Here is a 144,179-nt window from a genome sequence, read left to right on the forward strand (position 1 = left end):
AATGTAAAAAGCTAACAAACTTTTACTTTTTCCACTAATTAAACTTCAAGATTTGCGAGGAATGTCATTTTGCCGTTTTATCCGTCAAGAGAAATTGTATATAGTTAGAAATTAAAGAGGTATATTGTTTATAAAGCCATCAGTAGGCTTTTCTATGGACCTGACTGACAATGACTACCGCAAACTGTTGCAAGAATATTCTATTGATTTTTATTTTGTTGCGTTTTAACATTGTGAATGATCGTAAACTAAATTATAAAGTGTAATTGAAACCACTCATTTTATTCTACTAATTGCAATTACGAGGTTCGAATGAAGCTTAGCATTGACAACGTCAAATTAGTGGTAGTAATCTTCGATTAATGTAAAAAGCTAACAAACTTTTACTTTCCACTAATTAAACTTCAAGATTTGCAGGAATGTTTTGCCGTTTTATCGTCAAGAGAAATTGTATATAGTTAGAATTAAAGAAGTATATTGTTTTATAAACTAAATATTAGGCTTTTTCTATGAATACAACTGACAACTGACTACCGCAAACTGTTGCAAGAATATTCTATTGATTTTTATTTTTATTTGTGTTTTTAAGACATTGTGAATGATCGTAAGCTAAATTATAAGTGTAATTGAAACCACTCATTTATTCTACTAATTGCAATTACAAGTTCGAATGAAGCTTGAAAAGCGTGACAACGTCAAATTAGTGGTAATCTTCGATTAATGTAAAAGCTAACCAAACTTTTACTTTTCACTAATTAAACTTCAAGATTTGCGAGGAGGAGATGTCATTTTGCCGTTTATCCGTCAAGAGAAATTGTATATAGTTAGAAATTAAAAGTATATTGTTTTATAAACTAAATATTAGGCTTTTCTATGAATACAACTGACAACTGACTACCGCAAACTGTTGTTGCAAGAATATTCTATTGATTTTTTATTTTTATTTGTGTTTTTAAAGACATTGTGAATGATCGTAAACTAGAATTATAAAGTGTAATTGAAATACTCATTTTATTCTACTAATTGCGAATTACGAGGTTCGAATGAAGCTTAAGCATTGACAACGTCAAAAGAGGTAGTGGTAGTAATCTTCGATTAATGTAAAAAGCTAACAAACTTTTACTTTTTTCCACTAATTAAACCAAGATTTGCAGGAATGTCATTTTGCCATTTATCCGTCAAGAGAAATTGTATATAGTTAGAGGAAATTAAAAGTATATTGTTTTATAAATAAAATATTAGGCTTTTCTATGGATACAACTGACAACTGAGAAACTACCACCAAACTGTTGCAGAATATTCTATTGATTTTTATTTTATTTGTTTTAAGACATTGTGAATGATCGTAAACTAAATTATAAAGTGTAATTGAAACCACTCATTTATTCTACTAATTGCGAATTGCGAGGTTCTGAATGAAGCTTAAGCATTCACAACGTCAAAATTAGTGGTAGTAATCTTCGATTAATGTAAAAAGCTAACAAACTTTTACTTTTTCCACTAATTAAACTTCAAGATTTGCGAAGAATGTTATTTTGCCGTTTTATCCATAAGAAATTGTATATAAATTTAGAAATTAAAAGTATGTTGATCTTTATAAACTAAATATTAGGCTTTTTCTATGGATACAACTGACAACTGACTACCGCAAACTGTTGCAAGAATATTCTATTGATTTTTTATTTTTATTTGTGTTTTTAAGACATTGTGAATGATCGTAAACTAAATTATAAAGTGTAATTGAAACCACTCATTTATTCTACTAATTGCGAATTGCGAGGTTCTGAAAGCATTCACAACGTCAAAATTAGTGGTAGTAATCTTCGATTAATGTAAAAAGCTAACAAACTTTTACTTTTTCCACTAATTAAACTTCAAGATTTGCGAGGAATGTCATTTTGCCGTTTTATCCGTCAAGAGAAATTGTATATAGTTAGAAATTAAAAGTATATTGTTTTATAAACTAAATATTAGAGCTTTTTTCTATGAATACAATGACAACTGACTATAAACTGTTGCAAGAATATTCTATTGATTTTTTATTTTTATTTGTGTTTTAAGACATTGTGAATGATCGTAAACTAAATTATAAAGTGTAATTGAAACCACTCATTTTATTCTACTTAATTGCGAATTGCGAGTTCTGAATGAAGCTTAAGCATTCACAACGTCAAAAATTAGTGGTAGTAATCTTCGATTAATGTAAAAAGCTAACAAACTTTTTACTTTTCCACTAATTAAACTTCAAGATTTGCGAAGAATGTTATTTTGCCGTTTTATCCATAGAGAGAATTGTATATAGTTAGGAAATTAAAAGTATATTGTTTTATAAACTAAATATTAGGCTTTTCTATGGATACAACTGACAACTGACTACCAAACTGTTGCAGAATATTCTATTGATTTTATTTTTATTTGTGTTTTTAAGACATTGTGAATGATCATTAAACTAAATTATAAGTGTAATTGAAACCACTCATTTATTCTACTAATTGCGAATTGCGAGGGTTCTGAAAGCATTCACAACGTCAAAGAGTGGTGGTAGTAATCTTCGATTAATGTAAAAGCTAACAAGCTTTTACTTTTTCCACTAATTAAACTTCAAGATTTGCGAGGAATGTCATTTGCCGTTTTATCCAGAGTAAAGAGAAATTGTATATAGTTAGAAATTAAAAATTATGTTGTTTTATAAACTAAATGTAGGCTTTTCTATGAATACAACTGACAACTGACTACCGCAAACTGTTGCAAGAGGCATTCTATTATTGATTTTTTATTTTTATTTGTGTTTTAAGACATTGTGAATGATCGTAAACTAAATTATAAAGTGTAATTGAAACCACTCATTTTATTCTACTAATTGCGAATTACGAGGTTCGAATGGAAGCTTAGCATTGACAACACGTCAAGTGGTAGTAGTAATCTTCGATTAATGTAAAAGCTAACAAACTTTACTTTTCACCTAATTAAACTTCAAGATTGCGAGGAATGTCATTTTGCCGTTTTATCCGTCAAGAGAAATTGTATATAGTTAGAAATTAAGTATATTGTTTTTATAAACTAAATATTAGGCTTTTCTATGGATACAACTGACAACTGACTACCACAAACTGTTGCAAGAATATTCTATTGATTTTATTTTTATTTGTGTTTTTAAGACTTGTGAATGATCGTAAACTAAATTATAAGGGTATAGTGAAACCACTCATTTATTCTACTAATTGCGAATTGCGAGGTTCTGAATGAAGCTTAGCATTCACAACGTCAAATTGTGGTAGTAATCTTCTTCGATTAATGTAAAAAGCTAACAAACTTTTACTTTTCCACTAATTAAACTTCAAGATTTGCGAAGAATGTTATTTTGCCGTTTTATCCGCCAAGAGAAATTGTATATAGTTAGAAATTAAAAGTATATTGTTTTATAAACTAAATATTGGAAACTTTCTATGGATACAACTGACAATGACTACCACCTGAAACTGTTGCAAGATATTCTATTGATTTTTATTTTTTATTGTTTTAAGACATTGTAGGTGATCGTAAACTAAATTATAAAGTGTAATTGAAACCACTCATTTTATTCTACTAATTGCGAATTACGAGGTTCCGAATGAAGCTTAAGCATTGACAACGTCAAAATTAGTGGTAGTAATCTTCGATTAATGTAAAAGCTAACAAACTTTACTTTCCACTAATTAAACTTCAAGATTTGCGAATATCATTTTGCCGTTTTATCCGTCAAAGAAATTGTATATAGTTAGAAATTAAAAGTGTATTGTTTTATAAACTAAATATTAGGCTTTTTTCTATGGATACAATGACAACTGACTACCGCAAACTGTTGCAGAATATTCTATTGATTTTTATTTTTATTTGTGTTTTAAGACATTGTGAATGATCGTAAACTAAATTATAAAAGTGTAGTGGGGAAACCCGCTCATTTTATTCTACTAATTGCAATTGCGAGGTTCTGAATGAAGCTTAAGCATTCACAACGTCAAATTAGTGGTAGTAATCTTCGATTAATGTAAAAGCTAACAAACTTTTAATTTTTCCACTAATTAAAACTTCAAGATTTGCGAGAATGTCATTTTGCCGTTTTATCCTTCAAGAGAAATTGTATATAGTTGAAATTAAAGTATATTGTTTTATTAACTAAATATTAGGCTTTTTCTATGAATACAACTGACAACTGACTACCCATGAGCTGTTGCAAGAATAATTTAGTGATTTTTATTTTTATTTGTGTTTTAAGACATTGTGAATGATCGTAAACTAAATTATAAAGAATTAATAGTGAAACCACTCATTTATTCTACTAATTGCAGTGCGAGGTTCTGAATGAAGCATTCACAACGTCAAAATTAGTAGGTAGTAATCTTCGATTAATGTAAAAAGCTAACAAACTTTTGCTTACTAATTAAACTTCAAGATTGCGAGGAATGTCATTTTGCCGTTTTATCCGTCAAGAGAGAAATTGTATATAGTTAGGGAAATTAAAAGTATATTGTTTTATAAACTAAATATTAGGCTTTCTATGGATACAACTGACAATGACTACCGCAAACTGTTGTAGAAAGAATATTCTATTGATTTTTATTTTTACTTGTGTTTTAAGACATTGTGAATGATCGTAAACTAAATTATAAAGTGTAATTGAAATCACTCATTTATTCTACTAATTGCAGTGCGAGATTCTGAATGAAGCTTAAACATTGACAACGTCAAAATTAGTGGTGGTAATCTTCGATTAATGTAAAAACTAACAAACTTTTACTTTTTTCACTAATTAAACTTCAAGTTGCGAGGAATGTCATTTTGCCGTTTTATCCCGTCAAGAGAATTGTATATAGTTAGAAATTAAAAGTATGTTGTTTTATAAAGCTAAATATTAGGCTTTTTCTATGGATACAACTGACAACTGACTACCGCAAACTGTTGCAAGAATATTCTATTGATTTTTTATTTTTATTTGTGTTTTTAAGACATTGTGAATGATCGTAAACTAAATTATAAAGTGTAATTGAAACCACTCATTTATTCTACTAATTGCGAATTGCGAGGTTCTGAATGAAGCTTAAGCATTCACAACGTCAAAATTAGTGGCAGTAATCTTCAATTAGTGTACACAAAGCTAACAAACTTTTAACTTTACCACTAATTAAACATCAAAATTTGCGAGGAATGTCATTTTGCCGTTTTATCCGCCAAGAGAAATTGTATATAGTTAGAAATTAAAAGTAGGTATATTGTTTTATAAACTAAATATTAGGCTTTTTCTATGGATACAACTGAGAACTGACTACCGCAAATTGTTGCAAGAATATTCCATTAAATTTTTATTTTGATTTATGTTTTTAAGACATTGTAAATGATCGTAAACTAAACAATATAAAGTGTAATTGAAACCACTCATTTATTCTACTAATTGGGAATTGCGAGGTTCTGAATGAAGCTTTAGAGATCGACAGAGAGTTTTATTTAAGTATAGCAAAACGAAATATTCGCAAAGGCATAACCTGTTCGATAACAAGGGTTCGATGGGTTTTTTAAAAACGGATTGTTTAGGTGTATGGAAGTTGTTATCGGATTTTAAGTGAGTTTTTCGATTTCGTTTCATTTAGGCCGACCGCCTACGGTGCGACTGTTTTGAGACAAAGCTTGCAAATTACTTGAGCTTGCAACGGTTTTGTAACCTCGATAAAGTATAGTCAAAGAATATTATAGTTAGTAGAGTTAATCTTCTAGTAATGTGAAGCCTCATATGCGTCGATTAAACCCAATGCCTACGGTGCAAGTATTTTTAAACAATGGTTACAACCCATATAGCACGTCCAAATGAAATTACGTTTCTACAAGGGAGACACATGAGAAACAGCATACGTTAAAGTGAACTTAAGTGTTCATCTAGTTCGACCATATACATATGAGATACACGCAGGTTTATATTGATAGAATTGTGTGATACAGTGTTTACTAGTTGTATACCGTTTATATAGTTTTTTGTAATGTAACAAATAATTATTAAAATGATGAAATCTGACGTACATACAATGTATAAGTCATATATGTGTGATACTTCGTATCATGGTTGTCCCTATAGTACACACCTTGTAAAAATGTGACGTATACACATAATATAAATATCTATATAGACACTTTGTAATAGTGTACTGTTGTGTCTACATTCTAGCATGAAATGAAGGTGTGCGCATGCGCGGATAGCCTCAGCGTAGATACACCGACCAAGTGTATCTTGTGTGTCCTCTCTCCTTTCTCCTTTCTAGGAGTGGTATGTGTTAGCAGCCATTATTGTTTTATCATTCGAAAGCTCTATATAAATGTTCTATTTGTGTGTAGTTTAAAAGAGATTTTAAATTAAGTACAAGTTTTTAATCACTTTGTTACACCTTCCTAAGAGTATTATTAATATTATAGCAGCGACTCTTGAATGAGTATACTCATAACCCACTGCTTGGAGGGAAAAGAGGAGATAAAAATGACTAAACGAGGTCCACCAAATCGTGGCGATATACCAGTGTTTACCATTTTAGTATGTTGTTATACTAGGTACTTAAATTTTTAATACATTTTGATACAAATTCTGTTCTTTTACGGTGTTTTCTTACTTCTGGTTTCTGCAGTGTAAATAATTATTATTATTGTGTTATTTGCGCTATTGCGTTCCATGATATAAAGGAATATAAGAATTTTATTTTTTAACCACTTAATCCGTTTTATGGAAGAAAAATGGTACATTTAATACAAAACAAAAATGGAACAATTTTAAGGCTACTTCTCTTGAACTTACGATCGAGATACTTTTGGAAAATACAAAGTTTTGCCTTCCTAATTTTCGTTCTAAAAAGATATAATTGGTATCACTGAATAAATATTTCTTAAAAAGAACGAAAAGTTAGGCATCAAAACTTGTATTATTTCCTAAATTCGTTCATAAGAAGTAGTTTTATCTAGCACAAGATGTATATACGAAGCAAAATACATACGTATACACGCGGTAGTCACAACTGCAATGTGTAAACACAGTTTAAACGTAATACACAAGCACTGTGTTTTCTTTCGGCACATTGTGTATCCCTTACTTTGTGTATACGTAAATGCTATACTGTGGCTACATTGTGAGGCGGACGTTTAACCTTTGTGCATACGTGTTGAACTATAATGTGTAAACGTAGCATATTTACATCGGGGAATTGTGTCACCCTGTGTCTACATCTAATAATGTAACCACATCGTAAATGTGATTTGATGTGCTGTATGGGAAACTAGTTTATCCCAGGGGGGTGACAGTAAACCGTAAAATTGGAAACAGTTCTGGCGCGGTCCTACCCAGGCAGAAAGCATGGCCTTCTAGACTGTCCTAGACAAAAATCTGAATATTTCTATGTGATTTCTATGATTTCTGTCAATTTCTGTTACGGAACATTTTTATGCACGTCGGCGTCCTCTTCTTTTGTCTGTGTGTCAGCGATGTGTCAACTCCCGAGGCCTCTGGCAAGGTCGAGCGCCATTTTAATTTTTGCCGTTTAGATTTGATTGGAAGTTGATATATATGATATTTCCTATGATATTTCGGCTGAAATTTATAAGTACAAAGATGTTTTTTGATATAAAGTTCCTTGTTAACACTTTAATAAAGTATATATGATATTAATTACATAAAGAAAATGATGAAATCGACGTTTCTGCGTGTAGTAGGTATGGGCCATATTATATGTAAAAATAGGTAATATATTAACTGTTTTTATATTTTTTTATCTTTAGATCCAAGGATCTTGGGATATTCTTTGCCAAGGATTTTTCCGTATCTCTACTTTAAAGACTGATCGGAGATTTTGAGCAACTGAAAGCAAGTTACACAAGGTAAATTATGATTATTGAAATATTATTAGCCTACATTAATTATCTACAAGATGAACAGAAATGCGTAATTACATATCACATAGGTACCTATTATGTATTTTCATAGCAATAATGCTATGTATGTAGATTATTTTTTTTGTAGATTATTTTTAAAATACAAATGAGGTATTAGATCATTTTATTTTCATTCAAGTCCTGTTTGATTTAATTCACAAAAGTCTTATGTACCTATATTTATGTTTTTTACATATTTTTTTTGGTTCCAGGTTTTGCGTGGGTTCCTGTTGTCTTTTTCCTGCTTCCAGTTAGTTAGTTTTACGCCCGTGAAGCTGTGACAACATTTATTTATCTTCATGTTTCTGTAAGTCAGTGCACTGTTAGTTTACTAATTCACTTTAACACAGCATCTCTGATGTTATTTAAATATTTTGATATTGATACCGTAGTTTATGTGTTTATAGCTCTTTAATTGTGTTGATTTGCATATTTACATTGTTCTAAATTCCAAATAAATATTTTGAGTAATTTTGTTGTATTATTTACTACTAGAAAGAGTAAAAAGTATATTAACCCTGATTTAAACCCCCTGAACAGCCAGCCATTAAAAACCGGAAACGGAAATAAATTTCATAAAATTGAAATTGTCATGTCTATGTCATTGTCTATGTCATGTCAAATGTCCCAGCCGCCATATCTGAAAATTAGTTACCCAGGCAGCCACGCTGTTTCCATAATTTAACATTGACTTGACACTTCTTCTTGTATTTATTAATTTATGGTTTATCCTACAACCAGTTTCCAACTAAAAGGAAATTGCTACACGCACACGGATGCAACTCGTTGTGAATCAATTTCAATCAGTTGGTGTAGCACTCAATTTAAATAAGTTACTACATACCGGGTGTTGCATCGTCGGACGGGACATAGGAAATCCCATGTAAATTTTAATGGGATCAATTATTGGCTTCCCTAATTATTTTAGAGAATAATTCTATTTAAGTTTATTGAAGAGCACTGAAACCCACATTCAAAAGAATAACTTTAGATATTTTTGATTAGCTAGTTTACGAGTTATCGCCGATTTCTTTTTAAATATTTCTCCTTACTTATGGCCCTGTATTTACTTATAAGCACCACTCAAGGTAAAAGATAACTGTCAAATGAAGTTGTTATTTCAGAATTTTCCTATTTAGTGCTTTATTATTATTGAAAACTCAGGGGGGAATAAATGGTCTAGAGTCAAGAGAAATGTGTGACGAAATCATCGCCAAGAAGCCAGAGAACTTCACCGCTGCATACGAAATCGACTACGCACTCGAAGCCACTCGAAACACTGCTGACGAAGTAAAGACTGCCGCTGTCAACCAGATACAACAAACAAGATTCGATACGAAAAACCTCCATTTCGAAGGAATGGTAATCAGCGACCAAACAGTTCATCAACACGCCGCTACCAGAAATCACCAAATCAAGCAAGGTCGTATCACCAAACAAATCAGACATCCAAAGACAATCAGCCAGTATGCTCAGGTTGTGGTGAAAATCACCCTCGAAGTCAGTGCAGATTCCTCAACGCCAACTGTCTCAAGTGTGGAAAGAAGGGACACATCAGCAAGGTATGTCGATCGAAGACAACAAGGGGTACAAATCATGTCACTGAAGATAAACAAGCAGAAAACATTGATGTAGTGCAGCTAGACTATGAGACTACTATGACTGGACTATGACTGGACTGTGACTGGACTGGACTATGACTGGACTGTTCCAATTACTAGAGGTAATTGGAACAATCCAGTCATCACCAAAGAAGCTGGTTGATGTCAATATAGAGGGAACCACTGTTAAAATGGAACTTGACACCGGCGCTCCTTGCTCCATAATGGCCAAATCAAAGGTAGCTACAATCAAACCAAAGTTTAAGTTACAGAAGACAGATCGTCACTTCGCTTGTTACACGGGTCACTGCATCAACTGCATTGGAAAGACGTCCGTCAACGCCACCATTGGTACCACCACTAGCAACTTATACCTCTACGTAGTTGAAGGAGAGTGTGAGACGCTACTTGGACGGGAGTGGATCTCTGAGTTTGCCCAAGAGATCAACTTTGAACGCCTCTTTGCAAAACCTGATCAATATCCCTGGAAAAATCTCAGGACCACCAGCGAAAATGCATTTGAAAAATGATACAGACTATTGTTCCAGAGCACCATTAACTTCTACAGTCAACATTATTCACAACTCTTCTTCATCACAAAGAGAAGAAGCAGAGGATTTCGACGATTTCGATTGTTTTGCTATACATCAAACTCAGCAACTACCAGTGAGAGCAGAAGCAATGGTAAAACAACCTTGGTAAGATCGTGAAAATTCTAGAAGATGGACAGGATTTAGTATATCACAACTTTAAAGCTTCCGAAGTTAAGTATACTCTAGCAGCCAACTGCTTGATGTTTGAGCATAGAGTAGTGATTCCGCCTTCTCTACGAGACACCATCCTCAAGGATCTTCATGTAGCTTACCTAGGCATAGTCAAGATAAAAGGATTGGCACGTTCTTTTGTTTTTTGGCCAAGCATAGAAGCAGACATTGAGAGACTTGCTAAGTCTTGCACTGCATGTGCAACACAAGCGCATGATCCACTCAAATTTCGTGACCACCATTGGGAGTACTCAAAGACACCATGGGAACATATTCATATTGATTACGCAGGTCCAGTAACCGACACGATGCTGTTAATCGTTGTCGACGCTTACAGTAAATGGGTTGAAGTAAAACCTACCACTCTTACCACAGCAGCTTCAATAATCGCTATTATACAACTTCTTCACAGCATATGGTACACCAATCACTGTTTTTTCAGATAACGGTAAACAATTCATTGCAGAAGAATTCAAGACTTTCCTGAAGAATAGTGGAGTGACCACAAACTATCAGCACCATATCAATCACAAATGGACAAGCGGAACGGTATGTGCAAACAGTGAAAGACGCACTATACAGGGTGCTACAAATTCGAGGTACGAGCATTGGTATCTCGGAAACCGTAATAGATACGAAGATGGCTAAATTGGGGCAAAGTTGCGCTTTAGGATGTTCACCACGATGCCATCAAAAAAGTTTTAAAAATTTCAAGGATTGCTGAGTTTTTTCAAACCTGGAGACCGAACCAGGAGACCGAGTTCTTTCAAAACCTGAAATAAAAACTGCAGGTCCGTATTTAAAGAAATTAAGTTGGCTTCTGTATCTCACTCAATTATCAGCTAATTTGAAAATCTAAAAATACTATCGGTTAGCCCTAATAAAGTAGCTATGAGAATGTGCAATTAGTTTTTTGATTTTCTAAAAAGTAACGACAAGAAAAAATAAAATTTATTTTCAAAAAAATCAGTTTGTTCCAAAAAACTCAGCAATCCTTGAAATTTTTAAAACTTTTTTGATGGCATCGTGGTGAACATCCCAAAGCGCAACTTTATCCCAATTTAACCATCTTCGTATCTATTACGGTTTCCGAGATACCAATGCTCGTACCTCGAATTTGTAGCACCCTGTATACTATGAAAACTACGAAAGCAACACTACAGAGTAATCTTAACCAATTCCTTCGACAATATCGCAAAGCACCACATTCTACCACAGGACAGTCCCCCGCTCAATTGTTTTTAGGACGAGACCTTCGCACTCGCCTCAATCTACCGAGACCTAACGATATATCAACGGAAGTGTTAGAAAAACAACGAGCTGAAATCAACTTTTCGCACGTTCGAAGAGGGACAAAGAATGTATTTCCTATCTGGAAACCAGAAGCTCGACAAATGACTCCCTGGGACAATTTCTAAACGAATAGGTGATCTCCACTATAAAATCAACTATGAAGATAAACAAATAAGACATCATATTGACCAAATAAGTATATTTCAAGGACCAATAGAAGTGTCAACAAATGATCGTCAACGCCATATTCGATATTATGAAGAACCACCAATTGTACCAGCTACCAGAACATCAATTCGTGAACCAGAACCTCCAGTGATACCAGAGAATACACCTCACACTCCAATGATACCACGAAGATCAAATCGAGTAATTCGTCCACCACTGAGATATTCACCAAATTGAAAAGAGGGATGAATGTTACATATTTATCGTAGTACCCCTCCATCTGTAAATACCTGAAAAACTGTCAAGCTCATGTCATAAGTTTAATTTTGAATGACTTAATTTGTAATTCTGAAAGTGTATTTTAAATAAAAGTAGAGTTTTAGTGTACTTTATATATCTATAAAATCCTCAAGAAACATAACAGATATATCTAGTCGAAAGCCTTCTATCTAAAAATACTATAGGCAAATAGATAGTTTCTCTTAGTGCATGTACCTATGTGATCAATCGTGCCGAAGCCGCTTCTAAAACCTGCTTGTTCTCGTGGTTGTGCAGCGTCTAGCGTGTTTTGTATTCTGTCGTTTATTATTTTTGTGAATATCTTGTATGTTACTGATAATATGAAATGATAATATGGGGTAGTCTAGACCTAGAGGTGTTTAAGAGCTGTGTTGACTTCTACTTATCAGGGTAAAAGTTTTTAAATATTGAAAAGAAAATTAAAATATTTTAATAAGTGATTTTGACTGATCGTGAAAGACAGCCAACACAAGAAAATAAAAGAGAGGTTTTAAAAATATAACACTCAAAACAAAGCTAACAGACTAATGAAAAACTACTCTTCTGAATTACTTGCACTAAAGGTGATTAAAAAAAAAACGTTTGTGTCTGGATATAAATATGATTAGTATGTTCTCCATTTATCAATGAACTATTTACCTATATCTTACTAGATGTAGATGTTTTTCTTAGTAAGGATAGAAAATTCAGAAATGTATTCGAGGTTAAATGAAAATGCACATAGGTACATATTAATTTTTTTATTAAATTTATTTACATAGTATCTAGTTCAAATATTAATTGTGATAAAAATATAGTATTATTATAAATAAATATGTTTATTAAGAGGGAAATTTAGTTAACTAGTTCCATTGGCATTCCAACTTCCATCTCCTGATCGATAAACTTTTTTCCTAATCATGTGTTTAGGAACGGTTTTTAAATCAGTTGCTTGTCCAATTTTTTCCATTAAATCTAAGAATGCTGTGGTAAAATTAAATCCGTAGTTTCCAAGTTCTGCTGTTTTATAGTCCCATGGAAATACATGATGGTAATTATGCCAACCTTCCCCATAAGCAAATATCGAAACGTAAATATTTTCGGCTGGTTTTATTGACCTTTAAATGAGATAAAAGTTAATTTCTTTATATGTATTAATCCAATACGAAAATTTACTTAAAAATAATTTAAAAATTAATAAAGGCATCGTATTATAGCTTTTTTCAAAGAAAATATTGAACAAAAGAAAATCCGCCTTAAAATTAAAACTAAGAATTTTGAATAACATTCGATACATTATCCATCATACACTCACCGGTACGAAAAACAGGCATTTTAAATTTTTTTTATGTGTTTTGAAGTTTAATATATTGTCATACATATATGTATTCTAGTCGGCCGATTTTGATTATTTTTAATTTTTTAAGCAATTTGTAGCTAAATTATTTGACTTTTTAGCATCTCTTTCTAAATTAAAAATGAAAGTTTCTATCTGTCAATTATACGAAGTGAAACAAAATGTTGATATTTTAGTGAAAGTTTGAAGCACCCTGTGGAATATGTTAACAAAGAAAGGAATTTGAAAATAATTTTCATCTAGTCTTTTCTCGATAGTTTGTTTTTTGATTCATCTCAATAGCTTTATTTTTATTGGAGATATTCGCTTTTGAATAAGACAGTAACGATTTACAGCAATTTTAGCATTGATTTTGGGTTCTGATCAACACACTTATAAAATAGTGTTTATTTTGTTTTTGTAATATCACTGTCATTGAAACGTCATATTATTATTGTTTATTAACGTTTACTTTAGTAGAAATGGTTTTAATTTCTGAAGTATAGGCTATTGTTGCTTTAATTGATCATGTAGAATGTAGGATGAATCTAATTTTGTGATACTACTTGTTACTTCATCGCTACAACGATTCGTTACACGCTCGAGGACTCACAGTCCAAAGATATTTTTTTTTGATGTAGAAGAATATAGAATGTTTAGAAGGGGAGTTAATCACCCCGACCTTATAGATCTATTGTGTGTTCCCCTTTTTTGAGTTATAACTCATCATACAGTATCAGGGCTTTAACAAAAGCCAGTATCTGAGACGGCTCCACAGAGGCCAGCTCTCCATCATCGACATCAGACGTACCAAAGTCCATGGCACGAAAGGTCGTCGTCTCGGCGCACTCAGTCATAATGTGTTCTGGTGTTTCCCCATTTTACCCACAGAATCTACATTCGCCGTTGTTTCTCAGCTTCAGCTTACTGAGGTGTTCGTTGAGGAGACAGTGTCCTGTTAGAAACCCCGTGACAAAGGAAATCCTTTGATTTTTCTCGGTCTAATTCTACTACCAAGTTCTAATTGATCATGGTAGAAATTAACTATTGGACTTAAAACCATATTTGTTACAGTTACTGCCTAACAAACCAAATTCATATGTCAATCAAAAATCAATAATATGACTTTTCAAAGACAGTGACACTACATAAAATCATAAACACTATTTCATAGGTCTGTTGACTATAGGACCAAATTCCTTGCCGTGTTAACGTACTCCACAGGGTGAAACCCCAAACCAAACTTTCACCAAAATATCAACATTTTGTTTTGCCTCGTATAATTTACAGATGGCAACTTTTAATTTAGAAAGAGACACTAAAAAGTCAAATAATTTAGCTACAAATTGATTAAAAATTATCAAAATCGGTCCACTAAAACATAAGTAACAAAACTTTAAAACATGAAAATTTTAAGGTGTCAAGATTCTAGTTTCAATTAGGTTTACCCTAATTTAATATTAAGTTAGAGTAGAGTTATCAACATAACAGCGTTAAAATGACCAAAATCACAAAACAAATAGATGATATTTAAGTGCTATTTATACTTTATTGGCAAGTTAAGTACCTACCTCAGCTGATTTTGAAGAAAGAGAAAATATTGAATATATATTTTCAATTCTTTATATTGGAAAAACATTGTAATTTTCATAATTTTGGCCTTAGTGCTAACTGTATATTGTCTTAATAGTAGAGTACTTTAAGCCCTTATGGGATACAAACCTCAGAATTCATTTACTGTGAACGAATTTTTATAAAACTTTTTGCATTGTATTGTTAATAATATATATTAAAAAGTTTACCTATTTAAATTTGTTGCTATCACTTTAGTATTTAAATAAACACACATATACAAATGCATACATACAAGATGGCGCCGTATTCCGGAAAAGTTCTGTATCAGTATTCCTATTTGAGATTTTCACTCCAAACCTTTTACAAAATATATGTTTATTGGTAGTTCACATTTCAAAAATATTTTTATAGATATACAGGGTGAGTCAAATATATATCATTTATTTATCCGAGTTCAGTGAATTTGACCATAGAGTATACTAAATGGTCTTTGAATTATGAGCACGTCCATGAGGACGTCAATCTAGACGTCCAGGAACCTTCGTATGAGAACTTCTATTCGAGACGATCGACTCATTGTAAGTTTATCGTTAATAAAGCGCCGTTTGCCAGCTTTTCAAATTGATAATGAATTGCACTTAAGGACCGTACACATTAACTAACGAACTACAAGAAAAAGATTAAATGAAGCAAATCTTATATCAAGAAGGCCTGCTTCGGGACCAGAACTTACTAGATGTGTTGACTAGGCCCAAAAGCAAAGGCATGATCTTAATATAAGTTGGTGCATGGTGTTAAAATAAAGAAAAAATGTTAGTGCCTTCTTTAAAACCGAATATTTCCAACAAAAATAAAGCTAATGAGATTAACAAAAAAACAAACCATAGAGAAAGGATGTATCTAGATGATAAAATGATTTTTAAATTTTTTGCTTTTTTAACATATTTCACAGGGCGTTTCAAACTTTCACCAAAATATCAACATTTTGTTTTCCCTCGTATAATTAACAGATGGAGAGTTTAATTTTTAATTTAGAAAAAGATACTAAAAAGTCAAATAATTTGGCAACACACTGCTTAAAAAATCATCAAAATCGGCCTATTAAAATAAAATATATTAACCTTTAAAATACATCAAAATTTTTAGGTGCCCATTTTTCGTGCCGGTGAATGTATTTCAAAAACTATACATTTTAGTCATATACTTTTCTAATAAAACAAACCTTTATTTTTTTACTAGAATCCAAAAATCAATTAACATATAGGGTGTTCCATTACAAAAAACATAACTTTGATGTATAACTTTTTTTGGGGACACCCTGTAGAACTCTACATAATTTTAGAAAATGCTTTAAACTGACTTACATAAGCTTACAAAATTTCACTTCAATACAAATTTTTGTTCTCCACAACCCCTCACCGCGTTGTATATGACGCGCCACCCTTTATAATTCGATTTCAATCAAAATTTCAATGATTAGAATATAAGCAGAATAGGTATAGCGTATGCATTAGATTTATTTAATTCAATAAATTTACTTAGCAAAAGAATTAAAAAAAAATCAAAATATTAAGAAGGAAATAATTAAGAATTTACTAAAATTACTAAAATAAAAAATTAAAAGCAACAAAAAAAAACGGATAAAGATTTTAGTATTTTATCTATAAAACACGATACAGAAGGTTTCACATTAATACATTCACAGTAATTGAATTCCGAGGTAAAAGTCTCGGGGCACTCCACTATAAAGATTTTTTCTAAATCCAGGAGCATTTAATTTTTCAAAAATGTGTTTAAAAGTTAACGTAAACAAGGTAACAAGGTAAAATGTGGTACTCATTTTCACCTATTTGGTTTTATTAATTTGATAAATTTAATCATGGTTTACTATATCAAAGTTACTATAGCACATTTTTTCTGGTTCTCTTGTCTCTGATATGAGTTAAGCAAAATGCCAGCCATGTAAAGGCATGTTGTCTCTGATAGGCCCTACCAGATTTACAGTAATGAAGAAGATGAGACTCTTTTAAGCATTCTTTAATATACATTCTTCAATCAACATAGGTTTAATCAAAATTTTCACATGCGGATCAAAAAGGAAAGAAGAAAAGACTATATTTATACAAATGTTTAACAAAAAAAGCGAAATCAAACACTTAAACACCACAATACACCAAAACACTTTTATTTTTACACTGGACGCGCGTTTCGCTAACCATGTTAGTATTCATCAGCAAATAATTAAAAACTAGTTCATAATCATCTCCTGATGATGCTAACATGGTTATTTAAAAGTGTTTTGGTGTATTCTGGTGATTGAGTGTTTTATTTTGCTGTGTAACACCAAAGGTTCCAATTCCCAACTGTAACACATCCTTAAGTTTCAAATATAATAAGTTATGGAGTTTGTTTGCTTTCACAGTGGTGGCTCATGGTAAAAAACTTAATGTTAAGTCCAAACCACTGTCAAAAAAATTCTTAATTGGTAACCGGTTTCGGTAATTCTAGCCATCATCAGACTTTTGTCAAAGACGTGTTTTTGGTGACGTGCGAATTTCTGTTGGTTTAGCAAAAAAAAACGTTTAAATATGTTATTATATTATTTAGTATAATGTTAAAATTAAAACACTAAATCACCACAATACACCAAAACACTTTTACTTTTACACTGGACGCGCGTTTCGCTAACCATGTTAGCATCATCAGCAGATGATTATAAACTGAGTATATAATCATCTGCTGATGATGCTAAAATGGTTAGCGAAACGCGCGTCCAGTGTAAAAGTAAAAGTGTTTTGGTGTATTGTGGTGATTTAGTGTTTTTATTTTGCTGTGTAACACCAAAGGTTCCAACCCTCAACTGTAATAGTATAATGTTGTTCTATGTATTAGTTATATTTGAATAGATATTTGGTTTACGTTGTTTGATGTAAATTTTAAGTTACCTATATTTTTTTCTTTGTTTCTTTGCATAATAATGTAGTAGATTTGCATCTAGTGGGGCAACTAGGGTGGGGGGGATTTTCAATAAAAATCTCTCAATTTTCTATCGATTTTACTTGGGAAAACCCTTGCTTTCTATTTTAAATCAAATCCCTTACTTTCTGATTGATAAACTGCACCATCATTGAACAAAAATTAGTCAGTACCGAAAGTACCAAAAAAAAAATGGAAATCCCGGTTCCTAAGAGGTGCGGTACCGATATTCCCGGTTCCGACAACAGCCACGGTTCCGGAAACCCTAACAATTAATTAAAGCATTTTTCTAAACTATATTTGTTTTTTTTTTCTATTATTTATTCTTTTATTCCATTAATTATAATGACTGAAAGTATCAAAATTCTAATATTTTAATTCAAATAACGAGTTGATATATGTATAGGATTTTCCACCGAGCATGGTCATAATAAATTAGACCCTAAAATCGCCACTTTTGGTGCTCAAATCTAAATATTTATGTTAAGGATATTTTGAAATGTAGTTTGTTTTTAAAATAGTTTCATTTAATTCCTTAACATTTTGACTGGTTTAACCGAAAGTGGCTGTCAATTTACTTTTATTACACATAGAAGTCCTTGGATTTTATTTAAAATTCTATTTTCATTATACATATTTTCATTATATTCATTTTGTAAATGTATAGGTTAAGATAGGAACCAATCCTTCAACTTCGCCTTTTGTAATACATATGGATTACAATAAAGACTATTTATATTATGTCGTTTTATCTCAACTACATCCGTTGGTTTCTCGTGGTTGGAGGAGTGACTCGTCTCAACCATGATGGTGATAACTTTTCTGGCTTAGAAACGTTCCCGGTTAAGTTACATGTATAGAAATCGCCTAGCTCTATGGCAGGTGTTAAGGATTACAGATTTTTGCATAAGTTGGTACTGGTATGTTTCTAAGTCTATTGTCTTCAGTGATTCAATTAGTATTTTTGGTATTACACCCATATTCGATAGTACTAATGGGATAACCCGGACACGATCGTATTTCCACATATCCTTAATTTCAAAGCATAAATCAATATATTTGGTTTCTCAGTATGTTTGTGTTAGGTTATTGTTGTTTGTCACCGCAAAATCTATGAGCAACACTTCATTTTCTTTTTTCTTCTTCACTACTATGTCTGGTCTATTGTGTTCTAGTCTTTTATCTGTTATTATAGTTCTGTCCCAGTACATTTCATATTCATTGTTTTCAAGGATTGTAGCAGGTTCGTACTGATAATAGTTAACTTTATGCTCTATGAGTTTATACTTCAATGCTAGTTCTTGGTATATGATCTTTCCCACTTGATCGTGTCTAAATTTGTAGTCACTCTGTGCTATAGCTTGGCATCCTCCTATGACGTGATGTATTGTCTCACTTGCTTTCTTACACCTTCGACATAAGTCAGACTCAATTCCGTCCTTTAAGATGTATCTTCGCTAGTTATTGGTCTTAATCACTTGATCTTGGATGGCTATAAAAAACCTTTCAGTTTCCGGTTGTAGCTCTCCACGTTTTAACCAATTGTACGACGCTTGTTTGTCGACAGTGTCTTGGTCTACGTCATGGGGAAACCTTCCATGTAGAGCTTTTTCTTTCCAGCGGGTAAGCTTGTCTGCGTCTTCTACTATGGACCAAGTTTTTTCTTCGTCACTTAGTATTAGTGGGATGTGTTTATCTGCTTTTACAATAGCTCTATAGTATTGAGATTCTGCTTGTTTTGAGTAGAAGTATTTGCTTAGGTTTATTATACTATTATTGTGCAGGTTAGATAGATCTATAAGTCCCCTACCACCATCTTTCCTTTTGAGTGTAGTTCTTTCTACTGCAGCTTTTGGATGGTGGCATCTGTGTTTCGTCATGGCGACATTTGTTTTTGTTTGGATGTCTTTCATTTCTGTTTGTGTCCACTTAACGATTCCAAATGTATATGTTAACAGGGGAATAGCGTATGTATTTATAGCTTTAATCTGATTTTTAGCGTTGAGTTTAGATTTAAGGATCATATTGATGTGTTTGAAATATTTTTCTTTTATTGTTTCTTTTATATATTTGTGTTCAGTGCATTGTTTATGATGCATTCTTAAATATTTATACATTTCATCTTCATACATTGGTTCGATTTTTGGCATGTTGTTTCCCTGTACCCTTTCTACTACTTGTTTCCCTTTCTTCATCGTTTGTGTTCTGCATTTGTCCAGTCCAAATTCCATTTTAATATCATTCGAAAAATTGTATGTCATTTTTACTAGGTGTTTAAGCTGCATTTCTGTGGCTGCGTAGATCTTTATATCATCCATATAGAGAAGGTGTGACAATGTATAAATTAGTTCTTTGTTCTGTTTAATCTGTACGCCTGTGTCTTCCCTCTTTAAGATGTTAGAAAGCGGGTTTAGTGCCAGACAAAACCAAAGCGGGCTCAACGAGTCGCCTTGAAAGATACCTCTATTTATTTGGATATATTTAGTTTCTATTTTACCTATTTCGGTATTAAGTATTATTTTTGTTTTCGTTTGTTCATTACAGTTTTGAGACATTCCGTTATTATTGGGTGTACCTTATATATATCCAGAACTTTCTGGAGCCAACTATGGGGAACTGAATCATATGCTTTCTTGAAGTCAATATATGATGAATGTAGGTTCCTCTTTTGTTTTCTTATTTGCTCTGTCACTATCATGTCTATAATGAGTTGTTCCTTGCATCCTTTTGATTGTTTGGTTTGGTTATTAATTCCTTTTTTGGTTAATCATTAATACACCCTTTTTGTTTCATTGCTAGGATACTATTTTGACTACAGTGGTCGTACAGTCTATTTGCGATGATGGAAGTGAATATTTGGTAGATTGTGGGAAGGCATGTTATTGGTCTGTATTTGGTTGCATTTCTAGTGTCTTCATCTTTTGACTTAAGGTATGTTACTCCAGTTGACATAAACTCGGGCATAGTTTGGTTTGGTTTCGTTTGGTTTGGTTTGGTTTGGGTTATATAGGATTTTCCAGTATCTTGTTAAAATTACGCTATATATTATTTAATGCTATAGTCTATAAAATGAATAACTTTGAATTTTGACCGTTATTTTTTACCAACATGGCAAATATAAAATCACTCTGTCAATAAAGTTACTGATATTCTTTAAATTGAGTGCCTGAACAAATCAGATAGGTATCTCTTTTTAGTTTCGTGAAATAGAAAAGGAAAATAATAAAACAAGTGACGGTTCTTCCTCTTCTTGCAAAAATCAACACGGAATGTCATAATTGACAAAAGTAAAATGTCATCAGCTTTTGACATTTCTAAATATTAGACCAATGCCGCTCTAATAGAACAGCCACGGAGCGAGATTTATGACGTCACGCTAGTTAGATACTAGGGATTAATAAATATGTTGTAGAATACATGGAAAACATAATTATTCCTCGTATTTTTGGTTTGTATTTTAAAAATGATATAGTTTACATGAAATATACATAATATACAGTTAATAAATACAATATAATATATACCTATTTATAGAAATAAATACTTTGGCAAATAAACTATGAACCATACAAATGCAGCAAATGTTTTACAATATACAAATAATGAATAGGTGGTACATAAGATAATGGGTAAAATGTAAAATATATTTTAAATTTTGGGGTTTGAAAATCGATCTAATTAACAAAAAACATTAAATATCTACTAATAGTGATGTATTATTATTTGCATTCACAAAATTTATTTATATATTATAATGTTTACTGCAATAAATAAACTAATATAAACTTGTCAAAAGATGACCACCATATTTTTTTAAATTATTATTATTCTTCACACAAAAACTATCTACATTGACTATGGAGTATGATTTCAGCCATATTGTAAAACATTTGCTGCATTTGTATGGTTCATAGTTTATCTACCAAAGTATTTATTACTATAAATAGGTATATATATTGTATTTATTAACTTCATGACTGTAAACTATAACATTTTTAAAATACAAACCAAAAATACGAGGAATAATTATGTTTTCCATGTATTCTACAACATATTTATTAATCCGTAGTATCTAACTAGTGTGACGTCATAAATCTCGCTCGAGGCTGTTCTATTAGAGACGGCATTGCGTCAGCATGGCCGCAAGTTGCTAACCTAATAAAATTAATACTAGAAAAGCCCGCGGGAACTGTCAAATTCAAAGTTATTCGTTTTACAGACTATTGTAGTAATAATTGTAAATGTTGTCGATTCCTGTTGCTTTCCAATTATGTGTTTTCTTTACTGTTTCGCCTATTTCGTCAATGGTTATCTTGCTTGGCCTCTTCTTCCCTTTCTATCCATTGTGTTTCCTTATTGTGATTTACTTTTTCAGACCATAGTTTTGTCGAATATTTTTCTATGTCATCCTTAGTTGGTGCTCCATTACCCTTGCTATTTGTTTTGTTCAGATTTTTGTAGAATTGTTTCTCGCTGTTTGTAAACTGTTTGTTCTGTGTTTTTCTCAATGTTGTATCTCGATATCTTCTGAGTCTCTTATTCAATGCTGCCAATTTTTGTTTGATCGTGTTCTTAGCTTCATTTATGTTTTCATTGTTTTTATCATGTTTTGCTTGCATCTTATACTTCTCTAGAATTCTCTTAACACTGTTATTTAATCTACGTGATCTCTTACCCTCTTTGTAGCCTATGATTCTATTCAGGTCTGCTCTTAAATTTTCAATTCGCTTCTCTAGTCTCGTCATCCACCCTGGTTTATTATTTTTTATTTTCGTTGCGCTTTCACTCTGTATAATAATTTTACCACCTATCGCTCTTGTTATTGTTAGTGCTCCGCAGTAGTGATGACGCTTTGGAACAGGATCTGTTATTTTCGAAACAGGTTTGTTTTGGAACTGGCTTGGAACAGGTTTATGTGCTATCGTATACCAGTTCCAGTTCCAACTGTTAAAGCTGTTTCAAAACACTGCAACTTAATTTAAATACTTAAAGAAATAAATTCTTGGAATTGTTTAAATTATGTTATCTACTATATTTGTGATACTAGATTCTTAATAGTGTATTTTTCAAAATTAGATAATTATATATTATATTGCATTTGGCAACATCGCCAGTACGTTTTTTTGATGGTAAGAAATTATCTTCGCCTATTCTGTTTACATTAAAAAAAACTCTGCGTAAAAAATGTATACATACCGACAAAGGAACCGCTTGTTTTTATTATCTAGGAATGTAAGTTCTTTTTATTTTATATGTATTTTACTATTTTACATATATAAAATAGTAAATGTTAGATATTCTTTTCTTTCTGTATTTTTAAACATTGATTTCCTATTTAAAATGTATAATAAAAATTTGGTTGAATTTTAAATAAAATATATCAAATATCGGCAACGCTGCGAAAACCGTCACCCTTGTTTTTTTACGTCTATGCATTATATTAGTGCACTCGCATTCAATCTCGATAATGTAACGCCAAACGACCGCGTCGCTAAAGCGATATACTCCCTCTTTTCTCAACTGAAACTAGTTCTTTTTACTTAACTGTTCCAAGTGCTAAACTGTTCCAAGCCCTAAACTGTTTCAACTCTCAACCTGAACAGTGGGACTTGGAACAGTTTGAGACTTGGAACAGTTTGCGACTTGGAACAGTTTAGGGCTTGGAACAGTTTAGCGCTTGGAACAGTTAGGGACTTGGAACTGTTTGAGGCTTGGAACAGTTTGCGACTTGGAACAGTTTAGGGCTTGGAACAGTTAGGAACTTGGAACTGTTTGGTTCCAAACAGTTAAGTAAAAAGAACTGGTTTGAATTGATAATCGAGGTCGTATATCGGTTTCGCTAGTCTAGCCAAGTCTAGCGGACGCGACCGTTCAGGTGTTATCTGTTATTGTCGGGATACAGGAGCGTAAAAAACAAGTGTGGCTGTTGCCGTTATTTAAAATATTTAATTAAAACTCAACTAAATTCTTATTATAAATTTTAAATTTATAATAATTTTTTTTAAATATTTTGTTTTTTTAATGTAAACAGAAACAGAATAGGGAAGGAACATTTTTTATTATAAAAAAATGCTGGCGATGTTGCCAAATGCAATATAATAATCGCATTATAGTTATTTTTTTGAAAAATACAGTGTAAGAACAGTCGGTTATTGTTTTGTATTATAAATATAGTAGATTTCTGGTCCATTCTTCCTGGTTAATAGCTCTGTCTCTCATGTACTGGTCTACTCCATCTAACCACGTAGTTGTAGGTCTTCTTCTTTTCCTTCTGCTTTGGGGACGATACTCCATTGCCCTTTTTGGCCATCTTTTCCCTCCCATTCTTTTTACGTGCCTATACCATAGTAGCTGTCTCGATTCGATGTTGTCGGTGTTGGTATATATTCGCCTTGTTCTTTGCCTGATCTCCTCATTTCTAATGTGTTCCATCCTTGATATGCGACATGCTCTTCTGAGAAAGTCCATCCCCACTGACTCGACCATCCTTCTTTCTTTTGCTGTAAATTGCCAGCATTCGGCACCGTATGTTAAAATTGGATCTACGATTGCTTTGTAAATCCTTATCTTTGTTTGGATGGATGTTTTATTTGACCACAGGAGAGGGTTTAAAAGACCGATTACTTTCTTACCTTGTTGAACTCTACTATGTATATCTTTCTTGGAGTTCCCTTCTTCAGATATAATACTTCCTAAATATTTATATTCGCTACATCTTTTAATTTTTTAATTTTTTATTTTAATATAGTAGATATTAAAAAAAATAAACTCTTCCAAGAATTTACTTTTTAAGTATATCACAAAATTATAAATCTATATTTATTCATTAGTGCTTATACAGGGTGGGTCTTAAATAAGTGCACATATTTTTAGGGGTAGTATATTTCGACCCAAGAAACACGATTATAAGTTTTTTTCGGGAAAACATGTTTTTGAAAAGTTTATATTTTTCGAAAATTTGATAGTCTTTTTTTAATTTTTAGTTAAAAAACATTATATCTTGGTAATATAGCAACATAGACAGTAGATTAAATTTAGAGAAAACAAAAAAAATCCCAGTAGTTCTCATTATTTAAGCAAAAAATATTCTTTTATATAAATTTAAAAAGAAAAATGGCAACCGAATCAGAATGACGCAAGTACGGTATTAATTTTCGTTTTGGAACAGTTTGGAACTGGAACAGGTTTCTTGGAACAGGTATCTTTTGCAACTGGAACAACTTGTACCTGTTATTAAAAAATCGCTGTTCCGGCCATGACTACTCCGCAGTATATTATTGCGTGCACTTCTTCTATTTTTATGTAATTTCTGAGATATTATGGTAGTATTACTTCATTCATTATTTTGGTAGTGTTTGTCAGTTTCTCGGATGAATGATGCTCTGGCAAGATTGGTATCAAAGCTGGGTCTGTATCTATATATTCGAGTATTGCTCTTTCCATTTCTTCTTGCAACTTTTGTGTGCCTTCCTTATTGTAGGTTCTTGTTATCTCTAGATCATGGTCTTCATTCGGTTCTAGTGCATTATTTGTTGTAAGCTCCTCTTCTATGGGATCAGTTTGTTTCTCCTCCGTTTCATCAGCTTCTTGTATTATGCATTGTGGGTGTTGTATTTCGCTCGTAATATTTTACGAAGCTCTTTTTCTACTGCTTTCTTGATGTCTTCTATTATCTCTTCTGATATATATTTGTTCTTCATGATTGACCTTAATTGTCCTGCTACTTTCTGTTCAGTGAAAATATGTTCCGGGTATTTCCCTTTGAATTTGTTTTGTACTTTTTTCCTAAAGCCAGATTTTTTTGCTCCAATTCTGTCACTAAGTAATATGCGTGTACAACGTATCTGTTCATTTCATCTGTCCATTCTGTACGCTTGTTAGTCAGTGGGTCAGCTATAGCAGCGTCACTAAGTTGTGCCGCGGCATTATTTCTGACTCGAGTCTGTCGTTCTGGTGTAGACTCTCGTGAACTAGCAGGGGATGTCACTTCTGCCTGCCTACGAATCCCTCTTCCTTTGCCCTCAGAGCCGCTGCTATCCCCAACTCCAGGGGTAGACTGCAATCTTAATCCACCAGGAGCAGTCTGGTCACCTGATGGATGTTTTTCCGAGGCTTGATTATTTGTTTGCATCATTGTGCTTAATTTGCATTTTATACCTATCTGCCAGGTAACGTGTAACAGCCGCCCATTCTGGGTACAGACGCTGACCAAATGCCGCCCACTCTGGGTACAGACGCATTTGGATTTAACTTTTTAGCCGCTCTAATGAGGAACGGACGCTAAAAGGAAGGAGTTGGATAAAAGAGGAGGTATGTGGATAGGAGGATCTGGTTACGTAGGGTAGCGGGACCGGTTGCTCCAGTTAGTCGCCTCTTACGACAGGCAGGAGGTTCCTTGGTGTAATTCTTTTTACAACCCGACAACTACACGGGTTATTATTATTATTATACATTTTTTGTATAATTAATATACCTATAAATAGAATTGGCAGTAATAAAAATAGCCCCACTTTGAACCAAGTGGATTTTAACATAAAAATACAATCATTTTAATTTTTGTGTGATTGTTTAAATGACAATATTTCAATAAGAGTCAACTACAATGAACCCGAATAAAAAAATAAAATGGTTTTTATAATTAAGTAGAATAAATCATTAACTTATATTCTAAATTATTTGTTATCATATCTACAGTTCATACCAAATAAACTTTTAGTCACGTGATTAATCTTGACCGGCACAATGTTGCCCACTTTTATATATTTTCTATTAATCAAAATATTTTAGGAAACAAAAATAAATTAATTATAAATATTTAAACAGTCATTATTTACATCTACAAAACTCACCTTCTTAACAGCACTTAAGGGACATAAAGGGCCATTACTACCGCTTTGCCGTTCAAAATATTCTAATAAAGTTGCGATGAGTTTTTTACGGGTATTAAGCTATCTTGTACACTTCGCACTAAAAGGGGTTCTAAAAAAAAACAATGTTCGACTGCAAAGTTTGCTAGTAAACATTTTCAGGCTTAAAGTATCACAACACTATTTAGTTAAACCAAAAACTCGTAATAACAAAACTAAAGTGTCAAAACGAATGTTAATGTCAGGAAATAAATAAATAAATGCGGTAACTTGACATTTTTTACAGCCGATACACCTGAATCCCCAGCGCGAAATTTAAATTCCAGTTAGTCACAGCGGCGCCGGCGCTGCGGCCGGGGCCGAATATGTCCATGATTGGCAACAATGAATTGAAAAATCGCGTTCTCGATTACGTAACTAAAAGTTTAATTGATATTAAATATAAATGAGAACTAAAAAATAGTACCTTTCATAAGGCCTCATTCCCCAAATATGTGCGGCACTATTTACTAACCAAGTCGCATTAAGGGAAAGAACATATCTGAAAAGATTTAAAAGTGAACATATCCAGAAAGTTTCTCCAGAAATATACCATACTATAGTCGTAGGAAGACCAAAAGCCATTATAAATATCAGTGGAATATAATATCTAAAAAAATTGATAGATAGACAAGTTCACTCTGTGTCTCTATTAAGTTTACTTAATTTGAAATTGAACTACGGGGTCTTCCAATACATCACTCATATCAATTAATTTACCCTTTTCAATAACATCCTTGTGTTTTCTACATAATAGCCATCCGATATGAGAGAAAAAGAACCCTCTGCTTGCATTGTGGGGATCAGCATTCGTCTCAGTAAATTTGTGATGGACCCTGTGATCTCTACACTGAAAGAAAAATATTTTAAATAAAAATGGTATAACATAGTGAGAGAAATTTAATAATTTTATCTATATATAGGGTGAGTCTTAAATAAGTGCAAATATTTTTAGGGGTAGTATATTTCGATCCCAGAATTTTTTGAAAAATTCATTTCGAAATGTTTTTAATTTTACGTTAAAAAACATATCTCGATAATATGGTAACATAGGTAGTGGGTTAAATTTACAAGAAATAAAATCCAGACAAGATCCAGTGGTTCTCAAAATTTAAGCAAAAAATATGTATTTTATTATAATTTTCAAAGTAAAATAATTCGGTTATATTGGACTTATTTGGAAAACGGTATAGAGAAAGAATGTTTCTTTTGTCGAGATCTAAGCTACCTTTAATACCTTTACTAAGAGACAAGCCCTAAAAATATTTGCACTTATTTAAGACATCCTGTACATCCATATATACAGGATGGCGCACCTCATTCGCTTCGGTTAATTATATGAAAACGAAAAGATGTAGAAACAAAATATTTTTATTACTTTTCAGAATTAATTCTTGTGCTGACTTTTAATCGAGAGGAATAAATTTTATTAAAAAAATTGACTGTTCCCTTTAATGTATAAAAGGGTATCAAAAATTGCTCACTTATATTTTAAATATCTATTTTACATATCAATTTCGTTATTTCAAATGCTACACCCCCTTATTTTTAAATAAATGGAAGCAGATTTAAATATTCTTTCAAACTTTCTTAGGGTTTCTTATACCTATCTGGCTCAGATTTTGAGGGCGAATTTTCAAATTAAAGGGGATTTTTCAAATTAAAAGCGATTTTTCAATAAAATGACCACCAAGAGGGCTAATGTCGTTATGGAAATTTTCTAGTGACAGTTAATAGCTATTTTAAAAATCGAAATTAGTTTATGGACTACATTTAAATTTATAGGAGTTTATAACGTTTATTTAAAATACCTATAATAGTTTAATAAATGAAGAATACATTTTATAATGACAAAAAAGATGACTGATGTGGTTTGTTTAAAATTGTTTTCAACCTCAAATCAATATTATCTTATAGGTGATCCAAACCCCCCAAAAGACTTGAGCCCCCCAGAAGTCTGTACCTAGCTGCGCCACTGGGTATAAATATTTTCTAATATATTTCATTAATATTTCGATGTTTATTAATACTAAATATCACTTTGCGTCAATTATTTTAATACAATACAAAACAAAAAAATTCCGTCTGTCACAGTACAGCGCTAATTAATTTAAAAGCTAAAGGTTTATATTTTCGGAATACCAATTAATTTAATCAATTATCGTTTTTGAAATACTTAAATATAATTTTAAATTAGTTAAGTCTGATTTTGGATTTTTATTAACATTTAAAAAAATAAAATGAAAAGGGACTGAAAGTCTCGGTATCATACGTTCAGAAAACTGAGGCCCGTATTTATAGTCGAGTCTCAAAACGCGACTCCAGTCACGAGATGCAAAAGAGCGACAAAAATAATAGGCTTCTTAACAGGCTTACGTTTCGTGTGTAGTCTTTGGTTTCGTATACGCGCTTAGTAAGCCTGTTATTTTTGTCAGTGTTTTCGGAGACCCAGTTTCGAGACGCGACTATAAATACGGGCTTAATGCCGGGCCCAGACCAAGGCGACAAAAAGTAAACACGATTTTGAAACAAAAACAGGACAAACTTGCGACAAAAAATAAGGAATTCTGACAAGACAAACTTGAGACAAATTATCCACACCGCAAGGACAAAAGTACAACAAAGTCAAAAGTTTAGTTGTTGCGAATGAGTTTTATTAACCATGTGTGAAAGATATCTGATTTCACTGGTCTCCTACTGTTGGCAGTACACCAGTGGCGTAGCGTGGGTTAGGGGCGCCCGGGGCGAAGAGCCTCTAGGAGAGAGTTTTGTCGCCCCGCAGGTATTTGGAAGGTCGCCGCCTGGGACGGCCCGGCTCCTCCTCCACCGCCTTGCTACACCACTGCAGCACACGCTATCCACAATGCGCCGACAACTTGTCGCAAAATATACGAACAAAACATAGACACTTTGATCTTTATCGACTCGAGACGGGACATTGAAAAGTCTCCGAATTTTGAAACAAAACAAAAATGAGACAAAAATGTCGCAGAAGTGTATTGGATTTGTCACAACTTTGTCGTAAAACATAAATTTTTCTGTCTTGTCACTGTTATGTCTGCTTGGTCTGGACCCGGCATACGAGCTCAATTCGCAGCGACCTGGCCGTTGGCTGGTCGGATATATTGCGTACATGGATGCGTCCAGATGAACGACTAGTTTCAGAAGAGCTGTCTGATCTAACGATTTTTTACGTTTTACCAAAAATGTTAAAATATCCGAGTTAACTAAAAAGCGAAGGTCCTATTCATGAGCTTATTTGAATATGTTCTACTATTATATAATACATTTAAAATATTAATTGTAATTACAGTAGGGTAATTAGCATATACGAGTATATAGTTTTCACACATTGTAGAGGAAGCGAAAAAGATTATACAGGGCGGATAAACAGAAACTGTAAATATGCTTTTTTATTTTTATAGTTTTACCATCGAAATTCGAAGGTATAATAACAGGTATCATACCAACCATAAATAGAGTATGCCATACAACAATGTTTTGAATATTTAGTCTTTTATTATAATATAGACTTTTTTATCAAGCCTTGATAAAAAAATACTAGATTTAAGTTTCTCTTTGATCTAGACTGTATACTATTTATTTGTTTTTTTTGCACGTGTGCAAAAACTACACTACCTATATCTTATAGAAAATTTTGCCTTGAATTTGAGGGATTTCATCCGAAAAATTATTAATTTGGAAGAAAAGCGGCAAGAAGCGGCAGAAAATAATAATATTTTAGTGCAGTCTACTGGTCGCAGCGACCAGCCGATAGCCAGGTCATTAGTGCGCTTTGTATCATTTGATTTAATGGTTTTCAGGTAGCAGCGACCTGGTTGTCAGTGCGTTTGAGCCCTAAGTGACACAAGTGACACGGGTTTCGTTCATACAAACATCATCAGACAAAAATAAAATTAAAAACATCACGCACACGTTCACCATTTACATATTAAAACAACACTTCAGTGTAATAATGTATGAGACCGACACTTTCAATCTTTTTTTATTTTAATTTATAAATCAGGTCTCTTTGTGAAAAATAGACTCTTTCTTTTACTTTAAGACAACGTTGTTTTTATGAATAAAAATTACTGCATTAGAAATTATTTTCATCCACACAAAAAAATTATATATTTTTTTCGAAAATGACCAAAAAAATTTTCATTATATGAAATGAACAACTATCGATAATTTGGTATATTGCCACCTCTTTACATGTTTGATGGGTACCTTTATGAATTGCTGCCAAGACATTTGCCACTGGAAACATGGAAAAATGATTCATTAACTTATTTTAATAATGGATATTCTGGATTGGTTTCACATCAACCTTTTTCTAAATACTCAATATTTTGTATACTATATACAGGGTTGTTCACCACATACGACACGGAGTATTGTAGCTAAATGACTAGATTTTTACAAATTGTAAGTTTTGGGTTCGTTGAAGGACTATTAGAGCTACAATTTAAAAATATTTTTACAAGATACAGGGTGTCCCAAATAAATAAAAAATATCAAAGTTGTATTTTTTTAAACGGAACACCCTATATATTATTACATTTTTAGTTTCTACGATTAAAATAAAGGTAAATTTGATTAAGGTTTATTACACTTAAACCTTACCGTTTTTGAAATATTTTCAATTTTGTGAAATTGCAGTATAAATTTTAAGGCTTCATTTCTCCGAGGGTATCAAAGTTTTTAATACTAAAGATTCACTGAAGTTTATTTATTGATCAGTTATTGTGTTGCAATAATAAAAACTTTATTACCTTATACAGAGTGTCTAAAAATTTATTTTAAATAATTACTAGCTTTAAACGGCAATAACTTGTTTGATTTAAACGGAACACCCTGTATATTTTATGAGAATCAGATGCACAATTTAATTGTCTATCAAATTGTATTATACCGTTTTTTACCTATCTCTTCAAGTTTCCGTAGAAAATGCATTTTGTTGTAATTTAGAACTCATTTATCAATATACCCATGGAATACTGACATTTTAGATTATTTTTAAAGATGTACCAAATTTTTAAAGAGTACTGATAGTAATATTGTCGATATAGTTCGTTTGCTTCATTAAAAAATAAAAAAAACTGTTTAAATATTTGTTAAAGAGGACCTATTAATATGATTCCAGTATTCAAATTACATTAATTGACTGCTTGCGTTGATTAATAATAATTGCTCCAAATACTAAAAAAGTGAATTATGTATGTGTATTAGACAGTGTGGTAAAAAGTAACACCTTAAAAATTATATTTAATTTTTTGACAAATGCTTATTTATAACAACAGAGACGTTCATTTTCATAACTTATTATTATATTGATTTCTGATTCAAATCCACATTTATTTAGAATAATTTATTAACGAACACAATTAAGTATGTAGTTAATTAGTATTTGGGCGGAAATACTGGTGGTATATTTAATTAATGGTATACTCTTTTATCAAGATTTAGAATGAATTTTTAGAATTTAGAATGAGTGGGAGGGGGGTTAATCACTTCGACCTTATAGATCCATTGTGCCCCCTTTCTTGAATCATAACTCATCATACAGTCCGAGGGCTTTGACAAAAGCCAGTATCTGGGACGGTTTTATAGAGGGTAGTTCTCTATCTCCAATATCAGTCGTACCAAAATTCATGGCACGAATGGTTGTCGTCTCGGCGCACTCAGTGATGAGGTGTACTGGTGTTTCACCATCTTCCCCACAGAATCTGCATTCGCCGTTTCTTCTTAGTTTCAATCTACTGAGGTGTTCATTGAGGAAACAGTGCCCTGTTAAAAACCCCGTGAGAATCCGAAGATTGTTCTTACTCAGACCCAGGAAGATCTGTGATTTTTCTTGATCATAAGCTCTCAGAAACTTCTTCGAGTGTCTTAGACCATTGCAAGATTTCCATTCCAGGTTGCGGATGGAATCTTCCAAGTTCTTGAGTTCCGCCTTGAGTTGCTTACCACTTGGAAAGCAGAACGGTTCTGGTCCAGTTAGTGGAGTGTTCGCTCCTTTCCTAGCTAGATTATTTGCTTTTTCATTGCCTTCTATCCCTTGGTGAGCAGGCACCCAGTGTAGGAGGACTTTGTTTTCTTTGCCTAATTTATTCAGACCAATTTCGAATTGATTGATACTGAGTTGATCGCCTTTAACCCTGCTTGACTATCAGACAAGATGGCTATTTCTTGTTTCCGATAGTTCCTACCTAAGATAAGTTGTACGCATCTCTCGATAGCGTAGATTTCTGCCTGTAGGATACTAGGGTAAGTGCCCATTGGTTCGGAGTAATTAGCTCTCGGCCCAACCACTCCGATCCCTGTTCCCGTATTGGTTTTGGAAGCATCAGTATACCAAGTTATGGTATGGTCTTTTAACTGCCGGGCAAGCGTTTCGCTCTTCCAATCCTTCTTATTGCTCAATACTACATTGACATGTTTGTCAAAGTTGTACGTTCTTGGCATATCGTCCACTGGGAGTTGCAGGAGTGGTATTTCCTTTTTGAGGGTGTTCCAAGCCCCTGATCTGACAATTCTCCCAGTACTAATTCCGTTAGTGACCATTCTAATCATTGTCGCATTGGCATATCTACCAATGACAATGTGCAGTGGTGTTAGATCTAGAATGACCTCCATTACTGCTGTTGAACAGGTTCTCATGGCTCCTGTGATGCAAACACATGCTAGTCTCTGGACTTTGCATAGGTTTAGCCTTGCCGTCCGTTGCTCTAGTTTTGTGTACCAGGCAACTGCTCCATAAGTAATCATGGGTCTTACTATCATGGTATACATCCAGCGCAAAATGTTAGGGAAGCAGCCCCATCTATTTCCGGCCAGTCTTCTGCATATCATGAGAGCCTTTATGGCTTTGCTGGTAGTGTTCTTAATATGCCTGTTCCACAGGAGTTTACTGTCCAGGGTTATTCCCAGGTATTTAACTTCCTGTGTTGGCAATATTATTTATCAAGATTTAGATAGTTTTCTTTTTGCATACAAATGAGCTAGTAATATTATCGTTTTACTAAAAACGATAATATTACTAGCCTGTACATTTTTTACATTTGTTGTTTTAAAAACAATCTAAAATGTCAATATTCCATGGGTATATTGATAAATGAGGTCTAAATTATCAGAAAATGCATTTTCTACGAAAACTTGAAAGAATAGGTAAGAAGTGGTATAATACACTTTGATAGACAATTAAATTGTGCATCTGATTCTCATAAAATATACAGGGTGTTCTATTTAAAGTAAATAAGTTATTGCCGTTTAGAACTAGTAATTATTTAAAATAAATTTTTAGACACTCTGTATAAGGTAGTATAATTTTTATTATTGCAACACAATAACTGATCAATAAATAAACTTCAGTAAATATTTAGTATTAAAAACTTTGATATCCTCGGAGAAATGAAGCCTTAAAATTTATACTGCAATTTCGCAAAATTGAAAATATTTCAAAAACGGTAAGGTTTAAGTATAATAAACCTTAATCAAATTTACCTTTATTTTAATCGTAGAAACTAAAAATGCAATAATATACAGGGTGTTTCATTTAAAAAAATACAACTTTAATATTTTTTATTTATTTGGGACACTCTGTATCTTGTAAAAATATTTTTAAGTTGTAGCTCTAATAGTCCTTCAATGAACCCAAAACTTACATTTTGTAAAAATCTAATCGTTTAGCTACAATACTCCGTGTCGTATGTGGTGAACAACCCTGTATATTGTATATTATATATAAGAAATAAGAACAAAAAACGTTGCATCATTCATCAAGACAATGCCAGCTCCCATAAAGCACGTCAAACAACTGACTATTTGAAAAAACATCGAATTAATGTCTCATTGTTCGTATTCACCCGATTTATCGCCTAATTACTTTTTCTTGTTCCCCACTGTTTAACAAAAGATGCGCGGAGAGCGATTTTCATCACCTCAAGAAGCTGTTGTGTTGAACACATTCAAAGCCATGTTTTTACGATATCAGCTTGAGAACGGAAAAAATGTTTCCAGAATTGGTTTGCAGAAATGTATGTACATTAAGGGTGAATATTTCGAATAGCAATAAATTAGGTACTTTGTTTCGAACTTATTCGTTTCTGTTTAATTTTTATTTGTAAAAACTTAAAAGCCAATATACATATTATTATTTTTATTACATTAAATATTTAATTATATTTTAATAATCAAATAAGGTCAATTATGATGGGATAAATCGAGCGAAAATTCGCTCGAGTACTCGATTATTGAAATAACCGACATCGCTCGATTATGAACGAGCGAGTTCCAAGCGACGAACGCAAGCGATCCCAGAATGAAATAAGTTGAAATCCGATTTTAATATGACATACTATACATGCATTGCAGGTAGCAAATTTATACGACGCAGTATATGTATATATTTATCCGTTGCGTGTCGGGGTGGTTAGGTTAGGGAAAACATTTTACGACCTACATCGACAATTGCTTTGAAATAAACTAAATCAAGCGATCAAGCTAATCGCTCGCCGCTTGCTACTTGCCATTCATCACCGAAGGAATATGTGCCCTGCATACTTACTGCTTGGCGCTTGGCGTTAACGAGTACTTACAAAAAGCGCCGCGCGACGGGTAAAAAACCGTATTTTTAAATAGGAGTGATATTTCGCTCGAGCGATCACTCAGTTATTGCAATCACTTGAAACTCGAGTACTCGATTATTGAAATTAATCGGTTTTTCCCATCACTAGTCAACACCTATCACTTATGCATTCTCTCTCATTGAGCACAGTGTAATCACACTTACCCACACATATATATTATTTTGTAAAGCAGCCGACTGTGCCAACATAAGAAAAATTCTTAATGGTAACTTAGCTTTATATGACCGGTGCGACCATAATCGATGTGCTCCAGCTGTTATGCCAAGTCCAGTAAAGGTCCCGTAAATATATTCTGCAATTAATAAAAACTTTTGATTATTGTTTGTTTCCAGTAATTAGTATGTAGAAAAAATCGTGGGTATTTGGGAAGGCTCGAAAAAAAAACAATTATATTTTGTGCGACGCGCGACGTTTGGCGACTTTATTGTCGCTTCTTCAGGCAACTATAGGAGAAGCAAGTAGGTATGGGATCGCTTGAGCCAAACAGCCACTTTCGGTCCAGATACTGATGGAGTGTGATGCAAATCAGGTAATAACGGTTAAAATACGCTAATAAACAAGAATAAACAGGTTTGACCCGCTTTGAAGCTTAAAACAACAGACCTGTTCATTTTCTGTTCAAACCTGCTTATTTCTATTTTAAATCTGTTGTTACTTGTTTAAACCTGTTTATTATTGTTCATTATTGCGTATTTTAACCGTTCTTACCTGATTTACGTCACTTTCATCAGTATCTGGACCGAAAGTGGCTGTCTGGCTCAAGTGACCCCATACCTACTGAAGCACATTTTTTAATATCAAAACAAAATCGAACAAACACTTGCCTAAAACATTTAGTGATCCAAATGCCTACAAATTAGAGTTGGGCGAAAACGTGATTTTGCACTCACAGGTATACAGGTAGACTTAAAGAACTATTTACAAACGATTTATAACTATTTATCTAGAAAGAATTTATTTTGAATTTAGCGCGGCAACTGTACTCGTCTATTTATTTCTGTCTTCTTCAGGCCCCGGGCTTTGGCTTTTTTTATATACCCACAGCTAAGCAGTTCTCGAATAATCCGTTAGACGTTAGATCATTAGGTGCATAGAGAAGGTTTAGAATGTTCTCGTATGTACTACTCCATTCCAGTGGAACTCGATTGTTCTCAAACGTTCGAATGAATCATTACGGTGTCTATTTTTTAATGCGATATTAAGGTCATATGGGGGAGGGACATATTAGCTAAGCATATTAGTGAGTTAGGTTATGCCGAGTCCACACGGGTCCGCAACAATATAATATGTAATATGTATGAGGGTGCATCCACACTATACTAGAAATGGCATATCGGCGTATCGGCGTAACGGTGTAACCAGGGCCGGCGCGGCGGAAAGACCGGGCGCGATTTTGTATAATATACACGATAACAGTGCAGACTCCGCCCAAGAGTATTTTAAGGAGCGCTATTGGTTGCTGGTAATCATACAGCGTTCTAGTGTTCATAGTGATAATCTACACGACTACAGTGCAGATTGCACAAATAAACAAGCATACATGATGGCAGTGTTTGCAGCGAAATATATACACGGTAGTAGATTCCTATAACTTTTTTAAAACAATAAGTTAATACCAAAATTCATTCATCAGTTTTTATTACCAAAAAGTAGTTTTAAAAATCTTCATATTACACAAACTAGTGCTTTTTAGCGTGGATACATTTTCATAGATGTTTTGAATTAACGTGTGACTTCTCTTCTTGGTTGTTTTTCCTTCAATTCTTGAAGGTCTTTCGCTCTGAATCCGTTTTCTGCCACATTTAAAATCAGACCGAACTTTGCTTCTTATGCATGATGTAGGTTGCACACCAATCATTTTTCCCTTTCTGTTTTCTTTAATCTTCGTAATAAAAAAAAATTCTAACTGGCCAGTTGTTTTTATCTGCTGTAGGGACTTTCGATAGTTTTGCAATTTCCAAGTTCAGTCTCCATTTTATTTACTGCATCCATCGCCCCATCGTCCTTTTGTTTAAAACTTGTAAAATTTGTGTTTTCGCAGACATTCTTTGTAGTTTGAATTTCTAAGTTGTTATCACGGTGTGCGGTGTCATTGTTTATATTGACTCGAAATACCAGGTGTGTATTTCGTGTGTTTCAAATTATTCGTAAAAAATGCTTTTTCCAAATTTACAAATAAGCCACACTTGTTCCATTTGAAAAAATTGAGATATTATTAAAAATACGATTTCAGTATATTTTAACCGGCCTGGACAAGACACGAAAAACATTAGACGATCAAATCTATTTTTCCAAGGCTCCTTGTTTAAATTAATAAATCAGTGTTTTTAATACAATCAGGGCACTCTACATTAGAAAATTAAAATACGATTTTTTAAACGAAAATGTTGAATACGTCAATCAAGCCTAATTTATGTCATATACTAACATACCAAATCTCGATTTTTTATCTAAAAAAATAAAAAAGATATAGGGATGTGTAGAAAAAACAACCGTAGTAGAAAAAACAACCGTAGAATAAGATTGAACGAAGAGAAGAATTTTGAAGTATCTTTAAGTAAAAATGTATTGTTAAAGTAGCATAAATATGCTTAGTTGTAGTTAAAGTATAGTATTGAAGGAAAGAGAGAGTTATAATAACTATTATACAGGAGGGGGGGGCGCCAGTTATGGTACTCGCCCGGTCTCAATATTTCCCTTCCGCCGGCCCTGGGCGTAACGACCTTGAAACGATTTTCAGCAAATCTATTGGCTGAAAAATTCATCTGTCAGAAATTTTATCTGTAAAATTCATCTGTCAAAAATTTCAGCCAATAGAATTACTGGAAATCTATTCAAGATCGTTATGCCGTTACGCCGATACGCCGTTTCTAGGATAGTGTGAATGCACCCTGAGTCTTAAATAAGTGCAAATATTTTCAGGGCTGGTAGATCTCGATAAAAGAAACATATTATTCTATTATAGATTATATATTAACATTCTCCTACCGTTTTTCAAATAACGATGTACTTAAACAGCCGTTAAACGGTAGCCTACTAAAATGCCGTTAATAGGTATTGTGACGTCGTTCATGTCGGCGGAAAGTAATGCCTAGCTATAAGCATTTTGCAAGAGCACCTGTGGCTCCGTGGCTGAGGCTATTGCTTCGTGAGCGAATGGTCCGTGGTTCAAATCTCACGCCGACATGACTTTTTCATATTTTTTTTTGCTTATGGCGTGATCTTATTGCATTGGTTTCACTCTTTTTGGTTGGATTGGTTTAGTTATTTGGCGGGTTGGTTAGCGTGGTTATTTGGAGGGTGTTAATTCATTGGTTAGTTGGTTATTTCGTGGGGTTGGTTGGTTTTTACTAATTTATATTTGTTTTTTATATTTTTTTTATCAGTGTCGAGGTTAGTTGCGTTGGTTAAGTTGGTTATTTGGTGGGGTGGATAGCGTTGGGTAGTCCTTATAAAATTCCTATATTTCATAAAGCCGTCAAATGCGTCACATCAACGACGCCATACCCATTAACGGCATTTTAGTAAGCTACCGTTTAACGGCAGTTTAAGTACAGCCTTCAAATAAATCTAAAATAACCCAGATATTTTTTACTTTTGCTAAAATTTTGAGAACCACTGGATCTTTTCTGGGTTTTCTTTCTTGTAAATTTAATCTACTACCTATGTTGCCATATTATCAACAAATTATATTTAAAAAAAAAACTAAAAAAATTTCCAAAAATTTTTTCAAAAAATTCCCATTTTCAATTTTTTTTTTCGCGAAAAAACCTCGTGTTTCTGGGGTTGAAATATACTACCCCTAAAAATATTTCCCCTTATTTAAGACTCACCCTGTATAAAATTCAATGTTGATTGATTTAGGTATCGACGCACAGCCGAAACTGCTTAACATAGATGTATGAAATTTGGCACATATAGGTTCCTTGAGAGATATAAATAAGCACAAAGAAGGGATTTTTGGAAATTCGATCGCCAAGGTGGTGAAATTAGGGATGAAGGTTTGCATTTTTTTTAATTTGGTCTAGGAGTATGAATTTTTTCACGGTGTCTTCTTGGCTGACGTAATTGAGCACTAAGGGGCGATTTTTTGAAATTCGATCTTTAAGGGAGTGGTATGAGGGTTGAATTTTGTACATAAAAAAATTATAGTATGTGCTAGGTACGAAATTTAAGGTGCCTTAAGTAGCGCAATTGAGTAGTTTGAAGCGAATTTCGGAAATTCTTCTCCAAAGGGAGTGAATCTGGGTGTGAAATTTTGTATAATTTTTTAGTTAAAAAATTATTTCTAGGAGTGTGAATTTTGTAGACGTTCTTAAGTGATGAAAGTGAGTACCTACTCAGAAACGAAATTTGAACATTCATCCCCTAAGAAATAAGGGATAAAAATTGGTGCAAAAATGTGTTTGTTAAAATTGGTTTTAAAAGTATGAGATTCTGCGCAGACGTTCCTTATCTACCGTAGCACTAAGAAGTAATTTTTAAAAATTTGCCCTCTGAGATGAAATGAGGGGTGAACGTTCTGAAAAAAGTCTGTCCTAGATGTATGAAAATTTGGACAGAGCTTTCTTATGTAGGATAATTGAATAGTTAGGCCGATTTTCGGAATTCATTCCTTAAGGGAGTAAAACTAGGGGTGAAAATTTGTATAATTTTTATGTAATAACCGTTCTAGGACTAGGAGTATAAAATTATGAACAGAACTCCCTTAGGTGATGAAAGTGAGTACTCAGAAACAAATTTTGGACACCCATTCCCTAAGAATAAGGGATGAAAATTTGTTAAAATCGGTTTTAGAAGTATGAAATTCTGCGCAGGTGTTCCTAATGTACCGTAATTTAGTACTAAGAAACAATTTTTGGAAATTCGCTTTCTAAAGGCGTGAAATATAGAGTGGACATTCTGAAAAAAAAAAATGCTTCTTATTGCTAAATTATGTTACATAAGCAACATCTGCGCAGATTTTCGTACTTCTAAATCCGATTTAACAAATTTTAGTATCTACATATTTTCATCCCTTATTTCACCCCTTTAAGAGATGAATGTCCAAAATCCACTTTCGTCACTTAAGAAACCCCGATACAAAATTTCACGCTCCTAACTAATTTTAAAAAATTTTATGCAAAATTTCGCCCCCAATTTTTAGACTAGATATGATTTTCCGATAATCGCTTCTAACTGTTCAGTCTTGCGACATAAAAGACCTCCGTGCAAAATTTCATACTTCTAGAACTGTCTTCACCCCTAATTTCACCCTCTTAGGAAATTGATTTCCAAAAAACTTTACTGAGTATTCACTTTTATTACTCAAGAGACTCACTTTTATTACACAAAATTACATACTTCTAGGACGGATTTTACATACTAACTTATACCTAAAAAATTTCACCCCTAGTTTTACCACCTTAAGGAATGAATTCCAAAAATCGTTCTAACTATTCAATTACCCTACATAAGTAATATCTGTGCAATTTTTCATATCCCTAGGACAGATTTTTTTCTGAACGTCTACTCCCCATTTCACATCCTTAGAAGGCGAATTTTTAAAAACTGCTTTTTGGTGCTAAATTAAATTACTTAAGGAACGTCTGAGCAGAATTTCATACTTCTAAAACCGATTTTGACAAATTTTTGTGTCAATGTTCATTTGTTCATCCCTTATTTTTTAGGGAATGAATGTCCAAAATTCGCTTCTGAGTGAAAAATTTTATACTCCTATTCCTAGAACGGATTTTATATAAAAATTATACAAAGTGTCACCCCTAATTTTACCCCCTTAAAAAATGAATTCGGAAAATCGCTCTAACTATTCAATTACGCTACACAAGGAACCTCTGTGCAAATTTGCAGCCGATAAATTTCCGAATTGCAGGAGATAAATTTCCGAAAATCGCTTCTAACTTGTAGCGTTTTTTAAACAACTACCACTGCGAACGGCAGCTTTTCATCGGAGAGCAGTCGTGGATAAGGTATTTCACTGGAAAGAAAATTAATTAAGAACAATAAACAAAAAAATAGATATTGGGCGCCAGGCATGTACAGGGACATCATTTTAAGTGTCTCACTCGATTTATAATTTTCCTGTTTGGTATTTAAAGATAGTAGAAAGATTTTCTAATGTAATTTTTCGAGGATGCCGATTCTCTACACCAAAATTTTTTACAACGTCAATTTTGAAAGATACGACGCCAACTTGATTTTTTTTAAATGGAAACCCCCACATATTTTAGCATGGTCCGGTAGACATATTTTAGCTAATTTCAAAAATATATAGTTTAGTATACCTTGCTCTTACCGTTTTCGATATACAGTGGATTTAAAAATGAATTGTTTCAGAATCATTTTAAGTGTCTCACCCAATTTAAAATTTTCCTCTTTTCTATTTTAAGATAGTAAAAAGATATTTTAATGTAATTTTTCGCGAAGATGCCGATTTTCTACATTAAAATTTTTTAAAACGTCAATTTTGACAGATACGACGCCATCTTGATTTTTTTAAATGGAAACCCCCACATATTTTAGCATGGTCCGGTAGACATATTTTAGCTAATTTCAAAAATATATAGTTTAGTATACTTTGCTCTTACCGTTTTCGATATACAGTGGATTTAAAAATGAATTGTTCCAGAATCATTTTAAGTGTCTCACCCAATTTAAAATTTTCTTCTTTTCTATTTTAAGATAGTAAAAGATATTTTAACGTAATTTTTCGCGAGGATGCCGATTTTCTACAATAAAATTTTTTACAACGTCAATTTTGACAGATACGACGCCATCTTGATTTTTTTTAAACGGAAACCCTCACATATTTTAGCATGGTCCGGTAGACATATTTTAGCTAATTTCAAAAATATATAGTTTAGTATACTTTGCTCTTACCGTTTTCGATATACAGTGGATTTAAAATGAATTGTTCCAGAATCATTTTAAGTGTCTCACCCAATTTAAAATTTTCCTCTTTTCTATTTTAAGATAGTAAAAAGATATTTTAATGTAATTTTTCGCGAGGATGCCGATTTTCTACATTAAAATTTTTTACAACGGCAATTTTGACAGATACGACGCCATCTTGATTTTTTTTAAATGGTAACTCCCACATATTTTAGCATGGTCCGGTAGACATATTTTAGCTAATTTCAAAAATATATAGTTTGCTCTTACCGTTTTCGATATACAGTGGATTTAAAAATGAATTGTTCCAGAATCATTTTAAGTGTCTCACCCAATTTAACATTTTCCTCTTTTCTATTTTAAGATAATAAAAAGATATTTTAATGTAATTTTTCGCGAGGATGCCGATTTTCTACATTAAAATTTTTTACAACGTCAATTTTGACAGATACGACGCCATCTTGATTTTTTTTTAAACGGAAACCCCCACATATTTTAGCATGGTCCGGTAGACATATTTTAGCTAATTTCAAAAATATATAGTTTAGTATACTTTGCTCTTACCGTTTTCGATATACAGTGGATTTAAAAATGAATTGTTCCAGAATCATTTTAAGTGTCTCACCCAATTTAAAATTTTCCTCTTTTCTATTTTAAGATAGTAAAAAGATATTTTAATGTCATTTTTCGCGAGGATGCCGATTTTCTACATTAAAATTTTTTACAACGTCAATTTTGACAGATACGACGCCATCTTGATTTTTTTAAATGGAAACCCCCACATATTTTAGCATGATCCGGTAGACATATTTTAGCTAATTTCAAAAATATAAAGTTTAGTATACCTTGCTCTTACCGTTTTCGATATACAGTGGATTTAAAAATGAATTGTTCCAGAATCATTTTAAGTGTCTCACCCAATTTAAAATTTTCCTCTTTTCTATTTTAAGATAGTAAAAAGATATTTTAATGTCATTTTTCGCGAGGATGCCGATTTTCTACATTAAAATTTTTTACAACGTCAATTTTGACAGATACGACGCCATCTTGATTTTTTTAAATGGAAACCCCCACATATTTTAGCATGATCCGGTAGACATATTTTAGCTAATTTCAAAAATATAAAGTTTAGTATACCTTGCTCTTACCGTTTTCGATATACAGTGGATTTAAAAATGAATTGTTCCAGAATCATTTTAAGTGTCTCACCCAATTTAAAATTTTCCTCTTTTCTATTTTAAGATAGTAAAAAGATATTTTAATGTCATTTTTCGCGAGGATGCCGATTTCCTACAATAAAATTTTTTTACAACGTCAATTTTGACAGATAAGACGCCATCTTGATTTTTTTTTAAACGGAAACCCCCACATATTTTATGGTCCGGTCAGAGCACATATTTTAGCTAATTTCAAAAATATATAGTTTAGTATACTTTGCTCTTGCCGTTTTCGATATACAGTGGATTTAAAATGAATTGTTCAAGAATCATTTTAAGTGTCTCACCCAATTTAAAATTTTCCTCTTTTTCTATTTTAAGATAGTAAAAAAATATTTTAATGTAATTTTTCGCGAGGATGCCGATTTTCTACATTAAAATTTTTTACAACGTCAATTTTGACAGATACGACGCCATCTTGATTTTTTTTAAATGGAAACCTCCACATATTTTAGCATGGTCCGGTAGACATATTTTAGCTAATTTCAAAAATATATAGTTTAGTATACTTTGCACTTACCGTTTTCGATATACAGTGAATTTAAAAATGAATTGTTCGGAATCAATTTTAAGTGTCTCACCCAATTTAACATTTTCCTCTTTTCTATTTTAAGATAATAAAAGATATTTTAATGTAATTTTCATGAGGATGCCTTTACTACACCAAAATTTTTTAAATCGTCAATTTTGACAGATACGACGCCATCTTGATATTTTTTAAATGGAAACCCCCACATATTTTAGCATGGTCCGGTAGACATATTTTAGCTAATTTCAAAAATATATAGTTTAGTATACTTTGCTCTTACCGTTTTCGATATACAGTGGATTTAAAAATGAATTGTTCCAGAATCATTTTAAGTGTCTCACCCAATTTAAAATTTTCCTCTTTTCTATTTTAAGATAGTAAAAAGATATTTTAATGTAATTTTTCGCGAGGATGCCGATCTCCTACATTAAAATTTTTTACAACGGCAATTTTGACAGATACGACGCCATCTTGATTTTTTTTAAATGGAAACTCCCACATATTTTAGCATGGTCCGGTAGACATATTTTAGCTAATTTCAAAAATATATAGTTTAGTATACCTTGCTCTTACCGTTTTCGATATACAGTGGATTTAAAAATGAATTGTTCCGGAATCATTTTAAGTGTCTCACCCAATTTAACATTTTCCTCTTTTCTATTTTAAGATAATAAAAAGATATTTTAATGTAATTTTTCGCGAGGATGCCTATTTACTACACCAAAATTTTTTAAATCGTCAATTTTGACAGATACGACGCCATCTTGATATTTTTTAAATGGAAACCCCCACATATTTTAGCATGGTCCGGTAGACATATTTTAGCTAATTTCAAAAATATATAGTTTAGTATACTTTGCTCTTACCGTTTTCGATATACAGTGGATTTAAAAATGAATTGTTCCAGAATCATTTTAAGTGTCTCACCAATTTTAAAATTTTCCTCTTTTCTATTTTAAGATAGTAAAAGATATTTTAATGTAATTTTTTCGCGAGGATGCCGATCTTCTACATTAAAATTTTTACAGCAGCAATTTTGACAGATACGACGCCATCTTGATTTTTTTAAATGGAAACTCCCACATATTTTAGCATGGTCCGGTAGACATATTTTAGCTAATTTCAAAAATATAGTTTAGTATACCCTTGCTCTTACCGTTTTCGATATACAGTGGATTTAAAAATGAATTGTTCCCAGAATCATTTTAAGTGTCTCACCCAATTTAACATTTTCCTCTTTTCTATTTTAAGATAATAAAAGATATTTTAATGTAATTTTTTCATTGAGGATGCCTATTTACTACACCAAAATTTTTAAATCGTCAATTTTGACAGATACGACGCCATCTTGATTTTTTTAAATGGAAACCCCCACATATTTTAGCATGGTCAGTAGACATATTTTTAGCTAATTTCAAAAATATATAGTTTAGTATACTTTGCTCTTACCGTTTTCGATATACAGTGGATTTAAAATGAATTGTTCCAGAATCATTTTAAGTGTCTCACCCAATTTAAAATTTTCTTTTCTATTTTTAAGATAATAAAAAGATATTTTAATGTAATTTTTCATGAGGATGCCTATTTACTACACCAAAATTTTTAAATCGTCAATTTTGACAGATACGACGCCATCTTGATTTTTTAAATGGAAACCCCACATATTTTAGCATGGTCCGGTAGACATATTTTAGCTAATTTCAAAAATATATAGTTTAGTATACTTTGCTCTTACCGTTTTCGATATACAGTGGATTTAAAAATGAATTGTTCCAGAATCATTTTAAGTGTCTCACCCAATTTAAAATTTTCCTCTTTTCTATTTTAAGATAGTAAAAAGATATTTTAATGTAATTTTTCGCGAGGATGCCGATTTTACTATCCGATCTATTTATTTATTTTTTTTTTATGCCGATCTTTTTACTATCTTAAAATAGAAAAGAGGAAAATTTTAAATTGGGTGAGACACTTAAAATGATTCTGGAACAATTCATTTTTAAATCCACTGTATAAAAAACGGCTAAAAAAATATACTAAACTATACATATTTTAGAAATTAGCTAAAATATGTCTCTGAAGGTTTCCATTTGACAAAAAATCAAAAGATAATATCTGTCAAAAATTGACATCAAAATACAATGTAGAAATTCGGCATCCTCGCGAAAAGATAGTGAAATATCTTTTAACTATCTTAAAATAGAGAGGAAAAAGTTTAAATTGGGTGAGACACTGCAAAACATTCTATAACAATTCATTTTTAAATCCACTGTATATCGAAAACGGTGAGGTGCAAAGTGTACTAAACTATATTTTTGAGAATTAACTATATCTACCAGAACCATTCTAAAATATGGGGTTCAAACAAGAAATTAAGATCGTCGTATCAAGTGTTGACATAATAAAATTAATGTAGAAAATCGGCATCCTCATAAAACTTACATTGAAATATCTTTTACTATCTTAAATATGAGAAGAAGAAAAATTACAAATTCATTGAGAACACTAAAACTGAATCTGAACAATTCATTTTAAAATCCACTATATCGAAAGTGAAAGTGCAAAGTATACTAAACTATATATATTTTGAAATTAACTATATGTCTACCAGACATTCTATGATGGGGACTCCATTTAAAAAAATCAAGATGGCGTTAATCTGTCCGGAATTGACGTTAATGTAAGAATCGGCATCCTCATGAAATTTACATTGAGAATATCTTTTACTATCTTAAAATAGAGAAGAGGAAAGTTTAAATTGGGTGAGATTAAAATGATTCTGGAACAATTCATTTTTAAATACACTATATCGAAACGACAAGTGCAAAGTATACTAAACTATATATTTTTTGAATTAGCTAAAATATCTCTGCAGGACCATGTAAAATATGATGAGGTTTCTATTTAAAAAATCAGATCGCTGTCATCTGTCAAAAATTGACGTTGTAAAATTTTAATGTAGAAATTCGGCATCCTCGCGAAAATTTACGATTGAAATATCTTTCTACTATCTTAAAATAGAGAAGAAAAAAGTTTAAATTGGGTGAGACACTTAAACTTCTGGAACAATTCATTTTTAAATACACTGTATATCGAAAAACGACAGAGTGCAAAGTATACTAAACTATATATTTTGAAATTAGCTAAATCTCTGCCAGGACCAATGCTAAAATATGGGGATTTCCATTAAAAAATCAAAGATAACGTCGTATCTGTCAAAATGACGTTGTAAAAAATTTTAATAATGAAATTCATCCTCGCGAAATTACGTTGAAATATCTTTACTATCTTAAAATAGAAAAGAAAGGAAAAGTTTAAATTGGTGTGACACTAAAAATGACTGGCTGAATTCATTTTTAATACACTGTATATCGAAACAGTAAGTGCAAAGTAAAAAACTATATTTGAGTGCTTTAAATATGTCTACCGGACCATGGGGTAAAATATGATAGGGTTTCTGTTTAAAAAAATCAGATGGCGTCGTATCTGTCAAAATTGACGTTGTAAAAAATTTTAATGTAGAAATTCGGCATCCTCATGAAAATTTATTGAAATATCTTTCTGCTAAATAGAAAGGAAAAAGCGAAATTAGTTTAAATTGGGTGAGACATGATTCTGGAGGCTAATTCATTTTTAAATACACTGTATATCGAAAACGGCAAGTGCAATATGCTAAACTATATATTTTGAAATTAGCTAAAAATATGCCTGCCGGACCATGCTAAAAATATTATAGGTTCCATTTAAAAAAAAATCAAGATATCGTCGTATCTGTCAAATTGACGTTGTAAAAAATTTTTAATGTGAAAATTCGGCATCCTCAATGAAAATTTACATTGAAATATCTTTTACTATCTTAAAATAGAGAAGAGGAAAAGTTTAAATTGGGTGAGACACTTAAAATGATTCCCAACAATTCATTTTAACTACACTGTATATCGAAAACGGTAAGTGCAAAATTAAACTATATATTTTGAAATTAGCAAAATATGTCTGCCGGATTCAATAACTAAAATATTTTCCATTTAAAAATCAAGATAACGTCGCCTGTCAAAATTGACGTTGTAAAAACAATAATGTAAAATTCGGCATCCTCGCGGAGATTACATTGAAATATCTTTTAACTATCTTAAAATAGAGAAGGAAAAGTTTAAGTTGGTGAACACACTAAAATGATTAGGCTTTCAATACACTGTATATCGAAAACGACAGAAGTGCAAAGTATGCTAAACTATATATTTTTGAAATTAGCTAAATATCTACCAGATACCATCTTCAAAATATGTGGGGAGTTCCATTAAAAATCAAATCAACGTCGGTATCTGTCAAAATTGACGTAAAAAATTTTAATGTAGAAAATCGGCATCCTCGCGAAAAATTACATTAGGAAATCTTTCTACTATCTTTAAATACCAAACAGGAAAATTATAAATCGAGTGAGACACTTAAAATGATGTCCCTGTACAGAGAAAGAAAACACAGTTGTATAATACTTAAAACTAACGACTATATTTATTCATGATGAATTCTGATGGTAAATAGCATTGTACAATTTTAATAATTATTATAGTGGTTATTTGTTGAGTAAAACTATGTATGTAAATAATATTAAATATGTTCTATAAAAAGACTATGAAAAAATACAATGCGTGTAACATTATAGAAAATATAAGAAAAGTAGTATTACTTTATTTAAATTGTTAAATTTTATGCGGTGTTAAATCTGATGTGTTGCAACCTGTAGATTCTAGAATCTATGTCTCGTTATTCATCTGTTAATATAGCGCAATAATAATATCTATAGAAAGTAATACTATTACAAGGCGTAATATAATGAAACCTAAAATCTAAATCACATTGTAACTACTGCATCGACATAAATGTTCTTAATAATCTAACCACTAAATATAGTATGTACGATATTATTTAAAATGTACGTTACTGTTTAAGACTGAAACTATTTTAGATGTTAAATGTAAAACTAGAACTTAAATATACACTTAGCTGTTCTTTTATGTAACCTTGCTTCAAACAGTAGCATCATGAGGTGGTCTAGCATCTCTGTACTGTCTGTCGGCGATCCTGTTGGCCAAAACAACAAAAAGGGGCCAGATTGAGGACACCATAAATCACTACAGCCGTAGCTACTGACTAGGCTTAGAAATGGTAGTGAAGCAGCATGGGACTCAAGCTACATCCACGCTGTGGCACTTAGATGTAGAAAAAATCGTTCTTACTGGGGACACTCGTCCACAGGACATCTGTACATAAGATAATGTCTGTACATAAGGCACTACCCGTACCTTGGACACAGTCCGTACCTTGGAAATAGTCCGTACCTTGGACCCTAAAAATATGAAACTCTTGTTTAAAACCAAACAAGGTCTAATAAACAAAATAAACCTACCTCAAAATACTTCCGAGGGCTCAATAAATAATAAACAACATGTCCTTTCTAAAAAAATAAAAACACTAAATCACCACAATACACCAAAACACTTTTACTTTTACACTGGACGCGCGTTTCGCTAACCATGTTAGCATCATCAGCAGATGATTATAAACTAAAGTACAATCTACAAGTTGAGCGTTTATATACTCGCCCAGTGGGCACCGAGTGGGCGTGGCAAAAACTAGCAAACCGAGTCAGAGCCCACTGAGCGTAACAGTTAGATTTCCGCCACTAGAGTAGTAGGAACAAAGAACCTGAAGGAATTGGACCATTGTCTCTGTTCATACTATCTTTACATTTATTAATTCTGATGCTTTCATATGCATCTAATTGCCTGTAATTTGAGACTTGTTTAATTAATTTTAAATTATTAAGATCTATACAATGTTCTTTATCAACAATATGTTCGGCAATGCAAGATTTATCCGGTCTACCATATCTTATCTGAGCTAAATGTTCTTTATATCTAGTTAATATTGACCTTCTAGTTTGCCCAACATATTTCTGATTACAATCTTTACAAGAAATTTCATAAATACCCGACCTTTCCAGTGGAGGTGTTTTATCCTTTGTATTGCCTAATAATTGTTGTAATTTATTATTAGCACTATACACAAGTTTATAATTGACATTCTTAAAAATTACTTTTAGACCACAGGATAACTCTCTATCAAACGGTATCGAAAAATATTTAGACGTATCTTCCTCCACTTGAAAAGTCGAATTTTCAGGAAATCATTAAGCTATACCTACGTTTTCTAATTAATTTATCAACTAGTGAAGGAGAATATCCATTACACTCAGCTACATTCCTAATGTAATCTCTTTCTATTTCATTTCTTTCGTTGGAAAGTGGGAAACTAAGTAATCTATGAACTAAGAAATTTAAACTAGCCATTTTATGTTCAACACTATGATGTGATTCATTAGGAATATATCAGCGTGTGGTATTTTTCCTATAGATATCAAATTCCACGCAATTATTAGTATTTCTAATAACTAATACATCTAGAAATGGTAATCTGTCGTTGTTCTCAATTTCATGCGTAAATTTAATGGAAGGAAAACGATTATTTAACTTAGAAATAAAATTATCTATGGTGTCTCAATGTGTGTCAAAAACAACAAAAATATCATCCACATACCTAAACCATACTCTTGGAAAATACTCAAACTGATTCTTAGCTTCCACTTCAAACCTGCTCATGAATAAATTAGCCAAAAATGGAGATAATGGATTAACCATTGCTGTACCTTCCCGCTGTTCAAAAAAGTTGTTATTAAATTGAAAACAATTTTGTTTCATACATAACGATGTAAGCTCAATATATTCAATCTCAGTTTTGTTGTCGAGACCATTTGCGTTCAGTAATTCCTTCAAGTAGCCTAAAGTATGTGGAATTGGAACACTTGGGAACAACGAAGATACATCAAAGGAGACCAAAATTTCACCTTCATGCAATGTTATATCTTTAATTTTGTTAATGAATCCTATATTATTTTTAACTGAGAAAGAAGGTTCATGATCAGGTAAATTTTCGAATTCTCTTGATAACCATTTTGCCAAATTATAAGTCGGAGAACCTACAGCCGAAACAATTGGGCGCATAGACTTGTCCGGTTTATGAATTTTTGGCAAAGCATACAATCTTGGTAATGAGGGATTGGATACTTGCAATTTCCTCTTTAAAGAAAGATCAATAAGGGTGTCACATTCTTTTAGAGTTTTTTTAACGTCTGCTACCATTTTAGACAAAGGATTCTTTTTCAAATTTATGTAGGGGCCATTATCGATTAAGTTGTTAACCTTATCGCAATATTCTTTTTTATCTATTATAACAACCTTATTTCCCTTATCAGCTTTTAGGTAGAAACAATCTTTGTTAAGCAAACTCTTGACAATATTGTGCACCTTGTTAGATTTTAATGATTTACTTGAAACGATATTTTTTGATAACTGATTTCTACAAGCCTCTCTTGTAAATACTTTAGAAGCCTCGGGCAAATGCTAAATAGCAGTTTCAACACCAACGACGATTTCCTCCAAAGCGCTACCAGAGTTGGGCAATGCAAACTTTAAACCTTTGTTTAATAAACTGAGCTCTTGTTTATCAAAAAAGCTTGTAGAAATCAGTTATCAAAAAATATCGTTTCAAGTAAATCATTAAAATCTAACAAGGAGCACAATATTGTCAAGAGTTTGCGTAACAAAGATTGTTTCTACCTAAAAGCTGATAAGAAAAACGAATTGATATATTAGATAAAAGACTGGTACGATAAGGTTGCAACTGTGTAATAACCTGCTAAATCGCGATAAAGATGACAACCGTCGAAGCTTTAAAAGGAAGTACAATTATTGAAATTTAAAAGAATATAATCACCATTTACTGATAAAATTCATAAACCGGAACAAAGTCTAAACGCCCAATTGTATCGGCTGTAAATTCTCCGACGGCAAAATGGTTATCAAGGAGTTCGAAAAACACCTGATCATGAACCTTCGCTGCGGTTAAAACTAATTCGATTCATTAACAAAGGCTAAAGATATAACATGGCGGTGAAACGGTCTCGCGATGCTCGTTGTTCCCAATGTTCCAATTCCACATGCTGAACTACATGAAAATTACTGAACAATTCTCATTTACAACAAAGCTGTGACTGAACATATTGAGCTTACATCGAATAAGTGTATGAAACAAATTGTTTTTCAACTTAACTAACAACTTTTTTTGGCGAGGAAGGACCTGCAATGAGCATCCATTGTCCCATTTCAACTGGTTTATTCATGAGCAGGTTTGAAGTAGGATTGTAAGTATGGTTTTTTTGTTTTACAGACCTGATACCATAATTTTATTTCTAAGTTAAATAATCGTTTTCCTTCCGAAATTTACGCATGAAATGAGACAACTCGATTTCTGGATCTAGATGTACCATTTAAAATGCTAATAATGCCTGCAATTTGATATCTATAGGAAAAATACGACCACACGAGATATATTCGCCATGAATCATCATGGTAACTGGAGCATAAAATAACAAATTGCCAGTTCATGGGCAATTTCCCACTTTCAACGAAAGATATGAAAAAGAAACCGATATTACATTAAGAACGAACAACTGAGTGTAATGAATATTCGCCAACGCTAGTTGATAAACGAATTAGAAAACGTGAGTACCAGGTCTAATGATTTCTGAATCGGCGACTGCAACAAGTGGAGAAAAGATCACGTCTAAACAAATGTCGATTATAAACTTGTATAGTGCCAGCAATAAATTGCCAAAACCCACAATCAAAGGATAAACAGGCTGTCACTGAAAGGTCAGGTATTATCAAATTGCTTAGCAAGGTCAATAATCAGAAATATGTTGGGCAAACTAGAAGATCAATATTAACTTTAGATTTAAAGAACATTTAGCTCAGATATATATTGAAATAAATCTTGCGTTGATAACATATGTTGATAAGAGGCATTGTAAAGATCTTAATTTAAAATTAAATAAACAAGTCTCACATCGATGCAATGATGCATCAGTTAAATGTAAAGTTATTATGAACTGCTCAATTCTTCCAAGTTCTTTTTGTTCTACTCTAGTGGCGAAAATCTAACTGTTACGCTCAGTTGAACTCTGACTCCGGTGGCTTTTTTGCCACGCCTCATGGCTGATCAGCTAACATGAATCTGCTTTGACTGCTGTGGTGCCAAAATAAAAGTGTTTGTGTATTGATGATTTATGTTTTTTTGCTGTTCTTTAACACCAAAGGTTCCAACCCTCAACTGTAATGTCCTTTCTTCCATGTGACATTCTGGAGGACAAAAGAAAAGGGACGCCAACGTGCCAGCAAAACACAAATACAAGTTGGGACATCCGTAACTCTACCCTAAAAATATTCAATAATAATATCGAATCTATAAAAGGTAATAATTCATCTTTACCTGTAGCCTCGAAATAGCAGCTGATTCAAATTATACAGCAAGACTTAAATAATCACCATTTCCAAAAGCTGGGATACAACAGAGCGTCAAAACAAAGTGAGGTTAAGCACGGAGAGAGTTGACAGAAGCGATGTTGACAGCGCGCGCCTCCACAGAATAGTAACAGGGTTGTGTCGAACGATAACAGGGTTGGCGAGCAGGGAACGTAAAAATTACGCGTCAAATAAACTATCCGGCCTGAACGAGAGGGAATCCGGTGATGATAGGCCAGACATCATATATTATATATAAAAAAGACATGTAACGAACTAAAAACGTTACAAACTCTACTTAAGGCACCTCAGTGAGACAAAATTTCGTACTCCTAGGATACATATATGTATTTTAATTTTTTAGTATACAAATTTCATTCCTCATTTTACCCCCTTCAAGAGCGAATTTCCAAAAATCGCCCCTTAGTGCTCAATTACGTCAACCAAGGAGCCTTCGTGAATTTCATACTTATAGAACAGATTTTAACAAATTTTTATGCTACCTTTCATCCCTAATTTCACTCCCTATGGATCGAATTTCCAAAAATCCCTTCTTCGGGCTCATTTACGTCACTCAAGGAACCTGGGATGTACCAAATTTCGAACTTCTGCATATCAAGCACATACTCTCGAATTCGCGCGAAAGCGCCCCATCTGGTCACCCTGTATGTCACGCGTGCTTGCGGTGTGATTTGCGATTTTCAACCTTACAGCGATTTAAGAAGTTGGAAAGGAAAGACGGAGCGACAAACAACGGTTATTCGTTTCTCTTTCTCACTTACAGTTCTCACTTTTAATATGTAGCAAAAGCGAGAGCAATAGAAACAGGTCAAACAACCTAGCATCTCGATTAGGGAATGCAATCCCGCACCAAAATCTCAATCACGCAAACCCGCGGGATTAAAGCAATCAATTCCGCGGATCCGCAAAATTGCGGGATTGTAAACAATAAATGCTCTTCTTTTCTCTCTCCGATTTTGGGATGCGGTTTGGACCAGGCTTTAGACGCATGTATTGTGATTAAGATGCTATGTGGTTTTCGAAAATATATTTAGCGAATTCTCGTATACAGGGTGTTTTATAATAGTGTACAAATTTGGTTAAGAATCTTTTTTACCGAAAATTTACAACTATGTACGACTAACCTGTATTGAAATTAGAAAAAACAATTTGGTGTTTTTTTTTAATTTTTTGTTTTAAGGAAAATACGATTTTTTTTTTCGAAAAATATGCATTTATAGTCATACATTTGGTCCTAAATGGTACAAAAGGCATTGTACATTTTGCATAGGCCCACAATATATTGATATAGCGTGTATCATCTTAAACTATCTGTACAGAAATTTGGACCGATGTATACAGGGTGTTCAAAAAATATATTTAATATTAAATAAACTTAAATTGTATTATAATTTATCTACTTATTTTATAAATAGAAATATTATTCTGATGTTGAAATTGTTTTTAACTTGTGTTAGTTATCTGCTTTCAGATACACTCTATATCAATAATTTTTTGGCATATGCAGAATGTACAAAGCTTTTTGTACCATTTAGGACCATCGTATAAAAAACGTCGTACTTTCGTTAAAACAAAAAAAAATAAAAAACCGATCAAATTGTTTTTTTCAAATTTCAGTACAGATTAGTCGTACTTGGTAAAAATTCCGATTTTTTAAAAATTGTAAATTTGCGGTTAAAAAGATTCTTGACCAAATTTTCACTCTTATAAAACACCCTGTATACGAGAATTCGCTAAATATATTTTCACATTTTCGAAAACCACATAGAATCTTAATCACAATAGATGTATCTAAAACCTGGTCCAAACCGCATCCCAAAATTTTTTTAGTTCAAGAGATATCCAACTTTAAATTTACCCTAAAATTTTGCTTGTCCCGATAATTATGTCCGGCAGTTTATTTGACGTAATTGTCCACAAGTACTAGTTAAACGCTTTTCTTCACTTAGGCACGCCAGAAAGAAATCTAACAATTAACCTGTTTGTTTCACTTATTTTTAATGGCCAAGCCGTAACGGGAATTCCCTGGTGTCGATCCCGCAGATCCCGCACGGTAAATCCCGCAACTTTGATCCTACGGAATCACAGAGGGATCCCGCATTTGCGGGATCCAGCATTTGCGGGATTGCATTCCCTAATCTCGATGCAGTCGCGACTCACGCCGTATCAGTCACAGTCACGTTTTAGTTTTACCTTGGTAGCGGCTGTGATCCGTGACTTTTATTTCACGGCGACAGAATCACATGTAGTGATTTTTTGCCCAACTCTAGCTTATACCTTACGATCGAAAAAAAGCGGCGTCAGTGATGGCTATGAAATGAAGATCGCTGTCATTTTGTATGTAAAATTATATAGAGAATGTCATCAATGTTCATTTCCAAGCCAACTAGACGCCGTTTTTTTCGATAATAAGGTATATTAACTCGCCCGGATCTTTGATTTGAACCTTTTTTGCAATGTTGCAGAAAAAAAACTTGTTTCAAAAATATTTTAGGCGACGTAATTTTGCAAGATTGTGAGATGTAAATCATAATTATATTTTAATCACTTTTCAAAAACAATATTTCTTTAGCAAGCTTTCATTCATTAATTACGACACAACTTTTAGAAATCAACATTTCAAAGCAAGCTGTTTGGGGATTAACTGCAATGTTGCAAATGTAATGTGAAGTTTTTTGCTTGGTTGGCTAGCAACATTCACTGATTTCTGATTTTTACTATCATATAAAAAGATAAAAATACGGCAATCTGTTTAAACAATTCTATCGATATTATTATTAATAAGTTGTTAATACATTTAAATGCCATTATTCAATTATTAGAATAATTACTCGTTACAGTACGTAGAATTTTTATCACATTACACCTGACCGATACCTTATTATTACTTTTATTCATTTGAATTTAGTTTTTCTCTATTCCAACTTTATGTTTAAGTTTTTGTGTATTTTTCTTGTTTTTGGAATATAAAGTAAGTTAATTATGTAATAAATGTCTTGCATATTATGCATCCCTGCATTGACAACTGATTTATCTATATTAGCCTTGATTGAAAGAATTAGGAAGATGCGCAACCTAATGGGCAACCTTAATTCGTGATGCGCAACCTTAATTCGTGACAAGGCTGATTTTATTTCCCCTTACGTCTCAGCTACATCTCGGAGAGGGTTTGTGCCACAAAATCGCCATAAGGTTGTGCATCTTCTTATTTCTTCAATAAACAATATTAGTTCGTAGTTGTCAGTGCATCGTGCACAAAATTTGTATACCGGGTGCGTCTCAAAAGTGGCTCACCCCTATAACTTTTTTATTTTTTCAGATAATAAAACGAGATTTGGTATTTTTTTAAATTTATTTGCATGTATTTGTAGTATATGACATAAATTAGGACTGATTAACGGTATTCAATTGTTTCTGGTCACTTCCTGTTTCACGGGAAATGATTACAACTTTTCATTTTTAAATGGCACCCTCAGTATTTTTTTACTGTATTCGACAAAAAATGTCACTCTGAATGCAATGACATATCACATGTCAACTTTTGAAATTTTCGCTCTAAATAATCGTATTTTGAATGTCAATCTAGAGTGCCATCGCTGTGTTAAAAACACTAATGTTTAATCAAGCATTGGAAAGCACCTTGGAAAAATAGTTTTGATCGTCTAATGTTTTTCGTGTCTTGTCTTGGCCGGTTAAAACATGCTCAAATCGTATTTTTAATCATATCTCAATTTTTTCAAATGAAACGAGGGTTGGGTTTGGCTCATTAGCATATTTGGAAAAAGCATTTTTTACGAATAATTTGTTGTTATAAACCGCAATGGGGGAACAATTGTCGTTATAAACGGCAAAAACCAACTGTTGCAATTTCAAATAAACCATATGCGAAAATATCAAAAGTTGACATAATATGATATGTCATTCTATTCAGAATGTCATTTTCTATTGCATAAAGTAAAAATTACCGAGGGTATGTAACATCAAAAGTTGTAGTCATTTCCGGTGAAACAGGAACTGACCGAAAACAATTGAATACGTGAAATGTCAAAATAATATCGTCATTATAATAAATCCTAATTTATGTCATATACTAACACAGGAAATTTCGTTTTTTTATCTGAAAAAAAATAAGTTATAGGAGTGACCCACTTTTGATATACCCGGTATATAGAACATTTGTTACTAATGAAAATATGCGATATAACTTTCTATGCGATGGATATAAATGTACAGATGTAAAAAATTAAAGTGTTTTAAATGTTAACAGTGGCGCATCCAGATATTGAGTCTGGGAGGGGTAGTGGCAATATTTAAATAAAGTAATAGATCTAAATTAAATTTTCGCTGAAAAGTATGGTGACTGGAAAAAAATAAACCTAGATTGTTCTGGATTTCTATTTTGATTGATATTATTAATTTATTATGTGATAATCTTATTTTATTGCAGAATTTCTTATTTATAAATTTCTTCCTGGGAGGGGTAATAACCCCCATTACCCCTCCCGTATATGCGCCCCTGAATGCTAATATAACAAATTACATGTTAGTGTGGTGTTTTCTGACTTATTATATTATATGGACATGTTTTGTTGATGTGACAGGATAAGATTGTGAAAAAGGCCAAAAATAGGTCAGAACGTCATATAGAATAAAGACCTATAACATGCAGGACATTTATTAAATAATTAGCCCAAGAAATAAATAAATAAGCCCAATATTAGCCCAAGAAATAAATAAGAAAAATACACAAAAACTTAAATTATATTAGTTCTTGTCGGATCTTTTTTCTACTAAATTTTAACAATTACAATTATTTTACAAGTTATAGAGTCAAGCGTCCACGCGTTACAAAAGCAAAAAATCGAATCTTTTTCTCATAAAAAAAATTGATCCATAGGCCCTTAGAAAGTTTCTCGCGTCTATGACAGCGTTGCCGTTGTGAAGTTTATTTCTTACAAACTACTTAAAAATTAAATCATTTAATTATGAACGCAACAGTTCTTATATCACTTTACATACCATAGATCATGGTTGATCTTTTAATGTATCCTACTATCAATAAAAATAATGCGTAAATTGATAATATATGAAGAATAGAAAATATAACAACATTTCGCCAAACAATTTTAGATGTTGGCTTATCTTCTCTATCTCTCTTCTTTGTTATAATTCTTTCATTTGGATTATAATGGGGGTAGATATTAGAATAATTAGAGTCCACAGTTTCGATTGATGTTTTCGCTGGATGGAATAAATCTTCAGGATTACCAATAATATTTGGTGGCATTTTATAAACCTGAAAATTTAATTTTTTAAATGGATAATCATAAAAGATACTTTTTTCAACACCATGACATTACATACATGTTTTTATGAACTTATTCAGTTAATGTTAAGCAATAGATAATGTTATTGATTTATTTGATTTTCTGGTTTTATACAGGGTGAGTTTCCTACGATGTTCTGTATGAGTAGCTCGGAAACTACTGGAGAGAGAGACTGTTAAATGGGAAAAGAATTGCAGTTTTGTGAGGTCAAATATAGTAGTCCGCCTTTCGGATTTTTGAAGAAGTTTATGGCTAATTATATCCACGTAACTGGGTACGTCACCCGCCTATCCCAGCAGTATGAGATTATAAATATAAGCTCCATTTGTATTTTAGCATCTTTTTGTTAGTAGGTACTGTTCAACCAAACACATTAATAGACTGATCAAGTCTCTGTGTTGTTTTTTAAAATGTAATTGTCCCGATCACAAAAAAAAACTGGCGCAGTCGGTAGGTTTTGCCAAGCCATCTAACAAACATCGTAGTTGATACCCGTTACGCGGATTAATTGGTAAACCAAAAAAAAAGGACGGATCGAGACAATGAAAAACAAGAAATAGTCCAAACAAAACTCTGTTGGAACAAAGGACAAGTATTGATTGAAATATTGAATACCCAAGAAATAAATTGCTTAGAAAAAATGACGAACCGGTATCCGAAAATTAAGATAATATTTCGAAACTTAAAACAGTTACGCTTAGAACACTGTAAGCACGAAGAAAAACAAGCAATTAGAAATCTTTTATATCAACATAGGTCCGATTCCGCTTTGTTTCGGAGCTACAGGGTGTTAAAATCTTAATATGTTTTGGATTTATTAAGTCTTAATATTTTTTCGATTTATTTTAATTTTCTTCCAAGTACTTTTAGCGTTTTGAATGAAATTTTCAGGGTGAAAGTTACTATAAATGCGACATATTTTAAAGCTAAAAAAGTGTCGACATATTCACCAGGGACGTGCATATGGGTTATCACTGGAATATTTTCCTAAAAAAAGCATGTACACCACTGACTTTTTTTCTCTTGTTAGCGAAATAGTGTAAGCAGTTTAATGCCGAGTTTAATAGTAATAATATTTAATAATAAATTAGGTAAAATATACAATTTAATAATTTTATTTTTATTTTAATTTTATTAAATGTGATTAATAAAATTGCGTTTATCTCATCAAACAGGCCGAATTCAACAAAATATCAAGAGATAACTTTTTATTGGCATTAAACGGCATACACAATTTTGATATCAAAAGAAAAAAGTGGCGCACATGTTTTTTTTTGAAAAATATTCCAGTGATAACCCATATGCACGTCCATGATGAATTTATCGACACTTTTTAGCATTAAAATATGTAGCACTTATAGAAACTTTTACACTCAAAATTTCATTCAAATCACTTAAAGTACTTGGAAGAAAATTATAACAAATCGAAAGATTATTAAGATTTTAACACCCTGTAGCTACGAAACAAAGCAGAATCGGACTTATGTTGATATGAAAAATAAATCTTATTTTTACCTGAGGAATCTCCCCACGAGGAGATGGTACTTGTTTTTTGAAACACCATGTATATAGGGTGGTGACAATTTCGATGCTCAACATTGGTATCTCAGAAACTACGAGAGATACGAATTTGGTTAAATGGGACAAAAGTTGCGTAATTAGAAGTTTGACAAAAACCTATGAAGAAAACCCCGGTAACTTGATTAGTTTCGGATTCATGTCAAAAAAATTAAAATAATGCGTTTATTTTAAATGAGAATATCTTTAGAACTATTGTAACTATATTGTAACGTAAGTTGGTAGCTTTATATTTTTGACCTCGGCCAATTAAATGCCGTTTTCACAAAATTTATAAGCCTTCTAGATTTCGCACAACAACAGTCAAGTTTTTGTTTTCTTATGGCGGCTATTTTGAATTTTTATACTATTAGATAGAGCACACAAAAATAATCTATACGGTGGTATCTAATTTTTATTCAATATTATGTAAATTCACCAAAAAATTCGCTCAAAAGATAAAGTCTGCCTTGGAAATCCAATTGACACTTTATATGACAGCAAGTTGTTAATACACTTTACACTATCTATTATAATTTTTTGTGTCCAGATTTGATACTTAATAGAGTACACCAAAATTAACTTGCTGTCAGATAAAGTGTCAATTGGATTTCCAAGGCAGACTTGATCTTTTGAGCGAATTTTTAAAAAAACTGATTTTTTTGTCAAGAATATGTTTACAAGTGAGGAAACACGAGATATGTATGATGTTTACTTAAAAAATAATAGAAATTCCGATATGGCATGCGCAAGTTATAGAACATTGTATCCTGAAAGAACATAGCCTCATCGTACTATTTTCGAAAAGATTTCAAGAAATTTAGCAGTTGCTAGTAGCTTTAAAAAACAAGAGGGCACTATTTTAAAAAAGCTTATGATGTTAATGTACCAGCTTAGATTGAAATAAATCCGGAAACTTCTAGTCGTAAAATAAGTCGCAAGTGTTGTGTAAGTGATTCTTATGTAGGGAAAATTATCAAAAGCTCACAGATTTCGCAATCGTTGCAACCATCAGAGGCATTGAAAATGATAACACGACATAATTAAACATAATTAACGTTATATATTTGCAGCTAAGCTTGATATAAAAAACACCATTGTTAATAATAATAACTAATAATGATTAGAAGAAAAAATAAACATAATTAAAAAAAAAACAATTAATAGAGGGTAGTTTCTGAAATCATTACCATAATTCCACTTTTTCATTTTCTGAATGTGCATTAGTCTATATAGGTGGATACTTTTTGCGAAAATGTCTTTTAAAGCATACATGTGACACTTGTATCGATTTTTGTAACAGTGCAAGTTCAGACAACTCCACAATATTTTGTGAAAAGAAAGCACTCTAAGGCAATCGAGGCCGATTTGGGGGATTAACAGTCCCTCCAAAAAACTTTATTGAATTTTTAATATCTCTGGAAAATACGTTTAATGAGCATTTTAATATGCTTTGTACTCAAGATAGCATAGGTAATAACTTAAAAAGTAAGTTTTCTTCTATTCCATTTACACACCCTTGCCCTAATTTCCCGGAAGAATACCTGGTGTCCTTATATATAAGAGTAAGGATTTTTTATACTCTGAAATTTGCAAACAGGGAGTTAAAATGCCAAAATCAAAATAAAGAACACTCAAAACTGACAATTTTAAGAAATTTGTAATTTTTGTATATATTATAGTTGTGTTTGTTTACATTTAACGTTATTTTGTTTTATTTTAGGTTAGTTTAAATATTTAAATATTTATAATCTATTTTATAACACCTTATAAAAATAGCCTTGATTTTTCATGCAGATACCTTGAAATTAAGTAAATATATTATATCTTTAATCCTTAAATCCTTTCTGAAATATATCAATACCTAAATAAAAATATCGGTTCATTATAAACAACATTGTAACAATTGTCAAAACCCAAATCAAAAATTTCAAAAATAGTACTGTTTTGTAACCTTTGCAAATATCAATATCAATCTATTCAATTTTATAATCGCCCCCCGTAGCATAGTCGTCAAGTAATATCGCCGGGACCAAAGGCGGATACAGGAATTTATTTTAGGGGGGGGGGGGCGAGCCCCATGGGCACCCCCTCTGTATCCGCCACTGATCGGGACTAACAAAATTAAACCTCGTATATCGCCGAGGGTTTCGTGCTGTCAGGCCAGTTCACCTAAATTAGGCATCACGCGACAAAGTTTTGATGCTTTATTTGGTCGACTGTGCGGCTAGTGCGACACCGTTGCTGACGACCTTGAAAGAAAACTCGAAATTTGGCCCCCATATACGAACATAAACATTTCCAATGTTAAAAACATAAATATGGCAACTTTTAATTTAAATGTGTACCAAGTTTACATTTTTTACATGCTGGTGATCACGGGAGAAGATTACAATTTTGCAAATGGTTTCGAGGAAGTGTTCAAGAGAGCCCCCTTTTTTCTAGAAAAATATTAGGGACGGATGAAAACTACAAATTCTGGTACATTAACAGAAAAAAATCACATTATTATGGAAAAGAAAATTCTCATTTATATGAGAAGCCAGACCATAAATAAGATATATTCTTTGAACATCTGGGCCACAAATATGTATTTAACTCTAGTTGACCCATTTTCGAAATACGCACAAGTAATTGAAATACCTGGAAAAATGCAATAAACATCGCAAATGCATGCCAGAGCTTTTGCAGCAATACCAGAAAAAATAATTTTAAACAAAGGGCAGAATTTAAGAACGAAACTGTCTCAAAGAACTTTTTAAGTTTACATAAAATTAAAATTCATTTTAGCACCCCCTTACATCACGAATCAAACAGTGTAGTTGAAAGATTTCACTCCACAATTATAGAACACCTAAAAATACTGAAAAAAAAGCTTCCGTACTGAAACTGAAGGATTAATGGATTATGCTATTATTGCCTATAATAATACAATACATAGCTCAACGAAATATACACTATTTGAACTAAATTTTGATCATACAAACTCAAGAGAGCCAAATGAAATATTTAATCTAAAATAATATTTTACGGATTATGCTCAAAATCATAAACAAAAACTGAAAAAAATCTATGAAAAAGTAAAAGAAGTTTTGAGTAAACAAAAGAAAATTGTTTCTAAACACAATGTAAAAGGAAACACAATAGATGAATTTAAACTAGAACAAACGGTATATAAATTAAACCCTTTAAAAAGGAATAAATCAAAAAATAAAATGTCAAAAAGAAATCGATTGAAAATAACTCGGAAAAAAGATCCAAATAAAAAAGAAATAATACACATTCAAGAACTGAGGAAACCACCTGTTGTTTCAGATTCGCCACCATCTATGGAAAACCAAAATACGACCGAATTAATTATAACCCAGGAATACTACCCTTAAAATTAGGCAACGCCCAAAATAAAATTGACTCTTGGAAATTTATACAAGTATTATTTGATATAAATAACTAATTTAATTCAACAATTTAATGAAATTTAAAAACCAATATTTTAAAATAAACATTGCTTTTGAAAATAAACCAATGTTTCAAAAACATATAAATATAATTTTTATAACTCTTATAATTTAAGAAATTTATTACAAACTAAAACAAATATTCAAATTAAGGAAATTAATCCTTTATATAATGGCAGTAATAATAATAGATATAAACGTGGTTTAACTGGTGGATTAAGATCGATAAAAAAATAAATAACTGGAAATTTAGATCAGTATGATGCTGAAAAATAGGTGCCCGGTGGCGTAGAGGTACAGGCTCTCGTCTACCAATCTCAAGGTGTGGGTTCGATTCCCACATCCTTCATTTTTCAAAAATAGTCGGTATTTCATCAGCCGACTATTTTTATTAAAATAAAAATAGTTTGGGTACCTAGGTCGATTCAGCCTTAAATGAGTACTTGGGATTCACAATCCTGAGGTAATAATAGGCGGTTGAAGCATAGTGCTAGCCACATTACCTTCCTTGTATACCGAACGGCTCTAGTATAGCAAGCTGTACCTTGCTACTCCAAGGCGTTAAACGCTATATACGGGAGCTATGATTATTATGATGCTGAAAAATATAATAGAGCTAGTGAAAATCTTTCTGGCAATCAGTTAATAATAAAAACTATTATTAAAAATCAAATTTCGATGTTTAATAAATCAATTGAAAAAAAATTGTTAAAGAACTCTTATCTTTTAAACCTGAACTTTGAAATCTAATGCTTTTTGACAAAACTAAAAATTAAAAGATATGTGGATGCAAATAAAATAATTTATTCTAGAAATACACCTATTGTGGAAAATGAAGGTTATAATTTACATCACCTTTATCCATTTCCTGTAAAAAGTACTAACTCATTATTTGTAACAATACCTAATGCAAAATACTTAATATTTATTGAACAGAATGACGCGTTTCTGGACAACAAATGTGAAGAAGTGACTCCAAGTGAATATATCTGCAAAGACTCTAATATACTTAGCTAAGATATCTGAAAAGAATCCATGTGAAATAGAACTTTTAAAATATAATAAGTTTATTTCTAATTGTTATTTAACATCTGGTGAAATTTTAGGGAAGTTCAAAAAATTGAACAAAATAAATGGATCGTTATATGCCCTAAACAAACTATTGCAGTTCAGTATTGTCAAAATAATCATGAAAATATACCTTTATTAGGAAGTTATATTATTGAGTTAAATTCTGATTGTGAAATAAAAATCAATTTAATAATTATTAAACATTTAGGTCATAAGAAATTTATATTAATGACTGACATACTGATTAATCACGATCCTGCTCAAACCACTCAACGTAATAAGCTCAAATTTGGCATACAGGTTGATTCTAGGGTGTAGAGGTTCGATAAGAAGGGATTTTTCGAAATTCCAGTTCCAAGAGGGTGAAACCACCCCTCAAATATTACAATATTTTTTATTTAAAAAACGGTCAAGTTTCCGAAAAAACGCTTAAATACGTATATTTTATTTTGTTGTTTTACATATTTTAAGATTTTTTAAAAATGTATACAGGGTGTTTCAAAAAATCTGGTCATTGATTAATGACGATCCTGCTTAAAGCGCTTGACGTAAAAAACTGATTTTTGGAAAACAGATTGACTTTAGGGTGTAGAGGTTCGATAAGAAGGGATTTTGCGAAACTGGAACACGTATATTTTATTTTGTTGTTTTACAGATTTTAAGATTTTTTATAAATTTATACAGGGTGTTTCATAAAATATGACCATTGAGTAATCACGATTCTGCTTAAAGTGCTTGACGATTAAAGCTGATTTTTGGCAAACGGATTGACTGTGGGGTGTAGAGGTTCGATAAGGAGGGGTTTCTCGAATCTCAAATTCCAAGAAAGTAAAAACGCCCCTCAAATATTACAATATTTGTTATTTAAAAAACGGTCAGTCTTTCGGGAAAACGCTTGGACACGCATAATTTATTTTGTTTTTTACATATTTTGAATTTTTTTAAAAAATCATACAGGGTGTTTCAAAAAGTTGGATAATTGATTAACTGCCAAAATATAATAATATCTCCAAATTGTTTTTTCTCATGCTGACATAAATGTGAGAAAATTTTATCCAGTTTGTATGTTAATGGAAATTATTGCTTTGCTTTATCATCACCATTACAAATCATTAATTCGACGCGAACGAAATCGTGGGTACACGCTAGTTTAATTATAAAAATATTCAGTTGCCAAAATTAAATTTTGCAGATATGTCAGAAAAATCTATAAATAAATTAAAACCATTAAATATAGATTTTATTAATTTAAATAATAATTATTGGAAATACATATAATAGAAAATAAGTTAGAATCGATTAAACCATTTAATTTTGAAACTGTTATTAACATTTGGGTTATTATAATGTATGTATTATTTATATTTGTTTTAATTTATATATCGTATAAATGTCATTTATTTAAAAAATCTCAAAGAAGAATTATAGAAGAAAAAGAAAGAAATTCCATTCCATGAAAATCCTGAACGGAACCCCAGAATTTTCCACTAGTGAGGAAGGAATTATATCCACGTAACTAGGTACGTCATCCGCCTTTGACCTCACTGCTACCTCAATAGTACGAGGTTATAAATATAAGTTCCTTTTTGTTAGTACTGTTCAACCAAACATGTTAAAAAACGGTAATTATTGCATATACGGGTTTTTGCTATTTTTGGATTCTATGGAAAAAAATTATATCCTCACATTCTATATATTATTCTCTATCTAAGGGATCAAAAATATTTTGGGGGAGGAGAGAAATTGTGTTTTAAGGGGGTTAAGGGGTGTTGGGCGGGGTCAAAACAATATACTGATTAAGGATATTCATAACACATCCATTTTACAATCCTTTAATTAAGCTTTTAATTGAAAATGTCTTCAAAAAAACTATGAAGAACTGTTTTATTTAGAAAATGGCAGCTTACATCGAAGCGGATATGCTGACAGTAGTGAAGGTTGAATTTAGACAATCATTGTTGATTAATAAATGTTGCCAAATCAGCTAATAAATTGTGCGGAATTTTATGCACCCTTTTTTGGGGAAAATGACTTCATTAGTTTTAAAATGTTTTTATTTAATTTTTTACTTACTTTAAAAAATTGGCTAAATTACCGCCAGCGATATACAGGGTGGTCCGAACTGTATTCCGGAAACTTCGGCAGCATATTCTACAGATCAAAATAAGTAAAAAAGTTCGTATAAATGTATGTCCTAAAATGTTTAGTTTCGGAGATATAGAGTGTAGAAGTTTCATTTTTATTTCGATTTTTTCCAAATAATTTCTGAAGTAACGTCAATATTTGGGTGAGAATTGGTATCTGGGAGTTTTGTGACACGAGAAATTTGATTTTGATGTCAAAATTACTCCTATATTTAGGGAGCGCCACCTACATGTGTTTTAACCTGTATAAAATCACTGACTAAAAAAATATACATTTCCATGATTTTTTATGTAAAATATGTCTCTTGGTAAAAATCGCTACGAGTAACCGTTCTCAAAATATTTAGAATGGAAATAGTCAATACATGTCATTATTGACAAAAAATAGGCACACGTTGAGTATAGTTATTTGACTGAAATAATAAATTTTTATTTTTTTAAATTAATCATAAGTTTTTCTGCGAAAAAATAATGATTAAACAGTTTTTTTGAACTTTTGACACAAAAATATTTCAAATTTGTGATATCAGTCTAATAACTATTTAGTCAACATGTTTAATTTATGTCAATGATGACAGGCATTGATAATTTCGATTCCAAATATCTCGAGAACCATTACTCGTAGCGATTTTTACCATGAGACCTTTTTTATGTAAAAAAAAATCGTAAATGTATATTTTTTTACTCAGTAGTTTTATACAGGTACCGACGAAAAGTTATTACTCTTCAAAACAGTTAAAACACATGTAGGTGGCGCCACCTACAAATGGGAGTCATATTGACATCAAAATCAAATTTCTGGTGTCATAAAACTCCCAGATACCAATTTTCATCCAAATATTGACGTTATTTCAGAAATTACTTGGAAAAAATCGAAATAAAAATGAAACTTCTACACCCTGTATCTCCGAAACTAAGCATTTTAGGACATACATTTATACGAACTTTTTTACTTATTCTTATCTGCAAAATATGTAACCGAGGTTTCCGGAATACAGTTCGGACCACCCTGTATAAAAGCTTAGTTATAGGTCTAGCAATGAAAACACCCTGTGAACGTTTTTGGGTTACTTTTGTTGGTTTGGTTTGGGTTAGATTGGGTTTGCTTGGGTTGGTTTGGATTGCTTTGGATTGGTCTGGATGGGTTTGGTTTGGGTTGGTTTGGTTTGACTCTTTTGATTTTTTTTTTCGTATTTATCTGTTCGATTGATATTTTGGTTTAACAAACTCGCTATCAAAACACGCTGTAAGCAACAAAACAAAAGAGTGAAACACTTCTTTTTTTCTCCGGTTGTTTAATGTGCATCTTTTTTTTTGGTTAAACGTGTTTTGATTGCTTTGGTTTCACTCTTATTTTTTTCTTTTTCTGTATTTGTTTAATGCACATCTGTTTTTATTTCTTAATTTTAATATCAATTAGATTAATTTGGTTTAGTAAACTGGTTAAATTACCACCGATATAGTTATAGATCTAGCAGTCAAATCATGCTTTTCTCTTATTTTACAAAAAATTGCATTTTTCTTCAACTCAAGCTCCTTGTGTTTGTTTAAACAATATCAGAATACTCGTATACACTTCATTTTATAGAAAATTTGTTAATTTTGAGGGCCATAAAATGAAACGGATCCCCAAATAGCACCAAATTTATAATAAAATATTTACAAATCTAGTGCATTTTTTATTTAAAATTATTATTAAAAATTGCTATTTTTTCAAAATAAAAATACAAAAACAAACATTTAAAGAAAATTCAGTGGAACTCGCAACATTGCTTTTCCTTCTGTCGCTGCCATGTCAAATCAAGTGTTAAAATTCTCATAACGTCAAATATGTGTCAAATACTAAATTACAATATTTTGAAATACCATGCATAATCTATATTTTCTAATTTTTTTTAAATGAAAAATTCGATTTTTTTATATGTGTATGTCATGTTTTATTTTTTACGTTTTAACCCGCCCAGCACCCCTATTCGCTCCCCGGTTTCGCAAGTCTCGTTGAAAAAATACTTAAAAAGAAACACAATAATTTCTCTCTTCCCCCAGTATATTTGCAGTCTCTAAGAACAACAGAATGTGAGTATATAATTTTTTTTTATATAATCCAAAAATAGCCAAAAACTAACTGATCAATTGTTGTTTTTTAAAAAGTAATTGTCCTGGTCACGAAAGGAAACTGGCTAACTAGATAGATATTACGAAAAAAATAAATGTCGGCCATTTTAAATAGGCTCCCTAATTCCAATATAAACTATATATTTTAGACAAAATGTTTTCAGATAACATATATACTGCAATTACTCGCTGACGAGTATTCGACATGCATCAAGAGATGGTCACGCAAGGCTCTCTTTCATGAGCTTTTCGGTGACTGAAAAGCCCGATACGTGAGGTTATTTGCCCACCGCACTCCCGACATTCAAAAATCTCATTGCTTTGTTGCCTCTTTACTTTTTGGTTCTAGCTGTTAACTGAGTTTACAATTCTTCTCCATTGAGTTCTATTGTGAACTGCTTCATATCCCAATGATTCTCGCATGTTAATCCCCTTTAAGTTTTCGTGGAAAATGTCCTTGTACCTTTTGAGTTGTCCACCCGGCCTCCTCTTACCGTCTACAAGCTCACCGTAAAGCAGAGATTTTGGTATACGGTTTTCTTGCGTTCTGCAGACGTGACTGCCATCTTAAGCGGGATTTTGTAACCATGACTTCAATACTCTCGCAATTAGCTTTTTCAAGGACCGATACGTTTGAGACATGACGGAACCACTGGATTCTTAAGAGTTGTCTATGGTGTTTTTGTTGCAACTTGTTTAATGCGTTCATGTGTCGGCGGTACGGCACCCAGGTTTCTCTCCCATATAACAAGGTGGGGATTATAATTGCTTGGTACACTACAAGTTTCGTTTTTGTGCTCAGGTCATGGTTGTAGAAAACCCTGTCCTTTAATTTCCAGAATGCTCTTGAGGCGCTGCTAATCCTGTGCTGAATTTCAGAGTCGATATTGGCTTTTTCCGAAATCAAACTTCCGAGATAATTAAATTCCGCTACATATTCCAATAGTTCTTCTCCGATTTTTATAGCATTGTTATGATCTTCCGGGGGAGTGCACATGATTTTGGTTTTGCCAATGTTTAGCTTAAGGCCCAAAGCCTCGTATGCCCAGGTATATGTGTTCAACATTTCTTGTAATTGTTGTAACGTGTTTGCAACTAGAGCGCAGTCATCAGCGTATTGAAGTTCTGTGATGAATTTTGTACGTGTTTTTGCCCTAAGTCTTTTTATGTTGAACAGACCACCGTCATATCTGTATCTAATGCCCAGTCCTCTCTCCTGCAGTTTGCTGTCCACTATAATGGAGAGCGCTGCCATGAATATGTTGAATAGGAGAGGCGCTAAGACACATCCCTGCCTAACTAAAGATAAAAGTTGTAGATGATTATATTTTTAATGAGATTGTGTTCTCCGTTTTTTTTTCTAAAGCCTGTCATTTTTGACATATGACATAAACATGTTTTTTTAAATGGAAACAATATTTGGCCATGACTGCATAAAAAACGCCAATTTTTAAGCTTTTCAGCGATATAAGCTATATTGTATATGTTTTTTTTTGGAAAAATTACGACTTATAGCCAATTTTTATAATTTTTAAACAATTTCACTTATCCATGGAAACAAGTTCAATCGTCGTTGCTCTTAGAGATGTCAAACTGTTATATCCAAACTTGTAAGGATGAATTTTTCAAATAAAATCTTACTTCGGGTTTTTCTTATTATCGATTCTAAACTGTCTTAGAACTGAGATACGCATGCGCAGAAGGAAATACGGAGAAATTATTTCATTAGCGCATGCGCGGCAGAGTTCTAGGACAGTTAAGAATCGGTAATAATATGAACCCGAACAAAGCTATTGAAAAGCGTGTGATATTATTGGTTCAACTCTTCTTGGACCATACATTTTTGAGGATACGTTGACCGGTGCACGCTACTTAAGCTTGATTTTCATGCATCCGTTATTCGTTGATACGATGATCCGACGACGCTCTGATTGGTCATAGTATTTTCGCGCCACTTTTCGTCCGTAATTTTTAACTCTTTAAAATAAATTTGACTTTTCGTACGATAACGAACGTTTTTGACAACTGTATTCTAACAATACTTTTTTGTTGTCAAATATGACATCACTAACAAACAATATACGTATATCCGATAAAGGGAGGAATGAAAATGAGGGACAATAAATTTAAAAACTTTTTAACCAATCGAAGCCTAAAAATTCAACCAATAAAATTAATATTATATCATCGTATCGTCGGATAAAGAGAACCGTTTTCAAGACATATTTATTCAAGAAAATTTAAATTTTGAGACTCGCACATCTATATAGTGGTTCCAACATTACTTTCATTATGACGCTCCCCTTTATAATAAAAGAAATGTTAAAAACTATTTATATCATAATTATGGAAATTCAGGGATAGGAGGAGGTTGTAACGTTTTTAATTCGTTACATTTTTTGAGATGAAACTTCTTTACGCGCGTAAATTTTCATGCATATTTTCATCGATAGGTTTGTAGCGTCTGAATAACGGTCTAGGTAATGCATCTAGCTCATTTTCCAGTTCAGAATTAGAATTTAGAGTTAGTAACTCGCATTTTCATTGGAGGACACTGTCATATTTATTCAAACCAGTAATCAACGAGAATATACGAATAGTTTAATAAAGTTACTGCGAATCACTATAAATAATGAATAGTTTGTAATTGAACTGTAATTTCTGTATTATTAATCCGGTAAATGATGGAGATAAACAATTGTAACTGATTAAAATTTTATTTTAAGATGAAACTTTTGTTAAAAACATTTACAGAACATATTAAACAATAAATTGAATAATGACAAGACAAGTGACATCTGTCTAAAAAATACAGCTATTTAGAGTGACAACTTAATTATGTAAAATTTAGAGTGACATTTTTTATATGCAAGAAAAATACATATTCTGAGTTTCCTGATTACTTAACGATTAACGTTAATTTAAAAATAAATCCCCAATATGAATAACGAACAAAACGTTTAAACAAAAACAGACCAGAGACCACACAAAACAAAGTATTGAGTATTTAGTAGCCAGCATAGATAAAGGAAACAAGTTTAGATTGGAAAGTGCCCATAAGGACAATGTAAACACTATTTGGCGCTATTGGGCGCATTCAGTAACACAGTAACACACCGGTATTAACTGGTAAAGACCTACCGATAACTTTTCATTGAACGATCAAGTTACCGGTACGTAAATAAACCGGAAACAAAATGCGGTAGGCTCTCAAGTGATCGGTGAATCAACCGGTGAGTTACCATTAGCATTCAATTTAATTTTCTGCACCGGTGGATTAACCGGTGTGTTTACTGAATGCGCCCATTCTTGCAACGGTCGCGACCCAAAGCTTTTGAACATTTCGGAGCGGTTATGGTTAATTATCGTTTTTTAATCAAAATTAAATAAAAATTATAAAGCTAGAATGGTATACAGTTTTATATTAACTCTATTTTTTTGAACTTTATAAAAAGAATTCATAAAAAAATATATATATTTTTTTCAAATCCTTTAATTTAATAGCTGTTAGTAATAAGTTTCACTTCAAATATGGCGCACATAGTGCACACACAATTTTTTATATATGGACTAAGGTATTTTTATATGATTGTAAGCATTATTGTGTATATGAAAAGTACAGCTACTATAATTTAACCAATATATCACCATATTAATTACCATCATTAGGATTCATCCTGATTGAATATAGTTATTAAAAATTATATAATTATTAATTTTAATTAGCTACAACTTTTTTTTTCTCTGTATCTTGTCTGGCGCCCAATAATATTAATACATAATACGTACTTTTAATTTAGTATATTTAATTAGTTTTTCTCTAGTGAAATATAAACGAACCTACTATACCTAGCTCTCTGAACAATACGAGTAGTCGTACGCACGGGTGGCAATTTAGTTTTTTATTTTTAATAAGTTCTTTATAACTAAATCTGCTACGTACTTATTTCAACGCCCAACTAAAAGCTGTTTTTGTTTTGGCACACAACTAATAGGTCATTTGCGTCTAGCCGTACCGTGCAACTCATCAACCTCCAACCTACAGTTCCGGCGCATGCGTATTGGAACGGCAGAACAAAATAATGCTTCAAAATAACCTGGTTACGAACGCAGCGTGTAGCTCAATGGTTGAGGCTGTCACCTCGGGAGCAATGGGGCATTGGATCGATCCCCGATAGAGGTAGAGTTTTTTTTATCTTTTAAAGTTGTTTTTATTTTTTATTTAGTTTCTTATTAATAGTAAATTCTTGATAACTAAATATGCTACACTCTTATTTTAGCGCCCAACGTGAAGCTGTTTTTTTGACTAGTGGGTCATTTGCGTCTAGCCGTATCGTGCAACTCTTCAACCTCCAACCTACAGTTCCGGCGTATGCGTATTGGAACGATAGAACAAAGTACTGCTTCAGTATAACATGGTTACGAAAGCAGCGTGAAGCTCAGTGGTTGAGGCTGCCGCTTCGAGAGCAACTCATCGGGAGTCATTGGATCGATCCTCGATAGACGTAGCTTTTATTTTTTAAAGCTGTTTTTATCTTTTTTTTTATTTAGTTTCTTATTTATAAGAAATTCTTGAAAACTAAATCTGCTACATTCTTATTTTAGCGCCCAACGTGAAGCTGTTTTTGTTTTGGCACACAACTAGTAGGTCATTTGCATCTAGCCGTACCGTGCAACTCTTCAACCTCCAAACTACAGTTCCGGCGTATGCGTATTGGAACGATAGAACAAAGTACTGCTTCAGTATAACATGGTTACGAAAGCAGCGTGAAGCTCAGTGGTTGAGGCTGCCGCTTCGAGAGCAACTCATCGGGAGTCATTGGATCGATCCTCGATAGACGTAGCTTTTATTTTTTAAAGCTGTTTTTATCTTTTTTTTTATTTAGTTTCTTATTTATAGTAAATTCTTGAAAACTAAATCTGCTACATTCTTATTTTAGCGCCCAACGTGAAGCTGTTTTTGTTTTGGCACACAACTAGTAGGTCATTTGCATCTAGCCGTACCGTGCAACTCTTCAACCTCCAACCCACAGTTCCGGCGCATGCGTATTGGAACGGCAGAACAAAATAATGCTTCAATATAACCTGGTTACGAACGCAGCGTGTAGCTCAATGGTTGAGGCTGCCACCTCGGGAGCAATGGGGCATTGGATCGATCCCCGATAGAGGTAGAGTTTTTTTATCTTTTAAAGTTGTTTTTATTTTTTATTTAGTTTCTTATTAATAGTAAATTCTTGATAACTAAATATGCTACACTCTTATTTTAGCGCCCAACGTGAAGCTGTTTTTTTTTACTAGTGGGTCATTTGCGTCTAGCCGTATCGTGCAACTTTTCAACCTCCAACCTACAGTTCCGGCGTATGTGTATTGGAACGATAGAACAAAGTACTGCTTCAGTATAACATGGTTACGAAAGCAGCGTGAAGCTCAGTGGTTGAGGCTGCCGCTTCGAGAGCAACTCATCGGGAGTCATTGGATCGATCCTCGATAGACGTAGCTTTTATTTTTTAAAGCTGTTTTTATCTTTTTTTATTTAGTTTCTTATTTATAGTAAATTCTTGAAAACTAAATCTGCTACATTCTTATTTTAGCGCCCAACGTGAAGCTGTTTTTGTTTTGGCACACAACTAGTAGGTCATTTGCATCTAGCCGTACCGTGCAACTCTTCAACCTCCAACCTACAGTTCCGGCGCATGCGTATTAGAACGGCAGAACAAAATAATGCTTCAATATAACATAATTACGAAAGCAGCGTAAAGCTCAGTGGTTGAGTCTGCCGCTTCGAGAGCAACTCATCGGGAGTCATTGGATCGATCCTCGACAGAGGTAGTTTTTATTTTTTAAAGCTGTTTTTATTTTTTTATTTAGTTTCTTATTTGTAGTAAATTCTTGATAACTAAATCCGCTACACTCTTATTTTAGCGCTCAACGTGAAGCTGTTTTTGTTTTGGCACACAACTAATAAATCATTTGCATCTAGCCGTACCGTGCAACTCTTCAACCTCCAAACTACAGTTCCGGCGTATGCGTATTGGAACGGCAGTACAAAATAATGCTTCAATATAACATGGTTACGAAAGCAGCGTGAAGCTCAGTGGTTGAGGCTGCCGCTTCGAGAGCAACTCATCGGGAGTCATTGGATCGATCCTCGATAGAGGTAGCTTTTATTTTTTAAAGCTGTTTTTATTTTTTTTTATTTAGTTTCTTATTTATAGTAAATTCTTGATAACTAAATCTGCTACATTCTTATTTTAGCGCCCAATGTGAAGCTGTTTTTGTTTTGGCACTCAACTAGTAGGTCATTTGCATCTAGCCGTACCGTGCAACTCTTCAACCTCAAATCTACAGTTCCGGCGCATGCGCATTAGAACGGCCGCGCAAAATATTGCTTCAATATAACCTGATTACGAAAGCAGCGTGTAGCTCAGTGTTTGAGGCTGCCGCTGCGGAAGCAACGGGTCAATGGATCGATCCTCGATAGAGGTAGAGTTTTTTTATTTTTTAAAGCTGTTTTTATTTTTTTTTATTTAGTTTCTTATTTATAGTAAATTCTTGATAACTAAATCTGCTACATTCTTATTTTAGCGCCCAACGTGAAGCTGTTTTTGTTTTGGCACACAACTAGTAGGTCATTTGCATCTAGCCGTACCGTGCAACTCTTCAACCTCCAACCCACAGTTCCGGCGCATGCGTATTGGAACGGCAGAACAAAATAATGCTTCAATATAACCTGGTTACGAAAGCAGCGTGTAGCTCAATGGTTGAGGCTGCCGCCTCGGGAGCAACGGGTCATTGGATCGATCCCCGATAGAGGTAGAGTTTTTTTATCTTTTAAAGTTTTTATTTTTTATTTAGTTTCTTATTAATAGTAAATTCTTGATAACTAAATCCGCTACACTCTTATTTTAGCGCCCAACGTGAAGCTATTTTTGTTTTGGCATACCACTAGTGGGTCATTTGCGTCTAGCCGTATCGTGCAACTCTTCAACCTCCAACCTACAGTTCCGGCGCATGCGTATTGGAACGACAGAACAAAGTACTGCTTCAATATAATATGGTTACTAACGCAGCGTGAAGCTCAGTGGTTGAGGCTGCCGCTTCGAGAGCAACTCATCGGGAGTCATTGGATCGATCCCGGACAGAGGTAGAGTTTTTTTATTTTTTAAAGCTGTCGGTAACAGCGATCAAAATACGCCATAGGGGTATTTTGATTGCGTTGGTTAGTCTCTGGTGTAAGTTTTTTTGTTTATAGATTGCACTTGAAATACCCGATCAATTTTATAGAAAACAAAATAGTTTTTATAGTTTCAAAAACGTATAAATTATAATAATAAAACAGTTATTATAATTTATACGTTTTTGAAATTTAGGTTAAATTATGCTACATGCTACTATTACTTAAGAACTTACTCTCGAAAGTTACAAGATTATAATAAAGACAAGAAAATAACCCACGATTTAAATTTGGCGGAAACTGTGAATTGGAGTTGGAGAGTTGCACGGTACGGCTAGACCTAACTCTAGCAGTTCTGTTTTTATTTTTTTCACACGTAGCATATTTCGCTGGAATCGACAATTTTCTTATTAATTCTATTAACGTTAATTTTTTTATTAGTCTTAATTTCTTTAAGAAGCTATATATTCTATCAGTAAGATAGTTATTGGTTTGGTTTTGCCCAATGATTTGTGATAGAGACAATTACATAATTTTAATTCCTTATGTGTAGTTTAGTTTAGTTCTTTAGTTTCATTTCGCCCTACAGTTTGCTTGTAGTTTAGCAATTTTATATTGTGAATGTTAGAGTCTGAATTTGAGCAATGTCGTCTGACATTTGTGACTCTTGACTTTACAGTTTGCTGTAAGTTTTTGAGTTTGATATGATGGTCATTTTGACATTTAGTTTTTGATTTTCGATCTATGACTATTACTTAGCCTACGGTCGTGGTTTGTTGCCTTGTGGCGTGTATCCGCTCTACATGGTGGGCGTGTGTGCGAAAATGCTCAGCAAGGAAAAATAGCCATAAGGTTCTCGTTACGGTAAGAGTCCGTCAATTGCCAGTGTAATATGTGTGTTAAATCTCAGACAACCGAGAGTGTCTGAAATTTCTTTCGTCTTTTTTTGCAATAGGATTCTGATTAAATATAGTCACTAAGTTTAAGCAACTACACCTATGTTTTTTTCTCTGTATCTTGTCTTACGCCTAATAATACTAATACTTTTAATTTAATATATTTAATTAGTCTTTCTCTAGTTCCCCTAGAAGATGCAAGACCTTTTCGTTATTGGGGAAGTTCCAAGCCAGGTGCTGGGGAGAAACACCTCTAGCTTTTTTGGCTCGGTCTAAGAAGCATCTTACTGTCTGGTTCCTGGCGGTGGTGTTGTGGCCAGGGAATTGCACCAAGACTGATGCCCTAATGATGCCGGACGGGGTTATTCTGTCCGTCATACCAGGCACCTTCTACTGTCTGTGGTCATGTCTCACGGGTAGTAGAGAGTGTGGGGGGTCTTGGATTAACGGCCCGAGCCAAAAGGAGAACAACTTCATCAAAAAACTAAATCCTACGATGGCGGGACTAAGTCAAAGGGATGCGTGATTAGATAGAAGACTAGCCTTTACTGGTCTCAACCGTGGGGCACTAGGGGGCAACCCATTGTATTTACCGTTAACCTACAACTTACTACATTTACCGTTAACCTCTTACTTTTACATGCGGAGCTCTATAGAAGTGGACCGATTATCTCTAGCGACTCGTGGGATCATTAACAATTAAAGTATCAAGGGACCAAACCCAAAGGAAACTACACGAGAGGCGGCTGACCCTTGCATGAGATCATATTCCACAAGTGGCATACAAGTTACCACGTCCTTCAGCAAAGGAGCCTACCTCTAGATCCAATAAGCGACACAAGCTATCGTTTCGTTGGCCTGACCTGGGTCAACCAGGGCCAGACGATCCTCGGAGGGTAGGTCTTAGCGAAGCAGGAGATACCTCCGACTGTTCCACGAAGGACTTGCTCCAGAGGAAGCAAAAGCGAAAACACTCCTTGGAAAAGGGGAAGGTAAAGGAACCAAGCAACAGCCTGGCGCGTCTCCATCAAAAGCAAGAGAGGGAGCGAGAAGTCCCATGGGACCCTCCACTGCGGCCGCGAGGACCTATTGTGGCTCAGTTTCTACAAGCTCTAATATACAAGAGCGTCAAAGTTCACCCTCAAGACCCAGCCTTTTAATATAGGCTGTTATGTCTGAGGGCGATATGTCTCCTAGGTCTGATAGGTCTAGCATGGGTTTGCCAAACATCTCAAACCTGGTCCTGCTCCCAGCGGGGCAGGTACACATAACGTGCTTCATTGTTTCGTCATCTTCCATACAGAATCGGCATTCGGCGTCTTCCACCAGTCCCATCCTCTGTAGGTGAGATCTCAGCCGGCAGTGGCCCGTGTACACTGCAGTGAGCGTACGCGCTCCATTCCTACCGACCTTTAGGAGTTCTCCTGTTCTATGGCCCTGCTAGGATTTTCTTGGCATGTTCTATTCCGGGACTGTCATTCCAATCCCGGAACGTCGCACCCCTAACCCATTTACAGACCCTGTCTCTTGCGAGATTTTTAGGAACGCTAAGTGTCGGTTCTGAGCCCACGAATGGCGAGCCTGTACCAATTTTGGCGAGGGAATCAGCACGTTCATTTCCCTCTAGGCCGACATGTCCCGGTATCCATATTAGCGACACTTTGTTCCTATCTCCCAGTATATTGAGTAGTTTCTTACAATGAAAAATCGTCATAGACGTGCTTTTCGTTGCCTCAAGCGCTTTCAGCGCGGCTTGACTATCCGAAAATATGAATATTGCTTTCCCGGTGTATTGCTGTTCTACCAGCAGTTGCACACAGGTTTCAATAGCATATAGCTCAGCTTGGAAAATCGTGGTGTGTTTTTCAAGACTGTGGTAGATATCAGTCTTTGGACTGCTGCAATAAATTCCTGCGCCAGATCCTTTTTCGGTTTTGGATCCGTCCGTGTACCAACACATTTCCTCATCCTCAGAGGTTGGTCTGACCACCGACCAGCAATCGGCTCTAGAAGAGGCGATACTGGACGAAGTAGTGGCGACCGAATGGCAACACAACGATCTACAAAATGTGGGTCAGCTGCGTTTTGTAGGGATACAATTTTGTATTTTAGGATTTACAATTAACCCTCATGGGTTTTGTATCTTTAGAATCGGCGGATTGGTTGGTAAAAGTTGCACCTAAGCTTAAAAATTGGCAAGGACCGGGAGTGAAGGGAGAAAACATTCCAAACTGGGCGGCCATCGCGGTTTTTCTGGGGTTTCCATCCTCTATTATAGATACAGGACAACACCGGTATCAGGTCTAAGGAGAGACCAAGTTAAAGAGGTGGAGAAAATTGAGATATATCCTCCAGCCTCCACCTCACGGGTATATCAGTCGGAGGCAAGCTCCTCGACTGTGAAGGGCACGGATGGCCAGTCTCCAACCGTGAAAGGTTGTATAGTATACACCTTTCCCCCCGAAGGTATACACTGTATACCCTCGGAGGAAGAACATCTGTTGTCAGAGAAGGATGGAAAATACTCTGTTCCCCCTACAGCAGGAAAATGTATAATGGGTAATGTAATGGGTAAGACTGTATGATGAGTTATAATTTAGGGAAGGGGGCAACAGATCTTTATGGTCGCAGTGATTAACCCCCCTCTCACTCATTCTAGTCTTTCTCTAGTGAAACATAAACGAACCTACTATATCCGGTGCTCTGAACAGTAGGTACGAATAGTCGTACGCAGCAGTGGCACAATTTAATCTTTTATTTATATTAAGTTCTTAATGACTAAATCTGCTACAAGGTGGACCAATTACATGCGCCTCCTCGGTCGCCTGACCTATCCGTTTTATTTTTTTATACAGTATGGTTAACAACAAGGTTTATAAGAAAACTTATGAATCAAGAGAGGTATACGAAGAATGTCGACACCATCCTGAGAGAAAAGTTTGTATTTCAGTTTTAAAAAGATGCATTTTATGTACTCACAATAATGGCGGGTTTTTGAACATTTGTTAAAATAATTTAGAGTGTATATAGTTATATTAGTTTTTTACGTTTTAATTTGTTTAATGTAAATTTTAAAGAACCGTTTAATCAAATATTATTTTTATAAGTTATAAATCACAACAGAATAAGTATACCATGCCAGCTATTAGTAAAAAAAGAGAAGAATTGGCTTTAACTTTAGTAATTTTCGGAAAAAAATATATTATAGCTTATATCGCTGGAAAGCTTTTTATGAAATTATTGTCAAATATGGTTTCCATTTAAAAAATAACATATGTTTGTGTCATATGTCAAAAATGACAGGCTTTAAAAAAACGAAGAACAGAGTCTCATTATGGATGTAATTATTTACAACTTTTATCTGAAAACTTTCTGTCTAAAAATGATTATAATGGAATTAAGGAATTCTTAAAATAGCCGAATTTTGGTTTATTTCGAAGTATCTAGTAAGCCAAAAACTTTTTCAAAAATCCGAAGGACGCATATATTTGATCTCACAAAACTGCAATTCTTTCCCCATTTAACCAACTGTCTAGCTCCAGTAGTTTCCGACATACCCATAAGAGAACATCATATAGAAAACTCACCTTATATAGTATCCTATTTAATAGTGTAACAATAACGTAACACAAATATTTTTATCCAATATAGTCTTACAGAAGCTCTGGTGAAACTTAGACTACACAGCCTTTTTCGACGATTTACCACTACGATTACTTTGTAACACTTTGTAATTGTAATAACCTGATTATTTAATATATATTACAGTCAATGTTAAACAATTTTTTCTATACGATAGTTTTTTCAACTTACCTTCAAAAGATTTATATAACTATTAACAAAGACTATTGTTTTTCCATTTTTACAGCTAATGATTATTAATGCTTTTAAATTTATTATTGTTTTCAAAATATACAAATTAGGGAGTAAAGTTTTACCTATACTGATTTGAATAGTGTTTGTTAATAATTGTCACATACGGAGAGATGTCTCACTGTTCGAATTACATGTACATTTTCTTGAAAGTTGCTGGCATTCGTTGGCATTAGTCCTAAGCCTGTCCCAGACGATATTGTAGCATTTTATTTAAAATTCACATAATTAATATAAATGTACAGACTTATTTTATTTAAATAATTCAAGTTTAAGTCCTCGCACCGAGATGGTATTCTAGGTATTGTTATTATCTTTTATTTTTTCTTCAAGTTTATTTCTGGCGAGATATTTCAGTCCGGTCGAAGTTTGTTCGTCACTTTATACCTGACGATAGAGCTAACGGCGTTTGTTTGCATTTTGCCAATTTGTTTGGGAAAACCCTCTGAGCAGAGGTAAGACCTTTATTTTAAACGTAACGTTGAGTAAGGTTTCCTAATACATTTTTTTCTTTTTATAGGGTTTTAGTTTATGGCAGCATTTTATTTTAAGGCATTTTATGGTGGCTTTATTTTCTGGTGCCATTTTATCTTTTTTGTACCTGACATTTGGTCCACGTTGTGTCCCTACATTTCACACCGGGAATAACAAAGGAATCTCCTGAATCCAACCAAGTTTTCGATCCTGTCAGTCCAGAAACATCTTATACCATCATCCAGTTCCAGTAGCAGTTCACCACAACCAGCTTGTGACCAGAACGGATAAACAGGCCAGATCATTTAATTTTATATCTATATAATTTAAATTCCTTTTAATTCATTAAGCCCTTCAGGCATATTATATATTTGATTGCTTTAGAGTTCACTTTGATATATTTTACACGTTTTTATTTACATGTTATGCATATTTCTGACATTCACATAATACGTTTTTTTAACATTGAAAATGTTTCTGTTATCCTATATAAGGGACCCCAAATCGATTTAAAATGCTTCATTTGCCACACCATGACGTCATCACACGTATACGTATAGGAAATCTCGGCGCGGTGCGGCGCGGCGGCGCACAGTGCTTCGTCCCATGGACAAAAATTGAAAAAAAAGTTAAAATTTACTAATATCTGAATATGTAATTTTATACTTATAGCAATGTTAAACCATCCTGTATAGTTTTTTTTTTAATAAACAGCGTTTTTTGTTAGCAAATATTTTCACTAAAAATAAATTTTGCAATCATTATCTTATCAGTGAAAAGAATAACATTCATAGTAGTTCTGTATATTATGTAGTTAAACGGTACGTACTTAATTGAAAGCCACTATGGATATTGTTAAACAAGGTATGTACTTTAAATTTATTTCTAAACAAGTTCGTGATTGTTTAGTTTTTATTCATTTTTTAAGATTATTCTTATATGGGTATAAAAATTTTACGTTTTTAAACTTCAAAAAGGCATTTAAAAAAAACATATCAAAACATATCGTATTTATTGAATATTTTTGTTGTCATATTCATACACTTTTAATTTTTGTATAGTCCTGCGTCTGCTTGCGACGAACTTTATTTTATAATACTTTTCAGATGGAGTAAAATTGATAAGCAATGCCGATCTGGTTAATACTTGGCTTGATCATAAGGACAAGAACTCAAAATTATTTGTATTTCAAAAAATGTGTTCTTTATTAGATATTGATGAACCTTTCAGCCAAATGAGGCACCACTTTTGCCTGAAAAAGCCCACTATGTTGGAGCAAAACTTCGCATAAAAAAGTTTCTATCTTTCAATTTATTATAAAACCTCATATCCAAGAAAAGGAAAAAATAATATATGGATATGGTCTATTAAAGAGATAACTATTAACATCCGAACCCCTCATACCAACAAAAAGAACAGTAACAACGCGAAAAAGTAACATATTAGAAAATGATGTACATAAATATCTTATATGTGAGGATACTTCATCTACCTGTAATTTGGATACTATAAATTTGGAAGATTCTGTCAGCAGTGATTCTTCTGAATCAGAGTAATTACGATCTATGCATTTTGTTGTCCTAAAGTAAATTTATAGTATCTTAAGTTTTTTTTAATTAAATATAACATTAATGTTTCTTTTTCATTAAAGAAAAACATTTTTATCTTATATTAGGCTTATATTGTGTAATATCATAATCATGTTCTAATGTTATTTCAATTCTTTTTTATCATAGGGATTTATTTAATACTTACACCGTTTTCATACTATGAATTATTATTTTCTTAGATGGAACTCCAACATTTTTATTATTTATATAATTTTTTTTTCATAAACGTGGGACTAAGAACATCATCATTTAATACAATGAGAGTACTCATCATTTGTGTCAAATAAACCTAATTTGAATAAATTGCCTACAGTAAAAGAGAAGTTTTGTATTTTTGTCCTCTAGAGCCAGATGTTGGAAACACTGTGCGGCGGCAGTCGGACATCACTAATTGTTTATTGATATATCTTTATTAGTTTAAAAGCAAAAAATATGGGGTTTGCTTTGTTACCTTGTCAAGACATAAGCGAAACTTATAAATTGTTTCTTTTTTTCATTTGGGCCTTCGTTTTTCGTTAAATGAAAGTTATATTTAAAAAAGCCCATTTTTAAACCAAATTTTCGCATGATTGAAATGAGTTATTCATGTTTAAAGTTTTTCTCAGTCATAAGCGCTAATATATTAGCAATAGTAGAATTTATAGGACTAAATTAATAAAAAAATATAGGATCTTCTTCCGATGCACAGTAGTAAACGCAACGGGTATCGGCAGCCAGACGAGCCGCATGCTGTTCCAGCGAGCATAGTAAAAGATATATCAAAGAGCCAGACGTCTTAAAATACTTAAACGTTGCTAGCTCTTAGACTATTATATTTTATATATATATATATATATATATATATATATATATATATATATATATATATATATATATATATATATATATATATATATATATATATATATATATATATATATATATATATATATATATATATATATATATATATATATATATATATATATATATATATATATATATATATATATATATATATATATATTTTCGCTTAAAATTAAAAAATCACAAATGGAGGAAAATATAAGTTATTGAATAAAGTTTATACAAATCACTTTACGACAACAAAAAAGTAACAACATGTCATGGCGGAAGATATTCAGGTGGTATTTCACACATTTATCTATTAAAATCAAGATTAAAATAATAAACTTGCATAACATGTTATACATGAGATAGAAAGTTTTAGAATCGATTAATACGCAATACTCTACGCAGTCAACTTATTCCTATGCGCGGATGAGAGTCTTCAAGACTCTCCCATCAGCCAAGGTCACGACGCCGCCGAAGAGGAATCGGCCTACGTTTGAGCATGTTTGGGTAAACAGGCTGGCCACGGTGGACTACGATATTAGCGAGTCTGAATATTTATAAAAATTTGTAAAGTAAAATATGTTGGAAAAATAATTAATAATTTATTAAATTATTTTATTTAACTGATTAATTTTCATTGAAAAGGCATTTTTGTAATTAGCCACTATATTAGATAAAAACTAAGAAACTTATATCAAATTTAAGTTTTGCGATTTTGACCTATACTTTTAACAAAATCTGAACACATTTTAAAAAAGTTTTTGATAATATTTGTGTAGATTGACTACAAGTTGTATAACATATTGTAATAATATAAATTTCTACGACCGGTCTACCTAGTGGTCTACAGCATCGCCTTGTGGTGCAAACGTGGGACTGTTAATCTGTGACTAAGACGCTAATAACCTAAACGCACAACAGCCTAACCTAAACGCACAACAGCCAAGAAAAACAGAAGCGTGGCTAATAATTTAGTAATTTAAAAAAAATGTTTTTTAGATACAGTAGTAGGTATTAAAAAGTTTTGTGTTTAAATGGGGTTTGCCTTTAACAGTTAAAAAATTATATCGTAAAGTGTAACTTTCCGTAAGAATTCCTTATCTGTCATCGATCATGATCTGTCATCATGTTAAACTGATGTTTTGTATGTTATTTTGTGTTTTTGCTCGTTTGTTTTACGGATAGGTGCGATCGCATAATTATTATTGATAATGTTTCATTTAATGTTAATGTTAAGCTGATGCTTTATATGTTATTTTGTTTTTTTGCTTGTTTGTTTTACGGATAGGTGGCGATCGCATAATTATTATTGATAATTTTAACATTACTACTTTTTCAGTGAATGTTTAAATCTGTTGTTTTTTGTTAAGTTCGTTATTTCAACATATGTATGTAATACACTCATATTAACACTAATCATATTTTTACGTTTTTATTCATCATTTTCAATGCCCCCCCCCCCCGATTGCATCTTTGTAAAGGACTGTGAATTTTTTTGAATATAAAGAGTCCTTACATTTTGGTACCAAGATCGCCAGACTTTATGCCGAATAATTAGTAAAATATTAATATTCAGAAGTGTGCAGATTTAACTACCATTTTGAGTGATCTTTTTTATAGATACAATTTACCAACAAATATTTTCAAACACCAAATCTTTCCATATTTTTACTTTATTCTATTTTACATTTAATTATTAATTATACTTAGTTATTAGTTTATCTCAGTGTATCATTTGTGTAATTCCTAAAATAAGTAATTCCTATATTCCTAGTTGACTTCTCAGTTTTCAACTTGGAAGTTTTCGAAAGTAAATGAAAAACTGAGTGGCGCCCAGTATCTTATAAAGACGTAAGTATCACAGTTTAATTTTCACTAGCTTACGACCCATTGCTCACCGGCGAACAGCTCCGTCGCACAGTGTTAGTTGTTTTAATATTTTTCCGAAAGAAAATTCTTATAAAAAAAATATTCCATCTTTTTTTTAAACTTCTAATGCTACAATATGGCAAACACAACACAACGTTGGATACACGGACATTTGCCACATCGTGTGAGTGCGCAGAGATGAAATCCATGTGTCCAACGTTGGAAGCCATTCCACGTTCGGGCTCTCAGCGGTAAATTTCACCCGCGTCAAAGGAGCTTCCAATGTTGGAAGAATTGTTGCGCTCCTACGATGGGTTCCTACTAGTGATGCGTTCCATAGCACGTGACAATAGCGACCGTTCCAGTGAAATACCGCGACTTTGTAACCGAGGTTCCGGTTTCCAAAATGTTGCTGTTCTCGCTACCCTACTACTGCCATGCCTGCCGTTATCTATGTGTCCGTGCAAATTCATAAATAAATTTCTAAACAATAAACAACCTGCAGATAGCTAGAAGAATTTAGTTATATTAGCTTTAAATTTTAGAAATATAACTATTAAATATACAGGATGTCCCAGAAATAAGTGCAAGTATTTTAACTGGTAGTAGAGTTCAACCCCAGAAACACGCCTATGAGGTTTTTTTCATGAAAAAAAAAATTTGAAAATTCGAAATTTTTTGAAAAATTTTTTGGAATTTTTTTTTAGTTAAAAAATATAATTTTGATAATATGGCAACATAGGTATTATATTAAATTTAAACGAAAGAAAATCCAATAAAGTTCCAGTGGTTCTGAAAATTTTAGCAAAAAATATTTTTTTTTGGAAATTATCAAAGTAAAATAACTCCCTTATTTTGGAGTTATTTTAAGAACGATATGGAGAAAATATGTTTCTTTTATCGACATCTGGTATAAACCCTTAAAATACTTGCACTTATTTTTGGGACACCCTGTATATAAAAATAATATAAAATAATTCGCCATCTCCTTAGACCGAAGAATAGCTTTTACAAATTTTATATTTTTGCCTATAATATTTAGATTTATATTCTTCTCATACACATCGTCACCCTAGAATTAGGTTGTTCTATATAAACTTTTGGGGTAAAATGAGTTACATACACCATTTTTTTATGCAGAATTAGCTTGTTCTATATCCACAAAAACAATATAGCCAAATTCACAAATAAAGAAAAAAAATCTAATATTCTGTACTATATCCATATTAATTTAAAGTCGCGAAACCATATAATGGCCTAGGTCCAAAAATCACTATTTAAGGCTACATCCCACAGTTTGTAATAAAAAAAAATAGAATTATTGTGTTCGTTATCCTAAGAAGTGGATATGGAACGGAAATACCAGATCAAAAAATATGTTACTATGCATAAAAATTAGATTGTTCTCTATCCATTTATTCTCGATCTCTTTCTTGCAAATTTGAATGTTTCACACTTTGGAATTTCGTGAAACCAGCTGCTTCAACTCAATTGACTGCTCAATCGTTCGTTAGAAAAGCACTTATTGCCTGATTTGTTAGCAAATTCGAATGTTTCACACTTTGGAATTTTGTGAAACCAGCTGCTTCAACCCAATTGACTGCTCAATCGTTCTCTAATACTATCAATACTAGAGATAGCTAAAAACATTTAAATAATCCAATGAAACCTAAAAATCAGATTTAAAATCTGATTAAGTTATTCTAACACTATACATACCAAACAAATAGGCGGAAAAAATGATAGTGTTTAATAAACAATGCAGACGAGTAATTACTACTATTGTATTTTAGGTTTTTATTTTGTTGTTTTTAGTTAATGTCTTAATGTCTCCATTTCAGTTATTTTGTGTTGAAATAATATTTTGATAAATACAAATAAATCAGCTTAAAATGAGTATTATATTATTCTATATCCCCTTATTTTGTTCTATATCCCTAAAATTCGCTCAATGCACAGCTAATGGACACATTTGTTCTATATCCAAATCTAAAATCACTAATATCTTTTAAATAAAGCTTCTAAATGTAAAATAAATACATATGTTTGATAGGTTTTTATATTACCTTTAATTTATATGTTTAATAGAACCATTTTGGTATATAGTGTTCACGGATATCCAGTTTAAACTTTAAACTTTGTTTTCTCAGTTTCATCGAAATGGTCTATAGAACAATCTTATTCTAGGGTGACGACATTACAACCGTTAGAGCTCTTTCAGACGAGGATACTGTATGCGAGATTCTGTATACGGGATAGAGAATTACAGTCGAATACTTTCGAGATACTCTTTTGGAATACTTTTTTTTAGGTACAAAATAATATTCTAGTTAAAAACAAAGTTCAATGCGGTGCAGTTGTATTATTGTATTATAAAATGAATATTGACGAGTGCGTTCTGCTGTGGCATATATATAATAATACAAAGCTTATAAATTTTTCATTATCGAAAGCGGCACGATCCATGGTTCTCTTATTTATTGTTCGAACTCACTCTCACTACTGAATTATTATTTTACTATAATAAACCTACAATAAATATTCTGTTCGCCTATGAAATCGAACTTTTTGTATCGCAAAAGTATGCTAGTCTGAACAGGTCCATAAGCTACTATGATAATTCTGTATCCCGGATACTCCTTCATCGCCGGGCGGCTGAAAATGCCACATTCAAAATATCGGCCGCGCGATACTGTATGCGTCGCCGAATGCCATGTGTAAGGTACAATTTAATAGTGATGGGTAAAACTGTTATTTTTAGATAATAATTGAAACTGTTATAGTTATTTATAAAAAACAGCTTAAAATAACAGGTTTCTTTATTTCATTGCTAAATATCTGAAAGAGTATGAGGCGGTCACCGCCAAGCGTATTAACGCAGTTGCAAGTTGCAACAATGACGTGCTCGGTGGTAGTATTTCCCGGGTGTCAAACATTTCTAAATATCGATTGTTATCTAAAATACCTCTCTAAAAACGGTGGTTGTTTATAAATAAGCGCTGTTTACAAATTGCGATATAAAAAAAGCCAAAATTCCGCCACTCGTCTATACCTATATATTCCGATCTACCTACGCCGTGCCCCTCGATCCGCAGAGATCCTGAATTGCGTAGCAGTGTACAGGGTACATCTCACTGGACGGGCGAGAAGCTCTTAGTTATGATTTTACCATTTGCGGTCAAAAAATAGCAATATAAGAAAATGTGTAGTATATTCTTCATAAGTAAACCAACTACACACTAGAGTTCGAATTAATTTTACACTTAAATTAGCGTGTACCCGCGACTTCGTTAGCGTCGAATTAATAATTTGTAATGGTGATGATAAAGCAAAGCAAGAATTTCCATTAACATACAAACTGGATAAAATTTTCTCATATTTGCCAAAAATAAGCTTTAAACGTCGAGCAGTTTAAGCAGAATCGTGGTTAATCAATTACTCAACCTTACTACCCTGTATGATTTTTTAAAAAATTTCAAAATATGTAAAAAAACAAAATAAATTATGCGTGTTCAAACGTTTAGACTAACCGTTTTTTAAATAACAAATATTGTAATATTTGAGAGTCGTTTTCACCCTCTTGGAATTTGAGATTCGAAAAACCCCTCCTTATCGAACCTCAACCCCACAGTCAATCCATTTGCCAAAAATCAGCTTTAAACGTCAAGCAGTTTAAGCAGAATCGTGATTACTCAATGGTCATATTTTATGAGACACCCTGTATATATTTTTAAAAAATCTTAAAATATGTAAAACAACAAAATAAAATATACGTGTTTAAGAGTTTTTCCGAAAAACTCACCGGTTTTTAAAAAAAAATTTCTAATATTTGAGGGTGTTTTCACCCCCTTAGAATTCGAGTTTCGAAAAATCCCTTCTTATCGAACCTCTACACCCTAAAGTCAATCCGTTTTCCAAAAATCAGCTTTTTACTCAAGGACTTTAAGCAGGATCGTGATTAATCAATGACCAGATTTTTCAAAACACCCTGTATACATGTTTAAAAAATCTTAAAATATTATTCTGAAAATTTTTCAGAATAAATAAATACCTAAATATTGAAACTTAATAAGTAAGTTCTGAAACATACAGCGCCATAATATCTCGACCTCCGCCCGTTATGCTCGTAACAAGTTAAAAAACAATGTCATCTAAAACAACTGATGCGTTATTCTCCAACCTGTTTCGAACCTCCATCGACAATCGACCGATGCAGCAGCGTTACTTTCCCACTCCGATTATCTCGACCGCCGCTCTGTTATGCTCGTAACAGGTTTTTTTTAACCTGTTACGAGCATAACAGAGCGTTGTTTTTTTTTGAACATAACGTTGTTTTTTCAACGTATCTAAAATGACTGCTTCTCCAACCCGTTGCGAGCCTCCATCGACAATCGACCGATGCAGCAGCGTTCCTTTCCCACTTCTGTTATCTCGACCGCCAGGCGTTATGCCCGCAACTGCTTCAAAAAAGCTGCTTCTTTTATATCCTATTATTTTTAAGCTGTTGCATGCCCCACACGACCATCGACCTATGCAGCTACGTTCGCCGCGCCGCGCGTTCGCCGCGCCGTAGCGCATTCCCCACTCCGTTGTCTGTTGTATCTCGCTGCCTGTATCGATGATTGTCGAAATAACATGTTTTCCATCCATAATCTATACTAGTTGTTTTTTGGAATTGCTTCGAGCAGCATCGAATTTCGTGGCGCTGCAGAGTGCCGACTTCATTTCACGAACGGTCGATATCTGCGTATCGTTATTTTATATCTGTTATTTTTTAAAAGTAGTAACGGTTGCGTTATGTTATTTCTAAATAATTGTTATAAAATAACAGATAGTTAAATAACAATCCATCACTACAATTTAACTACATGCTTTTTCTGTATCTGAGATACGCGCGTCTGGGATACAGCGTCCTCCTCGTCTGAAAGAGGTCTTAGAATTTAAATTAAACTACATACATTTGTAAGATAATTATATTTTTCTATTTTTTTCCCTTAAAATTCGTAAAATCTGTTTACTTTAGAAATATTTTTGCTTAAACAATAAGAAGTACTTTAATAAAAGTATTTTAATATTAAAATTACTATATTCCCATGTGTTAGGTTAGGTAATTCTATTTCTTTGCAGACTATACGGGGTGCTACAAATTCGAGAATACGAAAAAGTATTGGGATGTTCCCCAAGATGCCATCAAAAGTTTTAAAAATTTCAAGAATTGTTGAGTTTTTTGGAAAAAAACGGATTTTCTTGATCAATTTTATGTTTCCCTGTCGTTACTTTTGAGAAAATAAAAAAAATAATTACACATTCTCATAGCCACTTTATTAGAGCTATCTGATAGTATTTTTAGGTCTTCAAATTAGGTGATAATTTCCCATACAGCACACTTCGTCCCAGGGACGTATATTTTATGTCCATTTGTACGTCCCGGGACCAATTGGGGATGTACTATGTACGTACAAAAGTGTACGAACATAGTACGTGCCCCATGTATATACTATTTATAAGTACATAGTAGGACTTCACTACGGACGTACATGCGAGTACGTACTACGTACGTATCTTGAAAACTTTTGACAACGCATTACAAAATGTTATTTAATTTTAATATCATGACTGGATTATTTTGGTCAGATATACCTAATAATAATGAATGGACTGGATCAGTGGACCTTTTCTAGGCTAACGTTAATTCAAGTCACTCTAACCTACCTCTAATTCTTTTATTAATAAATCTAACTCGACCGCTATAAAAAATGATTTCCTAAATTATCCAATGACCATAATGCGTGACAGCCTTTGAAGAAATCTGATGGGTTAAAAATGCAATATATTATGCAATCAAGCCTAACAGGAAAATTATGCACTCCTATGTTTAAATTTCCCGCTAATTTATTCGTTCACACTCGAGTCTTGTCGGAATCGGAAGTCGGGCGTTTTCTAATGGCGTTTTCGATTGGCAGAGCTAGTGCGCACGTGCGCACTCAGTGTATTTCCATCTTTTATTCAAATACGTTTAAAATAAAATATACGAAGGGTATCGCTTAAATTCCTGTCTCGATGTTGAAGGATGACTATAAAATTTCAATGCATTTCCTACATAAGTCTATCCTTGTGTTGTATGAGGTTTGACTAAACAAGGATGAACTTATGTCTTGAAACCATTCGACTCGATTTTCTGTCCTTCAATACTGGGACGTAAATCCTCTCATTGCTCTTATGGGGAGGCCGTCGTATATTTTATTTAAACGTATTTGCTTTTATTAATCAACGTTAAAAAATAAAAACAACAATACACTGAGTGCGCACCTACTCCGACCCAGTTTTCGATTGTGTGAGTGAGTGTCATGGTGGCCGTAGGTTGTTCGTTGTTCGGCTTCCGGCTTGTTTTCTTTTGTCGTTGTCTTCGTTGCTCGTTGTTTCAAGGTAAAATTTAATAATATAATGTGGCGCAAAGATACTTCTAGCAAATATTACAAAAGGGCAAATGTTCAAATTAAGCGGTTTGAAAGAGCTCTTCAAGAGGCTCCATACCCTAATCAAAATAGACAGCCTGCTTCATTTAATCAGGCATCTTTCCTTCAATCTTGTAATGATCAACATAGCACATCAGATGTTTCAGTTCTTGATTTACAGTCTGAAGATTCTCTTACACATCTTAACATTGTGAAACTGAAACAGATAACCCTCGAGGTAACTTATGTTGTGTATCTTAAAAGTGGGAATCATCAGATCCAATTACATGACACTACATCTAATGTGACTATTTCACCTAGCACAGTCACAACCTCGAATGATTGAGAATCAGCTCATTCAATTTTTCAAAACAGAGGCAAGGATTAGATGTTGAATACTTAGTTTTCTTTTGTACAGTTAGAAGCAGTTCGTAAAAAATGAAATATCTATCAACATCCAATAAAAGACAGAGTGCGCTAAGGGTGTAGTTGCCGGACCGAAGCCAGACTCACGGGTGTATCAAGACATAAAGGATGACCCTGTACCTGAGTTTTTATATTAATAAATATTTTAAGCTGACTTCCATTGAATTATTTCTAATTAAATTCCTAGGTCGTATACGTCGTTGAAAAATGTACGTCCATAATACGTACATCGTACGTACTTTCGATCATTTTACATCCAGTTTTGGTCCGGAACAAAACATAAAATGTACGTACCTGGAATGTACGTACATGCAACGTACATAGTACGTACTTTACCACATCCCAGGGACGTACCGGGGACGTACAAAACGTTGGAAAATGTACGTCTCTAGTACGTACATAGTACATACCTGTACGTACTTGTACGTACCAGGGACCTGACGTTCGTCCCAACATTACGTAGGTACGTACATAGTACGTACCGTGGCTGTATGGGTTGTGAGATACGAAGGCCAACTTCGTTCACCTTCGGATGGCCAGACATATCGTTGTACTCAGGAGACCGAGTCCTTTTAAAATCTGAAATAAAATATGAAGGTCCGTATTTAAAAAAAATTAAGTTGACCTCTGTATCTTACAAATTATCAGTTAATTTAAAAATCGAAAAATACTGTTAATAGCCCTAATAAGGTGGCTATGAGAATGTGCAATTAGTTTTTTGATTTTCTAAAAACTAACGACAGAAAAAAATAAAATTGAATTTCAAATAAATCCGTTTTTTTTCAAAAAACTCAGCACACCTTGAAATTTTTAAATTTTTTTGATGGTATCTTGATGAACATCCCAAAGCGCAACTTTGCCGCAATTTAACCATGTTTGTATCTATTACGGTTACCGAGATACCAATGCTGGTACTTCGAATTTGTAGCACCCTGTATAATTCTAATTGGGATTATATTTTTAATTAATTGAAAGTAACTTTACAAATTTCCTTTTTTCGGTCATATGTCTTAATTTATCTTATTTTTCGTTACGAGTTACATCTGTTCGCGACAGACGAAAAAGAGTAAAAGAAGGTAGAATGAACGGAATGAACCCTATTCCGAGTTTTTGTAATCCTATCAAACAGACTTTAATCTATCATAAACAAATTCATAACGTGCCAACAATACGGTGGTACTACAGGTAGGGGGTAGGTATTATTACCACCGTACTATTACTTCATATCGATCCCAGCTACTTAGGAATTCGAATGCCGAAGTGATCCTTAGCAGTAGGAAATCTTTAAAGCTGATTATAATAATGGCTGTCGCTTCTTTGAGTTTCTTTAATTTTCATTGTGATATGGATCAAATAAATGATCGAACCGTTAACAGAATAAAATAGTCTTAATTTAAGATATGTTAAGTGACAAAAAAGGAGAACACCTATATATTATGTTTGTTAAAATTCGATAATTTTTGCTGGCTGCCTTATCTTGCCTTGAATAAAAAGTGATTATACTTTCAGGCTTATCTCTTTGACACTTTAGTAGGTGCATTGATCGTTGACTGGCATAACACATTCGATTCTCGCGAATTTATGGTCACACTCTAACCGTAGAGTTAGCAAGGTTTGTTGCAAAGATTTTTTTGTGAAGCAGTCGTAATGCTTAAAGTGGGTAGAATTACAGAATTACACGATACACTGACTTAAGTGACTTTAAAAAAGGTCGAATTATGGTTGGGTTGCGCGAGGTAGGTTTGTCGGTACGGAAAATTTCCAGAAGAACGAACAGATACTTAAGCGTCATACTACGGTATTGTTGGGTGTAGACTCAAGAACTGCGAGGGCATAGAGCGAGAGGATCTGGATGTCGCAGAGGAACCAGAGCGCTTTAAGATCGTCGATTGTTTTTTAATTGGCTCTCTCGACTGCGAGATATTAGCTCTGATTTATCGATTTTGACTATTTAAAATTAAATAATCTCCCACCGTATGTATTAACATTTTTTCTGATAGAATTTATAAATTTTGCGTCACTGAAAAATTTTACCCTCGATTTTACCGTACCGAAATATAAGATTCCTTTAAACTAATTGAATTATTACAATATCTATTAATTTTAGATATATAACATTATGCAAAAAAGTTACAGATTTGTACGTAGAATCTATATAACAAAATAAAAGAATAGGGTTTGCCATTAAAAAATATGTTAGGTATATCCGCAACACTATTTTGAAGTACCTTGTATACTTTACAGTAATTTTAAAATGTGCTTCTTAACCCTCCCTATAACTTTTCTATTTCACATTTTGTTCTAAAAAAACTTAAAAAACGTATTTTGTAAAAGATATCGTGTCTCGAAGCAAGTCAAGAGTTAAAGGTAAAAACAACCAAAAGGGAAAAAATCCGACGTTAAATAAAATACGACGAACCAAATACCATGTTAAAGATACAGAAATTTATTACTGTATGTGTAACATTATTTGGCCATCGTTTTTTATATTCAATTATAATTTAATGTGTTTGGGTTCCTTTCACTATGATCTGACTGGCTTGTCTCGTGGCAGGCTTGCCTCAAAAAATGTATAGAAAATGTATCGCTCTCGTCTTGCCCTCGTCTGGCTCTTGTCTCGCTATTATCTCGCTCTTGCCTCGCTCTTGTCTCGCTTTCGTCTCGTCAGGTCTGGACGCACCTTTATAGTGAGAATAGCGCCTTAATCGTTTACCATGGCTGCCAAGATCACGCGAAGGCTGTGATGACAATGACACAATATTTGTAGTAGTAAGTTGGCACAATGTAACGGTTTATTTTATGTTAAATATTCTTAAAAATATAAAACAAATAATAATATGTATTAATGAGAAAATTGTTATACACTAATAATAAAATTATTTTATCAGTAATAAAATTTTACTTAATCTGACACATTGTATTTATCACATATCGTATACAGCAATGGTATAAATATATAATTAACGGTATATTCTATAGTAAAACTACGCTCTAATTCTGTTAAACTTCCTTATTTCATTGGCTTCGGTTTGCTTCATATCTTTGTCTCCCCATCCCCATATAGAATCTAAATGATGATTATCTTTTGCATTTATCATATTAGTTTCTTCTATTTTTTCAGTTACAGACCAACTACCATCTCCTGTTCGGGTTGCTCTTCTTCTAATCATACTTTTTGAAGCAGTTTTAAGTTCTGTAGCCCATCCTATTTTTTCCATCAAATCAAGAAACGCTGTAGTAAAATTTAATCTGTAATTTCCTAGTTCTGCCGCTTTATAATCCCAAGGAAATATATGATGATAATTATGCCAACCTTCTCCGAAAGCTATTATTGATACTGATTTGTTTTCTGTTGGCTTTATATCTCTTAAAAACAAAAATAACATATATTAAAAATTCAAAATATTAGTTACATTACGTTATTTTTTCATTTCATAAAATGTACATATTTTTAAAGCCCAATGGTCCATATTATGCTTGTTATTAGTAAATAAATTAATTTTGTTTATTAGTAAATAAATTCATTTACTAATCCAATCTATACTGCATATTAAATTGTTTGTATCTAATGAGATATACTCCTATCATTATTTTTTGTTTTATAGAGTTTTAAACGAAATGACTGTATTTAAAAAAATAGGTGTTTATAGATCTGAGTAAAAATATAATTCAATACCTCTCATATTTATCAAATTCGGTGGTGATTTTTTTACCGAAGTGGATATAAACTATACCGGGTGCGTCCCAAAAGTGGCTCACCCCAATAACTTTTTTTATTTTTTAAGATAAAATAACGAGATTTGGTCTGTAAATATATGATTTGATTTTTAAATGGCACCCTTGATATTTTTTACATTATTCGATAGAAAATGATACTCTGAATAGAATGACATATTACATGTCAACTTTTAAAATTTTCTCTTAAAAAAATATTGTATTTAAATTTCAATCTAGAATGTCCTGACTGTGTTAAAAACACTAATTAATCAAGAAGCCTTGGAAAAATAGATTTGATGGTTTAATGTTTTAATAGATTGTCTTGGCCGGTTAAAAGATGCCCAAATCGTATTTTTAATCATATCTTAATACTTAATTTTTTGAAATGGATCGAGGGTGACTCATTAGCATATTGAAAGAGCATTTTTACGAATAATTTGGTACCACTCACTTGGTATATCGAGTCAAATTGCAATTTTTCACTATTTTAGGTTATGTTACAATTTTAAATAAACCATACGCGAAAATATCAAAAGTTGACATATGATATGTCATTCTATTCAGAGTGTCACTTTTTATCGAATAAAGTAAAAAAATACCAAAGGTGCCATATAAAAATCAAAAGTTGTAGTTATTTCCGGTGAAACAGGACGTAACCGAAAATAATTGAATACGTCAATCAATCCGAATTTATGTCATATACTAACATACCAAATTTCTTTATTTTATCTTAAAAAATAAAAAAGTTATAGGGGTGAAACACTTTTCAGACGTATTCAGTATTATAGACACCTAACAAAAAAAAATTATTTAAATTAAATGATCTATGGGGTGATTCACTGTGATGGTAGGCTAACGTTTATGGAGAACCGTTGATACGATTTATTAAAATAAACTGTACCTACTATTTTATGAAAATACATTAAATTAAGTTTAGAGTAATTTTCAGTATTACAGTTTGCGTCATTTAAAAAGTAGTAGTATTTTTGTTATTTTAAGCGAAACACCTGGTATATACTTGGAAACTACCATTTACTTCACATAATTTTTCTATTATATTTTCATATACCTAGCTCTAAAAGTTTTCGAGATAAAAAATAAAACACGTGTAAAATTGACAGAAGTACCTTGAATAAGCATTTGTAAAATCATGAATTAAATATATTAAAAGCTGAAATTTGGGTTACTTACTTACTGCCATTAATCGCTGACGAGTATTTGACACGCATCAGAAGGGCTACGCTGGGCGTTTTCTTTGATGAGCTTTTCTGTGACTGAGTAGACAGATACGTGATCTGATTTCCTTTTCGCACTCGAGTTATTCAAAAGTCTTATTACTTTGTTGTCTTTTTACTTTTTGGTTGTCGTTGTTACCTAAGTTTACAATTCTTCTCCGTTGCCATTTAATGTGCATTTCTATTTCTACCACCCACTGATTTTGTATGTTTATCCTCTTTAAGTTTTACTAGAAAATATCTTTTTACTTTTTGAGATGTTTACTCGGCTTCCTTTTACTGTCTACAAGTTCACCGTAAAAAAGAAATATTGGTAGACGGTTTTCTTGCATCTTGCATACGTGAAGAGTCGGGATTTACTAGTCAGGACTTCAGCGCTCTCGCAGCTAGCTTTGTTCAGGACAGATACGTTTGCGACACGGGTTTGAAATTTGGGTGAGAGGTTAAGAAGAGTCCGTGTATTCGATTTCTCGAGCAATCGACTGGATGTCTTCTTCTTCTTAAAGTACCTGTCCGCTACCAACGTCGGCGATCATTTTGGCTATGCTGATTTTGTTTATATCAATCCGGAAAAGTTGAGTGAGCGTTTTTCCGAACCAGGATCTGAGGTTTGCGGGCGAGGAAATTCGCCTGCGTCCTGGACGTCATTTTCTCTGTATCTAACCTTGGACGATGTACTAGGGCGCTTCCTTAGTTCCTCTTCACGTGACCTAGATATTGCCGCTTACGGCATCCGACGTTGTTGACGAGTTCCAGATTGTTTTGATTGGTCTCAGGACTTCGATGTTTGTGAAATTGTACATCATGGTATTCTCAAGATTTTCCTGTACAGCCAGAGTTCGAAAGTTTGATTTGGTTTGGTGTCCTCCTTTAGGGTCCAATAGGTATCTCTACGCCATCACCATATGTGAGAACGGAGTAGGAGACATTTTAGGAGTCTTTTTTTTTATTTCTAGAGTCAGATTGTGGATTTTAAAGACTGGTTAAGAATGCGCATTTGACTTTTCCAATTCTGCACTTGATTTCTTGCGAGTTGTCTCACGATTTATTAATCATATTGTAAGTTTACCGTGAGACAATCTCGCAACAGGTCGCAATTGTCGGTTTATGTACAAATTAATTCCAGTGATCTTGTCTTTGCTGATAATCATGAATTTCATTTTAGTTTTATTTATGTCAGGTCTATACTTCGTACTAGTTTCTGCTACACTGTTCATCATATTTAGCGGCAAACCCTATTATATCGTCAGCGTAGCGCAGGTTATTGAGTGGGATTCCATTGATCTAGATACCTTCATCAAGTGCCTCCTAAAAGATGTGTTCAGAGCTCGGTTCAGAGTACATATTGAATATCATTGGTAAGATTGCACTAGGGTGGAACGAAAAAAAAAATGTTTCCTAAATATTTTCACACAAGCCTCAAAATGTGCCTTTAGATAAGTATTTTTTTTTCTCAAAAGCTGAGCGCCCTGCCTTTGTATCTTCAGGTTCCTCGCGGACCTTAAAAGCTGAGATATTTTGAAAAATATTTGTTTCTTTGCCCGTCAACATATTTGATAATTATTTATCTTTTACCTTTAACACACTGCTTAATATGACTATAAAATATAACACAATATTGTTATCCAAACTAAATCACTTAAATTATTGTTTTCCGGTTCCTCAATATATTTGAAACTTGTCCACCTGCATGATAAACTACCATCCGTGGCACTTGCCTGTGACAAAACTGGAATTTTAGATCACGCTGCCGCTATAATCGCAAATGCTGTTTTAGAGGATATTGGAGTAGTGTCTAAAAGCAGTTCTACACAGATAGTAGATAGAATGAAGATCAGGAGGGCCAGAATGTCTCAACCTAACGTTAATGTATTAAGTGAAATGTCGTTATTAGGCGTGTTTTTTTGATGGTCGAAAGGACTCTACTATTATTTACGATAAGAATAAAAGGAAGAGAAAACGCGTTGTGGAAGAACATATTTCTATTCTAAGTGAACCCGGTTCTAAGTATTTGGACGACTTGAAAGAAAAGTTTGACTTGACTGAACTTTCTGATTTAGTAGCAGTTGGGACAGATGGAACTGTTGTGAATACGGGAGTGAAAAATGGCGTTATTCGTTTGTTGGAAAAAGAATTAAAACATCCCTTACAATGGTTAATTTATTTATTCCATTTAAATGAACTTCCTTTGCGATATTGAGTAAAAGAACTAGATGGTGAATCTTCGGGTCCCGGTGGACTCAAAGGTGTTATTGGACAGAAACTAGATAACTGTGAAACCAGAGCTGTTGTAAAATTGAGAAAAATTGAAACTGTCTAATAACACAGGATTGAAACTGTCTAATAAAACACGCCTAATAACGACATTTCACCTAATACACTAGTACAAACGTTACGTTGAGACATTCTGGCCCTCCTGATCTTCATTCTATCTACTATCTGTGTAGAACTGCTTTTAGACACTACTCCAATATCCTCTAAAACAGTATTTGCGATTATAGCGGCAGCGTGATCTGAAACTCCAGTTTTGTCACAGGCAAGTGCCACGGATGGTAGTTTATCATGCTGGTGGACAAGTTTCAATTATATTGAGGAACCGGAAAACAATAATTTAAGTGATTTAGTTTGGATAACATTACTGGGTTATATTTTATCGTTAAGCAGTGTTTTAATGGTAAAAGATAAATAATTATCAAATATGTTGACGGGCAAAAAAACAAATATATTTTTCAAAATATCTCAGCTTTTAAGGCCCGTGAGGAACCTGAAGATACAAAAGCTTTTGAGAAAAAAAAATTAGTTATCTAAAGGCACATTTTGAGGCTTGTGTGAAAATGTTTGGAAAAAAAAATCGTTCCACCCTATTAGGCACCCCTCTCTTCCAACTCGCATGATATCTACTTGTCCTGTATGCTTTTCATCCACTCTAGCATCTGCCGACTGGTTCCAATACCGATTTGCTATGATTCGTAAATATTTACCGTCCATGCCGGACATTTTCAGGATGTTTATCATTTGTTCGTGTGTTACTCGGCCAAATGCCTTTTTGTAGTCTATTAGACATGCAAAAACGTTACAGCTCACATCTTTTCATTTTTGGAACCGGACTTGTTCGCTGAATAATGCCTCTCTTGTGCCAAAGGCGTTTATGAACCCAAACTAATTGGGTGCAATTTGCTTTACACATTCGGTATATTCTTCTATGAATAACTTTTACTAACAGTTTTACCAAGTGGCTCATAAGACTTATTGTTCGATAATCCACAGGTCTTAGTACCTGTAAATTATCGAACAAGGAAGTATTACCTGGCTTCTTTGGGAGTATTATCATTTCAACCATTCGACTGGGATTCTCCCTGAATCAGATATTGAGTTGATTAAAATTAATAAGATTTCTGTTAGAGTCCTAATTTGTTCACAATCAAGGAATTTCAGTAATTCAGTTGGTAATTCAACTAGGCTTGGTGTCTTTCCTCCCTTCATTTCTTTCAAGGTTGCTGGCATTATTTCATGTTCTGTGCCTTTCTCTATAACAGATTTTTGTGTTGCTCTGAGGTCATGAAGACGTTCCTTCAGGTACTGCTCCCATACATTCTTCTACTCATCTTTGTTGGTTATTTTATGGCCATCTTGGTCTACAATTTTGCAGCTGTTGTTGTTCTTGTATTTTCTTGCTAACATTACGATAGACGTTAAAGTTGTAGTACCGACTCTGGTAGAACTTAAATCTTTTGACAATGCTTCTCTTTCTCTTTCTCCTTGGCTTCTCTGGTCTTTCTTCTGATTGTACGGTGGGTTTATTTGTATGCACTTGGCTTGCCATTATTTCTTTTTCTTTCCTCTATGACCTCTAGAATTTCGTTGGTCATACACCGTTTCCATTCTCTAGGATTTTTCTTGACGAACTATTGATTGTGATTGTGTTTGTTGTTTGTTGTAATATCGCAAGTCCTTTTTCTGCGTATTCGGTACCTTCACTGTTCTCCAGTATATCGTTAAGGGCGTTTTTTACTGTTTGCTTGATATCTCTTGAGTCTTTTAGTTTCCTTAGGACTGTATTTCACTCCACACTTTCTTGTTTACAACTCTCTTCACATTGATTTTGAAGTTTTACCAATTACAGGGACGAGATCAGATAGAATGTGTGCCTCCGGATACGTTTCGATTGCTGTACACTAATTTCTATACATCTTGCTAATTAAAATATAATCAATTTAATTTCGTACTACTTTTAATGGTTTGTCCGTTGGTGATTGCTCCTTGTCGTCGTTGGTTTCTGTCTCCCAGTCAGAATGAGCCCACTGAGTTCGACCTTCTTCTTTCTCCCAGTATTGCATTGAATTCCCCCATGATGCTTAGCACATCTTGTTTCTTTAGTTTCTTCGTTACTTGACTTATGCTATGGTAGAGCTCCGCCACTTAGACATAATGTTTATGTCTACTGGTTTTGCTTTCATTTGTATTAGCATGATTTGTTCGGAGACTGGAATGAAGTTGTCTACACACTTTATTACCGCCTTGGTAACTATCACATAAACTTCATTTTTGTGTTTGCCGTTGTTTTGTCTAGAGTAGTGTACTTTGTGATCTTGAATTTTAGTGGATCCTGACCTAGTCACCTCATTTCGCATACTTCGAGGATGTCTAACTTCATGTGTGACATTTCTTGAATGGTATTATCGATTTTTCCTCCTTGGCTCATTAACTTTACGTTCCATGTGACACTAGTCTACCAGATATGCTTGTAACCTCCAGATAGTCTTGTAGCCTCCAGATAGACTTGTAACTGCCCCTCCAGATTTTAATTTCGCTGCAAATATTAGCATAAAATTCTAATAGGGCTTATCCATTCAGAATCTTTAATGAGGTGTTGTGCCCTAGCCATTCTTCTTTATCTCTATTCCGTTCTCTCCATTCTGCAGTACATCCGTCTTTAGAGTCGGTTCCCCAACTCCAGGGCAAGGGGGTGCCCTACTCTGTCAGCTCGTCCTCTCGATACCGTTGGCCTTCAGAGTTTGATTGCTTATACCGGCAATCATTCCATCGCCATATCCTCGCAGTAGAAAGAGAGTGCACCAGCGATTGGATATCACACGGAAGAATAAAAAAATGTATATGTAAGTCCGTTTGATATAAAATTGCTCAAATATATCTTTGTTATTTAAAATTAAACCCTACGTAAATTATTCAAAAAATCTAATAAAGTTGCATTTTAACGATATATCATGCACAATTTTCCAGTTTCTTCAGTAGAGGTATTTAAAAATTAATAATTCTATTATTACAGTTTCGTTTGAAGAATACCATAACCATTTTAGAAATATAGCTTGTAAAATCTAACTCATACTAACTCATACTTATAAAGTTTGAATATTTACAATGGTAACGAAGTTCTTAAAAGGAAAAATTATAATACAATTATTATCCTTTAAATAGCTTTACTGAGGAAACCGGATGGTTTGGTTTGGAAACCATAAAAATGTATCGTTAAAAATAAATTTTATTATTCTTTTGATTTTTTACTAATATCTATTATACACAGGGTTTAATTTAACATAACAAATATATTTAAGCAATATAAATGTAGGTACTGAAAATAAATATATTTTTTATGCCCCTGTGTGATATCCAAGGTTGTGTTAGACAAAAGACAAAGACAAAATTTCAACTTTCAATATGGTGAATTCATGATTTTATCATTGCTTATAAGGTCATTCTATTGTCAATTTTACACCTTTTAATTTGTATCTCCAAAATTATTAAATATATTTAATTATTATAGTATAGGGGAGTATAATAGAAAAATTATGAAAAATAAAAGTAGTTTCCAAAAATGTAATAAAATATCGGGTGTTTCATTTGAAATAGCAAAGATGATACTGCTTTTAAAATAAACAGCAACATTGTAATGCTGAAAATATTTTAGTAGATGGTGGGTTTAAATAATAATTAAAATTTTGAAAACGTCTAAGCTAGCATCCCTGTCAATCACTCAGTATATTGATATGCGTACCATTATTAAACCGATACCGCCCTAATAATTACCTTTCATATGGTTTATTTCCCCAAATATGTGCAGCGCTATTGACTAACCAGGTCCCATTCAGTGAAACAACGTATCTTCCCATGCATATCACAAACGACATCCAAAGAGTTTCACCAAAAAAATACCATGGTATGAAAGTAGGAATGCATAACGTCATTATGATTATCAATAAAATGTAATACCTAGAATTAGCATATATTAATTGTGTTACGCTTATCCTAAGAGAAGTGCATGTATACTTTATTTGGAATTGAACTACGGGATCTCCTAGAACGTCACTCATGTCAACTGTTTTTCCCTTTTCAAAGACATCTTTGTGTTTCTTGCACATTAGCCAACCGATATGAGAGAAAAAGAAACCTCTACTTGCATTGTGTGGATCTGCATTTGTGTCAGTAAATTTATGATGTACTCTATGATCCCTAGACTAAAATGATTAAAAAACGAAGATCAGAAATAGATGTTTAAAATTGCGTAAATATACTTAATAGGTACTAATACTAATAACCATATAAAGGGAAATTAAAACAACTTTCGTTGCACGTCATCAATGACACCGTGCGTCATCTTATGGAGTTTGATGGTGATCGTATGATGTGCAACCAAAGTTATTTTAATTTCCCTATATGTAGCAATTTTTTTATAAATATAACTACAATGTGGTAGATTTGCGTCCTTATGTTATATATGAAATGGCGTTAGCAGGTTTAGGATATTTATTATTACTCTATAATTTTGTGTATTTATTTTTTAATAATCATTATTTCACAAATATATTTTTGTAGACGTTTCGAAAATATGGATAAATAACTGGTCAGGATATAGAAAATAAGTCAATATCCTGTAAATTTTCCTTCCGGTTGTTAAAAGCCTAAACCCTAACCGGATCGTGCCTAAATTTTGCACCTACGTATTGCTTGTCCATTTTATATTTTACTTTTTTCATACCTTCGACAAATATACATATATTCAAATTTTATAATTCGTTTTATTTAAAAAAATGTTATAAAACAAGCCTGTAATTGACATACCTAATTGTTATGTGATATATTTACACTTAGCTAGGTTTGGTGTTAAAATATGAAATATATTTTTTTCTGAGAAAAATTTTATGAAAATACATTCTGTTTTCAGAAAAAAAAAGAAAATGGGTCCATAATATTAATGTTCAGCAAAAAAATTATGGCGAATTGCACACGTTAATGCCGCAACTGCAAATATACCCTAAACGATTTTATATAATATATTTTGAATGGGAATTTGAAGAATGCCAAGTGACTGTTTTGAAGAGATCTTAAATTTTAAATACAAATTATAGGGAATCAATTAGTCCGGAAGAACGTATTGCAATGACACTAAAGGTATGAACACGAGATACAACGTTTTGTTTTATTTATTTATATAAAATATAATAGATAAAGAACCAATCCGATTAAATTTTCTCTAAAACACGGCATATTAATCCCCAGTTTCACTGAGACAAAGTCCCGCGAGACAGTACAATCTCGCGGGATTAAAGCAGCGGCGCGGGAAGAATTGTGCACGCTATGTCAAGAAAATTGGACGCGGGTTCATGCATTTTTTTATATGTGCGAGCTCGAATAATAGAAAAACTAGTTAGAAAGAATAATCTAATAATCTTTGGCCTACGGAACAATCGTAATTTAAAGGACATTGAGCTAGCTGCCTGGGTAATAGAGCAATTAAAAACTCTTTTAGGAATAGATGTATATTTAAGTGACATAAATAATATATTATCTAGGTAACGACTCAAACAAGCCTTTGCGTATAGAACTTAACACATATTTAAAAAAAGTAATACTCAAAAACGCTTATAAATTGAAGGGTAAACAGATTTTTATAAACCACGATCTTTCCAAAAAAGAGAGTGATGAATAAAGTATTGAATGAGAACTTAAAAGAGGCTAAGAAGAAAGGTTTGAGAGGGCACGTAAAGAAAGAAACCCTTATAAACGAGAGTTTTAGCTACGAACAGCTAGTGGAGAGAGGGCATAAAGAAAACGACTCAGACAACGAAGTATTTACTGACGTTCCATCAAGACCTTCCTTGAGTGCCCCGGGTACACCTGTATACGATCCACCAGTTCAATCTAGTGGTATCGAGCGCAACAAGCTAGAATCAAACCATCCCTTATCCAGGCCAATCAATACGATTGAATTCACCGTTGTTTAATGGACATCAAGTGCGGAAGCGCGAAGGGGTTCAAATAGTAATACAGCATCTCTACAATCATCCAGTAAGGTACAAAGACCGTCAACTAGGAGCCACCCGAAACCTTAGTATAGTAATCAGAAGGTCCATCTAGTGAAAAAAACTGACAAATGTGCGTGAAGAGGTAACATTCTAGTTAAAGATATCTAGTGTTAGAAGTGTGTTTTAATGATAAAAATGGACTCATATATAAGAGATTTTCAAGTTAAGGATATCGACAGAGAAACAATTAGTGATTTTAATAATTTTAGATCTAGATACTCCATTAATCTAAAAAAAGACTTTAAATGTATACATTGTAATATTAACAGTTTAGGTAAAAATTTTGATAATTTTAGAACATTTTTGGATACGCTCAGCCTAGAATTTGACGTAATTATTCTTACGAAAACTTATAAACAATATGATATTTCTATAGTCCATTCCAAATAAAAAAAGTATGACCTAATTTATAATGAAGGTCAATTGAATAAAAATGACAGAGTTGTTGTTTATATAAAATCGGAATTTAATTATAAACATTCTATAGTTTCTTTAGGTAACACAAAAATATTAGAATTAATTATTAAATATAAAAACATTGAAAATATTTGTATATCTGCTATTTATAAGTCTCCTAGTATTAACGAATTAGATTTTATTATAAGCCTTGAGAGGTATCTTTCTCAAAAAAAGAAGTTCACACTCACACATTTTAGTTGGTGATAATATTAATAAATATTAATTTATTTGATGAAAAAGATTATGTAGAACACTATAAAAATATATTGGCATCTTTTAACTTCAACTCATACATTAATAAGATAACTAGACCAAGAAACGGTACATTGATCATTTCTTTGTAAAATGTTCAACGGAAATATCAAGGAGAATAAAATCTTTTATTTTTGAAAATGATATAACAGATCACTATCCAATTGCTATATCTCTACCTAGAGAAGTAAACAAACCGAAAAATAACCTATGTAAATCTAAATACTATACCAATTACACCAATTACACATGATTAAAAGAAGATCTCCGGAAGGAGTCCTGGAATGATATATATACAGAAAATAAATCAAACAAAGCTTTTCAGATTTTCATGCGAAAATTAACATTGTATATCGACAAAAATAATAAAAAAGTAGAAATTAAAAAGTCTAAAAACACTTATTTTATAAAAGAGTGGATGACTTCTGGGCTTCTTAAATCAATAAATATAAAGAATAAATTATATAATAAATTAAAGCTACATCCGACAAATCTAGAATTAAAATACAACTATAACTATAATAATTATAAGAATATAATTAGGTCACTAATAACAACTGCAAAGAAAAATTACATAAAAAGAAAGAAAGAAAGAAAGAAATTGCTTTATTGTCATAAAAAAAGAGAATTTAACAAAAACAAAGAGACATCTTCTTCTCTATGGAAGTGTATAAATAAAATATGCGCTAAAACACAAAAAAATAAAGATATAAATACAATTAAAACCGAAGAAGGTCACGTATATACTGATAAATTAAAGATATCTAATGCTATTAATGATATTAAATGATCATTATTGTACTGTCGCTGAAAAACTAGCGGTTAAAATATCTTCAACAAATAATACCTGTGATATAAGCCGTCTGGAAAACAGTCTGTATTTACGCCAAACTTGCGAAGACGAAATAATAAGCATAATAAAAAATCTAAAAAATAAAAAAGCTCCTGGTTATGACAATATTAGCTCGGATATTATTAAAATACTATCGGGAGATATATCAAAGCCTTTAACGTTTTTAATAAATTTTTGTATCGAAAGTGGTTGTTTTCCGGACTGTCTTAAAGTAGGTGTAATTAAACCATTATATATAGGGGGTGATAAGGAGCACGTAGGCAATTATAGACCGATATCTATATTATCAGTTTCTTTATAAAATTTTGGAAACAGTTATAAAAAAACGTTTGTTAAAATTCTTTCTAAAATTTAACATAATATCAAAAAATCAATTTGTTTTTTTAGAAGGCAAATCAACACAGTTCATGCATTGACATAATCAATCTATGATGCTCTAGACTGGGGATATCGAAGCCTCTGTATTTTCGTAGATCTCGCTAAAGCATTTGATACGGTAAATCACAAAATACTTTTAGACAAATTAGAGAGATATGGAATACGAGGAAACAAGTTACCTTAAGAACAGATCAGCATATGTTAATTTGGGAGATATTAATATCAAGCCAGGAAGGATTGAGCATGGTGTACCACAAGGCACTGTGTTGGGTCCGTTATTGTTTGTTATTTATATTAATGATCTACTTACTATTAACAAAAGCAGATTTTTTTAGCTACGCAGTTGATATAGCGATATTTTATAAATCTAACTCTTGGTCGAATTTGAAAAGATTAGCAGAGGAAGACTTTCAGACAATTAATACCTGGTTTGTCAAAAACAAATTAACATTAAACTATGACAAAACCAAATTTATATCCTTTTCTATTTATAAAAATAATGAACCAGATTGGGACAGATTACAAATATCCAATAATAATGTAATACCGGAATGTGATTCTAAAAAATATTTAGGGGTTACAATCGACAAACATCTTAAATGGAATATTCATATTAATAATCTAACTAAAAAATTGCGAGGATTGTTGCCGAAATTGAATTATTTGAAAAGTTTTTTGGACGTCAAACAGCTTAGAATCCTGTACTCATCCCTTGTACAATCTCATTTGACATATGGAATTCTAGGGTGGGGTGGTGCGGCTGAATGCCATTTAAAAAGCTTGTATTCTATTCGAAAATGGTTCATAAAATTATTTACAATAAAAAGAATACTTTCTTTTCAAACGTTCTCTTTAAGAATGCGCATCTACTTGATATACGTCAGCTATAATACTGCCTAGATGTTTTAAAATTCATTTATCAGGGGAAAATATCTATTGAACATGTTGACCATGAATATGAAACTAGACACAAGGCGTTTTATCCTAGTTTATGCTCTAAAACTGTTGGACAAAGATCTTCAAACTTTTTTGCACCTCGATTATATAACATCTTAGCAACCTTCCTAAAGGAAGTTAAAAGTTACTCTGGGTTTAAAAAAGGGGTATGCAAATGGATGGTTGATCGAGGTAGAGATATATTTAATGACCTAGTTAACTTCAAGTATACAAAATAAGTTTTCATAAGTGCCAGTGAACATTATATATTGTCATAATTAAATTGTATTTTTTTCCACATACAAGTAATTCTATTACTTTGTGGCAATTCTTTTAACGTTTATTTCGATTCTTAAAATTTAAATTTAGTTTTAGTTAAATTGTACTTAGATAATGTGTATTAGATATATTAGCATATTATGTTGGTATTGTACTGTACTATTTTGTATCTGTTTTAATTTCGAGAGAAAATGTTTAATAAACGTTATTATTATTATTAATACATCCCAAGTAAAATTAAACCTGGTATTCAAAAATATTCAATTTTTTCGGGAATGTATTGGGACCAGAGAAAAAAATTCGAACGCTCGGACGTGCACGTATTAAAAAAACAAACCAGTTTGTTTTCATCCGACCAACGGAAATTGGCGTACGTGCACGGACGCGCAAACTCCAATGCAATGTAACCGCCTGCGTAGATACCATTTGTTTGTTTTTTGCTGCGTGCACGTCCGTGCACGTACCACCAAAATAAAGCACGGACACGCATCCAATGTAACCACAGGCTAATTCGCCGCATTTTCGTCGAGCGGTCAAGCGGCAGAACGCCTTGGTTTGAATGCTATTTTGATTCTATCATATCCTGCCATGATATTTCGATCCCGCGCCGCTCTCGCCAAAACGCGTTGCGGATCCTTATAGTCTAAGAGCTAGCAACGTTTTCGAGAAAGTATTTTAAGAAAGCTGGCTCTTTCTTTTGCTATGCTCTCTGGAACAGCGCGCGAGTCGTTTGGCTGCCGATAGACGTTGCGTTCATTACTGCCGAGGGTTGCCACAAGAAAATTTCTGATTGTGCAGAACTTGACCATAAAAATGTGTAGCATTTTTCTGGTCAATTTTAATGGTCAATTTTAAAAAATCGTAACTCCAAAATTACAGTAGCTAGCGAAACGCGGTTTTCAATTTAAGATTAGAAATAATATTTGCAACAAAATTTGTAATAACATCAAAATCAGTCAAAGTCGCAGTTTTTGAGATATTCTGTGTTCCGTAGTTCGTTTTTGAGAAAATCCATGTGGAGAACTCCAAACTCCCATCGGACGCGACCCCAGGTGGCGGATAGGGGAAATAACCGCGGACCAAAATTGGAAAAAATCCTTTACTTTGAAATTAAAAAAACTGCCTACCAACTTTTTATTAACATATTTTAGTATGGGCGGCTATACGTGCCTCCCGGCGCCAATTTTTTTTTATTTAGTCCGTTAAATTCTAGTATTGAATATAAATCGAACAAGTCTTCATAGCGCGGCGCGAAAACTTTCCGCCTATAAATCGAGAAGTCCCGAGTTGAATACCGACTCGGGGTAAACTCTGCGCAGTAGTGAACGCAATGTCTATCGGCAGCCAGGCGGCCTGCCCGCTGTTCCAAAGAGCCTAGTAAAAGATATATCAAAGATCCAGCTCATTTAAAATATCTGTTTTCCAGACATTGCTAGCTCTCTTACTATTAAGACTACTTACGAATTTACTTTATAAAAATAGATTATCATTTCCAAAGTAATATACACTTACCCATTCATGAATATCATTTTGCAGGGCGGCTGATTGTGCTAACATCAGAAATATTCTTAGTGGTAAATTAGCTTTATACGTTCGGTGTGCCCATAACCGATGTGCACCTGCTGTTATACCAAATCCAGAAAAAACCGTGTATATGTAAGCTACGAATTAAAAAAAATGAATAAATTTGCTATATAGTTCAACAAAATACTAATACATCCCTCTAATATACAGAGGTATTTAAAAGATTTTTAAGAAGTTTATTAAAAATATTTTAAGATCTAGCGATTCAAGATATTTAGAATGGAAATAGTCAATACGTGTCATTATTGACAAAAAAAAAACATGTTTAGTAGATAGTTATTGGACTAAAATGATAAATTTGGGAACTTTTTTTTTAAATTAATCATAAATGTTTCTTCGAAAAAATAAAAAAAAATACGTCAATGATGACAGGTATTGATGATTTCGGTTCCAAATATCTCGAGAACCATTACTTGTAGCGATTTTTACCAAGAGACCTTTTTTACGTAAAAAACGTTGCAAATGTATATTTTTTTACTCAGTAGTTTGATACTACTCTTCAAAGCAGTTAAAAATATGTAGGTGACGCCCTCTACAAATAGGGGTCACATTGGCATCTATATCAAATTTCTCATGTCAAAAAACTCCCAGACAACAATTTTCATCCAAATATTGACGTTACTTCAGAAATTATTTGGAAAAAATCTAAAGAAAAATGAAATTTCTACACCCTGTATCTACGAAACTAAGACATTTTAGGACATACATTTATACGAACTTTTTTTTATCTATTTTTAGAAGTTTCCGGAATACAATTCGGACCACCCTATACATATATAGGAAGTAAAAACAATAAAAATTGGTTGTGCATTTTATTTTAAAGCTCTTTGAATTCTCCACTGTTTAAAAGCTACCCGTACTCAAGGTTGCTATATTAAACAGGTTGCCTCGTAACTTTTGGACCAATAGGAGCGAAGTTTTTGAACACATTCTAAAGTTTCATTCAGAACCTCGCAATTAGTGGAATAAATTAGCGGTTTCAATTAATTACACTTTTTAGTTTACGATCATTCACAATGTTTAAAAAACACAATTATAATTAATAAAATATCCTAGCAACAGCTTGCGGTAGTCAGTTGTATCCATAAAGAAAGCCAAATATTTAGCTTATAAAACAATAAACTTTTGATTTCTAACCACCATTTCTCTTGACGGATGCTAATCAATGGACAAAATGACATTTTCCGCAAAATTTGAAGTATAATTAGTGGAAAAGTCAAAAGTTTGTTTACTTTTTTTACTAATTGAAAATGACTACCACTAATTTAGACGTACTGAATGCTTACAATGAAATTAAAGGAACATACTTCTACGCTAATTGAAACCATTAATTTATTCCACTAATTCGGAGGCTCTGAATGAAGCTTAAGGGCTCATTCTATCCCGTTTACGAAAAATGGCTATCTATATCTAGATATATGTAAGTTTTTTAAATTAATTTATTGCAAACGCTGGAGAGAGGGGGCGCTACTATCGATATTTTGCCCCGGTTCAAAAAAATTGTAGATCCGGGGCTGCGATCAATACATCCAAATAAATCAAGCAGTACTAGTCAAAATTCCGAAAGCCTCTGACGTTGAAATCCACGACAAAATGTTCTTCAAGTCCAAAAATAAAGATCTTATCCTTCCAGAAGTTAAAATATTATACATCAATGCTACAAAAATGTTATACCAAATCTTGCCAAAATTTTGGAAGATATATACAGGGTGTCCCAATATTCCGTGGACATAGAACTACTACGTATTTTTGGAATCAAAATAAGTTCATTGGACACAATTTACCTCTATACAAAAGTGATTCGTTTGTCCGTTAGGGGGACCTCAAAAAAATAAACACATTTTTTCAAATATTTTAAGAATTGTTATCCCGATTTGAATTAAATTTTAGGTGTCTATGTTTTGTTAAGTGCTTTAACATTTGACTTTCACAAAAATCAAGAAAAAGTACGAGAAGGGAGAAAGCTACCTCCACCTCAACATAAATTTTAGCAGAAATATTTTCCAACTCAACCGACGTGATTTTTTCGTAAAATGGTACTTTTAGTTTACACTACATTTTTTGTCACTTATAAAAACATGCCACCGTGTATACTTTTTGAGGCAAAAATATTTTTTCGAAGATAACTTGCAAAAAATGTTTCACATCTCACTCGTCATTTTTGTCACATCACATGGAGGCTAGATGACACTGATTTAACAAGACGACGAAGATCTCTCGGCGATTCTAGCTCTAGATATTTTAAGAATATATGATAATTACGTGACTATTGGTGCAAATTTTCAAATAACTCGTTTAAAATTTATGTAAAAATTGTTATGCCAATTTTACTTATGTATTATTCAAAAATATAAATGGCTATAAAACCGCTAGCCGCTAAATGATTTTTCCCGCTAAACCAAATAAGAAACAAAATAAAAATAGTTCTAGCGAGAAACCGCTAAGTTTGCAACAGTGCGTTCGAAAATATTTTGCTTATTGCTTAATCATAATAGCGTTGCTTATAATTGCATATATCATTTGAAAACAACAGCTCTCTATGATTACACTCAGATGCAAAAAAACGCAACGGAGAAATTTTTGGGCAAATTTAAAGTGTTATATTTTTGTTACTTTTAGCCCTATTTTCATGAATTTTTTAGCAAGCTGTATATAATTATATCAACTTTAATTCGCAAACTCACTTTTCTCTAAACTTTAGTATTTGGCATATTATGCAGGGTTAATCGAGGGGTTGTCTTTTTACCCTAACTTTAAAACGCTCTGTGCAATAATTTGTTCTGTAAATTTTCCTAAAATATAATTTTACGGTCAGAACCATGACTCCTGAGCATTTTGTTTTTTGATTCATGCCAATATATGCTTTGGTTAATTTTTAAGAGTGAAATGAACTTTTTAAGAGCGAAATGAACGTTCAATTTGGATTTTTTTTAATTATCATTACTTTTAGATGTAATTTCTTAATATGACGAGATGATTTTAGTGACTATTGCCGTAATGTCATATTACACTGCATTGGATACTCTATACTAAATTAAAAAAAAAACGTTAAAGACTAACGATACATTCCGGGTTTTAATAAACATTAATAACAACAGAACGATATTAAAGAAAACATCTGTAATACTCAAGTATACAAACAGAAAAAAAATTGTAAAAAATACCCTAATACTTTGTATTGACGCCCTTGGCTGCTATAACTGCCTGTATACGTCCGTTCATACTGTCATTGAGGCTACATACATCATATTGCGTTATAACGGTTATATATTCTTATTCTTCATTAAGGACCAAGCGAAAAGTTCATTTAACGAAATTAAACATTTAACCCTCCTGCCACGCATTTGCCAAACGTCGATCATGTTCGAGCAGTTCATAGTAGTATATAGATAACAATAATCACCAAAGCCGTCTTTTCACATTGAAAAATAACTTCTGATAAATCTGACTCCTATTTGTAAATGACACCCAGTGTATTATTTTTTTTATTTTATTTGCCTTGGTTATGGGCTTTCTGAAAATACGATATACTCTAATTATTTTCATAATTAAGGTAAAAAAATCATTATTTAACTTTTGAACATAAATAAACCTGGTTTAAGAAAGTATTATTATCTTATTTAATTTAATTTTACCAGATGTTTTGCTTGCCACTCTGTTATCTTAATAAACTGCACTGAAAATAAAGTTGGGGAATAAATTATTCGATTGTATTAATTTAAACCCAATTTAAACCGATAATCTATGTTAAAAAGTTATATAATGCATTTTTTGTATCTGCCTGCCCGGTCGGTCGTCCCATGGCCGCACAGTGCGGTGGATGATAAGTCTAGTGGGACAAAACCGTTTTGTTTGTAAAAATAAGCCAAAAAAATGTGTAGTGATAAGAATAAATAGTGTTCATTCCAACTGATATAAAAATGCATGAATTATTTTTTGGTCGTATACATTTTTATCAACCAAATTTGATCGTTTTCTGCTCAGCCATACCAGTCATATGAAAAAAAAATATTTATAAGTGCATACATTCTATTCCAAAATTAAATTATGTTGGAGATTGCACAAAGGTATGTAAAAATGCGTTTTAAAACCAACATCATCTCTTGACCGTTTTGTGGGATATCGTGATGCAATTTTTATATCCCAACTCTCTTAGCACAGAATATCTAACTGATTTTAAATTTTTTACTGAAATTCTACTGACAAAAATTTGGGTTGCCAAATAATTTCATTAGATATTTTTTTTTGACTAGATATTCTGTGCTCTTAGTAACGAAGAAAAGAAAGGTGTTAAGACCATCTACGATCATTTTCCATTATTTTTTTAGAGTTCAAGGTTAACAGGTGGACGCCCAAAAGGTTTATTTCAATTGGCTAGTATAATAAGGAAACAAAGACTCATTAAAGGGTTAATTGAAGACCATTGAAAGGAAAAATTATGTTTTGTAAGTACTATGAGCTTTAGGGCTAGTGGGAGTAGGGATGCTGCTGTAATAGTTGAAAGCTTAACTGAAACTCCATCGAAAGACACTGAGTTTAAAAAATAAATAAGTGACACCAATAGTCAGTTCGGCAATTTTTCTCAAGACAAAAACATCCAAATGATGTTTGGGTTAAATAAAGCATGACTATATGCAAAAGCCTTTTTTAATTTCTCATAATTTCTAATAAAAACTAAATGATTATTACTAGTTTTAATAAAAGTTTTAAAAATTGTCTTAGATACTTACTATATATGAATTTACATTTACAGATTGTTAAAATTAAAATTAAAATAGCTAATTGATTTATTTTTAAATAAAATAGAATTTTTTAAAATAAAATATACACGGTTTCACAAGATCACAAATTAATTAAAAAATAACTGCTAAAATAATTTTTTTTAAGTATTTACCTGATATCATAATTTTATTTATTTAGCAATAGTTTACAGTACGGTTTTTGTGTATCACGTACGAATAATATAATAGTTTTATTATCTTGTATTTATTTATTTATTAATAAATTAAGTTATTAATAAATAAATAAATTTAACCCATATGGGTGCTATACATATATTAAACCATTTGCTACGTTATAGATTTTAAGTCCCAACAATCAGATCATATTTTGCCCTGCTGGAATTACCATTCGCCGCACTGTGCGGCCCGTCTTGGCGCGTCTTGGCGCAGCGCTCCACGCGCCTGTAGCGTGGATCGGCGCTCCACACGCCGTGTAATGGCACCTTTAATTTCGTTTCAGAAACCAGAAAAATACCATTGTGATTATTTTGGGAACTGATTTTTTTTTATTGCTATATGGATTATTTATCGTTAAAAGTCATTGGTATAGACTGTTTTATTTATACACACAACATTTTCATACGTCCCAAAAATTATGAAAAATAATAGATGATTCCATATAAGTTTGGTTGTGTGTAGTATCAGGGCATAGTTTTGTCGGGCTGTAAGAAATGGTATAACAGCGAGTGTTTGTATAATAAACCTGTTCATTGTCTGGTTTAAAAAAGACATTCCTTATACAGGGCTTCATAGGCCAATCAAAATTACCAATCTCCTCCTTATTTTAACTTTATTATTAAATAGGACCAACGTGTGCTTCTCGCAATATTGAAATCGGCATTCTCATTAGCTTGATGCGATACAATTTTTGCTTTTTCTGTGTGCCTTTTCTATGGACTAGTAGATAATACTGCGGCAGATTGCTTTCTTTGCATATTTGTCAATCATCCTATGCCCCTGCTGTTTCCACAATATTTTCAGAGTGTGCATCAAAAATGACAAGAGAGAAAGAGAATATAAACTACCGTCAAAAATCATTATCTGAACGTTTTACGATGGCAATTCAATGAAAAAGTATGGTTGGATTGTATTTATAGTTCTGATTTCTATCTGTACAGAGTTGTCCATAATTGCAAAAGGTTTTACTTTTTAATTTCGTATAAATTTGATAGTCTAAGAACTATCACCCATAATGCGCTCTATACTATTCTTTTATAACAAGCCACAGTGTATACCTGTATGTACAGGGTGGGTCAAATTCGACGCTTTTAAATGGAAACACCCTTTTCTATAGGAGATAGACAAAAACTAATATCGGTGTCTGGAGCTCAATTTTTGTCAAAAACATGATGATGAAAACCGCATACCGATATCTGTTACAGTTTCGGAGTTACGGGGTGTTTTCCAAAAATATGCATTTTAAACAAATCGCTGTAACTTTTTTGCTATGGAAAATTTTGTATTTTTATGAAAACATTTCCAAAGCACCTTTTTACGTAGAATTTAATGGTTTAAGTATAATTTTTTTTAAAATTAATAATTTTAGAATTATCAACACAAAATTTGACTCTTTATATGGGACACCCTGTATATTTTTACTTCAATGAAAAGAATTTAAAATTACCTTTCCAAAAATATAACACATTTGATATTTTGCTCGATTCCTCTTCGAGATATAGAGTATATAAAAATTCGGCCCGCTTAAATAAGTAGGCTTTGAACGGAACCGGCTGTAATGCAAAAAAATTCTAGCTGTGAGCATCAATTAAAACGAAAATAATATTTGCTATAAGAGATGCAGAATTTTCTAACAATTTAAAGTATATTTAACCAACATCAACACATTTAAACCATATCTAATAACAATAAAGATAAATAGCAAACCAAGACATGAGATTTTGCTACAGGTGTTGTGACATATCGACCGTCTTCTATTATGGATAGACGGGGCAGTTTTTGAACATTTCTGGCGGAATTCATTAACTCAGGGGGTGTGATAGATACCCTCTCATAACTGCTAAGTATTTCTAATTCTTGTCTAGATTATACGAAAGAATAAGGAACTTTTATTCTTCCGCAAATATATTCATAGGATTAGATCCATGGGCACTAAGTCAGGCGGCCTCGACGGTCAACGGCTAAGATTTTGGTTAGCTATTCAATTATTCTTAAAATTGGCTGCAAAAATTTGCTGAAAACTTCAGCGTTCAGAGGCGGTGCGTCGTCTTGCTAGAAAAATATGTTTTCGAGTTCCATTAAGCGCATATCATCAATAAGGGGCCAAAGCCTACTAGTTAAAAGTGGCGAACTTTTAAAAATTCTGTATTTCGACGGGGATTATAACAAAATATCAAGTGTGCTATATTTTTGGAAAGGTAATTTTAAATTCTTTTCAGTTAATTAAAAATATAGAGGGTGTCCCAAATAAAAAATCAATTTTTCTGTTGATAACTCTTAAATTATTAATTTAAAAAAATATATACTTAAACCATTAAATTCTACGTAAAAAGGTGCTTTGGAAATGTTTTCATAGAAATACAAAGTTTTCCATAGCAAAAAAGTTACAGCAATTTGTTAAAAAGGCACATTTTTGAAAAACACCCCGTAACTCCGAAACGGTAACAGATATTGATGAGCGGTTTTCACCATCATGTTTTTGATGAAAATTGAGCTCCAGACACCGATATTAGTTTTCGTCTATCTCCTATAGAAGAGGGTGTTTCTATTTAAAAGCGTCGAATTTGACCCACCCTGTGCTTATTTGTGACATAATTTAAATATAATGTAAATTGACATAATTTAAATATAGTTTAAAGTTGATTTTTTTTATTATCGAAAGTGGTATAATTGTTGTAATCACTGTCTTATGACACATTGTAACTTAAAACTAAAAATAAAACTGAAAAAAAACATATTAGACTTTAATCATAAATTAACGCTAATTTTCAATTTGTTGATCCCGAACAGTTCTTCAAATAAAAAAACTTAATTAACAATAATTATAGAGGAAATTATATTTTTACTTTCAATTTTGAATAGAAAGATTATTTACGATAAGTTAATATTTTTAAAGTTGTAAACCAAAAAAATCAAAACCAAAAACCGCAAAAAAATTGTTTTTTGCATTTTTCTCTATGTTCCGTCACAAAATTTTCTTAGCAAACATTAAATTTGAATTCAGCGCCCCAAAAAACATAATAAACAGGAGAAATTAAAACTACCCCAAAACTTTCCTCAAAAAGGGGATTTAAGTACAATATGACTTGACAAAGCCACCTAGTTATACTAAAAAAAATAACATTAAAAGACATGATAATTGAAAAGATTGCAAATTTCTGATAGTAACTCGATTCTTAAAAATTAACTAAAGCATGTGTTAATAATAATTCAAATACAAACGTTTACAAAAAAGTAAGTTTAGCAATAATTAAATTAGATATATTTATATACAGTTTGCCAAAAAATTATAAAAATAAAAAATACAACACTTTAAATTTAATTAAAAAAATTTCCGTTAGGTACGTTTTTTGCATCTGAGTGTAGATAGATATTAAAAATTATTAAACATTAAACAATATTATATATAAAATGATAACAAATAACAAGAAAACTGAATTATTTACTATCCAGAAATGTGTATGATTGCATCTTACATAAATTCCAGTTTCAGTAGTTTAAGTACTTTATAGTGTAAAAGTTCTATATGTATAGTAGTAGGTACCAATATATGTATGTATAGTAGGTAACAATATTAATATTATATTTTATATTATTATTTTATAAATATAATTTAAACGAAACATTGTTTACACATATTAAAAAAATACTCACTAAATAAAAGAGTTTTCCAATTGTAAAATCCAAACAATACTAGACCAATTGAGTATAATGCCAACGTGTGAAGAATTATAAAAATAACCACATTACGCCAGACAATTTGGATGTTCCAATCATTTGTCCTGTTTTCTCCATAATCTGTCGTTCTAATATTTTTATTTTTACTCTTTAAGGTATTGCTTAGCCCATTCCCTTCTGCATTCTTTGAATTAATAATGTGTGCCTCTGATGCCAAAAATAAGCTGTGCGTGTTGCCGATAATACTTGGTGACATGTTAATGGCCTAAAAAGTAAAAAAAAATAAAGTCATTTACATACCGTTTGTGTGTTCTATTTCTAATGATTATTATAAATTTCAGATTATCATAAATTTTCGCTTTAAAAAAATTGAATTTTAAATTTCATGGCTGTGCTAAAACAGTAATTTTTAATCAAGGAACCTTGGAGAAATAGATTGATCATCTAATGTTTTTCGTGTTTTGTCTGCGTTTTCTTTGCCCTGAATAGTTTGGTACTACATATTTGGTATTTCGAGTCAAGTTGTCGTTATGAACTGCATGTTACAATTTTAAATAAACCATATGCTAAAATGTCAAAAGTTGACGTATGAAATGCCATTCTATTCAGAGTGTCATTTTCTATCGCATAAAGTAGAAATATACCGAGGGTGCCATTTAAAAATCAAAAATTGTAGTCGTTTCCGGTGAAACAGGAAGTGGCCAAAACAGTTGAATCATCAATCAATCCTATTTTATGTCATATAGTAACATACACTCTGAAAAAATAAAAAAAATATTGGGGTGAGGCACTTTTGAGACGCACCCGGTATAATAAACCATAACTCACAGCCACCATGTGGATGTGAGTCTACATGGTGGCTACTTTTTACTCAAATTAAATCCTCTGATATTAACTCGTGTATTAACAACAATCAGCTCCTAGAATCTAAAATAGCTTGAAAATACTTCCTCAAACTATTTACTAGTAAACAACAATACACTGTGAACGGTTCAACCCATTGCACAGGCTTTTCTTCTAAACGTATCGTTACTAAATCAAATGCAGTGCTTCGTTCTTTGAGCAATCATTTAACTTGTATTCCATATTCCCACATTCAGAGCAGATTTTCTTTCTCTCTGTGAGGTGTGGAATATTCTTATACACAATGTCTCTCTTATCTCACGTTAGAGGGGAATATTGGCTTTTCTGTAGTTCTTTCGTCCCTTTTACTTGGTGAGGCTTTATTTCCTGACAAATTTGCTTCTTTGGCAATATTATTATTTATTTCAAATAAATCTTTCAAGTTAGATATGCTCCTCAAGATAATTTTACACTGATTATTTAACTCTTTATCAACAACAAATAACACCTCCTCAAACACATCGATAATATGAACAGTTTTCTTTTTAGAAACCTGAGCAGCATTTACACTTTGTCATGATATTATAATTTTCTTTTTAATAGACCTTTTTTCATCATCTCTGTTCCATTTTTGTGTCGACTTATTTCGTTTTTTAAAGCCTATATACAGGGTGTCCCTGGCTGAGCGTGCATTAGAAGTTTCTAGAGAACCACAACATTTAGATCGGAGATTTTTTGCACATCATTGTTTTACGAGATCTATCGATTAAAAATATTTTTAATATGGAGGCACTTCCGGAAATACCGGAAACTACTTTCTTATTTTAAATGGGTGCCCCCATTTTTTATTACATACTTAAATTATCTGTAAAATTCTATGAATATTGATGTTAAACACTCTATACCTAACATTAACCGTTTTTGAGAAAAAAGATATTTATAATTTTTGGACGAAAAAAACTACCTGTCAAAAAATTTCTATAACCTAAAAGTCAAATTTAGTTATTACCACAGCCACTGTGACAAAGAGAAGATGTGTGGCTATCTGTTTCAAAAATTAAATTGTTCTAATGTCATATAATAATGGCAGCTGTCATGGAATTGAGCGATTAAAAAATTATCATAAATATTTTTTTTTCAAATGGAAACCCACTTTTTTATTTCACTAGTGAAAATGTTTTCTAATTTGTTACTTTTTGAGTATAGATGTTAAAAAATAAATCGTTTTTAAGTTGTTTAAGATTTAGTTGGAAAACGTATATTTTTTTTGGTTTTATAAGGGTTTTATCTAGCTTCTTTTGAGATTAAGTGTCAAACAGTCAGACAATTTATTTCCATCTGTCAAAAAACAAATTATTTGAATTTTCTATATGATAAATATACTGTCTTCTTAAGAGTTTCAAACGTGTATTTACAAAAATATATCTCGTATTTTCGCTCTTTAGTGATATCTAATAGTTGATATTATTAATAATATACCGTATGATCAAAAAAAAAAAAACAGCGCAAAGTTGGCTTGGAAATGATGATCGATAACATACTGCTTTTTGAACAAAGTGTCACAATATGACGTAGCCAGATCTATTGTTTTACATCACTTGACGTTTAAAGCCATAGGCTACTGGTTAAAATCGAGGAAAATATACGCTTTAAAACTAAATCTTAAATAACTTAAAAACAATTTATTTTAGGTATACGAACAACAGTCAAAAAGTAACGAATTGAAAAGCCTTTTTACTAGTGCACTTAAACAAAATTCCCAAGTTTTATATTCTAGGAGCTACAGACGGCTCCTAGAATATAAAACTTGGGAATTTTGTTTAAGTGCAAACCTAAAGTATGTACTAGGATGTATTTCAGGAATATATTTTAACTTCTATAGGGTGGCTCAAAAAAGTGTGACTGGATTGGGATTATTTTTTTTAAATGGAACACCCTGTATATTATTGCATTGTTGGCTTCCTTTCAGATCACTTTCCATAATCCTAAGACATGAATAAATATATTTCGATAATTTCAGAGATATTAATAAATAAATAAAATTTATATATTTTTCAGCCTTTCTTAAAAAAAATATTAATAATACAAGAACTGTCCTGAAATCAAAACTATATTAGGTATTTACTTTAGATGGTCCGTACTTACTTTGCTATAAATATGGAAATCGTAAATCATACAGGATGTTCAAAATTCTACGCCAAACTTTCTAAAATATAAAATTTTTGTTCGTTTTTTTTAATGAAACACCTTGTATATTATTCTTTCAATAGATGGAGAATTAAAAAATGAACATTTTTTGTATTTAGAGTATTTCAAAATTTTTAACGGTTTCGCAGATATTCCCGGTTTAGTATTTCATATGGCATTTTCCACAGTAAATTTTTATTAAAGCCGCCTAATGAGTTTTCTCTCGTATTTTACCATTAAAAGCGCCATATGAAAGAATATTGCGTGTATCCGGAAGATTATTAAAAATTTTGAAATACTTTAAATACAAAAAATGTTCATTATTTAATTCTCCATTTAATAAAAAAATAATATACAATGTGCTCCGTTTAAAAAAACGAAGAAAAATTATTTTATATTTTTGAGAGTTTGGTGTAGAATATTGAACATCCTGTATGATTTACGATTACCATATTTACAGCAAAGTAAGAACAGACCATCTACAGTAAATACCTAATATAGCTTTGATTCCAGAACAGTTCCTGTATTTTTAATATTTTTTTAAGAAGAGTTGTTGAAAAATACATATTTTTGATTTATTTTTTAATATCTCTGTAACTATCGAAATAGATTTACTTATACCTTAGGATTATGTAAAGTGATCTGAAAGGAAGCCAAAAAGGCAATAATATACAGGGTGTTCCATTAAAAAAAAATCATCCAGATCCACTCATATTATTTTGGGCCAACCTATAGAAGTAAAAGTGTGTATATGTAAAAGGGTGTATATGTAAAAGGTATATTTTCCGGAAATACATTCTGGTTTGGCAACACTTTAGGTTTGCATGCACTTATACAAAATTTTCAAGTTTTCTATTCTAGGAGCCCTGTATATCAGGTACGTTCCTTGTCATAAATAATCGAACGTTTGATCTTACTGTTTCTCTAATTAAATCCTCCAAGTTAAATTGATTTAAGCCGGGACGAGGTGATCTGTACCGGTTCGGACTTTTCACCCTCCAACTTATCTTAGTACAGAATGCATACAGCATACTGGATATATTATGCCGTTAATTATAGTTGGAACTTTTTTTAAGTCCAATGAGATTATGGTACCATTAAAAAGTTGCATATCGTCGGTGAAATATGATAAACTGCTAACTCCATTATTCCTAATTTTACAGGAGAGCAAAAAAACGGTACAAAAAAATATGTACATATGTACATATGTACATATGTACAAAAAAATATGTACATTGGACGTATTTTCATGCATTAATATGATAAAGAAATAAGCATTTTATTTGCTGGGGAACAATAAAACTGAATATTTCGTGTTACTTAATTTTTTTCAGACACAATAGGGAGATAGCAGATATTCGTCTTGCAGAAATAAGAAATAAAATTATATTTCTGGAGATAGCAACCTTTATTTTTTAAAATTTTGAAAATGGAATTGAATATTACCTAAACAGGTTTAAAAATAATCAAATAAATTTAAAAAATATGATATTCACAACCATATATTATAATATCGTCGTCGGTCTAGAAGCAAAACATACGTCCAAAATAAGTCCAAAAACGAATACATTTTTAATGCATTTTTAAAGAACTGAAGTAACAGCATTTTGGACTTAATGAATATAAAAATAATTTAAAAATTAAACTTATAATTCTTAGAAGATATTGTTACGTTTTTTGTCGGTTCCGTGTGGATAGAAAGTCACAATTTATTTAAACACAATTAAAAATCGGCCAAGCCTAAGGCCGAGTTCACACGGTACGGGTCCGCAACAATATGGTAGAATCCTTACATGCTTATCCTATTTTTTTACAACGGTAGTAGACCAAGCTTGTTGTGTTGAAGTAGACCAAGCCATTATAGGATGAAAACAGCGCGATTTTACTAAATTTTTATTACTTTTCTCATTTTTTTTAAATTTTTATAAAGATTATGTAGAAAAATACGACCACACGCAGATATATTCCTAATGAATCACATCATAGTGTTGAACATAAAATGGCTAGTTTAAATTTCTTAGTTCATAGATTACTTAGTTTCCCACTTTCCAACGAAAGATATGAAATAGAAAGAGATTACATTAGGAATGTAGCTGAGTGTAATGGATATTCTCCTTCACTAGTTGATAAATTAATTAGAAAACGTAGGTATAGGTTAATGATTTCTGAAAATTCGACTTTTCAAGTGGAGAAAGATACGTCTAAATATTTTTCGATACCGTTTGATAGAGGTCTCGTGGTCTAAAAGGAATTTTTAAGAATGTCAATTATAAACTTGTGTATAGTGCTAATAATAAATTACAAAAATTATTAGGTAATCCAAAAGATAAAACACCTCCACTGGAAAGGTCGGGTATATATGAAATTTCTTGTAAAGATTGTAATCAGAAATATGTTGGGCAAACTAGAAGATCAATATTAACTAGATTTAAAGAACATTTAGCTCAGATAAGATATGGTAGACCGGATAAATCTTGCGTTGCCGAACATATTGTTGATAAAGAACATTGTATAGATCTTAATCATTTAAAATTAATTAAACAAGTCTCAAATTACAGGCAATTAGATGCATATGAAAGCATCAGAATTAATAAATGTAAAGATAGTATGAACAGAGACAACGGTCCAATTCCTTCAAGTTCTTTGTTCCTACTACTCTAGTGGCGGAAATCTAACTGTTACGCTCAGTTGGCTCTGACTCGGTTGGCTAGTTTTTGCCACGCCCACTCGGTGCCCACTGGGCGACTATATAAACGCTCAACTTGTAGATTGTACTTTAGTTTATAATCATCTGATGATGATGCTAACATGGTTAGCGAAACGCGCGTCCAGTGTAAAAGTAAAAGTGTTTTGGTGTATTGTGGTGATTTAGTGTTTTTATTTTGCTGTTTAACACCAAAGGTTCCAACCCTCAACTGTAATAAGATTATGTATCATTTACGTGGAAAAACGTTGAAAAAAATAAAACTGATTCGGTATTATGGAAATGCTTGTACAAGTAAGTAATGGTTATTTAAACTATTTATAGCACGCCGATGAATTACTCGTATATAGAGAATTTCGTTTTTCCCCTTACCCTTTACGGATACCCCGTATTTACAAAACGGATCGACGCAGGGTCGGACTGGCCATATTGTATATACATATATAACTATTAGGGGGGCCCAAGCCTTCGCGGGCCCCTTTTATAGTTCATTATTTATTAACAATATTTGCTTATGAATTTCATTATGGCATTTGCATTAAAAAAATGGTTTACCTTGCATTAGGGTAGTTCCCTGATTTCTATACAAGGTGAGTCTTAAATAAGTGCAAATATTTTCAGGGCTGGTAAATCTCGATAAAAGAAACATAATATTTTCTCTTTACCGTTTTTTCAAATAAATCCAAAACAACCGAGTTATTTCACTTTTAAAATGTTCAATTTTTTGCTAAAATTTTGAGAATCACTTGATTTTCTTTATTGTAAATTTCATCTACTACCTTTGTTGTCATATCACAAACAAAGTACTATGTTTTTAAACTAAAAATTAAAAAAAATCCCAAAATTTTTTTTAAAAAAATTTCAAATTTTCAAAAAAGAAATTCGCCCAAAAAAACTTAATAATCGTCTTTCTTGGGTCGAAATATACTACCCCTAAAAATATTTGTACTTATTTAAGACTTACCTTGTATATAATAGGGAAAAATTGACCAAAACGTAAGGCGATAAAATCCACAGCAAAATAGCAGATATTATTGAGTTAAAATAGCAAATTTTCTTTAATGGGAAAAAATGTATTTGCTTTCCCTACTTATAGAGTATTTTTTCTCTTTCTAATGGTATAAAAAATGTATTAACAAAAAAAATGGAGTTAGCAGGTTATCACGTTTCACTGACGATATGTATAGCTGGATTTATCCTTATACCGTCGCGTCGTTGGAAACAGAAAAATCCCATACAAATTTTAAACTGTCCAAATATTGGCTCCCCTGTTAATTTTACAGCGAAGTCGTCAGATTCAATCGCAGCGATTTTAAAATCGCAATCGCAACCAGCGATTGGCTCTCATAGGAAACTGGGACTGCGATTTCTTCTCTTTGCGAGTTTTAATTTAGGCAATCAATATTACTATAGTTGCGAGTTGAGATTTTGCTGCGAATGTAATTTTGTGGTTCATTGAAGCATTTTATAGTAAACGGCGATTGATTTTTTTCTCTGATTTTATGTGTTTCTCAATAATGGTTCGCCTCTGTAACTTTTTTTTTCTGATAAAAAATGAGCATATGTTAGCATATGACATAAATTAGGATCGATTGACGTATTCAATTCGTTTCGATCACTTCCTTAAATGGCAACCTAGGTATTTTTTTGACTTTATTCGATAGAAAATGACGCCTGGATAGATTGGGTCAATCATATGTCAACTTTTGACCTTTAAGCTTAAAAAAACGTATTTTAAATTTCAATCTAGAGTACCATGGCTGTGTTAAAAATTAATTTTTAATCAAGGATCCTTGGAAAAAACGATTTAATTGTCTATTGTTTTTCGGATGTTATCATGACTCAATAAAAGATGCCCAAATCGTATTGTTTATCTGAATGTTTTCAAATGGAACGAAGGCAAATTTAGAAAAACCATTTATTACGAATTTGATACCACACATTTGGCATTTGAAATGTATTCAAATTGTTACATTTAAAAAAGAAAACTTAAAAAACAACTGATTTTTATTAACTTTTTTTTAACTGTTAAGCTATAAGTACATATACAGGGTGTCCCAGAAATAAGGGCAAGTATTTTAACTGGTAGTATATTTCGGCCTCAGAAAAAAAAAATGGAAAATTTGGAATTTTTTGAAAAACATAGGTAGTACCTTAAATTTACTCGAAAGAAAATCTAGAAAAGATCCAGTGGTCCTCAAAATTTTAGCAAAAAATATTTTTTTTTAAATTTTCAATGTAAAATAACTGGGTTATTTGAAAACGGTAAAGAGAAAAAATGTTTCTTTTGACCAGATCTAACACACCTTAAAATACTTGCACTTATTTCTGGGACACCCTGTATAGACAATTATTTCACTAGTACAATATTTAATTATTAAAATAGCAATCGCAGGTTACAGTCGCTGCGATTTAAAAATCGCAATCGCAGTTTTGCTCATCACTGCTGAATACACATGCCAAATTTGAACAATTTTGGACAAGTCAATTTTAAGTAATTTAAGAAAAAGTGCATCTATTTTTAAATTAACTGAACAGGTTAGACTGCAAAACCAGTCAAATGTCAACATAGCAACATACAACCACACTACTGCGTTATAGTACTTACGCTTAGTTATTTATTATTAAGTTTAGTTTGCAATTTAAAATGGGTCGAATGAGGCAAAAGCCTAACGTTGAATTAAAATCAGCTTATCCAAAATTGTTCTATAGTGGCATGTAATATTTGGACAGTTCAAAATTTGCATCCGATTTCCTATGTTACCAACGAGGATGCACCACCCGGTATAGGCTTTAAAACATGAAATACAAACCTACACTCACCATCACGAAAAACGGACAGCTTAAAATTTTTATGTATATAGTTTAAAGTTTAATATATTTTGTTCTAGTGGACCGATTTTGATCATTTTTAAGCATAATGTAGCCAAATTATTTGACTTTTTAGTATCTCTTTCTAAATTAAAAATGAAAGTTCCCATCTGTCAATTATACGAGGGAATACAAAATGCTGATATTTTGGTGAAAGTTTGAAACACCCTGTTGAATATGTTAACAAAGCAAATCAATTCAAAATAATTTTATCATCTAGGAACATCTTTTCTCGATAGTTAACTTATTGGTTCATCTCAATAGCTTTATTTTTGATGGACATTCATTTGGATATTCATTTTTGAAGAACACAAAAACATTTTTTGGTAATTTTTACATTAAAACCATGACTTCGCTTTGAGTCCCAGTCAACAGACCTATGAAATAGTGTTTATGATTTAAGTAATGTCACTGTTGAAAAATCATATTATTTTCTGATAGCTGTTGGGCAGTTACTCTAGTATAGGGAATGCAATCCCGCAAATGCGGGATCCCTCTGAGATTCCGCGGGATCAAAGTTGCGGGATTTACCGTGCGGGATCTGCGGGATCGACACATTACTACTGGGTAATCGAATCGATCTCAGTCAAGATCAAACCGATTCGTTCTGGGCCGATGCGTCGACGCTCGGTACCCGGGGTATTCCCCATACAGCTTGGCCATTAAAAATAAGTGAAACAAACAGGTTAGTTGTTAAATTTCTTTTTCTTTCTGGCGTATGTGCGTAAGTGAAGAAAAACGGTAAACTAGTACTTGTGGACAATTTCGTCAAATAAACTGACGGACATAATTATCGGGACAAGCAAAATTTTAGGGTAAATTTAAAATTTAATATCTCTTGAACTAAAAAAGATTTTGGGATGCGGTTTGGACCAGGTTTTAGATACATCTATTGTGATTAAGATGCTATGTGGTTTTCGAAAATATATTTAGTGAATTCTTGTATACAGGGCGTAGTGTCTTATAAGAGTGTGAAAATTTGGTTAAGAATCTTTTTTCCCGCAAATTTACAATTTTTAAAATATCGAAATTTTTACAAAGTACGACTAATCTGTATTGAAATTACAAAAAACGATTTGATCGGTTTTTTAATTTTTTTTGTTTTAAGGAAAATACGATATTTTTTCGAAAAATATGCATTTTTAGTCATACGTATTGTCCTAAATGGTACAAAAAGCTTTGTACATTCTGCATATACCAAAAAATTCTTGTAATAGAGTGTATCTAAAAACAGATAACTAACACAAGTTAAAAAAAACTTCAACATCAGAATAATATTTTTATTTATAAAATAAGGAGATAAATTATAATAAAATTTAAGTTTATTTTATACTAAATATATTTTTTTAACACTCTGTACACACCGGTCCAAATTTCTGTACAGCTAGTTTAAGATACACGCTATATCAATATATTGTGGGCCTATGCAAAATGTACAATGCCTTTTGTACCATTTAGGACCAAATGCATGACTATTGTTTACAGTCCCGCAATTTTGCGGATCCGCGGGATTGATTGCTTTAATCCCGCGGGTTTGCGGGATTGAGATTTTGGTGCGGGATTGTATTCCCTACTCTAGTAGAGATGGTTTTAAGTTCAGAAGTTGTATCGGCTATAGTTGCTTTGAAGATTGAAGATGATAGAGATCAACACAGCTATGTCAGTCACAGCTTTAGGTGTGCACGAAGTACAGTGCAGCCGCTTTCTTCGAGACAAGTTCATATGCTAGATGTAAGTTATTTACATATGGAAACTTCGAATCGAGACGATCGACTTATTGTAAGTTTATCGTTAACAAACCGCTATTTGCCAGATTTTCAAATTTAGAATGAATTGCACCTAAGGGAATAAAATGTACATGTAAGTAAACGGAGTGTAAGATAAAGATTAAACGAAGCAAATCTTCTGTCAAGAAGGCCTGCTTCGGGACCACAACTTACTAGGTCCGTTGACTATGACCAAAAGCAAAGGCATAGATTTAATGTAAAAATAACAAAAAAAATGTTAGTGTGTTATCTTCAAAAGCGAATATCTCCAACAAAAATAAAGCTATTCAGATGTATCAAAAAACAAACTATCGAGAAAGGATGTGTCTAGATGATAAAATAATTTTTAAATTCCTGTCTTAACGTATTCTAAAGGGTGTTTCAAACTTTCAGTAAAATATCAACATTTTGATTGCCCTCGTATAATTAACAGATGGGAACTTTCATTTTTAATTTAGAAAGAGATACTGGTAAGTCGTATAATTTAGCTACCAATTACTTAAAAATCATCAAAATCGGCCCACTAGAACAAAATCTATTAAACTTTGAAACACATGAAAATTTTAAGGTGCCTGCTATTTTGTTTTTGGGGTCGCCCCACTCTGGCAGTTCTGCGTCTTTGTGTCGGTTTTTTAATCGCGGTGCGATCCCTTTAGACACACATTTATTAAGAATAATTATTAATCTGTAAAACTTAATGGGGTCTAATAAAAAAAATTGAATTTGAATTAACAAATAGTAATTAATTAATAATAATTAATTATTAGATTTTATTAATAAATACTAAAGAAGTAAATTATAATTTTAAGATATGTGGAGAATAATTTTTTTAGGTGATCTAATATTCTTAAAAGTTTTATTTGTTCTAACTTCCACCAACATTCTTCCTCACCACACTCGCCCTGTACAATAAAATAACGTTTACTGGCAACCTTTAGTAAATGTTACTTTCACTAGTGAATGTTAGAAATTACTAGGAAAAGTCGACAAATCTCTTTTATACAAATACCACATTCACTGGTCCAATGCGTAATGTTACCATTTCCTAGTGAATGTTAACAGTCACTGAATTTCTGACTTTCACTGTAACATATATTATACTCGTATATATATTTGTTGTATTAATAATTTAAAAAAATATTAGACATTAAAGCCCACGCGTGCGACTAAATATCTTCTCTTTTATACTGCAGCAGCTTGATAAGACAAATAATAAACAACGTGAATCAAATTTTTAGAGTCGAGGTCAAGTTTACTTTCTTTTCAGATCGTTAATCATGCCTCGTAAAACAAGTATCATTTCACTAAAAAGTAGGCCCAGGCCTCACGTTTTGGCTGAATAATAGATAGATGTTTTTCACCTACATAATTATCGGTTCTTCTTAACACGTTCCGTTTGGTGACCTAAAATCCGATGTTCTAAAATTTAACTCGAACCGGAAATTAAATAAGGTTTAGCGAAAGGATTCATTGTTAAATGTTAATTAAAATATACGAGTTTAGCAAAAATAATGGTATGACGTTCCCTTGCATATTTGATATACGAGTATGCATATTCTTTAGTTGAAAAGATCTATATGTAAATACAATTCAAAATAGAGCATTATATGTTTATAAGGACACGAAGATGTATGATTATGGCATGTAATTATGAATTTATTTGGTTGACCCTTATTACCCCTTGGGTGGAATCACTCTATATCGCGTATGGAGAGATTAGATATTAAAACATAATTCAGAAATATATGTAATAATTTAAAAAATTATTTAATACTGAAAATAAAAATTTAGTTATTTTTTTACTATCTGAACTTCTACTACAAATTTATACAAAACTGCAATAGCTTTTGCATTATATCTGTTATACCTAATCAAAATACGCCCGTTATAATAAAATGTTTGGTCGTTTATAGTACACAATTATAACTCTGAACATCCAAAGAATATTATATCATTGAAATTGGTTTAGCATCTATTTTCGAAAAATGCTAAACTTCCTCATTACATCAATCCGGAATAGGCAACGAATACAACCATTAAAACTATATTTTATGAAATGCCTTTTGCCTCTGGCTGTTAAAAATTTCTAATGTATGTAATTTCTCATAAGAATTGTTAGTTATCACTTGAATGTTAGTTACCCTTGTATATGAATTTATCACATAAAACATACTTGATCTTAAAACTGTTAAAGGATATTATATATCTGGATACTCTTTATTAATATTTACAGTATTTTTAATATATTCCACGGGACATACTGTATAATAAGAAATTTTCCGAATTAATAATATACCGGGTGCGTACCAAATCAAAAGTGGTCCACTATTTTTTTTATTTTTTCAGATAAAAAAAGGGATTTAGTATGTTAGTATTAAATCAGGATTCACGTATTAATTTGTTTTTGGTCACTTCCTGTTTCACCGACTACAACTTTTGATTTTTAAATGGCACTCTCGGTATATTTTTACTTTATTCCATACAAAATGATACTCTGAATAGAGTGACATACCTATATGTCAACTTTTGAAATTTTCGCTTAAAAAATCTTATTTTAAGTTTCAATCTAGAGTGCTATGGCTGTGTTTAAAACACTAATTTTTAATCAAGGAGCACCGGAAAATAGATTTGATCGTCTAATGTTTTTCATGTCTTATCCTAACCGGTTAAAAGATGCCCAAATCGTATTTTAATAATATCTCAATTTTTTCAAATGGAACAAGGGTGGCTCATCAGCATATTTGGAAAAAGCATTTTTTTACGAGTAATTTGGTACCACACACGAGTCAAATTGTCGTTATGAACCAAATTCAAATAAACCATATGCAAAAATGTCAAAATTTGACGTATGAAATGCCATTCTATTCAGAGTGTCCTTTTCTATCGAATAAAGTAGAAATATACCGAGGGTGCCATTTAAAAATCAAAAATTGTAGTCGTTTCCGGTGAAACAGGAAGTGGCCAAAAACAATTGAATAGGTACGTCAATCAATCCTATTTTATGTCATATACTAACATATGCTCTGAAAAAAATAAAAAAATTATAGGGGTGAGCCACTTTTGAGACGCATCCGGTATAGGGGAATAAACCATAACTCACAGCCACCATGTGGATGTGAGTCTACATGGTGGCTACTTAAGTTGACTACTAAAGTTGACATATCATATGTCTTCTATTCAGAGTGTCATTTTCTATTGAATAAAGTAAAAAAAACACCGCAGCAAAGGTGTCATTTAAAAATCAAAGGTTGTAGGCATTTCCGGTGAAAGAGGAAGTCACCAAGAATAACTAAATACGTCAACCAAACCTAATTTATGTCACATACTAACGTACCAAATCTCGTTTTTTTTTATCTGAAATAACAAAAAAGTTATAGGGGTGAGCTACTTTTGAGACGCACGCGGTATATTAAGTTGTCCAATTTAAAATAATTAACATTTGATGCTACAAAAGATTATATATCCGAACTGTACAATTATAAAATCTAATTCACTCGCAAATTAACTTCAGGTTTTATACAAAAAAACGTACTTCAAATACGTTAAACGTATAAATAGTAAATCTCGTATTATATGAGTATAAATCATATTTGAGTATAGATGTTAGCTAGTGTTAACTTACTTGCTTTATATGCTGCCACTTAAACCAAAAAATCGATTAAACAAGTTTAATGTTACTGTTAGATTGACAAATCTCTATAGTAGGTAATGTATATGCATGGAAAACGGAACTGACTATACGCACGGCAGCATTAACTATTACTAAATAACGGATACCATCAGAGCACCTCTTCAGCGGAACTTGCTTACCATCACCATTACCCATTGATAACCCAGAGTTTCTTTTTTTATTTTTCTATTTCTAGGCTATCAAAAAAAAACTGAAAGTACATATTGTCACCTCACACATACACATAAATATACCTTACACACGCAGACCCTCATAATTAATATTTATGTATGACATACTTAAGACAATTTATTGTTTAACAGTTTTCATAAACAGGCTAAACGGTAAACGCGCAAAAAATACGAAAATAATCGAAAATCTATACATATACAGGGTGGCGTCTCTATACGACGCGAATGTTCCACGGAGAACGGTATTTTGTATTGAAATGTAATTTTCAGAGCATAACACAGTAGTTAATTGAAGGTATTTTTAAAAACATGGAGTTATAATTATAGAAAGCATCCCCAAAAAAGTTACGCATCAAAGTTGTTGCTTTTGTAATGGAATACCCTATATATTAATTGATTTTCAAATTCTAGAAAAAAAAAGCGAATTTCATTAAAGAATCACATAACTAAAATCTAAAGCTCTTTACATTTCGTGAAAATGAAAAATACATTTTAAATTTAATCATATATCGTCCTATTGCTACCAAAAGTCACTAACTAACATTTTTCCGAACAACCAAATTCAATCACTAACTATGTTTTGAAGCGGAGAATCGATTGCAAAAGTCATTAACTACGATTTCTGGCTATTTATGTTTTATTTTAATACCGAATAGTTACTAACTATAACATCTTTATGCAATGCAATTCATCTTTAGACGCATTTTTCTCAGAAGTAGTAAAAAGTAAGTTAGTGACATTTGGCAGCAATGGGATGATATTATATCACGAGACCTATAAATTTAATCGATTAAACTATTCAAATATATTTTGCGCGTGATTTTGCTTGGGAAATATATAAATAATAAATATATAATAAAAATTTCGTACAACATTTCGGACGTCTCATAAGTAATGTTTGTGCTTCTGCTACCTTGGTTACGCATCCCAACAATGAATCGACGACCGTTTCGCATGTCAACATATCAAATTCTGACGTATTTTTCTCCACTTATTTGTTCAAAATAATATCGAATAAGGGGTTTTCACCGATTAAAATCGTTATTAAGGTATACACGAGTTGTAAATCAATGTTTTTAAATGAACTGTTGCCAAAATCTCTCAGAATTAGTGATAAACGACAAAAAGAAAACCCAAAAGGAAGCCGAAAAAATAATCGCGGTTAAACTGGTCTTGGGATTTAATCACTTATCTAAACAAAATTTATTCGAAAAATTAGATTAGCTGATTGGTCCATTTCACGATGAGGGAAATAATCAGTATAATAAACATCTATATTATTAAATATATAAAAAAATAATAGATAATATAATAATAGATAGATAAAATCTAGGTAGCTGTAATATACCTTTCGATAATTTAGCAAAAATTACAGTATGTAGAGCATATTCAACGGTAATAAAAAGGTCTACGTTTGAAACATATTTTAATTGTTACAGAATTAAAACTAAATTTAAAAATATAATTATGCGGCAAAAATTAGCTGGATGAAATGAAATGCTCAAAATGCTTCCTTTTCTGTTCACTGGTTTCCTTTTCAAAAGATCTTTTTGTATTAAGAGATATGTGTGGAGTTATACGAGGCATGTTTTTTAAGTAAGTACCGTTTTGCGATTCCGCCGCCGCAGCGCTACGGTCGGCGTTCCGCGCATGGGCGCTGGTTACCTACATCTCTTGTCTATGCACAGACGCCAGTACAGTCTGATTCTTCATTGTATACGTTGTTTATTGAGTGTTTAAGATGCCTCCGACAATCGTGAGCCCCGCCGATTGTGAAGTACGGGCTGTCATACGATTTCTTAGTGCTAAAGGCGTAAAACCGATCGATATTCATCGTGAGATCTGTGAAGTTTACGGACAAACCATTATGAGTGATGGAATGGTAAGGAAAAGGGTGAGAGCATTTAAAGATGGCCGCACAAATGTGCATGATGAAGAACGGAGTGGGCGTCCTTCGGTCGTTAATGAAGATTCGGTGCAGAAAGTGGACAAAGAGGTGAAAGAAAACAGACGCTTTACAATTTCATCATTGTGCGACTACTTTCCTCAATGTTCTCGTAGTGTTTTGTATCGCATTGTGACCGAGAACTTGAATTACCGGAAATTGTGTTCACGTTGGGTTCCGAAAATGTTGATGGATTTGCACAAAACCCAACGTTTAGGCAGTGCATTGACTTTCCTTGAGCAGTACCACAATGAAGGTGAAGATTTTTTAGACAAAATTGTTACTGGTGACGAAACATGGGTGGCCTACGAAACACCAGAATCGAAACAACAGTCCATGGAATGGCGACATTCATCATCACCCAAAACAGTGAAGTTTAAGCAAACAATTTCTGCCCGGAGAATCATGTGCAGTTTTTTGGGACAGAAAAGGAGTATTGCTAGTGGAGTTTCTGCCTCGTAATGAGACAGTCAAGGCAGCATCTTATTGTGAGACATTGAACAATCTGCGCCGTGCAATCCAAAACAAAAGACGTGGCAAGTTGAGTAAGGGTATTGTTTTGCTGCATGATAATGCCCGTCCACATGTGGCTAATCGGACCAAAGATCTCATCAAATCTTTTAAATGGGAAACTCTGATCATCCTCCATACAGCCCTGATCTGGCGCCCAGTGACTACCATTTATTCCTGCACTTGAAGAAACACCTGGGCGGTCAGCATCTTGAAGACGATAACGAAGTCAAAACAGTTGTGATACAGTGGTTAACCAGTCAGGCGGCAGAATTTTATGAGGAGGGTATTGAAAAACTGGTGCCACGTAATGACAAGTGCCTCAATATTCACGGAAATTATGTAGAAAAGTAGATTAAGGTACAAGCTTTCATTTAAAAATAAAATTATTGCGATATCTTTGCACGTTTTTTTTAATTCCAAAACGGTACTTACTTAAAAAACATGCCTCGTACTTCCAAAAGCAGCCAGAACCATTTCTCTCATGTTTTCGACAATAGTTAGTCGAGTTTTGTAAATACTGTCTTTAACAAATAAAAAAACATAAAAAAGTCCAGACAGAATCAGGAGCATTTAAGTATTTTATTAATTGGGGAAAGCACACTGCCAGTTGCCAATTAATAGAATCATATCAATTCTCTCTGATGTAAGATAAGTTTCCATTTTCGGTCTATTTTTTAGATTTTTTTTTGTTTTAACTGACACATAATTATTGTTGTTAAAGTAAAAAATTGTAACTAGTTGTTAAAGTTGAACTAATTTGATACCTATGTTGAAGTAACGTTAGGTATATCACAGTCACTTAGATTTAATCAAATAATAAAGATCTACTTACACTAAATCATAGAAATTAAAATATCTAGGAAAATCTTTATCTGAGGATATAGGCAACTTTAACAGTATTTTGAAGAGACTTGAATTCCCCATTCAAAATATTCGTATAATATACCAGGTGTTCCATTTAAAATAAATGAGTAACTTGCTTTTAAAAGTGACCAATGTTCAATATTAATTTTGTCTCACGTCACGTCAAACTGTATAACTTTTTGGGTTAAATTTTAATTTGGTTTAAAAAAAATACAATAGTTATTTTAACTACATATTAAGCTATACCGGGTAAGTTCCAATTTAGGTAGCTTTTTTTAATTTTTAGAGAATATTAAATATGTCAAACACCTTACTTTTTAGGTATACATGAAACTCATCTTTATTTTTCTCCTAGAATCAGATTATTATTATTAATTATTAAAAACAAAACTTTGATGTAACTTTTTTGTGGACACTGTAGAACTGTCTCTTCAATTCAATACAAACTGTCGTCCTCCTTGGAGTCTCCGCGTCATGTTAAAGGCGCCACCCTGTATACTATACAATATAATCTATCATACATACATTCAATGAGATGGATTAATAAACAATAGTCTAATGAACAGTATTATTTTAAATTAAATTAGAATTTAATTAATCCCGAAAAAACAGAGTAGAGGAAGTAAAGGTATTTTGGAATAGCAGTTAAAAAAATTGCAAAAAATTTAAATGTGGATTATTTTGAATAAAATAAATAGCGTACCTTAGGGAGAGCGCTCATCAAAGCGACGTAGCATATAACGTTGCACATACATGACAACAGCGTTGCATGCTTTTTCAGGAAGCGCACATATAAGTGACGTCGCAGTGGCGTAAACATGTCGTCCTCAGAGGATGAAGATTTGTTAGCAGTTGTAAATCTAATTAATATGAACCAAAATTATCCAAAGCGTTGCTATTTTGAATACACACCTTTTACAAAAAGAGACAAAGGAACAGTGCATTTAGTATTTTTAAGGAATTGAATATCTATCCTGAAAGATTTCAAGCATTTTATAGAATGAAAAAAGAAACCTTTGAGATGTGCTAGTTAGAAAAATTAGTCCGATAATTTTGAAAAGAGATACCAATTGTACACGGGCAATATCACCTGAAGAATAAATCAGAAATTGTGCCCAGATTTCAACACCGTGTGTTGTATTTATTTTCTAGGCTTACCTGTTGCTTTAGTCTCAATCAGTGACACAAAACGTATATTGAAGTCGGATCGTCCTTCATTTTTGCCAAATTCGAGGAACGTGTTAACAGCACGTGGCGAAAAGTAGAACCAGTTCTAGTTTTGAAGCAGTGGCATGGCATGCTACAACAACAAATGATACGTTTCTGACAGCGCTACTTCAGTGTGGGCTGACACACTTATTGTCGTTTGTTCAATTCGACGTAACTTGCTAGATGCATGTTACTTGACAGATTACGTGCCACGTCAGATGCGACGTCACTTTGGTGGGCGCTCTCACTTAGATCTACATATCTCGTATGCCATACAAAAGTTTGGAAGTATTTAAAATAATTTAAATGGATTTTTTCACTCATGAAAAATAAAGTGCAAAAATTCTCTGTCGACGTAACATGCAGGTAATTTGGAATACCACCAAAATAGCAGCAGATATTATGTTGTTTATATTAAAAAGGTAAATAAAACATTGTTAAAAGTATCCAAATATTTATTAAAGGAGAAAATTAGGTAGAATATTTGCAGTAGTCAATAGTCAAGTTACAATATACCTATACATTCCGACGTCATTTCCGACACAGAGTGCACTCATGATTTGCATGTGAGGTACTGAACTGATCCCACTATTCCCCCCTTGTACCTTTCCTTCGCTGAAAAAAACATTGCGCTGAAAAAAGCACTGCGCTTGCGTATCACACTGAACCTTGATACGCAAACGCGGAAGGAAATATGAAAAAATTATTTCATATGCGCATACGCTGCAGTTCTAGGACGGTTCAGAATCAAAAAAATAACAAGAACTCGAACAAAGCTACAGTCTCTTCTGGATCTCTATTTAAATCAAATTCTGGAGTGAGTTCGGAGGAGGTAGAAATAATTCAGATTGCATTAAATTCGCTATTTGTTCCTGTCTTCTGATTTTTGTTCCTATAACCTATATCTCTCCTACATTAAGACCAGATTAAGACAAATCTATTGACACCTTACATTTTAAAATATATTTGCAGCAGGTTGAGCTACAGTGCGTGTCATAGAAATTTACATACGTTATGGTATCGAAAAGCAGCAAGATGAACATTTAATTTGGACTATTCCAAATTTTCATCAGTTATAGTATTCCAAATTTACAACATGAAGACCTACGCCATTATCCTTAAAAAATATATATGTATTAACATATCAAAAAATTACATTTAATACATTAAAATATAAACCAATACTCACCTGAAGCATGAAGACCCAATCAAATTAATTTAAATAAAAAATCAGGGCAATGGTTGCCGATTTAATTTCCAATAAAAAAGTTTTTGTCACGTCATAATTATTTTGTTCGCATATTTTTGCTCTATACTATAAATTTAAATAACTACAAAAGCTGTTGTTTACTAAATACAAGCTGAACTATTAGTTTATACCCTCATTTATACCATATTTAAACAGATCGCGCCCCGCATAGCTTCAATAAGTGAGTATTCCAAATTACCAACAGTATTCCAAATTACCCTCTTTTCCTCTACTATTTGAAAGGTTGGATAAACGTTTAGTAAAGTTTTGCGCTTTTTAAAAACCAAGGAATGTATATGGAAACTAGAGTAGACATAATAGTAGATAATCCCTTAAATTATGCTAAAATTATGATAAGTGTTCAAACTGATTGATTCCCTTTTCCTGGATACATAATCGTGTCCGTCAAATTAAATTATTGGCAGGTTTAGTTATATCCCCTATTCTAATAGTTCGAAACTGCATTATATTATTTTCCCTTAGGTTTTCCACTGTTTGATAATCTTGCTCCCAATACACTATTTTTCAACGTTCTCCTCAGAAATATGTCCCAAACGCTAAGGTCAAAAAACCGCTAAGATATCCTTTCTTTCCTACCCATCTATACTGAATATTTTAGTTTTGGTATATAGACAGTAACTGCTGCCTCAGTGTTATGTGGAGAAACCCCGTTAGGCTGAAACCAGTAAATGTGCCAGAGGTAAATCGTCAAGAGATTGCTCAAATTGGATTGTCAAAACCTGCAGATATGTTGCTATGGTTAAATGATCAAATTCTCTAATGCCTGGGATTATTTGTGTTCCAAATGTGTTCATTATTTCTATTAAACACACTACAATTTTTAAAAGTACTTTCATTGGTTCAAATAAAACACACAATTTGGACACAATCGGGAAATTCAGTAATTTTATTTGTGAAAAAAAAAATGAAATCTTCGAGCCTTCTCTCAGAATATCCGCGATGCAGTCTTTGTAAAATGTGTATTCCCCAAGTCCATTTGCCCGCCTGTGGTATCTTTAATAATTTAATTTTAAACCGTTAATCTTAAACCGTATGATAAAAAAACGGCGGCGTCCAGTTGGCTGGAAAATGACGAACTATGACATTTCCCATATAAATTTACATATAAAATGACAGCGAATCTTAAACCGTATGATCTAAAAAAACGGCGTCCAATTGGCTGGAAAATGACGAACGATGACATTTCCCATATAAATTTACATATAAAATGACAGCGACCTTCATTCGATAGCCATCGCTGACGACGTTTTTATTTTTCTTCGATCATACGGTACTTGCGCTATTTCTATAAAGTTTGTAATACAAGTCACATTTTTCTTTCAATCAATCCAAGCCGCCTATTGAAAAAAAGTTGTATATTATTCAAAAAATATTTTGTTTTATATGGGAGTCCCCAAAAACAAAAAAAGTAGTGATGGGAAAAACCGATTAATTTCAATAATCGAGTACTCGAGTTTCAAGCGATTGCAATAACCGAGTGATCGCTCGAGGGAAATATCACTCGTATTTAAAAATACGATTTTCACCCGTCGCGTCGCTTGTTGTAAGTACTCGTTAACGCCTAGCGCCAAGCAGTAAGTTGCGTGCGCAGGGCACATATTCTTTCGGTGATGAATGGCAAGTAGCAAGCGGGGAGCGATTCGCTTGATTTAGCAGGTGGATGACACTTCTTATGGGAGAACTGGCAATGGTTCAAAACTTGACTACAGCGATTTTCTAAGAATCTTCCTTACCGATAAATTATTGACAACAGTGACAGATAAAACCTTGACGTTCTTTCAGTATTACAGTTCATCTCTTTTTCTTTCTAAGGTGTGCGTTGAAAGGAGACAAAAACAATTTTTGGTGACCCATAATTTGTTATTCGAAAACCACTTTTCCCCTTGTCGGGTCGTTGACGATGACTTGACTTGTCGCAGTGTGACGTGTCGTAAGTGTTGATCATTTTTTTTTATCTTAACATGCTCATTGTCATTCTCCTGATTTAGGTGACAGAGAAAAGGATCATCAAATCAAATTGAATTTTATATTTTTTCATCCCAGGATCGATAGTAAAATATATATTTTATGGATACCTTCCTAAATATCAACGAGCTGAGCCATCGGAAGAAAGTGACCATAGTACAAAACAGAAAGGTGATCTTTTTTCTTTCCACTTAGGATATTGAAATTATTATATACTGTAGTCGTGTTCGGCATTATGCTCTGAGAAATATAGATAAACAAAGAAGAACAGATATAAAGCATCCCAGAGGAAAAGAGAGGCAATACCTGTACTCTCTCTGATATTTGTGAAAGTTACCGGAAAGTACCGTATGATCGAGAAAAAACGGCGTCAGCGATGGCTATGAAATGAAGATCTCTGTCATTTTATATGTAAATTTATATGGGAAATGTCATCGATCGTCATTTCCCAGCCAACTGGACGCCATTTTTTTTCGATCATACGGTATTGTTATAAATATCATCTTTTTGATCGACCTGAAAACTTCGAGCAAAAAGATGACACTCTCAACAATACCCTGACAGATATCAGAGACGATGCAGGTTTTTCCTCTCTTTTTCCCTGGAATACTTTTAATTTATTATTCTTTGTTTATCTAGATTTCTCAGAGCACTATGAATGAACTCAGCTTGTATGTTTGAAATAATCATCCAGTTGGCTTAAAAATGATGATCGATGACATTTCCCATATAATTTTACTTTCAAAATTATGATATATCTAATTATGATATATCTAATTATGATATATCTTCATTTCTAAGCTATCTATGACGCCATTTTTTTCAGTTTTGTTATAACTAATTTTGTCTCTTGATCTACTTGTAACATTATTCTTTTAATTTTATTAATTTATTGTGGTGAAATTAATTTCTGTTGTATATTTGATATTGATATTAAACATATTTTTAAAAAATGCGTATTTTTGTGTTTTTATTATGTCATAATTAAAAATAAATGAAGAATTAAGCACAATCTAGTCCGTAGTTCCTACAAGTGATATTGGGGGCGCTAGTAGAAGTAGACTTGTCAACAGTGTCAAATTTAAACGTCAATTTCACTTTCCAATATTTAGCAAGGCGCTAGCACTTCTCCTTGTGTATGTGTTTTGTGTGATTTAGTTTATTTAGAAGCATTGCCGATGTAGGTCGTAAAATTTTGTCCCTCAGATATGCAACGGATAAATATATATACGGCGCGGCGTCTATAATAAAAATTTGCTACCTGCAATGTATGTAGAAAATTCGCTCGGCTTTTTATCGAGTGCGTCACAGTAAAATCGGATTTCAATTTATTTCATTCTAGGATCGCTTGCGTTTGTCGCTTGGTACTTGTCACTTGTATCGCTCGTTCATAATCGAGCGATGTCAGTTATTTCAATAATCGAGTACTCGAGCGAATTTTCGCTCGAGTTATCCCATCACGAAGAAAAAGGTTTTAATATTTTAAAGTGCAGCCTCCTTTTTTCTATACAGAATTGAGGTAGCATCAAATTCTGCATAGGTATAATACAATTGGTTTTATTTGAACTAATTGCCATGCTATTTTTATTTACTAAAACGTAGTATAAAAACAGTATATCCGAAAAGTGATTAAAATCTGGAGTGAATAGTGAATTTAACTTTATTAATACTTAGGTATAATTTCCTAAACACCAGAGACAACAAAATCTCATCAAAAACATAGAACGTAAAAAATGCCAAGTCTCGCAACACAATTCTTCCACTATAAAAAGTTATCAGATATCATGTAAAACCAAGTCAGTTTATTTTATTTGGTTTCTCTTTAAGTACCTATTCAACAATGTTGTTAAAAATTGTTAGTATTAATATATTAATTATTTTTGACTAGCAATAATTCATCAACTTTGAATTATTGTTTAATAAAGTCATATAGTATATAAGTCAAACATATTTTGTTTCTCATGTGTCTCCCTTGTAGAAACGTAATTTCATATGGACGTGCTGCATGGGTGCTTGTTCAAAATTGCGTTTTGTCAATTTTACACATATTTTATTTTTATCTGGAAAACTCTAAGAGATAGAAGTATAGGTTAGTATAAAGTTAGTATATAGGTTAGTTAAAATAACAAAGATGCTACCACTTTTCAAATGATCCAGTAACATTGTAACGCTGATATTATTTCAGATCGATGGAGCTGGTGCCTTTATATAGAAATAAAAATTCCAGTTTAGCTACAGTTAGCTGCCCCTGCGGGCCACCATTTACACATACGGCACCGGGAACTCGGGTCAGTGGGGGTGTCAAACTCCAAACAGCTAAATGATATTCAACTGACCCTACGGGCCACCATTTACCCTAGACGACAGCGGTAACTCGGGTCCGTGGGGACGTTACTCCCTCAAGCTTTAGCTACAGTTAGCTGACCCTACGGGTCACCATTTTACCCTAGACGAGATCGGTAACTCGGGTCCGTGAGGACATTACTCCCTCAAGCTTTAGCTAGAGTCAGCTGCCCCTCGGGTCCGTGGGGGTGTCACTCTCCGAACACCTAAATGAAATTCAACGGACTCTACGGGCCACCATTTACCCTAGACGACAGCGGTAACTTGGGTCCGTGGGGACGTTACTCCCTCAAGCTTTAGCTACAGTTAGCTGCCCCTACGGGCCACCATTTTCCCTAGAC

The 144,179-nt window shown here is 32.6% G+C and overlaps 2 protein-coding genes across 4 annotated transcripts; both read right to left on the reverse strand.

The window, feature by feature from the left end:
• Nucleotides 1-12,789: 12,789 nt before the first annotated feature.
• LOC115891253 (acyl-CoA desaturase-like) lies at nucleotides 12,790-81,099 on the reverse strand. Of its 2 annotated transcripts, none has more exons than XM_030911680.1 (6): nucleotides 80,964-81,099; nucleotides 58,584-58,860; nucleotides 35,634-35,782; nucleotides 27,499-27,686; nucleotides 27,264-27,446; nucleotides 12,790-13,161 (listed from the first exon to the last, which is right to left on the reverse strand). In XM_030911680.1, the coding sequence occupies exons 2-6, from the start codon at nucleotides 58,849-58,851 to the stop codon at nucleotides 12,903-12,905; spliced, it is 1,047 nt and encodes a 348-aa protein (XP_030767540.1). In that variant the 5' UTR covers nucleotides 58,852-58,860; nucleotides 80,964-81,099; the 3' UTR covers nucleotides 12,790-12,902. The 2 variants fall into 2 exon arrangements, with proteins under 2 accessions (XP_030767540.1, XP_030767541.1); XM_030911681.1 differs by having other exon boundaries at nucleotides 80,894-81,099.
• A 14,603-nt stretch (nucleotides 81,100-95,702) lies between these two features.
• Nucleotides 95,703-133,751, reverse strand: LOC115891277 (stearoyl-CoA desaturase 5-like). Of its 2 annotated transcripts, none has more exons than XM_030911720.1 (6): nucleotides 119,920-120,051; nucleotides 119,474-119,762; nucleotides 110,790-110,938; nucleotides 104,085-104,272; nucleotides 103,845-104,027; nucleotides 95,703-96,213 (listed from the first exon to the last, which is right to left on the reverse strand). In XM_030911720.1, exons 2-6 carry the CDS (start codon nucleotides 119,751-119,753, stop codon nucleotides 95,832-95,834), a joined length of 1,182 nt encoding a protein of 393 aa, XP_030767580.1. In that variant the 5' UTR covers nucleotides 119,754-119,762; nucleotides 119,920-120,051; the 3' UTR covers nucleotides 95,703-95,831. The 2 variants fall into 2 exon arrangements, with proteins under 2 accessions (XP_030767580.1, XP_030767579.1); XM_030911719.1 differs by lacking the exon at nucleotides 119,920-120,051 and adding an exon at nucleotides 133,491-133,751 and having other exon boundaries at nucleotides 95,704-96,213.
• Between the last annotated feature and the right edge of the window lie 10,428 nt (nucleotides 133,752-144,179).

This window comes from Sitophilus oryzae, unplaced genomic scaffold (genome assembly GCF_002938485.1).
Source record: "Sitophilus oryzae breed Bouriz unplaced genomic scaffold, Soryzae_2.0 scaffold_980_pilon_pilon, whole genome shotgun sequence".
NCBI classification, from domain to species: domain Eukaryota; kingdom Metazoa; phylum Arthropoda; class Insecta; order Coleoptera; family Curculionidae; genus Sitophilus; species Sitophilus oryzae.

Coding starts and splice junctions, on each gene's coding strand:
- LOC115891253 (XM_030911680.1), bottom strand. CDS start 58,851: ATGCCACCAAATATTATTGGTAATCCTGAAGATTTATTCCATCCAGCG. Junction 27,687..35,633: donor AAAATAATATATATGTGTGG/GTAAGTGTGATT, acceptor TTTTTCTTTCAG/TGTAGAGATCACAGGGTCCA. Junction 13,162..27,263: donor GGAATGAGGCCTTATGAAAG/GTACTATTTTTT, acceptor TCTCATTTAAAG/GTCAATAAAACCAGCCGAAA.
- LOC115891277 (XM_030911720.1), bottom strand. CDS start 119,753: ATGTCACCAAGTATTATCGGCAACACGCACAGCTTATTTTTGGCATCA. Junction 110,939..119,473: donor TTGGAAAACTCTTTTATTTA/GTGAGTATTTTT, acceptor TTTAATTCGTAG/CTTACATATACACGGTTTTT. Junction 104,273..110,789: donor AAAATGATATTCATGAATGG/GTAAGTGTATAT, acceptor TAATCATTTTAG/TCTAGGGATCATAGAGTACA.